This window comes from Neovison vison, chromosome 4 (genome assembly GCF_020171115.1).
Source record: "Neovison vison isolate M4711 chromosome 4, ASM_NN_V1, whole genome shotgun sequence".
In the NCBI taxonomy this organism is placed as follows: Eukaryota; Metazoa; Chordata; class Mammalia; order Carnivora; family Mustelidae; genus Neogale; species Neogale vison.
The window spans coordinates 224,801,878-224,917,775 of NC_058094.1; the positions used below are offsets into that span (position 1 = coordinate 224,801,878).

The window sequence follows — 115,898 nt, forward strand, 5'->3', positions numbered from 1 at the left end:
ATTTGAGATTTGCTGAAGCTATGGATTCTATTTGTTTCTTTTTTGGTGGGCATCAAAGCAAGGTTTATTGAGTGATAGTGAAGGAAAGTTTATTGAGTGATAGTACAAAGCTCCCAAAGAGGGAAGGAATCCGAAAGGGTTACCTTAAGCTATGGATTCTAAATATTGTTTCATTTTAGAAAACATTCCTAAAAACCTTTTCCTGATTTATATTTTGTTATGTACAAAAAGGTTAATGAAAACGCTGATTGTGTTCCCAAATTATATGGTGTGACATCTGCACACAAGGTTGGAAGAATCAGCTTTAATTTATTTTTAGATTTGACAACATAGAGGATTACTTTCCTCACTTTATGGAAGAGTTTTGTGTCTCACAGTGAACCTGACTTTGAGAAATATTTTTGGAATATAAAATCAGTAAAGACAAGCATACAAAATTATCATTGATTATACAACAAATTTGGTAAAGACTCTGAGCACAAACATACTGTAATTTGTTCACACTTTCAGTTTTATATTCAGAAAAATCGTTATAACTTTAAAAGACATAATAAAAGATGACTGGCTGCAAGCAGAAAGATTTTAGACCCCTTCCATAATTTTTCTTCACCCCATAACAAATTATACAATACAAAAGAGATTGTGAAATTGTCTTGTCACATACATATACAAGATATTTAACCAAGGTGGAACAGCAGCTATTATGTCTTTCAAAGGCTAATCAATAAGGCCTTAATTTTGTATTTCCCAAGGAACATTACCAATATCACCAACATACTAATAACCAATGGTTGGTTACATAGAGAGCAGTTTATTGTAACTTGCTGAATAAATTCATGTGCCTTAAGAGTGTATTTCCTGCATGATGATTACCTGCTGAAAAGATCTTTCTTTGATTCTACTCCAGGGAAGAAGCTGAAATCGGTGTGCATGAAAGGAAAGCCAAGATACAGATGGAAACTTTGATTATTTTCTTGAGAGTAATTAAATTGCTTCATTGTCATATTTCTAGATCCACCCAAACTTTAAGGACAAATTTTTCTCTAGTGATTGTGCATAGCGGCAAGAACGGACCAGAATAGTAGAAATTAGACATTAAAATATGAATACAACCATCTTAAATCTGCTTCTGAAAATATCATGCATCTTCTTGAAAATACACAAAACTGCAGTCTGTGAAATTGTTTCCATGGAATCAGGTCATTGCCCAAGAAATTATCAAGGCCAAGAATTAAAAAGGACCAAAGTCTTTACCATAATAATTTCCTGTTAGAGGAAGAAACAAAATAAACTGGTGGCAGTATTACCATATTACTGGCAAAAGTAGCCTTTGTTACTCCATGAAGCTCAGTTAGAAGTGTCTTATTTAGTAATGCAAACGTTCCTCTTTGTTGGCCATAAGAACATCCAGCAGTCTCCAGGGCTGAGAAATGACTGTCCTAGTCTTGTAAGGTCAAGCTTTAACATTTTAGCTACCACTTTAAAAAAAGAAAAAAAAAAGGAAAGATTTTGTTTATTTATTTATTTGAGAGAGAGAGAGAGAACGAGAGAGAGAGCATGAGACGGGTGAGGGTCAGCGGGAGAAGCTGACTCCCTGCTGAGCTGGGAGCTCCATGCGGGACGCAATTCTGGGACTCCAGGATCCTGACCTGAGCTGGAGGCAGTCGCTCAACCGAGCCACCCAGGAGCCCAACTACTACGTTTTTAATGATCAGAAAAATGAATTTCCTTTCCAAGAAAGTTCGCATTTTTTCTTTACTTTCTACAAGTTCACTCTGTTATGGCGACATTCTCATTGAGAGAATAGCGATTTTTAACTATCAAACATTCACCCCATTCACCAAAATAGATTTTCCGGCCGACTTCACACTGCAGGTGTGAGCACACTGTGAGAAGAGCTCGTGCGCGCCAGAGCAGGTGTCCCAACGGGACGGTCTCACACTTGAGTGATCTGGTACTTTGTTACGGACACTGACTTGATTCATTTGTAGAGATCCGGGTTTGGGAAGATCTTCAATCATTCTGGGCATGTTTGAAATGAGGACTGAGCTGGAAACTCAGGGTTACGCGTTTATCCTAACCGCAACTCACACTCTTGTCAACCCGAAACACACAACCTCCGCAGACAACGCCGGGCTCTCCCGTCCCCTGGTACAGACCCCGCAAACGACAACCTCAATAATCCGACCGGTCAAGACGACTGTAGACTTCAGTTTGGGTCCGCACAGGGGCCGCGCTCGCCGCATTTGCTGTTTTGCAAACGAGGAACGTCCGCCCATCCCGGTGTCGGGCTACTCGGGGCAACGCACCGGCTCCCTCGGGCCGGTTTCGCTCTCGCACTCGGCCCACCGCCGCCGTTCCAAGTTGGGCTGCCCTCCCGCCCTCCCGCCTCCCTTCGGGCGGTGCCCGCTAAGTGGGGCTTCGGGAAGAAAAGCGCGCCCCAGAGAGAGCCCGGGTGTGGGGCTGGGCCCTGACTCTTGCGTGCGAAAGCCTCGGGGGTAAGCGAGCAAACCACCCGCGGGCGCCGCTCCGCCGCCGCCGGGGCGGAAGTGGCCGCCGGGGCCGGCAGGGGGCGCGCTGCGGCGGCGGGCGGGCGGCGCGTCTAGGCCGGAGCCGTTCCCAGGGTGCGCTCGGTGTCCACAAAGCGCCAGCTGAGGGGCCGCTGCGGGCCGAGCGCCGCCGAGCCTGCCAGCCGTCTCCCAGCCCCGCCGGCCGGCCGCACCGTCTCCGCTGCGTCCTCGCGCCCCGAGCAGCCGCGCGAGCCCGGGCGGGGAAGGCAGGACCGGGCGGGCGCCGCCTGCGGAGAGGCCGGGGGCCGGCCTGCGTGGGACCGCGCGGCGGCGGCGGCGACTCCGGCGACTGCGGGCCGTGCCGGACACAGCGCAGGGCCATGGCCGAGGCGGCGCCGGCTCCGGTAAGGGCGGCCCGAGCGCCGAGCGCTCGAGCCCGGGACGGTCGGGGCGTCTAGGGCTCTGCGCCGCACACCCGAGGGAGGGGAGCAGGACGGGGCGGCCGGCCTGTCAGGCGCCGGGCCCCGGAGCACAGGCGCTCCCGGGGTCCCGCGGGCGGGGAGAGGCCGGAGGGGCCGGTGGGACGCCGACGCCGAGCTCCGGCCTGGGAGGGCGCGCCCCCTCCCCCATGGCGAAGCCCCCGCGGCTGGGGTGCGAGGCCCAGGGCTCCCCCTTCCCATCTGGACGTTCGTGGCGGCGAGCGCCTCTTCCGCTAGTGAAAGAGGCATGAGTGAAGAGGGGCTCCTCGCGCTTGGTGTCAGCCCCCCTACAGCCCGCCAGGCTTGGGGGCCATCAGCCGTTCTCGGCTTCGGGAGCCGTCGGCACAAAATCACCTTCGTGCAGGCCACCTGCCGCAGATGCGGCGGCGACGGGAGCTGCTAGGCGGGAGGAAGGTCTGCGTGACACGGGGACCCCCAGTGCCCAGTATCTGACAATGCCCGCCGCGCAGGAGGCCCTCGGTCAGGACTGCTCAATGACGGACTGACTGGTGCGGGTTCCGAGGACAGACGGGAGGAGCTTTTACGTGTTTATTCATTCCGCGGGTGTTTACCGCAGGCGCGCAGCGTGCCAAGCCGTCTCCCGGTTGCTATAGCTGCAGAGATGACCAAGAGAGTCCTTGCGCACAAGAGCCACGTAGGACGAACGGGGACGGGTCGGGTGGCATAGCACTGAAATATGCCCTGGGTTTGTCAGCTAAGAAGCCTTTGGTCACCCCCAAGGAGCGCCGTTTTATGGGCCAGGGGCCAGAATGAGCAATCGAGGAGTACCTGGAAAGTGAGACGGGAAGGAAGAGAGGGAACCGTAGCACAGATAGGAATGCAGTTTCGGGGAGTAGCGCAGATAGGAATGCAGTTTCGGCCCTGGGATCTATTTTCCTTTTAACTGTGTATGTATATATATATATATATGTATATATATATATATTTTTTTTTTTAATGCGGTAAAGATGATTATGTCTCTAAGGCCAACCATATCTAAGAAATATGATGGAAACTACAAATTTAACATTACATTTTCTAGTAGTCACATTCAAAAAGTAACAAATCAATGAAATTAATTTTAGTATAATTGTGCCTACAGAATATTTCAGTGCATAACCAATATTAACAATTAAGTTTTACATTTTTCCCCCATACTGAGTGTGCAAAATCTGGTGTGTATTTTATACTTACGGCATATCCCAATCACAATAACCACGTTTCAAGGGCTCAGTAGCCACATGTGGCTACTGTACTGAATAGTGCAGGTCTGTCTTTCAGAGAAAAGAATCAGGAGAGATTGAGATACTGACCATTAAAAAAAAGAGAGAGAGAGAGAGCTAGAAAAGAAGAGAAAAGAAAAAGAGAGAAATGTCCCTCAAAATGTGGCAAGAGTTTGGCTTTTAGAGCCTAAGTGGAGTGATTAGTTTTAAAGAGGATGAAACTTTTCCTGTGGGAATGGAGAAAGCATGGGTTAAGCTACTGATGAGTTTGAAGTGGGAAGGGATGTGGAAAAAAAGGAGAAAGTTGAGAGAGTTTCAGTGTCATTACTCTAATTTTCTTCTCAAAGTAGGAGGCCATGTTGTCCCCTGAGATTGAGGGGGCCTGCAGGGGACCAGAGTCTTAGTGCTGGTCACATTCTCCCTGCACCAGCACCAGCGGCATCAGCATCAGAATCAAAATGCAGAATCGGGGTTTTCCTCCCAGACCTCCTGAATCAAAGTCTGCATTGTAACAAGCTCTCCAAATGCTTCTTACGCACATTAGTTTCAGGAGTGTGCTGGGGGTTTGTAGTGGCCACTTTATGGAATGGGAAGAGAAGCCCTGGGGGGTGAGGGGGAGGGCACCAGGCAGCACTGAATTCCTGCTTCTTTGCTTAGAGACCACTGGTGTGTGGTGACACCAGTTTTCCCTGTTGTGTGACTTCCTTTAGTCGGGTTTACCAGCTTGCTTATAGGAAGAGAGAAGGAACAATTAGACAGATTCAGAGCTGGAGCCGGTGAGGCAGAGAAGGGGTTGGACGTGGTTGAAATGGTCAACCGAGGAAAAAAAACAAAGGCAGGAACAGGCTAGTAAGCCAGGAGCGAAAGGCATGGTCAGGGGGTTAGGATTGAAGAGCAAGTAGCCAGTGAGCTGGAGAGTTGGGAGGTTGTGGCCGGGGAGGGCATTATCAGATTCATGGAGTTGGAGGGCTTGGTAGAGGTCGTTCTGGTCCACTCCTATTTGTTGTCAGCATGTGTTTTTTTAAGACACTTTTGGTCTTGCAGCATTTTCAGTGACTAGGCAGCCTGTTATTTTCTTGGAGAGATCTAGTTTCAAAAATTATTCATATAGGCCAGGGTTTGCCTGCCTAAGAATTCCACGTTGGTTCTAGTTCTGCCCTCTGGTGTGAATGCGGTATAATATTGAACAAGTGTGTTCTGCCTTCTGTTTTATAGCCATCAAATATTTGACAATAGCCATCATGTTTTCTCTATGCCCAACATTCTCAGCTTTAATTAGCTATTACTGAATGGTATGGTTGTGATTTGTAAGCAGGGTGGTGAGCAGGGCCAGAGCTTGTCAGTAAAGGGTTTATCAGAAGGCAGTGAGTTCAGTGAAAGCTGGAGAGATCTGATGCACTTAGGCCTTTTCCAGAAATAGAGGGTACATCAGCAACCTGAGCTCTGGACGGTTGGCTCTAAGGCCTAGCGTCCCAGGTAATATGCCAGGTTGGTTCTCCACCCGGTTTCACTCATTCACTGTCTTACTTAATTCATCTCTGACCCACCAAAGCAAATCTCTTGGCTTTCGATGCTGATGAACTCCACAAAGATGAGGCTTATGCAGGCAGTGTGAAAACGAGATCTAGATTCATCTCAGCTGGTCAGCCAGTTAACCAGTCCTTTGATTTCAGTTTGGCGTAGGGCTCCTTCCAACACTCAATGTCTTGTTTCGTCTCTCCACTGCATGTAGACTTCTGAATGGGACTCTGAATGCCTTACATCCCTGCAGCCCCTCCCTCTTCCCACGCCCCCAGCAGCAAATGAGGCGCACCTGCAGACCGCAGCCATCTCCCTGTGGACGGTGGTGGCCGCCGTGCAGGCCATCGAGAGAAAGGTGGAGGTCCACAGCCGGCGACTCCTACACCTAGAAGGACGGACAGGGACGGCCGAGAAGAAGCTAGCCAGCTGTGAAAAAACAGTGGCTGACCTTGGGAACCAGCTGGAGGGCAAGTGGGCCGTGCTGGGGACCCTGCTGCAGGAGTACGGGCTGCTGCAGAGGCGGCTGGAGAACCTGGAGAACCTGCTGAGGAACAGGAACTTCTGGATCCTGCGGCTGCCCCCGGGCATTAAAGGAGATATCCCAAAGGTAATGCCCTCCCTTCTAGATGGAAAGTGGGGCCCCTGGTCCATTGACGAGGAGGAAGCCTGTTGGCCAATCAGGCTAAAGGAAAGATGAAGATATTTTTGTTTATCCCTTTGGGAAGCATTTTTTTTTAATGATTTTTTTTATTTTTTAATTTTTTATAAACATATAATATATTTGGGAAGCATTTTATGTCCTATTTAGCAGTGATTTGAAGTGTCAAACTTACGACTGGCAAACTCTTTCCAGTTCACAGTTGACTACTTGGCAGATAGATTTTTTTTTCTCTTATGCTTCTTCCTACCCTCTCTTTCCGACTCACTTTTTTTGCTTTTCTTTTCTTTTCTTTTTGTTAACCCGCTTGCCTCAATCTTGGTGTGGAAACTAAATTAAATATTTAAGGGATGCCTGGTGGCTCAGTTGGTTAAGCCACTGCCTTTGGCTCAGGTCATAATCCCAGGGTCCTGGGATCAAGTCCCACATCAGGCTCCTTGCTCAGCAGAACGTCTACTTCTCTCTCTGCCTCTGCCTGCTTGTGCTCTCTCTCTTTCTTCCTCTCTGACAAGTACATAAAGAAATAAAATCTTTTTAAAAAATTAATTAATTAAATATTTAAATCAGCCTCTTTGAATTTGTTGGTGGTTCTGGCGAAAAAGAGGATGAGGGAAGAGCTGTAGGGTAAATGGTTAATATAAGGGTTCGAGGCCCTATAGATCTGGACTTAATAGAGGTTGGACCTTTAGCATCCTTTACAGAAGTGTGCTGTGTTAGGACCAGCCCTGCTGGAGGGAGTAGCCCATTAACCTAAAGAAGATGAACATCCTTCTTAATAAGCCATGGACTACAGCCTTGAGGTGGCTAGTTTCCTGGAGGAAGAACTGTTTGCTCCATATCTATATCCTGAAGGCACAGCATTGAACAATTCATATAAGGGTCCCTGGAGCTTAAATATTAGTGGAGAAAGAAAAATAATATAAACAAACAAGAAAATAAATCCATTTAAGTGCATAGATAAAAATAAAAGTGCTGTTTGGTGACTTATTTATTTATATATATATTTATTTATTTTTAAAGATTTTATTTATTTGACAGACAGAGATCACAAGTAGGCAGAGAGAGAGAGAAGAAGCAGGCTCCCTGCCAAGCAGAGAGCCCAATGTGGGGCTGGATCCCAGGACCCTCGGATCATGACCTGAGCCGATGGCAGAAGCTTTAACCCACTGAGCCACCCAGGAGCCCCATTGGTGACTTATTTTAGATGGGATTTTCAGAGAAGCCCTCATAAAGGTGCTGATGTTTAGGCTGAGACTGAACGACAGGAAGGACCTGGCTGTGAAGGTCTGAGGAAGCGCTGTCTAGGCAGGGAGAGTGCCCAGTGCGGAGTCCCAGAGACACGGACAAACTCGGAGCACTCGGGGCAAGGGAAAAGGCCCATCAGCAGGTGTGCGGTGACTAGAGGGGGTTGTAGGGGTCAGTCAGGTCATGCAGGGCAGTTTTTCAGCCCTGGCTTCTTACATTTTGTGGACACCACAGCTAGAGATTCTGATGGAGTGGGTCCCAGATAGGGCCTAAACATTAATAATGCTTGCTTGCTTGCTTTTTTTTTTTTTAAACTGATTAATTGATTTCACAGAGAGAGAGCGCCCCAAGCATGAGACATGGGTGGCAGGGGTGGAGGGAGAAGCAGACTCCCCTCTGAGCATGGAGCCTGATGCAGGGCTGGATCCCAGGACTCTGGGACCATGACCTGAGTTGAAGGCAGACACTTAACCAACTGAGCCACCCAAGTGCCCCGACATTAATAATTCTTACAGCTCCATTAGTGGAGTCTAATATTCGACTGGGACTATGAGTCACTGACATAGGGATCTGGAGACCAAGGTAAGGAATTGGTTTTATCTTGGGTGTAATGGAAAGAAATTGAGGGTTTTAAGCAGAGGAGTTATATCTGGTTTATATTTTGAACGAATCGCTTTGGCTCCTCTGTGGAGGACGGGTCAGGTGGTAGGAACAGAAGCAGGGAGAAACACAGTAGGTGGCTGTAATGGGGGGGGGCGATGAGCATGGCTTGGGTAAAGGTAGCAGTGGGGGAGATGGACAGTGGACCGATGCAGGATGTTTGGTGGAGTTGATGGGTGGGGGTCACTGATGGGAATTAGGGAATGAGGAGCGAAGAACAGTGATCATTGTTAATTTGCTGTGTGATAATGCACTTAAAACTTGGGGTTTTTTTATTTTAAATATTTAATTTATTTTTCGAGAGAGAGAGAAAAAGGGAGAGTGCACACGTGTGGCCAGGGAGAGGCAGAGGGAGAAGCAGACTCCCCAGTGTGCGGGGAGCCTGATGTGGGGCTCAATCCCAGGACCCTGGGTTCATGACCCGAACTGAAGGCAGCCGCTTAACTGACTGAGCCACCCAGGAGCCCCTGGGGTTCTTATGAAAATTATTGAAGCACTTAGAACAACCCTAACTTGTGCAAGATCACATAGGTGGGAAATGCAAATAATAGAGTGATATCGTAACCCAGTTGGCTCCAGAGCATATGCTCTGACCCACCGTAGGTTCACTGACCCGTAGGCTCCCGGATGGGAGGTGGTGGCCTTTACTGAGATGGGGACTGTCTTGAGGGGTGGGAAGGAATGAGGACTTCTCTTCTGGCAGTACTGGGTTTGAGACGCTCGTGATGCATTCAGGAGAGACGTTAAGTGGTCTCCGCGGCTCAAAGATGAGGAGTATTTGGCAGTCACTGGTGCACAGATCACACTCTAAGTCATGAGGCTGGAGGTCATTGCCTCAGGAGAGAAAGTGGAGAAGCAGGGGGAAGAGACCCAGGAACATCTCCAGGAGCCACAGAGCCAGCAGAGGAAGCTGAAGAGGAGGGGCCAGTGAGGTGGGAAAAAGAGGGGAAAGTCTGTGGGGTCACAGGACAAGGAGAACAGGCATTCCAGGAGAGCCTTGTCCTTTGGGTTGCATGTGACCGAGAGGTCCAGAAAGACCATGACAGAGTATGCTTTGGCAACACAGACCTAACCCGTGGCCTTGCCAAGAGTTCTCTTGGCCCCGTGCATGTGTTGGGGGTGGGACTTGGGGGAGGGGTAGAAATCTGAAAGGGGGCGGGTTGAAGAGTGAGTGGGGAAGAGAGACTGATGACCAATGCTTCTGTGCAAGCTTGCAGAGAGGGACATCAGTCCACATCCGACAGAGAGCCTTCCCCACTGCGGTTCACATGTGTGTCTGCAGCCTCTCCTGGAGATTAGCAGAAAAGCTAAGTTCAAGTGTGTATCCGTTGTCTTACCTGGAGAAATGGGTAACAGTTAAACTCTTAGGGTGCCTGGGTGGCACATGACTTGGCTTGGGCTTAGGTCATGATCTCAGGGTTGTGAGGTGGAGCCCTATGTCAGGTCTGTGCACAGCAGGGAGTCTGCTTGAGTTCCCTCCCTCGCTGCCCCTCCCTCCCCAAATAAATAAAATCTTTAACAAAAAAAAAATGTGAACTCTCCATCTTAAACTCCAAAATCATATATAAAATAATGGGATTTTTCTTAAAGATTTCTTCATGAAATTAGAATATACTGGTGATTTACTAGCTTTAAATACGGGAAATAAAATCTGTCTTTGTTGAAAATGCTCTTATTCTGTCCTTACTTTTGAGGGCTCCTGAGTTCAGAATAATTTTCCCATGGTGTTCTTCTTAGTTTCAATTTTTTAAATTGCAGTAAAATAGGGGCACCTGGGTGACCCCATTGGTTTAGTGTCTGCCTTCTGCTCAGGCCATGATCCCAGGGTCCTGGGATTGAGCCCCATATGAGGCTCCCTGCTCAGTGAGGAGTCTGCTTTTCCCTTTCCCTCTGCCTACCACCCACCCCTTCTGCTGCTCCTGCTCTCTCTCTCAAGTAAATAAAAGCTTTAAAAGAATTCGTGAATAGGGGCACCTTGGTGGCTCAGTCAGTTAAGCGGCTGCCTTTGGCTCAGGTCGTGATCCCAGGGTCCTGGGATCAAGTCCCACATCGGGCTCCCTGCTCAGCAGAGAGCCTGCTTCTCCCTTTCCCTCTGCCTGCCGCTCTGCCTATTTGTGCTCTCTATCTCTGTCAAATAAATAAGTAAAATCTTAAAAAAAATCATGATGAAATAAATACAACATAAAATTTACCATTTTAACCATGTTTAATGTAGTTTAGTGGCATTAAGTACATTCACATTACTGTGTGATCTTCGCTACCATCCATCTCTAGAACCTTCCAAACTGGAACTCTATCCCCATTAAACACCCCAGCCCTCCTGTCCTACCCCTGGCACCCACCATTCTGCTTTCTGTCTCTGTGAATTTGACTATTCTGGGGATCTCATATGAGTGAAATCATCCACTCTTTGTCCTTTCGTGACTGGCTTATTTCACGCAACATAACACCTTCCAGGTTCACCCATGTTATACTGTGTCAGTGTTTCCCTTTTTTTTTTTTTTTTAAGATTTTAAAATTTATTTGTTTGACAGAGAAAGTGAGAGAGCACAAGCAGGTAGAGCAGCAGAGGGAGAAGGAGAAGCAGGCTCCCCAATGAGCAGGGAGCGCGATGCAGGGCTGAACCCCAGGAGCCTGGGATCATGACCTGGGCCGAAGGCAGACACTTAACAAACTGAGCCACCCAGGCGCCCCAGCATTTCCTTTTTAAGGCTGAGTAACACTCCATTTCTCTCAGAACTTTAAAGGCATTGGTCCTTTGTCTCAACATCAAATGCCATTGATGAAAACTATAGTGTCAAATCAATTCCAAATTAGTATTTTGGTATTCCGAATAAATACAAAATCCATGTGTAAGAAATGTATTTTCTTTTCTCTAGAAGTTTTCATCGTCCATTTGTACTTGTTTTTCTATAATGTGTTGGAATTGTGTCTGAGGTAGGTCTTTTAATATTTGTGTCAGGCAATTAGTATGAGCTTTCAGTCAGAAAATGTGTCTTTACAGCTCTGGGAACTTTTCTTCCATAATTCTATTTTTATAATATCTCATCCCCATTTCTCCTGTTCTTTCAGGAAACATGGATCATCATCTTTGTCTCTAAGTTTCCCTTCTTATTCACGATTAGTGGAATTCCCTGACCATTTTTTCCAGCCCTTCTCATTTTTATTTTAACAACTTAATTTTCAAGGATATTTATTTCTAGCTCCTTTTTTGGAAGCAACCTGAATTTTTTTTTTTTTTTTTTAATTTGACAGAGAGAGACAGTGAGAGAGGGAACACAAGCAGGGGGACAGGGAGAGGGAGAAGCAGACTTCCTGCTGAGCAGGGAACCTGATGCAGTGCTCGATCCCAGGACCCCGGTATCATGACCTGAGCTGAAGGCAGACACTTAACAACTGAGCCACCCAGGCGCCCCAACCTGAATTTTCTTAAATGAATGCAATATATGAATTTCCCTGGAAATACGTGTTAGAGGTTTGATTTGTTGGTGTTTTTTTTCTTCTAGGATAGTTCTTAGTGTGTGTTCATCCTTGTGCTGTAATTTTTTTTTTAAATATTGAATGATACTAGGTTGTATATGTGTAAGGATTTGACTGATTAATAGGTTAACTATAGGAAGCTGCCCTGTTTTCTCTGCCACCACGTGAGTCTGTTTAAAAGGTTTTCTTTTTGTAAAGATTTTATTTATTTATTTATCAGACAGAGAGCACAAGCAGGGGGAACAGGAGAGGGAGAAGCAGACTCCCCGCTGAGCAGGGAGCCTAATTTGGGGCTCGATCCCAGGACCCTGCGATCATGACCTGAGCCAAAGGCAGAGGCTTTAACCCACTGAGCCGCCCAGCCACCCCCATGTGAGTCTCTTTAGCCAAAAGATCTTTCTTTTACAGGAGAGAACTATCTCCACTGATGCTAGAGCTCGGTGGACTTCGCTTTGAGGTGCTGTGGCAAGGAGCAGATAGGGAGTGCAGGGACCACCCAGAGGCCAGGAGTAAGGCAGTGGCCGTGTTGTCAACACCCATCCTGGGACCACATGCCGACTCCAGGCGTGCTGTTCCATTTCCTTAGAGGTGATGTCTGCGGTGTCGGCTTCGGGGTCAGTGCTGCTGCTCCGTTGCTCTGCTAGGCCTGCCAAGATGACAGGGGAAGGGTCCCTGCTATTCTGAAGACAGACCTTCAAACTGCAGTCTCTAATCGCCTTTATTCCTGCTCCGTGTCTCTGCGAGCTTTGAGCTTGGAATTCTCTGGATTCCTCAACTGTAGGCCTTCCTGTGCGTGGTCAGAGCGGCAGCTCCCTCGAGCACCTTGGGGCCCAGCACATGCCTGTTCTCTGTGTCACAGTGAGAAGCTCTTCAAAAACTCTGGCCGGACGATGGCTTCTCCCCATTCTTGGCATTGCTTTAGATTTGGGCCCTGCTGATCTAATTTACTGGCATTTCAGGAGTGCTCTGGGAGGGAAGGGAAATACGTATGGGCTTAGTTCATAGTCTTGAACCAGAAGCCCATCCTGACCCTTTATTTTTATCATGATTTTATTGTGTATGTTTCTCTTGTACCATCAAATCTCTTGTTTAGTGATGTTAGATGAAAATACGCTATTGAGTATCTATACTTGTCCCCACCCTGGCTTTAGATGCTGAGCAAAGTATAAAATGACAAATTATCGTTCTAGTCCCTAAGAACAAAATTTCTAGTTGGGGGGAAAAATCCACAAATGAAGCAATTGGAAAATAAAGCCAGTTGCCTCATAGTATTGTATAGACCTTTGTTTCTTTCTTTCTTTTTTTTTTTTAAAGATTTTATTTATTTGACAGAGAGAGAGCGAGCACAAGTAGGCAGAGACGCAGGCAGAGAGAGAGAAGAGGAAACAGACTCCCTGCTGAGCAGGGAGCCCAATGTGGGGCTTAATCCCAGGACCCTGAGATCATGACCTGAGCTGAAGGCAGAGACTTTAACCCACTGAGCCACCTAGGTGCCTCTAGACCTTTGTTTCTTTTCTTTTCTTTTTTTTTAAGATTTTATTTATTTATTTGACAGAGAGATCACAAGTAGGCAGAGAGGCAGGCAGAGAGAGAGGGGGAAGCAGGCTCCCTGCTGAGCAGAGAGCCGGATTCAGGGCTTGATCCCAGGACCCTGAGATCATGACCTGAGCTAAAGGCAGAAGCTTAACCCACTGACCACCCATGCGCCCCTAAACCTTTGTTTCTTAATGGGTATGTTAAGTTTATGAAGATGAGTATGTATGCTTTTTTTTTTCTTTTAAGACTTTATTTATTTGAGAGAGTGAGACAGAACAAGCAGGGGGAGCAGTATAAGGAGAGGGAGAAGCAGGCTCCCACTGAGCAGGGAGCCTGTGGTGGGGCTTGATCCCAGGACCTTGGGATCATGACCTGAGCTGAAGGCAGAGGCATAACTGACCGAGTCACCCAGGTGCCCCCAGTATGTATTCTTTTTATTGAATTTTTTAATTCAATAAAAATTTTTTAATTCAATTCAATGTGTGTGTGTGTGTGTGTGTGTGTGTGTGTGTAGTAGTAGTAGTAGTTGTTACCAGGAGTCTTTCTTGTTTTCTGATTTTCCTTTTCTCATAGCATCCTGTTTTATTTTATGGGTGGTATAATATCTCTCAGATCTTTGTGGGGATACTACTTAGGAGATAGCAGTAGTGTGGTTTTGTTTTTTAAATTCTGTTGTCTAGGCATTTCTGTTCTTTACACATTTTACCCCTTTGTTTTTTTAAATTTTTAAGATTTTATTTATTTGTCAGAGAGAGAGGTGAGCACAAGCAGGGGGCACAGCAGGCAGAGGAGAAACGGGCTCCCCGCTGAGCGAGGAGCCCGATGCAGGACTCGAACCCTGGACCCTGGGATCATGACCTGAGCCACCCAGGCATCCCTCCTCCCTCATTTGCTGTTCGTGTGGCAGGCTGTCCTAACTGGTCCTTGAGACTTCGTACTTAGCTTGCATTTCAGAGTTTAACGACAGGAAGCTCTAGTGATGGGAGGGTGAGCTCGCCTCATGACGAGCAGCTAAACAGCAGAACGGGGAAGCGTTGTGTGAGGTGGTAGTGTCCACACCGGGTACCTGGGGAGGCAACTCTTGTATTTCTTTCCAGGAGAACCTTCCACTTTTTGCCCAGGGAAAAGTGCCTCGCTTTAGAAAAAACTATGCCGGAGGATGGGGGGATTCTGTTCTGCAAATGACCATCCCCTACATGAAGCCTGAACTCCAGCCAGGCAGGCTTCAGAATTCTCCTCTGAAAGTTCTCTGCAGTCTTCTGTGCTTCCGTGTTTTCCTGTTCCCGTCAGGCTTGTCTATAACCTGTCCGTCTTTTAGGACTAACCAGAGCCCCACCTCTTCTAGACTCATCCCATACCCATTGTAGCTTAATACCTAAAATTTCTGGTCCATGTCTTTAGTTTGATTGTAATCATATGCTTATTTTGGGCAGAAACCAGTTTTTATGATCTTGATAATTAGGATAAGCCTTGTACTTAGTGGATATTCAGAATATGCTGTATTGTGTGAACTTAATAGCTGCTCTGCCTTTGTGCCTGTCTCTGTGAGGGACTGTTTACAGGTAATGTCCTCCAGCCTCCCAAAACTCGGAGCCCTGATTTATCACCTTTCTCCCTGAAAACCTCTTGGACTTCTGGAGGCTGAATCTGTGCCTTACATTTTTCCTGTATCCTTCCAGCGACTCACACAGTGTTTCGTAACAAGGAGGGACTCAGCGAGATACCGAATGACTGAACTGCAGTAGAGGGACCTAAGCCCAGTGTGATTATCATTCCAGGTGCCAGTGACATTTGATGATATCTCCATCTACTTCTCCACTCCAGAGTGGGAAAAACTAGAAGAATGGCAAAAAGAACTTTACAAGAATATCATGAAGGGCAACTACGAGTCTCTCATCTCCATGGGTGAGGCCAAGCTGTCACCTTTTGTTTTTTTTTTAAAGATTTTATTTATTTATTTGACAGACAGAAATCACAAGTAGATGGAGAGGCAGGCAGAGAGAGAGAGAGAGGGAAGCAGGCTCCCTGCTGAGCAGAGAGCCCGACGTGGGACTCGATCCCAGGACCCTGAGATCATGACCTGAGCCGAAGGCAGCGGCTTAACCCACTGAGCCACCCAGGCGCCCCAGCTGTCACCCTTTGAATGGTGACTCCAAGGGGGCTTTGAACAGCCCTTGTCCCCAGCAGTCCTCATTTTCAGTCTGTCCTCACACACTTCACGCTTGATAGCAAACCAGAGATTTCCAGTTTGCCCTTGCTAAGTGGGAAATCACGAGCTCTCCTTCTGCCGATTTGCGGGATGGAGAGTGCAGCACAGGGTTCTGGCTGGGCCACAGGGTGGTTTCCATGGGTGTCCTTCACTTTGAAAGGGGCTTGTTCTCCGCCTTGAGGCACATTGTCCCTGTCCCTCAGTGAAAGCAGCAGGTGGCCAGTGCTGACGTGGTATGCGTACCTTCCCACACGTTACCGCTCCTCTTACGTGCTTTCCAAAGAGATAGCATCCATACAGGAGGTAAATCAGTGGGGCCAAGTGATACAGATTGGGGAAGGAAGCCCCTGGGACCGTGGACCTCAGAGCCTGTAGCTCAGGCTTAATGGCAATTCGTTGTTGTCCTCATTGATCTCTTGGTCATCCCCCCTTTCCCTTCGTCTCCTAGATTATGCCATGAATCAACCTGATGTCTTATCTCAGATTCAGCCGGAAGGAGAACATAATACAGAGGAGCAGCCAGGACCAGAGGAAAGTGAGATTCCCACAGACCCCAGCGAAGGTAAGTAGCAGAAGAGATGGTCTCCTCCTTGTTTGCCTTTTCTGGTCAGAGACAGTGTGGCTCGGAGCCGAGTAAGCAGGGCTTGGGGCTTCCAGAGGCTTCCCATGCCAAAGCAGCTAGACCGTGAATGGATCCTCAGGCATTTAAACAGGAGCGAGCACTTAGACACTGCGGGTCCTTTGCCTTCTGCCGTGAGTACCACGAATCTGGGGCTGTTAATGGTATCCCGCGACAAAGTTCTGAGACCTAATTATTCAGTAAAATAAACATGTCCTTAGATGGCAGGGGAAGTAGTTGCGCTCATGTGAGGGGAAGTGGCTTCAGTGAGTGTACACCCAGTTGTTCAGAAATGCTGGGGGCGGGCTGGGCGTCTGTACGGTTCCTGGGAGACGCACGGAGCCAGCAGAGCCCAAGGATGTCCACCTGGGCCAAATGGATTTCGCTTGGCTGGGGAGGCTGGCGCTGCTGAACGCTCCCTGGTTTATTCGGCGGCCGTGGGCTGACACTGAGCGGGAAGGACCGCTCAGCCCAGTCCAGCGGTTTTCTTTCTCTCACGTCCCACCTCTGCTGTCCACCAAAGCTCATCGTTTCGTTCTTTGCTGCATAGAAAGTTCACCGTTCAGACATCTCTATTGATGAACTTTTCTTACCACCTACCCCCTCTCCCATACACTGTTATTTTTTTCTAACATCTTATTATGAGACTTTCCAAACAGAAAAGTTGAAATAATTTTGCAGTCAACACCTAGATACCTACTACCTAGATTCTGCTGCTAATATTTTACTTTTCTTCATTAGCAGTATTTATCCATCTCTGCATCTCTGTTAATCCGTCCTATTTTCAATGTATTTCCAAATCAATGAAGACATTAACACATTTCCCCATAAATAGTTCAGGATGAATATCATTAACCTAGAGTTCAATATTTTTTTTCTTTGTTGGTAAATTTTACATACAGTGAACTGCTCAGATCTTAACATTCTCTGATTTTTGAGGAATGCATGTATCTGCCACACATATTCTTTTTAAGAATGTATGGGTGAGGGCGCCTGGGTGGCTCAGTTGGTTAAGCATCTGCCTTCAGCTCAGGTCATGATCCTGGGGTCTTGGGATCAAGCCCTGTGTGGGGCTCCCTGCTTGACGGGGAACCTGCTTCTCCCTCTCCCTCTCTACTCCCCCTGCTTGTGCTTTCTCTCTAATGAGTAAATAAAATCTTAAAAAAACCAGGAAAGAATGTGTGGGTGATTATATTAAGCAATGTAACAGGTTGAATTTGATTAACTTTATGTCATGGATATAAATAATCTGAAATCATATCAAAAAGATGGGTGACTTGATTACAGTAATTATTGGAAATTACTCCTTAGTTTACATTATTAGTTCTCTGACAGTTTTCAGCTAGTATAAATCAGTGTGTCATTTTATTTTGGGGGACAAATGGCAGAGGTGTAACTTGGTTTTATAATGATGTGTGAAAGTTTTAGTTAGCTGCCGTCCTGTCAGTTTATTTTTACCGTGGCTAAGATTCCATTTGGGCAGTCAACCAAATGTGTTAGCACAGATATACATAAAATTAAACCAAACAGTGTAAGCATTGGATTTCTTTAATGCTTTGGTTAGATTCTGTGCAGTTTTAGCTTACATTGCTGATTATCAATCTAGATGTTTACTAGAACTTGAGGATAGGATTCAAATGATTTGGACTGATTAATATATAGCATTTTTAAAAGATTTTATTTACTTATTTACTTATTTGAGAGAGAGAAAGAGAGCAGGGGGAGGAGCAGAAGGACAAGCAGACGCTGCACTGAGCAGGGAGCCCCATGCGGGGCTCAAGCCCATTAGTCCAAGATCACGACCTGAGCCAAAATCCAGAGTCAGATGCTTAACCGACTGAGCCACTCAGCTGCCCCTATTTTTTTTTCTTAAAGATTTATTTATTTATTTGGGAGAGAAAGTGTGTGTAAGTGAGGGGTAGGGGGAGAGGGAGAAAGAGAATCCCAAGCAGACACCCCGCTGAGCGTGGAGCCTGACGCAGGGCTCGATCTCATGACCCTGAAATCACAAACTGAGCCAAAATCAAGAGTCAGGCTCTTAACGGACTATCCCACCCAGGCGCCTCAGTACTTGTTTCCTTTGAAGATATGCTCCAGGGGCACCTGCGTGGCTCAGTCAGTTAAACGTCTGCCTTTGGCTCAGGTCATGATCCTGGGGTCCTGGGACTCTGCGCTCAGCAGGGAGCCTGCTTCTCCTTCTAACTCTGCCCCTCCCCCTGCTTATGATCCCTCTTTCTCTCTCAAAAAAATAAAATCTAAATATATATATACATGCTCTAGGCTGTGCTGGGGGTCCCCAAGGCCACCCCCAGGTTTGGTCCTTTACTAGGAGGACACACAGGATTCAGCATAAAGTCATGCGTAGGATTAAGGTTTATTACAATAAAAGGACCCAGAGAAAACCAGCAAAGATAAAAAGGCGCTCAGGGCAAAGTTTGGAGGGAACCAAGGGCAACCTTCCAGAGGCCTCTCGCCATAGAGTCTCACAGGACACTTGCTGTCCCCCTAGCAATGAGTTGTGACAACACGTGCAGAGTGCTTTCTCCCAGAGAAGCTCATTAGAGCCTCGGCATCCAGGGCTTTCACCGTGAGCTGGTCACGTAGGCCTCCTCTGCCTCACACCAGAATTCTAGACCCCGGAAGGCAGACAGCTGCTCAGCCTCAGCGACAGTGCGCAAACAGGTCAGGCCTGGTGCGGCACTCCTAACACTGCGGGCAAGTTTTCTATCTGCACAGGGATGTAAACTTACAGGCAGGCCCTTTTGAGAATAGGCAGTCTCAGGCTGCCGCTTTCAGATTTTCTTTCTCCTAACACACAAAAAAACTCCCGATTCCTTTCCATGGAGAATAGTAATAAACTGTCTGCTTATTAGGGTTCCTAATAGATTGTCCCACACAAATACTAAGTAGAGGTACTAATTCGAGGCCACTTTAGTGATATAACTAATAAAATATCTTTTTGATAGATTGTTCTCCATTTAGGGTTCTTTTTTTAAGTAATCGCTTTACCCAAAGAATCAATTTTTTTTTTCTTTTCGGCAAGCAGCCTCTTTTCTATAACATCATAGTTTTTAAAAATCAATTTTCACATACTGTGTAATTTGTTGTTAGACTGGCGTGTTTATATTGGAATATTGATGTACTTTTAGAAACCTTATTATTATTATTTTTTTTAATATTTTATGTATTTAGGGCGCCTGGGAGGCTCAGTGGGTTAAGCCGCTGCCTTCGGCTCAGGTCATGATCTCAGGGTCCTGGGATCGAGTCCCGCATCGGGCTCTCTGCTCAGCAGGGAGCCTGCTTCCTCCTCTCTTTCTCTGCCTGCCTCTCTGCCTACTTGTAATCTCTCTCTGTCAAATAAATTAAAAAAAAAAAAAAGATTTTATGTATTTATTTGACAGAGATCATAAGTAGGCAGAGAGGCAGGTGGGGGTGGGGGGTGGGGAGGCAGGCTCACCGCTGAGCCAAGAGCCCGATGTGGGGCTCGATCCCAGGACCCTGGGATCATGACCTGAGCTGAAGGCAGAGGCTTAACCCACTGAGCCACCCAGGTGCCCCTCAGATTTTATTTATTTGACAGAGAGAGAGAGAGACAGTGAGAGAGGGAATACAAGCAGAGGGAGTGGGCAGAGGGAGAAGCGGGCTTCCTGCCAAGCAGGGAGCCTGATGCGGGGCTGGATCCTAGGACCCTGGGATCATGACTTGAGCTGAAGGAAGCCACCCGGGGGCCCCTAGAAACCTTAATTTAAAACAAACAAACCTTAATTTTCTTTCTTTTTTTTTTTTTTAAAGATTTTATTTATTTGACAGAGAGAGAGAGATCACAAGCAGGCAGAGAGGCAGGCAGAGAGAGAGAGAGAGAGAGGGAAGCAGGCTCCCTGCCAAGCAGAGAGCCCGGCGTGGGGCTCGATCCCAGGACCCTGGGATCATGACCTGAGCCAAAGGCAGAGGCTTTAACCCACTGATCCACCCAGGCACCCCCAAACCTTAATTTTCTAAAATACATTTGGATTTTATCCATATTTCTTATAAAGCTCATAATTTATTATTATATTTCATTTTGGAGCTTTAGAAGAGCTGTGCATTATAATTAAGTTTATAGGTAGAATGGTAGGAGGGATTTGACAATAGTGATGGTAAAATGTGACAGCCCTTCCCTTTTATGTCCAAATATCTTGGAATTAGTTTTACATTCTGTCTCTGTCCCCATCGTCTGAATTTGATGAAGAGAAAGAAAAATTATCATGTCTCCCTAAGGAATAGTCATTGATGCCTGGTGTCTTGGATAAAATTGCATATAATTAGTGGAGAACAGTAGTGAGTGGGAGGGTGCAGAAAAATATAATCTTGAGATTTTCTGCAATTCTTCTTCAACTGTATGTATCACTAGGGCCACGTGCAGACCAGCTGTGTGTGTGTGTGGCCATTATTTGGTGACTTTTTTTTTTTTTAAGATTTTATTTATTTATTTGACGGACAAAGATCACAAGTAGGCAGAGAGGCAGGCAGAGAGAGAGGAAAGGAAGCAGGCTCCCTGCTGAGCAGAGAGCCCAATGCGGGGCTCAATCCCAGGATACTGGGATCATGACCTGAGCTGAAGGCAGAGGCTTTAACCCACTGAGCCACCCAGGCGCCCCTATTTGGTGACTTAGAACTTGAATATTGAACTACCAAGTTTTTAGAATTTTTTGGAGAAATACTTGACCCAGGAAGTTCAAATGGAATAATTACTGAAAGTCCTTTATCTTTGCCTTTCTTCTGGTTAAGAAGCCATGAACTCATGCCAAGACTGTAGCATGACCCAAAAGGAGAGTGAATTCATTTCTAAATCTTGCAGCTGTGGGGAGACTTTGTGGGTCATTGTTTTGGGTGCATTGCGATGATCCTGTCTATCCCGTCTGTGTCTGTTCATTCTGGTCCAGCAAGGCTGTCTTTTCCTAAACAAAATCAGTGATTAAGGCACATCCCAATAAGATAATTCTTTTATTTTAGTTTATCATATTGGAGAACAAGAATCATTCTGGGGGGGCGCCTGGGTGGCTCAGTGGGTTAAGCCGCTGCCTTCGGCTCAGGTCATGATCTCAGGGTCCTGGGATCGAGTCCCACATCGGGCTCTTTGCTCAGCTCTGCTTCTTTGCTCTGCTTCCCTTCCTCTCTCTCTGCCTGCCTCTCTGCCTACTTGTGATCTCTCTCTGTCAAATAAATAAATAAAATCTTTAAAAAAACAAAAAAGAATCATTCTGGGAATGATAGAACTTGGAGGTGGGGTTTTTTTTGTTGTTTTTTTGTTTGTTTTTTGTCAGAGAGAGCGAGCACAGGCAGACAGAGTGGCAGGCAGTGGCAGAGGGAGAAGCAGGCTCCCACTGAGCAAGGAGCCCGATGTGGGACTCATCCCAGGACGCTGAGATCATGACCTGAGCTGAAGGCAGCCGCTCAACCAACTGAGCCACCCAGGCGTCCCGAACTTGGAGGTTTTAACTTATTACACCAACATTTAACACATTCACCTGGCAGCGTTTTAGTCCCACATCTGTTTCACAGAAAGTTTTAGAAGAAAGTTGTTGTATTTTTACCAGTGGTTGTTTCACGTGTCAAGTATTGTTTGTTGTCTGCTTAAAAAGTCCGATCTCAGCACCATTGTAACCCGGTTTATACTTTCGTCCATACCCCAGAACCTCAAGATTCTAGCTTCTTTGCAGACAGCATGGGTCGTTACACACACATACACAGACACACACGCGCACAAGCACACACCATCAGATTTCCTCATAGTTAAAATGACATTCAAACAGTATAGACTAAATTTTTATGTTTTCTCAGGATCAGCTTTTCTATTGTTATTTATTTTTTTTAGTTTTATTTATTTTAGAGAAAGTGTGCGAGCAGGGGAAGCAGCAGAGGGAGAGAATCTCAAGCAGACTCCCCACTGAGTGCAGAGCCCTACACAAGGCTTGATCTCTCGACCCTGAGGTCATGACCTGGGCCAAAACCAAGGGGTGGAAGCTCAACTGATGGCGCCACTCAGCTCCTCAGCTTTTCTACTAACTTCCTCGCAGAACTAGAACCTCAGCATTTTTCCATTTCCTCCTACCTGATTAGTATTCAGTTTTCCTCTGTTCTCTGGCTTTCTCCAAAGCCTGCTGCTGGCGTGAACCAATGATTTTACTTTCGTCCTGTGTTTCTGTACATCTTCACTGTTGGGGTTCCTCAGGCCTGTGAGGGTTGTGGTTTGAGAGCTGCTGTGTGGCCTGACCAGCAGTGGCCGTACCCGGTCGCCACGCGGGTGTCTGTAGGAGGCCATCCCAGTACTCAAGTTCTCCCGCTCCTTTCTTCTCACTTCCAAAAGGTCCTCACGCTATCCTCCCACCAAATTACAGGAGCCACTACAGTATGCTGTCATTCTGTGACGGTAGTGCCAAGCCCCAATTATTTTATCAAATCAGTATTTCCTTAGTTGTGCTGATCTAGTTAAATGAGCAAAGGAAATTTCAGCATCATTATTCAACAGGAAGGGTTAGCTTCCTGGGGTTCTCATGTTCGGTGAAGATATACTTAGCCAGTCGGTTCTAATAACAACAGCCGTTTACATTTCTGGAGAACTGAGTTACTTTTTTTACCCTTCCATAGTTTTTATGGTTGACTGCTGACTAATGTAACAAAAGATTGGAAAGAATCCAAATACCCATCAATAAGGGACTCTTGAAGAAACAATGGGACTGTTACATAGTGCGGCTGTAAACGGAATGAGAAAGCTCTCTGTGTACTGCTACACACGGATGCCCAGAATATATTGTCAAGTAAAAAACGGGTACAGAACAGTTTGAGTAGTATGCCATAGAAAGGGGGAAAAAAATGAAGATGTATAGATATTTGCTTAGTGCTCGCTTCGGCAGCACATATACTAAAATAGATATTTGCTTATATTTTTACAAAGAAACAATGGAAAATTAAAACAAAAAGCAGTAAGAGTTACTTCTTTACAAGGAGAGAGAGATTTGAGATGGAAGCTAGTCCTCTCTGATTGTATTTTATAGTTTTGATTTCAGAACCTTATAAATATTTTATAAAATTTTAAAAAATAAAAAAAAATCAGGCACAGGCTGAAATAATTACCATATGATATGTGCATGACATACATATGTAGAATAGGTTTCTTTCAAATGACTAAAACAATATTTTAACTATATATCCCTAGAGGGATAGATCCTGAAGACTAAGGGTCACAAAATAATCTTAAATTGAGTTCATATTTTTGTTGATATATTGGTATTATTTTGACACAAGTATTCAGATAAAGCAAAGATTATGTTAATGTCATGAGAAACCAAAACTCTCAGGGTAAGGGAGATAATATACAAATATAAAATCAAAGGACTTGGGGCACGTGGGTGGCTCAGTCGTTAAGCGTCTGCCTTTGGCTCCGGTCGTGATCCCAGAGACTTGGAATCAAGCCCCGCATTGGGCTCCCTGCTCAGCGCAGAGCCTGCTTCTCCTTCCCCCAAACCCCCTGCTTGTGTTCCCTCTCTTGCTGCCTCTCTCTCTGTCAAATAAATAAAATCTTTAAGTTAGTTAATTAATTTAAATAAATTAAAGGACTTAAAACCCTGTAATCTTAAATATGAATCATAAATTTTAACATAAATTCATGAACTTTTTTCTAAGGGTGCCTGGGTGGCTCAGTCGTTAATCAACTGCCTTCAGCTCAGGTCATGATCCTAGGGTCCTGGGATCGAGCCCCACATCAGCCTCCATGCTCAGCGGGAAGCCTGCTTCTCCTGCTCTCACTTCCCTGCTTACATTCCTTCTCTCGCTGCCTCTCTCTCTATCAAATAAAGAAAATCGTTAAATAATTTAATTAATTAATTAAAACAAAGTAAAAGGACTTAATCAAAACCCTGTAATCGTAAACATGAATCATAAATTTTAAGATAAATTCATGAACTTTTTTCTACAAGATAACATTTTTTTAAAAAAGATTTTATTTATTTATTTGACAGAGAGAGAGAGAGAGATCACAAGGAGACAGAGAGAGAGAGGAAGGGAAGCAGGCTCCCTGCCTAGCAGAGAGCCCGATGTGGGGCTCCATCCCAGGACCCTGGGATCATGCCCTGAGCTGAAGGCAGAGGCTTTAACCCACTGAGCCACCCAGGTGCCCCAGATAACGTATTTTAATAGCTCTGTCCGTGGAAGGAGCAAGAAGCAACAGCAGACTATGAGCAGTTAGCACCCTTCTCATCCAGATCGCAGTCTCTAAATTCCACTTCGCAGATCAGCGATTGTGTGGATTGAGCCGGAAATGTACAGGATGCACCTGGGATAGTCTGTGACATCAGAAATGAAGGAAACTAGATGTTTGATATGTGAAAAGACAGAGCTGCTCTGAAGAGGCTCCTGCTGGCCAAAGAAGGGACAATTGGAGCGATGAATTGAAACTCATCAAACAGGGGCACCTGGGTGGCTCAGTGGGTTAAGGCCTCTGCCTTCGGCTCAGGTCATGATCCCAGGGTCCTGGGATCGAGCCCAGCATCAGGCTCTCTGCTCAGCGGGGAGCCTGCCTTCTCCTCTCTCTCTGCCTGCCTCTCTGCCTATTTGTGATCTCTCTCTGTCAAATAAGTAAATAAAAATCTTAAAAAAAAAAAAAAAACTCAAAAAAAAAAGAAACTCATCAAACATTCTACGAGTTCATAATGATAAACCAAAAAAAGAAAAAAATTAAAATCATTTGAATGACATTGGGAGGTTTTTACTTTTTTTTTTTTTAAGATTTTGTTTATTTATTTGACAGACAAACATCACAAGTAGGCAGAGAGGCAGGCAGAGAGAGGAGGAAGCACACATCTGGCTCTCCTTGGAGCAGAGAGCCAGATGTGGGGCTCAATCACAGGACCCTGGGATCATGACCTGAGCTGAAAGCAGAGGCTTTAACCCACTGAGCCACCCAGGCACCCCGACATTGGAAGGTTTTTAGCGTGCTAACTCACTCAGAAAATTGATGAAGAGAAACAATTGTGCATTTTAAAAGTCTTATAGTTTTGATGAATAGAAAGTTCTTCCTCTGGATAGCTGCGAAAAGATCCTCTTCCTTAAACCCTGTCCGTCCTCTCCTGCTTTTCTCTTTCTACATGTGTGGGTATAAAATCTGGGAGAAAAGAAAGATAAGGTTGGACTGTGTTTAATACATTTCATCTTGTAGTTTAAAGAGGGAGCTGGAAGGGCAGCCTGGCTGCGTGCACCAAAACCTGTGTCCCCCCCCCCCCCAGTGTTGCCGCACAACTGCCAGTGTGTCGGGCCTCAGTCTTGTCAACCTCGTATTTCTGCTTTGGACACACCTTTAGATTTCCGTGGTCTCTGATTTAAAAGGCATTGGGCAAAAACAGTGAGTCCTGCCTACTTGTTACACATAAAACCAGAACCTGCCTACACGGCTCTTTGGAGAAATAGTCTAGTTTGAATTTACTCTCTGCACCTTGTCAGCTTGCCAGCTTGTCCTTTCTGGCCAAAAAAGGCTAAATAGGCCTTCGCTGGGATAACACGCACAGCTGTTTCTGTACTGACCAAATGAGCCATGTTATATGCAACGCTTTTAGAGGCTGTTCTTTTTTCTTTCCAAAAGAACGCCCCCTCTTCCCCCACCAGGCTGGAGGGACTCACAGAGACTATTCTCCTCTCTCCTGGGGATTAAGAAACAATGAGCTATATCATTTAATAGGCAAAAGTAATACAATCTTTTAGAGCCCAGAATTGGGAACCTGGAAAGTATGTTTAAGGAGTCAGATCTGTGTTTAAACAGACCTGACTTTGTAATTCTGGGGATGCCTTTGTTTTTTTAATTAACATCTAAGGAAAACCTTTTGGTCAATCTTGGTTTCTTCTGCCTTTTTCCTCTATATTTTATTTTTATTTATTTTTTTAATAAGTTTTTAAGATTTTATTTATTTATTTGACAGAGATCACAAGTAGGCAGAGAGGCAGGCAGAGAGAGAGGAGGAGGCAAGCTCTCCCTACTGAGCAGAGAGCCTGATGCGGGGCTCGATCCCAGGACCTTGGGATCATGACCTGAGCCAAAGGCAGAGGCTTTAACCCACTGAGCCACCCAGGCACCCCTTTCCTGTATATTTTAAAGCAAACCTTTGATAATGTGGCATTTCATCATAAATACTACCTTACTGGCAATGTATTAACCTCTAGGGGCCCTCTCTACCAAAATGGAGAAAATAGACCCTGCTTCATGATTTCATAACCAAAGCTGTGAGAGGAAGTGAAAACATTTTGGAAGTGAGAGTGCTAACAAAATGGAAGGCACTGCTGATTCTAGAAGTATATCAAGGTGTCCTCTCCAAAATAAAACCTGTGATTTGTTTTAAACTGAAAATAGTCACTGAAGTTGAGTATATCCTGTAAAAATACATAAATGTGGCTTCATTTCGAACTGGTTCTCCAGTTGCTGGATGCCTTTTTTTTTAAAGGCTGGTGCAGTTTTGGTTTTGTAATCAGAGATAAATATTTGGGCAAGATAGTGTTCAATGAGCCAACATGATCATTTTCACTTTCCGAGTCGAGCCCTGAAGGTCATTCTCTTCCCCCAAACAGAGCCTGGCATTTCAACATCAGATATTCTGTCTTGGATCAAACAAGAGGAAGAGCCCCAGGTTGGGGCCCCACAGGAGACCAAGGAGAGCGACATGCACAAGGGCGCCTATGCTGGTGAGTGAGGAATCTGAGATGCCCACACCCAGCCTCTGCTCGGGGGCCAGGACCGGCTGGGGAAGCTCAGGTCATGAGCTTGTGGGAGGGGGTTGTGGAGGCCAGGAAGTGGAAAAAGAATGGGGGCAGGGGAAATGCTTAGGAATTTAGAGATGAAAATGAAATCAAACTAAGATGAATTTTAAATGAGAAAACACACTCTTTTAAGTATAAAAACAAGCAGATTTGCTAGAGGAAGAAAAAGAAGTGCACTGAGAGGGACCAACGGCACGAGAATGGGGAAAGACGCAAGAACATGCGAGATCATGTAGAGAAGAAAAACGGGAGCAGAGCAGCCATAGCAACAAGAGTGTCCTTGGAGAGGCGCGAATGTTGTCGAAGCGCTCTCCCTCGGGACACACGGTGGTGGCAGAAGCAGCAAATCACTTCTTTCCAAGAGCCTGAACTTCAGCGAAATTTTGCCTTCTGAATTGTAGACGAGACTCTTGAGGCCAGAAGGAACCCGTTATATGACTTAACGCAAGCTATTTTTAAAGATCTTCTATTCCCTATGTTCTTTTAGACTCTAGGAAACAGAAATAAATAACTGTTTCTGTTCCTCGGGTATTTTTATCGGGCACACACACATCAGTCCTGGGCATGCCTACTGTTAAGTGTCCGCGGTGAGTGGGCCGGGTGACTTCTATAAAAGAAATGAGGAGTTTGGAGAACATACGTCAGTTTTAGTTTGGGTGTCCAGATAAGGCCCACAGCAGGCTGCGAAGCCAAATTGGGCCCTACAGGATTGGTGTGATAAGGCTGGGCATACTTCGGGAAGTCGGGAAGACAGGGGTGCGGGCTACAAAAGGGAGGGCAGCCTGAGCAGAGATGCAGAGGCAGAAACAGGGACTTAGTTTTCAGGGAAAGCAGGGAGCGCTCACAGGAAGGAGTTACCTGGCAGACCCGAGGGGAGTAGGAGTGGGTGAATGCGGAATTTTAGGCCCTGGCACAAAAGGGAACAGAGCCAGAGGCCGGGAGCGGAGGAGAAACCTAGCAGAGGAGCGCTGGCAGGCCGGAAGCGGGCGTTTCTCCCTTTCCGAGCGGGGGCCCGACCAGGCAGCGCGGAGAGCTCTCTGATGATTTGCCGCAGGGACCGTCCAGGCCTTGATGCTTGTCTCAGATCGCCCCCGACTTCCTCTCTGGGCGGGTTACAGCTCAGAGGGGCCTGCGGCAGCCGGGTAGCGTCGCGGGGAGCCGCCACGAGGCCCAGGCCGCGGCTAGCAAGTGTGACTCTGAGTCCTTTCTTTCAGATGAAGATCTCGTCATCAAAGCCGAAAGCCTCGCCAGAGCCTCCTTGTGCCCAGAGGTCCCAGTCACCTTCTCTTCACCACCGGCCGCGAAGGATCCTTTTCCGGATGTGGCTTTCAAAAGCCAGCCGTCCGCCTCCATGGCGCCTTTTGGACGTCCGGCCACGGACCTGGCCGAAGCCTCCGAGGGCCAAGTGACCTTTACTCAGCTGGGCAGCTACCCCCTGCCCCCTCCCGCCGGGGAGCAGGTGTTCTCGTGCCACCAGTGCGGCAAGAGCCTCAGCCAAGACATGCTGCTGACCCACCAGTGCGGCCACACCGGGGAGCACCCCCTAGCCTGCGCCCCGTGCCCCAAGCACTTTCCCCCGCAGGCCGAGCTCGGCGGCAGCTCCCAGCCCCACGCCAGCGAGACGCCCCCCACCTGCCCGCACTGCGCCAGAACGTTCACGCACCCGTCGAGACTCACCTACCACCTGCGCGTCCACAACAGCGCCGAGCGCCCCTTCCCCTGCCCCGACTGCCCCAAGCGCTTCGCCGACCAGGCGCGGCTCAGCAGCCACCGGCGCGCGCACGCCAGCGAGAGGCCGTTCCGCTGCGCGCAGTGCGGCCGCAGCTTCAGCCTGAAGATCAGCCTCCTGCTGCACCAGCGGGGCCACGCGCAGGAGCGGCCCTTCTCCTGCCCGCAGTGCGGCATTGACTTCAACGGCCACTCGGCCCTGATCCGCCACCAGATGATCCACACGGGCGAGCGGCCGTACCCGTGCCCGGACTGCAGCAAGAGCTTCATGCGCAAGGAGCACCTGCTCAACCACCGGCGGCTGCACACGGGCGAGCGGCCCTTCAGCTGCGCGCACTGCGGCAAGAGCTTCATCCGCAAGCACCACCTCATGAAGCACCAGCGCATCCACACGGGCGAGCGGCCCTACCCCTGCGCCGACTGCGGCAAGAGCTTCCGCTACAAGCAGACCCTCAAGGACCACCTGCGGTCGGGCCACGGCGCGGGCTGCGGGGCCGACAGCGACCCCTCCGGGCAGCCGCCTGGCCCCCCGGGACCCCTCCTCCCGGCGCTCGAGGCCCCCAGCCTGGCCGCGAGCACCGAGGGGCTGGAGGCCAGTCAGTGGTACGGGGACGGGAGCGGAGGGGGCGTTCTGTGAGCCTCGCTCCTCAGCGGAGGTGGCTGGCTGTGCTCCCCTGTTTCCCGCGCCCGAGAGCCCCTCCACGCCCTCCACCCCCTGCAGCGATCGCTCTGCGGCTCGCCGGCGACTGGGGATCGCAGACACTTGACTAGAGACATGCTGGAAGTTTGGAACTTCACAACATCCCAAGAACACATTTTGAAATCCGGAAAGACCTGGAAGGGAGCCCGGCATCCCGATCTTTACAGAAGTATTACCTAAGCAGAAGTTGTGTAAGAGGGGTGCAGAGAGGTTGGAAAGCGAGATTTGGCCCGGGTTAGTCCATCCCAGGGTGATAAGTTGATACTGACTGTGGCTCTCGGTAGAGACAGGTGCATGGGAGGAGCCTCCAGATTTGGAAGCCCATCATGAGGCATGAGGGTGTTTCATTGAACCTCATTGATTCCCTGATGGTAAGATGGTGGTTAGAAGAGAGTGTTGGACCCTAGGGCAGTGGTACCGCTTCTCCCTGGTAGCAGCTTAAAGTCGACTCCTGTGCTCATGCGCTGCCTCTCCCAGAATGGTAACTCAAGACTGCCTTCCTAGGTTTCCTAGATTAATTCTTCTGATACATTTTGTTTAATTTGGGGGGAGAGCAAGAAGTCTGACTTTTAAAGCTTCTTAAGGAGAACGGGTCTTCGAGTAGTTTGATTTGCAGAATTCAGGCTTTTACTGGCATTTACACTACTGGGAACATTTGCCGAGGTTCTGGTTTAAAAAGTGGGAGCAGTGTTCTCCGAACTAGCTTTAAAATCTAGGGAGCCCAGAGAAATTTCAGATCAGCCTAAAATGTGTGCCTGAACCGTGTTTCTTATAAGGAGTCATTTATGTCCAATTTTTCTGTATTTGCAAGCTAATAAGCTGATTTTTCCGTTCCTGGTGTCTCGTGTTCTTGACAGTCCTCAGCAGAAAAGATCACAGCACTTTCCGGAAGCATGATGGAGCTTCAGAAAATGCCAGTGGATCTCAGCTTTCATTTCCCCAGTTGTGAGATGGTGTTATAATGTGGCTTTCCTGAGCCAGCAGGGCGTGTGTTCACCCCTTCTGACTCTCCCCATTGGCATTGGGCAGATTGAGGAACTCTCTAGATCCCTGAGCACTAAGCACTACATACAGACGAGGATAGCCTCTTGCTGCTTGTTCTGCTTTTAGGGATCTTGGTGACCATGTGTTCTTTTGTCGGGGATGTTCAGTCAGAGGAGAGCATCTGAGTGTGGTCCTCCTCCTCAGTGGCTTTGCAGTGGGGCACAAGTCCCTTTCCCTTTAGAGATTGCAGATTTTCATCTGCATAATGAGGCCGGTGGAAGGATTAAAGTGAGCTGCTAGAAATTTAAAAAAAAAAAAAATCATAAAACTCATGACACATTTCTTCTGCCAAAATTCTCTATCTCTGGCTTCTATCCAGGCAAAGCCAAATAAGACCCCCCAAATCAGATCAGAGACATTCTTGTTGAAACTTGATTGTACTAGATTTGTTTTACTTGCTGGGAGCCTGGGTTGGGAGACAGAGATGGCCCTAAGTCTTGGGCAGTAAAGCTGTTTATTCCTATACTCTGTTTCCCCTGAATCCTTCCAAGATGCCTGGAAACAAGGTCTGCAAGTACTTAGAACACTTTCTTGATGAAATGATAAGGGAGAGACCCATTTTTTCCTTATCACCTAGCTCAGCCTTCACCTGGCCTACCTCTGCCGAAGCACACTAGGAAAAAGTGTTACCCTAGCTAGCTTTGCTCCTGGGAAGGCTCTGTCTGAACATGCAGCTCTTTAGAATGACCACATTTATGGAACATCTGCTTGGGACAGTCACAGCACCAGGGGTCTGGGAGACCTAAGAAATGGGTGTGAGACCTAGTTGGCTGCTGTAATTTATAGTCTAAAGGTGATCAAAACAAAACAAAACAAAAAAACACACAAAAAAATAATATAGAGCAAATCAAGATGACTGATGCAGTCAAATGCTCTTTCCTGAGCTATATCCCCTCAAGATGACTGATGAACAGAACCCTGGCATATTGGGATTAAGAGCTTTCTAGCTAGAATCCGGACCCATGCCATGCGTAAATGTGGGGGTTCTGGGGTTCCCAAAGCCAGGGTTCCAGCTTCACTGCTGACCCACTAGGAACTTGGTGTGCGACCCAGCTCCAGATTGCACCTTGGTCTCCTAATTAAAAGGGAGAAGAATCCAAGTGCTATCTTTAGGTGGTGAGCTCCCTTTTCTGGAGGCATGTAAACATTTGCCAGGGTATGCTTGAAAAGGGCTCCTATGTTAGGTGTGATGTTGGTCTAGATAATATCAGAAATTCTTTCTTACTCGAATATTGAATGAGGACACGGGGCTTGTTAATGAAAGAAACCTGTGGGTTAAAATGCCGCAGATAGATCCCACAGTCCTTTCTGCGAGGAACTGTAGCCAGCAGGGATCCAGACTTCGGCAGGCTGTGAACACGGTTCACAGACCAATGAGGCAAGAGCCGTGAAGCTGAGCGAAAGGGAATGGGCAGGGCCAGGCCAGAAGGATGGAAGTGGGCGTTCTAGACCTCCGCCCCACGCACCCCAGGGGTTTCCAGCTGTGCATTCCGGTCTCCTTTCCCTGCACCCGTCCTCTACCCGGTAGAACTCCAGGCCGGCTCGCTAGTTTGTTTGCTTAAGATTAAAGGGCAGATACAGAAAATGCGCTCAGTGGGAAAGTTAAGTCCAATGGAAAGGTTTCGGTGTGTGGAGACGCTTGGTCCGTCAAGCACTCCTAGGAGAACACGTGCACTTAATTGCAGTTGAAGTACTGAGGGTTGGTTGTCAGGACGAGGCAGGAGAGAGGAGAACCCAGAAACGTGCCCCCATCGTGTGTCCCCCCCAGGCGAGGAAGCCCGTCTCACACAATAGGCCTCTCTCCTCAGAGGAGATCAAGATGTCACTATGACCAGATTCACTCTGCTTACTACGAGGTTCATGGTCGCCATTAGATGAGCCTCTGTTTCAGCCACAGATGGGAAAATAAACGGAAGTCGATTGCTTTCTAGAAAGTGAGAGAAGTCTCTGGTCCTTTTTGCTGGATATTTGATACTAGAAACACCATAGCTGGGCTCTGGCTAGAGCAGTGCTTTACATGACTTTCTCAACATTAATAATAACTGCAGAGTTCCCGGTGGGGGCCTCTTCTGGGCTTCTTTTTGGCGCATTTTGGAGAGACTTGGATGACCTATGCCTAGCTCAACCAGGAGCGGACCCTATGGCTTACTGAGGAATAATAAATGTTCACGGTCTCAGTTCCTTTAGCCATTCCAAACGGGATGGAAAACCCAGCTTCTGCTCACGTTGTGTCTCAGGAGAGTCCGGTAGCCCAGGCCTGCTCCCCCCTGTCACCATATCGCAGCTGCTTGGACAACAAAAAGCTGTCTGGGCGCTGCTCAGTGGCAATGCCTAAAAGCCAGCCTTTCCCCAAATGGCTTACAGAGGAGGAACTCTTACCATCAGATTTGTTTTTTCCTGTGTGTTTGGTGGATCTGCTCTGTTCACTTTACAAAGGAAGCGCTCGCTCCTCACAGGGTCTGTGCACAAGATGGTCTTAGACCAGGGAAGTGTCGGGCTCTTAGCAGCTAAAAGACCTCAAGTGAGGTCAGACTGGCAGGGAGTGGAGGAGGGTGGGGGAGTGCACAGACACTTAACTTGAGGACACACGTGGGCGAGTACAGCGAAATGGGCCTAGACGCTGAGTCAGACCTGTTCTCAGGTCCTGGCATCATCACAAGTAACATATGTTACTTAACCGTCAGGAGCCTAGTTTCCTTATCTGTAAAGTGAGAACAAGGTCTGTGTCTCAGAGAAAGGAAGCCGGTGTGAAGTCCTCAGCACAGAGCCTGCCACAGAAGGTGTCACTACGGCAGCTGTCACCAAAGGTGTCCAGGACCGACCGGACAGACGGCCAGGTCCGGGCCGCTCTACCAAAACGTGTACGCCATTGCTGGATGTCTCAGCTTTCTGCCTGCCATCTTCTCTGGTGTTTAACCTGTCCTCGTGCCCTGTCTTCTCTGTGCCTGCTGGGTCCCACAAGGTCCCGTGTACCGGGACACCATGTGGCTCTGGTTCTTTTGTTGTTCTTCAGATTCTGAAGCAGGGAGCTAGCCCAGTTCCTCCTCTACCAAGTCACACAAGTTTCCAGCCAACACTTGGGTTGGCTGCCCTCGGTTACAGGTGCACCTTGGTTCAGTCCACTATAGTAAGGAGGAAAGGGCCTGTGTTCCCGCCACCAGTGTCCGTGGGCCTGGTAGAGTCACTTGGGAATAGCAAATGGTGGCCCAGACTGCACTTCTAGTATTACTAGGATAGGCGAGAGTCTTCGTTTCGCCTGTGACAGGGTTCCTCCAAAGACTTCTACTTCATTCGGACTCTCAGAGACCAGTGCTGCTTGTCCTTAGCGTAAAGGACCTGGAAGGTACTATTTATTTAAGTATCTTGCAAAAAGAGCAATCTCTCACTTTCTAGAGGGTTCCTCCTCTCTTTATGACCCTTCTCTAGTTTTCTTTTTGAACGTGTAACTCTGGTCATAATCATACATATATCCACAAGGACTTTCGTCAACTTGGTCGAGTTGCCTCTTCAAAACAAAAAAGTAATTCACGTTGGGACCAATCAACTGCTAAGGAAGGCAGATTGACAGAGCACAGTCCAGGAGACCTCAAAAGCAGTGGGCTGTCACTGCCATGCTCTCAGACATCGCCAGGTCCATTTCAAATATCTGACAAAATCTCATTGAGCTATGTGGCTTTGTGTTTGTTTATCAGCGAAGCCAGTATTTACCGTAAAATCTTATTCTGAAAAGTAAACTACCCAAGAACAGAGGCCGCGTCTTGTTTTGTATCCCTCCTGGACCTCGTGCTGGGGGGACGTGGGTGCTCAACACATGATCGCCCAGTGGGAAGACCCCCCCCAGGGTGGGAGTGAAGAACTGGGTTCCGGTCCTTGTCGAACACTAACTGCCTACTTGATACCGAGCAAGCCACTGAATTTGTGTAGATCTCCTTTTCCTAATTCAGATGGAACACGATGGTAATATCCAATCCTTTCCAGCTCTAAAATCACAGAATTTAAGATTTTACGTCTGAGTCCTGTGTTCCTTGTCTGGTTTCTCCCCACCTTCTGCCCTATTGAGATTGCTTTGACGCAGCAGAATAAACGCCTTGGAAAGTTATGACCCCTAGAATCTTATAAGTACTCCAAAGCCACACAAACTGACAAAGTTCTAGCGAAACTATAAAATGTTATTTTAAATATGCAGTATGCATTTCATTGCATTTGTTTAAAGCATAGGAAAATAAAAAGACCTACCAAAAAATAATGATGGTTCTAGGGTACTGGGGTCATTCGGTGGTTATTTTTCCCGTGTTTATAATGTGAAATGTTTTTTATACAGCATTTGTAGTACTTTACAAGAATAAGGATTATTGGAATGGAAAAATTCTTGGAAACGAACTCAGGAGGCCAGAGTTTTAATTGTGCATCCGTTTTCTCATTCCTAGCATGAGGACAATACCCGCTCGACCAACTTTACGTAGGTGTTGGGACGCTCAAATGAGGAAAGGTCTTCAGAAGTGCTTTGAAACATTCCAGGCCAGTGAAAGTGTTGATGTAGTCGATGCAGAATTACTTGTCGAGCAGTTTAACAATTTCCTGGATGTTTCTGATGCTTCTCTCCATTCAAGACTGGGCAGTAATCGTTCCTTTACTCCGAGTTTGCTCGCCTGTGCTGGGGAGAAGCTAGCCCGAGATTACAATCTGGGGAGCAATGGCACAAAAGCAGTACGGGTGAGGAGAGATTAAAAACTAAGTGCTCCAGAAAATGTTGGGTTGCCCTATTTAACATGTTGACTTGTACCAGCAACTTATGCAAGATAACTGGTTTACGTACCCAAGGAATTATAACGAGTTAGGTAGGCAGGCATGTTACTGGAGAGATTGGGTTAAGCAAGCAGAAAGCAGTACATATAAGTCAGTTCTTGGCTTTGAATTACAGTTTTAAAAAATTGTGTAAGAGAAACAGTATCTACAAGCCAACCTCACCGAGTAAACAGCAGGATAAAAACAATGGACGATAATTAAATCAATCTTACGTTTAATAACCACTAAGTAATAATTCAGGATGTTCATTTCTGCATGGTGAGCCCATGAGGCTGGGACAAGCACATGGGGAGGGAGACTGTTACACTGGTTTGTTCTTGGTTGAACATTAGAATCATCGGGGAACTTAAAAATATTTATACCTGGGTCCACCCTGGCAGAATCTAATTTGCCTGGGGCAGAGCCTGAGTGTTTTGTTTGAGTTCCCCCACATGATTCTAATGTGCCTGCAAGTTGAGAAGATCATAGAAAGAGAAAGTGAGTTCTTGGACTGGAAATGACCAGTTAGCCAGCTTTACTGGAGGCTGTGGACTGTGGGGGGCTGTGGACTGCAGATTAATAAAGGGCAGATGAATCCGGTTTGGGACGTCGTTAATTTAGTAGGAAATCAGGCTATGAGAATTGCGTGGAAAAAGTTCTGACTGATCTCTATAGTTAAGTTAGGACCTCTAGAGGCCGTGGGAAAAGCAGCATTCACTTCAGCCGTGCCCACTGCTCGCGCTGTCCGGAGACCTGGTCTATGAAACACCGGTGGGATCCCACCTGAGCACACATGGGAACCAGAAACCGGGAACTGTCCGGGGGCCTGCGCTGTACCCTGACTTCTGTTGTGGTGACGCTGGCAGATTGCTGAAGAATGAAGAAAGACCATAGTGATGTCATTACCAGCTCGGATTTAACAATAACGTGTGGTTTCACACCCTTTTTGTTACATTTAGAAAAACCAGTATTATTCTGTATGTGCTCCGGTCTTGATTTTGAATGAATTTTGGCCATTTTTAGTAATCAAATCCACACTCAAAAATTGAAGAGATACCCATTAAGAAGATTCGAGAGAACATACTACAGTTTTTAATTCCCAGCACGAAACCTGTGTCCTGCCTATGCAGGGTTTCTAAGCCCTAGGTACTGTTGGGATAGAACCGTTGAGCAGCTAACTCACTTAGTCACCCGAACAGTTACATGTTTATTACAACGGAGCAAAGTACCACACAGTCATTAAGAACCAAAGTACCACACAGTCATTAAGAACCGAAGAAAAGCCAACAAACTTCACTTGATACTGTGTCAAGACTTGTAAAAAAAAGGTGATGAAATGCCTATTGGAAGTAGGCTGAGAATAAACTCAGGAAGGAAAAAGTAATTTCTCTAAACTTTCTGAAAAGCAGGAATTTTCAGAAGTTAGTGAGAAAGAGGGAAAAAGTGTGTGTACGTGCACGTGCATGGGCAAACTTAAGTTTGAATAAAAAATGTTGGTAAAAGGCGGATCTGAAAAGGCAAGCATGTTGAAAACTCATCAGTGAGGGCAAGCAGACCTAAAAACTGTGTGATACAATATATATATATATATATATATTTTTTTTTTTTTTTAATTTATTTGACAGAGATCACAAGTAGGCAGAGAGGTAGGCAGAGAGAGGAGGAAGCAGGCTCCCTGCTGGGCAGAGAGCCTGATGCGGGGCTCCATCCAGGACCCTGGGATCATGACCTGAGCTGAAAGCAGAGGCTTTAACCTACTGAGCCACCCAGGCGCCCCTGTGATACAAAATATTTTACTGTGATCCCCACATCAAACTTTCTCCCTTGTCTAAATAGTGCCCTCCCCTCTATAAGCCCTGCCTCTGACTCTTAATCACACTTAGGATGCTGATGGCTTGGACGCCTACAGGTTCCCCTTCCTTTGGAGGTTGGCATAACTAGATCCTCAAGTGAAGACAGCAAGTCAGTGGGTGAGGGGAGCTGAAGCTGCTCTCCTTTTCCCTTCCCATGGATTACACTGTCGTCACTAAGCCTGCTTGTTAAATTAGGCCTGAGGAGACAGCAAGACAGCAGTGCAAATCTGGTTACACTGTTCACTTAACTGTGTGAATCTGGAGGTTTCCTTTCTCAAATGAAGCTTGGAGCTGTCGGTGGGGCTTGGAGTGCACGGGAGCAGCAGGAAGACTTAGGTAATGACGGACACGCGTATTGGGGTTCTCCAGAGAAACGGAACTAAAAGGATATGCAGCCGCCTATGAGCTGACATTTACTCTAGGAATTAGCTCTTGTAATTAGGGAGGTCAAGAAGTTCCATGATCTACCATTTGCAAGCTGGGTAACCAGGCAAGCCAGGGGTAGAATTCATTCTGAGTCCAAAGGCCCAAGAACCAGGACAGTGAATGTCCAGAGGCAGGAGGAGGTGGATGTCTCAGCTAATCTGCATCCCCTCTGCCTTTTTCTACTCAGGCCCTCAACGGATTGGATGTCACTTTTTTGAGTGCCTCTTCTCTGGTCTTTGTATTCAAACGCTAATTTCTTCAGGAAACACCCTCACGGGCACACCAGAAAAACGTTTTACCAGCTATCTGGTCATCATTGGCCCAGTCAAATTGATGCATAAAATTAGCCATCACGATACATAAACCTTCAGGAATTTATGTATCCCCTCTCTTTTGGCCTCTCCCGCATACTCTGGTTCAGCATCTATCGCTTCGAATTCCCTGTCTAGAGCACTAGCTCTAGAATCCTAGTGGGGAGATGAAAAGCAGCTCCCACCTGAGGGATGGACGGGCCAGTCCTGGATCCTTCCCTTCCGAGAGATGCTCATTGATACTGACACTTGACATTTTATGATCCACGTTGCCCAGGGGCGCTGACTCTGCTCCTCAGTAATTTAGACAACTGCCTCACAGTTACCCAGTGATTCAGAGGAACAAGCCTAGTGACCCGACAACTCTCCTAGGACAGGATCTCTCCCATCCTAGCCCAGCTCCCAGCCCTGCCAGTCCGTTGGTCACTGGAGTACTCAACAGAGGGTCCGTAGGCCAGTGCAGCTACAGGATCCCCTTCCTCACGCCCTTCTTGTTTTCCTTCTGGGAGATGCCCCCTGAAACCCCTGCTTCACGTCCCCCCTGCTGCAGCCACTTTTTTTGTGGCCTGCAGTCGTTAGGCATGGCTGTTACAGAACCGCTCTACTACAGCGAAACCCATGCACTTCTGTTGGATTTGAGCCGCTTTGTGTATGTCATGGCAATGAATGCAACCTCTGGCCCTGGGCAGCAGCTCTGACTGCAGGGGTTTCAGGTGTGGCGGGCTTGGTGAAAATCCGCCCTCCGTGAAGGAATAACACGCAGCGGATGTCCTGTGATGGTGACTTACTGTGTAAGTCGGTTATAACTAGTGTTATAACTAGTTTAATGCTTGAGGGGAGAAGTTTTAACTGCTTTTTACTGAAAAGATGGCTTAAACCATTGGGGCTAATCCAGCCTCTCTTTCCCACCTTTAGGAAAGCGAGAAGATGATTGTTGATTGGTAGGTCATCATATGCACTCTGAAATGTGTCTCACTCGTGGAAATAAATTTACCTGGAACTTTTCAGACTCTGCTTGTCTGGTTCCCCCGACAATAGTGGACGTGGTTTTTACAATCAAGGCACAGCCTGTGGCCAGGGAATGGAGGGGAGGCCATCACGGACTTCTAGGAACATAACCTTCACAAGACTGTAAACCGCTTGAGGATATGGGGGTCCACAAGATACTCATTCTGCATCTGGATGCCTGACAGAGAAAGCACCTGGTAATTGTTCTGAATATGATGCTCTAAACACATGTCTCACTTGGGCGGGTAATGCCCTTTATTTTACTAAGTGCAGTGGGACCAAAGGGTACCTGCCTGAGGTAATTGTGTGGTAGGTCTGCCTCTACACAGGGCAGTAAGTAGCTCTGGAGATCTCTGTCTTAAGAAGATAGGAACCAGTCATTTAGGAAAACAGAGTAGCCACAATTTTAAGGATGCTTGTAAGACTTATCTCTGGGGGGTAACTACCCTTGCTGGGCGCCTGTTATGGGCTAAGCACCGGTCTCACCTCATTTAACTGTACAGCTGCAAAGTAGACATTATTTGCTTCATTTCTATTTGAAGAGACTTAGGGAAGCTCAGAGAAGTGAAATTGCTCACAGTCACAGCTAGAGAGCTGTGATTTGGGAACTTAATCTTAGGTATATGCAAATGTAAAGCCCACCTCTGCCTAAGCTGTACCTGGCGCCTAGTAGCTGCTCAATAAATATTTGTGGAATGAAGGGGTGAATTTCCCACCCTCACCCTTTCTTCTCCAGCGGCCTCCCTGGGCCTTCCCCTGATTCCTCCTCTGATTTGGCTTGATGTTTCAAAGTGATGTTGACCTACATTTAAAGGTTTCGGCAGAGCCTGCTGTTAAAATGCCCTGCGCCTTACTTGGGAGGGAGAGTTCCGTCCTCTTCTGACACATTAGCCCAGATCCCTTCTATATCAGCCAGACCAATGCAAAGGCCTGGAATTGGTCCCAGTAAATTTGGACTGGGGAGGGAGAGTGGGAGGTAAAGCCTGCAAAGGCAGGAGGGAAGGGCAAAGGCCAGGATTAGTCTTGCAAAAATTTCAAAAGGGTCAGTCCCCATTTTCCTCTGGGATACCCAATACATATTTGCAGAATTCACAGGAATCGGGACCTGGCATTGTTTGGGACTTTAGGGCAGGCCGTCCCACACGGATGGCTCCCAGGAGCAGATCCTCCCAGGGCCACTTTGGGGGCGGCGGTGGGAGCGGCCCCGCCCCCCGCCAAGTGGCCCCCGCCGTCCCTGCAGGCGGGCAGGAGCTCGGAGACCATTGGCTGGCGAGCTGGCTGCGCAGGGGCGGGGAGCGCCGCCGAAGGGGACTGTTTGCTCCTACGGGCTGTAGATGGAGCTGTCCGGCCCCGGCGAGGGGGAAGGCGCCTGGAAAACGTTCTTCTTCTCCCTGGCCGGCCCGAGCGGGGAACAGCACTCCCAGGATGCAGTTTGTGTCAACACGGCCGCAGCCTCAGCAGCTGGGCATCCAGGGCCTGGGGCTGGACAGCGGGAGCTGGAGCTGGGCCCAGGCTCTGCCCCCGGACGAGGTGTGCCACCAGGAGCCGGCGCTGCGCGGGGAAATGGCCGAGGGAATGCCGCCCATGCAGGTGGGTGCAGCCCCCGCCCAGCGCCATGGCCGCGCCGCCTGGCCGTGGGGGCGGGGCGCGGGGCTGCGGGGCTGGGGGTGCGGGCGCGGGGCTGCGGGCGCCGGGGGTGGGGGCCGGGGGGGGCGGGTGGAGGCGAAGCGCCGGGGGCGGAATCCGAGGCCCGGCGCGGGCCGGGGCGCGGGCGGACTCGCGCGGCAGGCGGGGCGCAGCGGCCCCGAGCAGGCCTGGCCCGCGCGCGCGCGTAGCGGAGCAGCAGGCCCCGAGGCCGCGTGCTGGCCGGGCCCGGTGCCGGCGCCCCGAGGAGGCCCCGCGGGGAAGGCGGCGGGGACCCAGCGGAGCCGTGACCGCGGCCCCCACCCCACCCCACCGCGGCCCGGGCTCCCCTTCGCGCTGGGCGTTGGAGCGCTCGGCCCGCCGCGCTTGCCCCCCGGCCACCGGCCGTGTGCGCCCCGGAGTGCCCCCGCGGGGTCACACCCCAGCCACCTGGACAGAAAGGTGTGCACGAGCGCTGTACTGCCATCTCTCGCCAAGTGCAACGAGTAATTCGCTTTCCCGTTGCGCCGGGTGTGGCGGAGGAAGGGGGCCGTTGAGAGGTGACTTTGCCTCGTTTGCAGCCGTTGGCAAACTTGGCTGCACCCTGGAGTCACCTGAGCAGCTTTTCAGACTCCCGACGCCCAACTTTGTCCCCAGCCTGTGCGATCGGCGGCGTCTCGGGGTGGAGAGTGGACCCCCGTCAGGTCTGGGAGCCCCGTAAGGATCTCAGTGCGCGCTGGAGTCTGGGAGCGGGGCACTGTGCAGAGCGTGAGAGCTGAGTAGTGTTCCCGGGGCCGGTGTGGGAGCCGCCCGGGGCTCACCCCGCAGAAGCCCCCACCCCTTGCCCTGGCCTGCTTCTCCACCGGCTGTCACCAGTTAGCCAGGAGTTGCTGTGCTGTGTGGGATCGTTTTTTGGTCTCAGGGCTCCGAACCTTCCAAAAGTCATCTGGGCCTGGTGACGCCCTGAACTTCACCATCAGCCCTTTTCTCTTACTCTGGGCGGGCAGGAGCGAGGCCTGCGTGAGCTCAGATGGATGGCCTTGATGGAAACTTCGCCTCTTCACTTAGCAGGGTCTGGCACCGGGGGCCCTGCTCCCCTCTATCCCATGTCTCGGGTAGACTCCCTGGGAGCTGTGGGGTGCTCCTCTGTGGTTCTCACAGCCGCTCTGAGTTGGAGAGGGCAGTTGGCATGCCTGTCCCCAGCCAGCCCCCGTCACCTCTCAGCAGCAGGCCTCTGCTTTGCCCAGCCCGAGGGCCTCATTGGCAGCAACAGGGAGGAAAGAAAATGACAGCCCCTCCCATCCCACATGGCAAGGGGAGTTGGTTATCAGCCCTGCTGTTGGCCGGGAAGCCCTGGGTCCTGGTGCGGTATAGGACCCGTTCCCGGGTCACCAGGGACCTGGGACCACCCTCTCTTGGTCATAGCTCAGCTCCCTACGTGGACTCAAGGGGCCTCAGCTTCGAGGGGTAGGAAGGGGCTGGGAAGTCCTCACAGGCACATCCCCTCCTCTCCTCAGTGAGTGACGTTTTTTAGCAAACCTATTTTCATTTTAGAAAATGTGAATCAGGAGTTGGATATGGAAAAAAGGCTGCTTGTCCGCTCACTCTTGTGGGCTCTCTGGGGTCTCCCTCGGTCACAGCTGCCAGGACTGGGGCAGCCGCTTACCCGAACATGCTTTTGTTACCCACAACTCCTCGGGCTCCTCCCGCTGGCAGTGAAACCAGGAGCGGTGGAATGGCCATCGGTGTCTCTCTGCCTCAATCCCATCATCTTTAAAGCGAAGATAATCATTCTTGCCCTAACTTGCTTAGAGATGGCAGGGGAGATTAGGGTCAGATGACTTAAACGGGGGAATTCTTACTTTGAATCAGAAGGCACTAGGCGACTCTAGAGAGAGTTCATCATCAGGCCTAGCCCCTGAAGAGAGCAGCTGTGCTGTGAAAGGGGTAGGTGACATCGTGGGTGGCGGTCCACAGCCTTGACTTGCAAAGGGTCCAGTGGGTAAACCAGTGACTGCCGTGACTCCTGCAGGCCGGAAATGGGAAGGTTCACTGGGGGACTAGTTGAGCTACTGCTGGGGACAGGAATGAACACCCCAGCCTGGGGGGCAAGGATGTCAGAAGGGCGGGAAGCTGTGGCATCTGATTCGTTGTTCTCTGTTCTCAGGCTCCCCCACCACCTCACCTAGGGTCTCCGCCCAAGCTGTCACTTTCTCCCTCTGCACACAGGCTCAAGAGTGGGACATGGATGCTCGGCGACCGATGCCTTTTCAGTTCCCGCCCTTCCCAGATAGGGCACCTGTCTTCCCTGACCGCATGATGCGAGAGCCCCAGCTGCCCACGGCGGAGATCTCACTCTGGACTGTGGTGGCTGCCATTCAGGCTGTGGAGAGGAAGGTGGATGCCCAGGCCAGCCAGCTGCTAAATCTGGAGGGGCGGACGGGGACAGCCGAGAAGAAGCTGGCGGACTGCGAGAAGACGGCCGTGGAGTTCGGGAACCACATGGAGAGCAAGTGGGCCGTGCTGGGAACCCTGCTGCAGGAGTACGGGCTGCTGCAGAGGCGGCTGGAGAACATGGAGAACCTGCTGAGGAACCGAAATTTCTGGGTCCTGAGGCTGCCCCCGGGCAGCAAGGGGGAGGTGCCCAAGGTATGTGGTGGTCCCCGGGGGCAGAGATGGAAGTGAGGACCTGCACAAAACTTTTGATTCATTTGGTTGGTCCGTCTCACAACACTTCGTGGCTCCCTCTTGTGTGGAGGGGCGGGCGGGGAGGGAGGGGCAGAAGAAGAGGGAGAGCACCTTAAGCAGGCTCTGTGCTGAGCGTGGAGCTGGACGCGAGGCTTGATCTCGTGACCCCAAGATCATGGCCTGAGCCAAAATCAAGAGTTGGACACTCAACCGACTGAGTCACCCAGGCACCCCTGACTTCAGTGTCTCTTATAGCCTGCCTCTCCTTAACTTAGTCACGAATGTTCTACCTCCGTGAGGCTGCCCTCCACCTGTTCCCCACAGACTATGCCTGCTTCTGTCAGGCTTTCCTGTCACCTTTCCCAATAACCCAAGGTATCTGGTTGCCTGGAGACTCCTGCCACTCTTCATGCTTGGGTTTTCCACTTGGCACCTACAGAGGACCATTGGTCGTTGGTTATCTTTGCACATGCACATTTGAATGCGGCTAAGACAAACTCCGCTCACAGGAGTTGCGAGGAAGTTGTGACCATCCCCTCTGTGGGCTTTCTTACACCTCAGAATTCATATTCCATTTCCCTCTTCCACTCCCTCTTCTGCACCTGCCCCCACCCCCCACCTCCTGGATCAACACTGCACTGTCCATCAATGACCCTTCTGGTCTACTGAGAATGTAGAGTCACTCCAAGAAGCAGCCACTATGCTCATCCACCTGATGCCACCTGGAGCCTGTTGGCTTCCCTGTTCCTGCGGCCTTGCTGGCCCACGCTTCCACCCCTCACCGGCTCCCCCCACCCACTCACCTTCTCCCCGTTCTCCTCTGTGTCATCCACTCTCCCCCTGCTGGCCGTTCTAGATGTCCTAGAAGTCCCCCATCTCTGTGATGAAAACCTCCCTAGGCCTTGCCTCTCCCTCCAGTTAGTGCCTCTCTACTCCTCTTTAAGCAGAATTCCTTAAACGTATCGTATTTACCGTCTCCGGTCCCTTCTCTCTCTCTCCTTTTTAACCTTTTTATTATAGAAAACAAACATGCACACAAGTACACAGAATAGGGTGAGGAACCATCACGGGCCCATCATCCAGCCCCCCACAGCTGACAGCTCTCATCAGTGTTGTTTCCTCTAAGGCCCCACCCACATCCCCTCCTGTTTTATTTATTTATTTATTTATTTTTCTCTTTTCAACTTTGAAATTTTTTTGATAAACATATAATGTATTATTATCCCCAGGGGTACGGGTTTGTGAATCACCAGGTTTACACACTTCACAGCACTCACCATAGCACATACCCTCCCCAATGTCCATAACCCCACCCCTCTCTCCCGACCCCCCTCCCCTCCTGTTTTATTTTGAAGCCAATCTCAGGCATCAGTTTTTTAGGTTTTGGGTTTTGTTTTTGGTTTTTTTTTTGTAATATTTCAGTGTGTAGCTCTTTTTCTGAAATAAGACTTTGGCGTTACTACCGCCACCACAAAAGCCTCCACCTACTCAACTATCCAATCAGCATTCAAATGTTCTTTTCTTCCAAATGCAGTTTAATTTGTTTTCTATTAGTTTGAATGAGAACGTAAGAAGGGGCTGTGTCTTTTAAGTCTCGTTAAATCTTTCTGTTCCTCCTCCATCTGTCATCTTTCCTTGATTGCCTTGAAATCCGTCTGCAGACGATCCTAGGCCATGCGTCCCCTTGAGTTTCCGATTATCCGGATTCTGACGCTGCATCCTCCACACTCTCATTGCGCGTGTTCCTCTATTCTCCGTATCCCCGTAAGGTGATGATTGGATCATTCTGGAGCCTCTGCCCATCAGGCTTCTGCTCCCATCTCCATCCTCATGATGCCCACAGTCCGTTCTGCCATCATCTTCTCTGCCCTCGAGGTGACGTTGCACGCAGGTTACCACCCCCTCCTTGAGACAGCTTTTCCCGGGGCTTCCAGGTGACCTCTCTTGAGGTCACCTATCTCCTATCTCCTGGTGGCTCCTGCTCAGTCTCCTTCACGGGCTTCCCCACCTCTTCCTGACCTCTTAGGTTTGGGGTGGTCCAGGGCTGGGTGTTGTTGGCCTTTGGCTCATTATCTCTATTCCCTCCCTCATGATTTCGCTCAGGTTCAGGTTTTAAGTGCAGCCTGGGTGCTGTCAGGAGTCTCCCCCGCCCACTCCCTCCCCATCTCTTGCCCAGACTTCCTTCTTGAAAGCCAGATTCACGTGCTTACCTGCTACTGCAGCAGGACTCAGGAAATGTCTTAGGTTTAACACAACTAAGCTGAACTCCCATCTCCTGCCTGAAACCTCTTCAGCCCCATCCTCGTCTCCATGGAAATAGCTCTGCCCTTCCAGTGGCTTGGGCCAAAAACTCTGGAGTCACGTTTGCTTCTCTTTCTCAACCCTCCTTCTGATGTATTTGTAAATGTCTGACTTTTCTTCAGAATACCATCACCAGGCTGACCACTCCTTTCCACCTTCATGGCTCCCACCATTGTCTGGGGAAAGCCACCGTCACCTCGCCTCTGAGAGTTGCCGTGGCCTCCTGCCTGGTCTCCTTGTCTCCATCCTTGTCCCTTCCCCTATACAATCTGTTTCCAGCAGAGTAGCAAGAGTGATCCTTTAAAAATATAAATCAGTTACTGCTGCTTAAACCCCCAACTGGCTTCCCACCTCATGCAGCTTAAAAGCCCCCATTCCATCAGGGGCCCCCTGTCCAGCCCCACCTTTCTGACCTCATCTCCCCTCTGCCCCTTTTGTTCACTCCTTTCCACCCACACAGTCTGACCTTAGGGACTTCCCTCCATGGGAAAGCTCCTTCCCTGTCATTTCCATCAGGGGTCTGCCCTTCCATGGGCCCCCCAACACCAAAGAACCACATCCCCCCTGTCCCAGCACCCACTTTCCCCATCCCTGCTACCATTTTCTCCAAAGCGCTGTGCCATCAAGCACCTTAAATATTTACTTCTTTTTTTGTCTTCTTGGTTGGTCTTCCCTGACCGGAACGTAATTTCTGCTTGGTTCACCACTGTGTCTCCTTGCCTGTAACTGCACCAGCTTCGGTCGGTATCCAGAAAGTGTTTGCCGTGTGACTCTGTCCCGCGGGAGAGCTCAGGCTTCCACGTGAGGGACTGGGTCTTCTAGGTCTCCATATTTTTCGGAAGAAGTGAAGTGTTAAGTACATAATTTCGTCAGTAAATACCTGGCTGGGCACTCTGAGTTTCAGTGTTCTCATCTGTAAGATGAGGAGTTACTGATTGTGTTGATGGGTTATGAGGAGTCACTGATTTTGTTGATGGGCAAGACCATGTAGCCTGTGGTCTTAGTTTTCTATTGCCGGGTAACAGATTACTCCAAAACTTGGAGCCTAAAAATATAATTATTTGCCATCTTGCATTTTCTGTGGGTTAGGAATTCAGGAGCAGCTTGGCTGAGTGATTCTGGCTCAGAGGGTCATGAAGTTGTAATGAAGCTGTTGACTGAGTTTGTGGTCATCTGAAGGGTTGGCTGAGGCTTGAGGCTCTGCCTCCAGGATGGCCCAGTCGCTTGGCCATTGGCAAAGCCTCAGGTCCTCACTGTGTGGACATTCCAACATGGCTGCTTGAGTGTCCTTACAACATGGCAGCCGGCTCTGCCCAGAGAGGGTGAGCCAAGAGAGAGACCCGGATGGAGCTGTCCTGTCTTTTATGACCTGGTCTCAGAAATTGTACACGTCACTGTTTGTTAGAAGCAAGTCACTAAATCCTGCCCACGCTCGAGGGGAGGAACACTGCGTTCTACTTTTTGAAGGGACTGCCGAAGAATTTGTGGATAGATTTTAAAACCCACCACCATGAAGCACCACAAGAGAGTTAATTAATGTTACGATTAATAGTTATAATTCACTGTGTAGTGTCAGCCACGCTAAGTGCGTTCTCTTTGTGGGATTCAGGGAAGGCTGTTGTCTCTCAGATCCCGCACGCCTTTTGGATTCTAGTATGTCTGTTAATTGGCTGACAGATAACTCATAGGTAGGCTCCCTGCCGTCTCTGGCCAGACAGACTTCTGCTGTATCCTGGCCCAGGGAAGTTTTTATGTCCTGATGTCTCTTTCCATCTGTGCGACTCTGATTCCAGAATTGTGACACTTCATAGAAATGGTGAGGTGACGCAGAGGGGTTGGCATGTTGGAAAAGATGATGAACTTGGTGTTGGAAACATTTAGTTGAGGTACTTCAGAGATGATTAAATGGAGCTGCTCTGAGGGCCCTTGAAATCTGAACCCGAAGGGGAGCAAGGAAAATGGAAGGGTATTGTTTGTTGGCAAAGAGGTAACCACGGGAGTTGTGCGAAGAACAAGCTTGCCGAGGAGAAAGCAGAGGGACGGGGAAGGGCAGAGCCAGGGGGCTGGGGGAGGAGGAGAAGGCAGTAAGCTGGGTGGGCAGGAGGAAGCAGAGTCGGGGAAACCAGGCAAGAGTGGATTCGAGAAAGGCGATCTGAAAGGGTAAAGGTTAACAGTGGCTACTGGTGGCCTTCAGGGTGTGGTTTCAGAGCATGGGGATTAGTTCACAGACAGATTTTAAGGTGGGAAAGGATGCATGGATTGTGAAGAAGGAAACACAAAACGTGTCTCTTGGGGTGTTTCAAGTAAAGAGGCAGAGTAGAGTTTGCTTGAGACTTTGGGGTTGAGTGGCAGGTGGTTCATCTTAGGTTGGGTGACTTGCAAAGGAAAGCCATTGGAGAGGGAGATCCTGAGACGTCAAAAAGAAAAGTTTGAGTGTTTGAGTTCCACAGGCAGGTGCTGGGGAGAAGTGAAGGGCACATTAGCAGGGGGTTGGCTTGGTGAGAAGGGAGCTTGCCAGCAGCCACCTGGGATCAGGCTTCCGGACAGATCCTGGATCTGGCTCCTGGATGGGGAAGATGAGGGAGGGGCGGGAGGGCTGGGGAGAAGGAAGAGTTGGAAAGAATCCTCCTGGGGAGCACAGGAGAGACGTCTGCAAGATCCCCAGAGGCTTCCGAAGCAGCCTTGGGTCGAGTGGCATGAATGAATGGTAGGTGTCACTGGCAGAATTCCATGACTTTTTCTAGGAGCAGGAAGTGAAAATGAAGAGAGTGGTCTGTATCCATTTTCGCGGCTTGGGGATATGCCCCAGTCTGGTGGAAGGTCCAGGAAATTTAAAGTTGTGTTCTGTCTCTAAAGCTGGCTGGTGGGTGAGCTGTCAGTAGTAGGTGACACGCGTGTGCCCACCACACCCGCACAGGATACCCGTGGGGTTATGGGCACCTGATGTGAGAACAGACATTTCCAATTCATGGGAAGGTGCCACCCAGTCACCGAGCTGGACACCAGAGGGCCTGGAGCCCAGAGGGCTGTCCTTTCCTGATGGGGACAGAGGTGCCACTTGGGCTAGCTTTGGTCCTGTGTGCAGGTGTGAAGACCAGTGGACTCAAATTAGGGCCGGGGAGAAGGGGGGGTTGGATTTCCCGGTGTGAGTGGGTCCTCTAGGGGTGGGAGCTGGGGGGGGGCAGGGCTACGTGTCCCAGAAGGGAAGTTCAGACGTTAAAGATGTGAAGTGAAACCCTTTTGAACGATGGGGACCAAGGCGAGGCCACACTGGTGAGCGTCTGAGATGAGCCCAGACGAGGATCCTTGTCAAACCAAAGTAACAGTCTCATGGAACAGACGAGACTGCCTGGACGAACAGGGGCCCGGCATCTGGGACGGATGACTCAGGCTGCCAGGGCTCTTCCTCGTGTTGGCAACAGCCGCTCGACATAGTCAACAAATACTTGCTGGCTCCAGACTCTGCTTCTAGACGCTTGGGATGTCGCTGTGAACAAAACAGAACGCGGTCCTGGAGCTTCAGCGCCCGCCCTTAGAGTTACATGTTTTTAATGACAAAAATGTAACTGCGTACCTTGCTGAGGTAGTAACCCGACTGGAAAGACAGGTTTCCTAACAGGGTTTACTGCGCTCGGCTCACTGGTCCCCTTGCCCAGAACCTTCCACACCACTCTCACCCTGCGTGCCAAAAGCAGCATTGACTTTGGCTTTACCTTCAGGGACCCAGTTCCCCTGAAAGTGAAATTACGGAGGATATGGTGAAATGCCTTTAAAAAAAAAAAAAAAAGGCAGTGTTGACCATCTTTGTTTTGGGAGCATGAGAAGATCCGGAATAGGGTGGGCTGACTCCACTCCAGGGGACCGGGCTGGGATTTGGGGGATGGGGAGCCGGGGCGAGCAGAAGCGGGCTCTGGGGGAGAAGGGGCCCCGTGGCCGATGGAGGGGGGACAAGCAGGTGTCAGACTAAGACTCCTTTTGGCCAAGGTTCCTGTGACGTTTGTCGACATCGCCGTTTACTTCTCTGAGGATGAGTGGAAGAACTTGGACGAATGGCAGAAGGAGCTTTACAACAACCTCGTTAAGGAGAACTATAAAACCCTGATGTCCCTGGGTAAGAGCTCCTTCCCTCCTCCGGGGCAGTCTGGGCAGAGCGCAGTGGAATGGTTGTCAGACGCGGGCACAGCGTTCACGTTCATCCCTGATGGAGATGCGAGTGACTGTCTGCTCGTGAGGCCATAGAGATAGAACGAGTATAACCAGATGACAGTTAGAAACCCAGTAACAGGGCCTGTCACTATAGCATTGATCTGCTTTCATTCTGGAATATGGCCAGACCGCGTCATTGGCACGTGACCATGAGCTGCCTCCCCGTAGCCTTGCACAGGCCACAGCCGGTCTGCAGCTGGCTGCCGGGGTCCAGCTGTTTCTGCACCAGAACTGGGAATCTGGTGCCTTGTTTTCAGGGTTCCTCCCAAGAGATTAGCTGACGTAGGTGAGGGTACCACCTAGGGGGGCTCTCGGCGGGGGAGGGGCTCTGGAGTGGGGAGACTTCTGCCGCCGCCCTTGATCCGGGTCCATGGGTCAACTTCACCAACTTCCCCTTCCTTCCCCTCCTTCCCCTTTCTTCCCCTCACTCATTCCAGACACGGAGGGCACAGTGCCCAAGCCAGATGCCCCATCGCAGGTGGAGCCCAGGGAAGAGCCTTGCGTGTGGGAGCAACGTGACCCAGAAGACAGAGAAATCCTAATGGACCCAGACACAGGTGATTCCAGCCGACAAGAGCCCCAGGTCCAGGGAGGGGCAGGAGAGGAGCCAGGGAGACCTGGACCTGGCGCTCCAGACAGCGCCGCCCCTGGTCAGCTCTCACCGAGATGGAAGGTGCCAGGGCTCTGGTCCTGGCTGTGCCCAGGAGGCCTTTCCTCAGGGCCTCTGCTCTCCGGAGTGGGGCTGCCCCGGGCACAGCTGAGCCTGAGCCGTGTTCTCTGCCTTATCATACAGACTCTACCCTTCTTCAGGAAGGTCCCTTAGAAGGTCGCTTGAAGGCAGCCACCTCCTTTCCAGTCTGTTCTCATTGGGCTATAATCCGTATGCCATAAATAAAGTCACCCCTAAAAGTGTATAATCCAGGGGTTCACAAAGTTGTGTAACCGGCACAGAACCTCTTCATCATGGGAAACCTGGACCCGTGAGCAGTCACTCCCACGTTCCCCCGGCCCCCAGCCCCCGGCCACCACTGATCGACTCTGTCTCTGTGCACTGGCCTGTTGCGAGTAGTTCATCTGAACGCCCTGCGCCCCGCTTTCCAGCACTGCAGGTGCTGAGCTCAGCAGGGCCCTGGCCCTCAGCAGGGTCACCTTGTCCTCCATCCCCGGGCGTGAGCTGGGATGGTGACTGCTGTGCCCGTGTTGTGGGTGGAACGAGCAGGCCTTGAGCCAGAGAGGTCGGCTGCCTCCCCAGCTGGCCTGGGGCCACAGTGGAAACCAGGACTGTGGTTTTCCGGTTTTTCTTCTGATCTTGCCCGTGACCTGAGCTCCCTGCTCTCAGGGGTCGTACCTTGCGTCATGGAACATTAGAAGGACACACCCTGTTTGTCACACCTTGGGGTCTACAGGGAAGGCATGTCATTGCCTTGTATGTGTGAGGACGCTGTGTGTTATCCATGCAGGATGCAGCCAGGTGGAAGGCTTGCTAATGATTGTGTGTGTGTGTGTGTGTGTGTGTGTGGCCACCTCTATCTGATTGGGGTGAAAAACGAAAAGGAGCCTCTGTACCCAGAGGTCAAACTTCTGGCCTTGTTCTGATGAAAACAAACCCCAGGTTGGGCCGTTCTCTGGAACTCTCTCCCGGCCTTATTACATCTCATCCTACGGCTTGGCCTACCCCTTCGTCCTGAATACTGATTATTTCTCTGCTCCCGAGACCTTCCGCTTCTTGGGGTTCCCCGCAGTTGTCCACGGGAACCTGAGGCCCCCCATGCTGACGAGTGCCGTCGCCTGCATTCCTGACACCAAGAACATCTGGGTGAGGACTGATCAAAAAAATAACACCAAATGACATGCTTCTCTTGCCCCAGGAGCAGAGCCGCTGGTGCCTGCCCAGGATTCGTCCTCACAGGTGAAGCGGGAGGAAGCACTGTGTGTCCGGGGGCAGCGGGGCCTGGAGGAGAGAGCCATCCCCACGGAGTCCATTACTGGTGAGTGGGCCCAGCGGCTGCCCAAGCCAGGGAGGGAGCGGAAAGGGCCAGCAGGGTTTGCAGGCCCCCACCAGCGTCCGCTGCATGTGGCCAACCAGAGGCCAGAGCCGGAAGTGGAGGAGTTGGGTCTGGGACGGGCCGAAAGATGGGCCCATGGTGTTGGGGCACCAACAGCACATCTGGGCTTAGCTCGTCCTGTTTCCTCTCTCTTTTTTTGTATCGGTTTTTAACTGTTCCTCCCCTTGAAGAGGAGCATCAGGCAGAAGTACTAAGTGTAACAATGAGTGATGGCCACTGTGGTCGGGGAATGTATCTGTCCGTCCGTCCGTCCGTAGCACCTGCTCCTGACTGGGAAGGGCTTTCGTTGTCTTCAGCAAGTTATGGGTTGTTGCCTCTGCGCCCGTGGGGTAGGCTGGAGGGTTCCTCTTACATGACGTTCCAGCTGGACTCTGTGAGAAGCCTCTGAGAGCATATGTGTGTTAGAATGCTCCAGAAAGGGGCGCCTGGGTGGCTCGGTGGGTTAAATAAAGCCTCTGCCTTCGGCTCAGGTCATGATCCCAGGGTCCTGGGATCGAGCCCCGCATCGGGCTCTCTGCTCAGCAGGGAGCCTGCTTCCTCCTCTCTCTCTGCCTGCCTCTCTGCCTACTTGTAATCTCTGACTGTCAAATAAGTAAAATCTTTTAAAAAAAAAAAGGGGGGGGCGCCTGGGTGGCTCAGTGGGTTAAGCCGCTGCTTTCGGCTCAGGTCATGATCTCAGGGTCCTGGGATCGAGTCCCACATCGGGCTCTGTGCTCAGCAGGGAGCCTGCTTCCTCCTCTCTCTCTCTCTGCCTGCCTCTCTGCCTACGTGTGATCTCTCTCTGTCGAATAAATAAATAAAAAAATCTTTAAAGAAAAAAAAAAAAAGAATGCTCCAGAAAAACTCCACAGGGTATGTGTGGGTGTGCGTCTGCGTGTGGAGAGAGAGAGAGACAGATAGACTGATTTTAAGGAACTGGCTTCAGGGACTGTAGAGGCTGCCATGTCCAACTTCTGTGGTCTGGAGACCCAGGACAGTCATCTGCCCGGACTCCTTCATCCCTAGGAGTGAGCCATCGTTTTCTGGGGAAGCCTTCACCTGTTGGGAAGAGCTCCCCCCCCCCATTATGGAAGACAGGGTTTACTGATTGAAATATTAATCTTCTCTAAAAAACAAAACAAAACAAAACAAAAAACCCACACACACAAAACAAAACTAAAATTCCATTTACAGAAATATCTAGAATAATGTCTGGGGGCGCCTGGGTAGCTCAGTTGGTTAAGCATCTGCCTTCAGCATGAAGCCATGATTCCAGGGTCCTGGGATGAAGCCCCGAATCGGGCTCCCTGCTCAGCAGGAAGACTGCTTCTCCTTCTGTCCCCTGTACCCCCTGCTTGTGCTCTCACTCTCTGTCTGACAAATAAATAAAATCTTAAAAAAAAAAAAAAAGGAATAATGTCCGTGCAGCTATGTGGGTACTGTGCCCTGGCTGTCACAGAATTATCCATCACAAGATCTAGTAACATACTTATCCACAGGTTGGAACCCCACAAACCTTAGCCCCCCACCTTGGTCAGAGCCTCACCACCCCCCCACGTAAATAATAGTGGCGTCAGAGTTGGGGAAAGGCCAGTCCCTTTCCCTCAGGCGTGCCCCTGGACAGCGGTCCAGTATTAGTCTTTTCAAAGAAATCTGTAAGAGATAAGAAGGCAATAAAGTTGAATGAGGTTTTAACAGACCACAGAAGAAAGAAGACGTAGCATACATCTTAGAAAAATCCCAATAAGGGGGCACCTGGGCGATGCAGTCAGTTAAGCGTATGACCCTTGGTTTCAATTCAGGTCATGATCTCAGGGTCGTGAGATCGAGTCCCGCATGGATCTCTGTGTTCAGCACAGAGTCTGCTTGAGACTCTCTCTCCCTCTCCCCTGTTCATGTGATCACTCTCTGTCTCTCTCTAAAATAAGTACATAAATAGAAAAAGAAAGAAAAATCCCAACGAAACGTTGGATCTAAATGGCTTCCTGGAAGGCATCATGTTCCTGGGAAAATCCCCTTAGGAATGCCCATGTCCGTGCTGGTGCTCTGCTTTCAAGCTGAGTGTGCGTATAAGGCCTGAGTCCGCAGGAATGGGCTCCCCTGTAGGATACCCTTATTGTCAGCAAAGGCTCCATTAATTGGGGCCAGGCCGACTTAAGCTTTTAATTAATTAGCATCCTTTAATTATGCCTGAATTTTAGGGAAAAAAAGTAATTGCAGGAAATGAGAGATTTACCCAGCACACAAACTGGCAGGCTTGTCGTGTCCTTTGCTCTGTTCCCGCAGACTCACCGGCCTCTGCCCAGGACCTCTTGTCCCGGATTAAACAGGAGGAGCACCCGTGCGTGTGGGATCAGCAGGATCTGGCGGAGAGAGATATCCCAACGGACCCCAATTCAGGTGAGCAAGATACCAGGATGATATCAAGGACAAGGAGATTCTTACCAAGTTTTGTGTCCTGGGAAATCAATCTGATCGCTTCTGGTAAAGGCCAATGAAAGGCTCAGAGAATAAAATGCAGTGTATTCCTCTGGTAGCAGTTTTTGGAATATAACCATTGGTAAAGTGCAGAGGACTTTTTGAAACGAATCATTAAATGGATCATTTATTGTGTCAGCGTAACCAATACTAAAATTATTTCTGCAATGGCAGTTTTAGAACAGTAAGTATAACCTGAAAAGCTTTTAAAAGTTGTGTATATTTTTGTGACAGAAAGAAAGAAATTTACATTTTCTGCAAGTTTTTGTGGGTGAACATTAGTTAAATAAATGTCTTCCAAGAAACTTCTGGGTAGGGTCCAGGCATATAGAACAATAAAGAAGATCCATTTTCTGGGGCCCGTGTGTGTGTGTGTGTGTGTGCGCGCACGCTTTCACGAGTGTCTGTGTGTGTGCGTGTACGCAAGCACGCGTTGTGTTTCACAGCTAGAGAAGTCCAGTGTCCTCTTGTTTGGTTACGATCCCAGAGTCTCATCCTCCCCCACTTACCAGGGAGAGAGGAGCAGACATAAAGCCTAGTGTTCCTTGTTGTTTCCACTGTACAACTTCACAGTGGAGAAGCTGAAGGGCTCCCGGCCCGGTGGCAAAGCCAGCCCTTCCTGGTAGAGTCAGCAGTCCACACCTCCGCTCTCCGGAGACCTTGGTTCACTGCTTCTCCCACTGCTGGTTCTGAAGTCCTACTGCTTAGCCCTCGGTCCTGTTCTGGACCCACGGTTTGCTCTGGGGCTCCGTGGACAGAGCTGGAAGATGCAGGTTCCGATCTGTGTCTGCACAGACTTCAGGCCGGGCCTCCTCCTCCAGGGCCAGCTGCAGAAGGAGCGAGCACAAGCGAGACGCCGTGTCCAGGAGCAGCTGGGAGGGTGAGGACGGCCAGTATGAAGCAGACCACGGCTGCCACGTGTCCTGCGAGCGCCAGCCGTGGCCTCTGCTCGTGGCGGCTCTCTCCCCTCTGAGGGGAGGCTCCGTGGAAGGGAACAGGGCTCAGACCGCCTTCTTTCCGTCCGCAGAGTCTCTGATCTCAGCGCATGACATTCTGTCGTGGATCAAGCAGGAGGAGCAGCCGTACCCGTGGGGCCCGCGCGACTCGATGGAAGGAGAGCTCGGATTAGATTCTGGTCCCAGTGAGTAACGCCCCCCCGCCGCCGGGGCCCCTGGGTCTTTTGTCCACAGGGATGGTGGCTTGCCTCCGCCTCCCCCCGCCCCCAGAAGTGATGTCCTGTCGTGGCAGCCGTCCCCCCATCTCCATCGAAGCGCTATCCCCTTTCCTTTTGGAGGATGGCAGCTGTGTGTCTGTCCCGTCTTAACAACGTACCACAAACCGGGTGGCTTAAAACAAGAGAAATGTGTTGTCTGTTTGGGCTCCGGAGGCCAGAAGTCTATAGTCAAGGGGTCGACAGGGACATGCCCCCTCCGAAAGCCATCGGGGAACCCTCTCTTGCCTATCCCTGGCTTCTGCCGTTGTAGCAATGGTTAGTGTTCCCTTGGCTTGTAGATGTGTCACTTGTCTCTGCTTTTGCCCCCCGTGGCGTTCTGCCTGCGTGTGCGTGTCCTCACCTGGCTGGCTTCCTTTAAAGACATAAATCAGACTGGATCAGGGCCTCCCCCTGATGACCTCATCTTCACTAATTACCTCTGCAAAGAGCCCCTTTCCAAAGAACGTCACTTTCTGTAGTCGTGGGGTTTGGATTTCAGCACAGCTTTTGGAGGGACATAGCGGGGCCCCTAAGAGCAGGGAGAGAAGGCTGGGCTTGGAGGGGGCTGACCCACTGGCACCGGAGCAGACAGTGATGGGGGCAGGTGGCTCGGGTACCGGAAAACACTGACCGGAGCCCCCAGCCAGCCCCGAGCGGGTTCCCCACAGTCACTGGTGAAGAGACCGAAGGTCGGCTTGGGGGAGGGGATTGTTGTTGGTTTTTTTAGTCCACAACAGGTATGGAACCAAACGTCTCACCTGACTTGGGCTTCCTGGGTCTTTTTTTTCTTTTTTCTTTTTTTTTTTTTTTTTTGAAATTCCACTTACTGGCCAGTGACTTGGGCACATGTTTGTGGATTATTGAACACTCTTGGCATCTGGCTGGCATTCCTTGCCAGAACCACGACCATTGCCTTGTTTTCAAGATAGCTGACTTAGTGTCTGCTGGTCAGAGCACTGGAGTAGCCAAACAGCGCATTCCTTGAACTCGCCCCTGACACCGCCAGGAGCTTAAAAGCGAGGGAAGAGCCGAGGACATATTTTCTTTCTTTTTTTTTTTTTTTAAGATTTTATTTATTTATTTGACACAGAGAGAGAGGGAGAAAGCGAGCACATAAGCAGGGGGAGAGGCAGAGGGAGGGGAGAAGCAGGCTCCCTGCAGAACAAGGGAAGCCTGATACAGGACTTGATCCCAGGACTCTAGGATCATGACCCGAGCCGAAAGCAGTGGCTCAACCAACTGAGCCACCCAGGCGCCCGGACATAGATTATTTCTGACCAGGAAGGCCATTATAAGTCAGGTAAGTGGATCCCAGTGTCTGAGACAAGTTGAGTCCAGCCTGGAAGGGCAGGCGGGAGGCTGGAGGGGTGGGCAGGGAGCCAGAGAGGAGCAGTGTTAGGCCCTTGTTTCAAATACAACTTAGAGCGGTTCCTCTCCCAACCTGCTGCTGGAGTGGGGTGGGACGGGGAAGCTGGGCCACTGTCTGTGAGAACAGGAAGAAGTGACAGCAATTTCCACTTCTTTCTGGCTGGTACTCGGGCCACGATTTCTGGCCTTGCAGGTGTATGTACTAGTTCATCCAACCTTGTGCCAGGAATTCTGCCCAGACCTTTGTCTCTAAATGCTGTCGTCTGATTTGTCCAAGTTTGCTAGGGGTGCATGGGCCTGGATGAGCCTTTTCTTGTAGACCTGTGTGGTCATGGGGTGGATCTAGGGAAGTCTGTGCCGAGCGTGCAAGACTTTGCAAGCGACCAGACCATTTTACCTCCTCGGTTTGGATATGCCGAGTTATAGAACAATTTGCCTCATGTTTTATCTCTGGAGGGCCTTCAAACTTTAGCATTTGGGGGGAGAGGCAATGCCCAGAGTTTGGGCAACAGAAGCATCTGGAAATGCTTCTCCTACCTGCCCAGTCACCAGAGCCTCTTGACTTTCTCCCAAAGTGGGCCTGCTTTCCACTTGTTTTTTTCTTTTCTTTTTTTTTAAAGATTTTATTTATTTATTTGACAGACAGAGATCACAAGTAGGCAGAGAGGCAGGCAGAGAGAGAAGGGGGGAAGCAGACTCCTTGCTGAGCAGAGAGCCAGATGCGGGGCTTGATCCCAGGACGCTGGGATCATGACTTGAGCCGAAGGCAGGGGCTTTAACCCACTGAGCCACCCAGGCGCCCTACCTTCCACTTGTTAATGAAACTAGTATCTCACCTGTGATTTCTTTGAGGTTTAAAGACATGGAATCGTGTATTCTGGAGAGAAGCTGGAAGGGGAGAGGGTTGTGGGAGTCGCGGGTAAACATGGAACTATAGGGTACCCGTCCCTATCAAACTCCTTCCCCAGCCCGGGGGTTTGCAATAAGACCTGCTGTCCTGTTTGACTTCAGCCTAACTGGACATTACATTTTAGTAAAAGGGATTCCTCAATTTTATTAAAGAATGTGTATTTTCTTTAAGATTTTACTCAATTATTTGAGAGGGAGAGCGAGAGAGCACGAGCAGTGGGGAGAGGCAGAGGGAGAGGGAGAAGCAGCCTCCCCACTGAGCAGGGAGCTGGTTGTGGGACTCGATCCCAGGACCCTGAGATCATGACCTGATCCAAAGTCAAGAGTCAGATGCCAAACCAACTGAGCCACCCAGGTGCCCCCTAGTTTACATTTTAAAAAGATAAGGTCAGGAACGGACTGGAGTGGGGAGGGGACCATGGGCCGGAAGCAGAGAAGCCATCTAGGAGGCTAATGTGGTTGGCACAAAGGTGAGGAGGTGACCGTCGCTCAGAGTTGGGATGGGGGCAGTGCGCCGGGAGAGAAGTGGACGGATTCAGGACAGACTCCAGACGCGTCGCTAAGCAGCTGTGTGTGGTGGGTGAGTGGTCAGGAGTGACAGCCAGGGTTGGGCCCTGAAGAACCAGGAGGCAGCAGCGCCCTTGAATGACTTGGTGAGTGCTGGGAAGGAGCCGGTTTACCGAGTAAACCCAGCGCTGTGCTTTGGGTCTGTTTGATCTGAGATGGCATCCTGGTAGGCAGATGAACGTTCAAGAGAGAGCGCGGGGCTACATGACTTTGGGCGTTGTAACCTGCAGTGATTTCTATAGCAACTACCGGGAATTAGAGCAAACTTTGTAGGTGAAGTTGACAAGACCGCTCTTGCTTCAGACACCAGCTGCCAGTTCGAGAGTCCCCAGCCCACTTCGCTTCCACCCAGCCCTATAAATGCAGGGGTTCCCATTAACCCCCTAGCTTCAGCATTTGACTAGAACAGCTCACAGGACTCAGGAAAGCTGCTACACTCATAATTAGTTTTATTAGAGCAAAAGGATTCAAATCAGAACTAGCCGAAAGGAGAGATCCATAGGACTAATTCTGGAGGGGGTCCTAAAACCAGCGTCTGTTGCCTGCTCCGTGTGGGATCAGGAAGTGTCACTGTCCCAGCACAGTGATGGGTGACCCTATGCAGAGTACTGGCCATGAGAGAGCTCACTTCTGTGTCCGGAGTTCTTACTGGAGTTTCTTTTCTTTTTTAAAAAAGATTTTGTTTAGGGGCGCCTGGGTGGCTCAGTGGGTTAAGCCGCTGCCTTCGGCTCAGGTCATGATCTCAGGGTCCTGGGATCGAGTCCCGCATAGGGCTCTCTGCTCAGCAGGGAGCCTGCTTCCCTCTCTCTCTCTCTGCCTGCCTCTCCATCTACTTGTGATTTCTCTCTGTCAAATAAATAAATAAAATCTTTAAAAAAAAAAAAAAAGATTTTGTTTATTCATTTGACAGACAGAGATCACAAGCAGCCATAGAGGCAGGCAGAGAGAGAGGAGGAAGCAGGTCCCCACCGAGCAGAGATCCCGATGCGGGGCTGGATCCTAGGACCCTGAGATCATGACCTGAGCCGAAGGCAGAGGCTTTAACCCACTGAGCCAGCCAGGCGCCCCATTACTGGAGTTTCTTTATATACTTATTGATTAAACTACTGGCCTTGACGTGAGCTGTTCTCTAGCCTGTCCGCTCTCCAGAGGTTGGGCTCAAAGCCCCAGCCCTCTAATCCTGTCTGTGGATGGTCCTTCTGGCATAGCCAGCCCCCATCAGGGTCCTCCCTTTAGCTTAAACTGTTTGGGCACTTACCATGAATTACTCCGTGAGCATAAAACATCAGAGCCCACCGTGAATAACAAAGACACTCCTCTCTCACCCGAGAAATTCCAAGGATTTAGAGGCTATCTCCTAGGAACCAAGGACAAAGACCTGTTAAATTATTACACAGAGGCGGTTTTAAGGCCGGGGCCTCTCTGCGACCTAGGGAGAATGCAGACAAAGAATGAAAGAGGAGCAGGTGTGAGCCTGGAGGAAATCCAGAGGAGCCTGGCATCACGCAGGCTAAGAGAAGAGAGAGGGAGGGGTCAACTAGCTCCAACCCAGTGATGGGGTAGGATGAATGTGCCGGCTTGGGAAGAGGCAGGCGGATTGATTTGGCAGGCTGGAGGCTGTTGGTGACCTTGACAGAAGTTATTTCAGTGGCGTGCTGGGACACATGCCGGACTCTCAGGAGTTCCAGAGCAAACGGTAAAAGCAAGGGTAGAGAACTCATCAGGAATATTGGTCTGAAAAGGAGCAGAGATGAGGTCAGACATGAGGAGAGACGGTGGCTGCAGCCTAGGAGCACGTGGGGTCTAGGGAGAGAGTTCTAGGGGGTCACTGGACCCTTGTGTCCAGTAGGGTGCACTCCATTAGCTTTAGAACCCTGAGTCAGACTACCTTGAGGAACAAAGACATCTCTTCTCCAGTAGAGCTAAGAGGCAGTTCAGTTTCGGCCTCAGTTGATTCAAGGATGAGGCGAGGTCATCCGGGACCCAGGTTCTTTCCAACTCCCCGCTCCGCTTCCTTGGTATGGCTGGAGCAAGATGGCGGCCGCTGTTCCAAGCAATCGCCTCTAGACCAGAGGGAAAGGAAGAGTCATCCTTCTTCCTACACTCTAAGGAGTTGAGGAAATTCCCAGAAGCCCCCTCCTCACATGTCATCAGCCAGAACGAGGCCATGTGCTTATGTCTGAATCCGTTCCCAGCCAGTGACGTCCAGGGTACAGGTGCTCACGTTAGAGGCTGGAGGAGAAGGTGTGATGACACCCTCGCAGAGGATGGAGAAGTAGGGCACACTGAGGAGTGTAGCAGGGTGCCTGGCTGAGGGGGTGGGGTGTTTAGAGATTTGTGCAGTTTTCTCCAGCTGTCTTCAGTTGCCTGAGTATGGTTGGGGGTCCCCAGGCAAGCTGGGCAGAGGGGACAGGAGCAGAGGCATAAGGGGTGTGTCATGGTGAGTGACCCCAGTGCTGACCACGGGAGTCATGGGGGTCAGGAAGGGAGATCAGAGGGTGAGAGAAGCGGATTGACACGCACACCGAGTCTGAAGCCTTATCAGGGTAGGAACAGGACCTGTTCAGGCTGGGTTTCTGGGGGAACAGCCCCTGAGATGGAGGCTCCCATGCGTGTGGTTTCCTTGGGGTCCTCCCGAGAATACGGCCTATGAAGGAGTGAGTCACAGATTGTGTGGAGGGACAGAGGATGCCCAGAGTCAGCCCCCCAGGATGGAAGGCCTGGCACCTGGGGTCAAGGTCGGGAGAATTTCTTCAGCCTCTGCTGCTGGCCGGTGTCCTGTGGAGAATGTTCTCTGCTCAGTTTTGATGGGGACGGAGAGTTCTAGGGGGTCACTGGACCCTTGTGTGCCCTGTGTGCTTAGGGGTGTCTCGTGAGGAGGACCGGCCTCAGGCAGACACCATGAGCAGGGGCGTGGGGGGTGGAAGCGGGGCAGATGTGGCCCGGGAAATGGCCTCCAGGGAGCAGATGGGACCTGGGTGGAGGATGCCAACAAGAGGTGGGAGCAAAGGCTTCTTTACTGTTCTTCTACCAGCTGCCCCTCGGTGGAGGAGGGCCTCCTCCAGGGAGAGAGGACTGAGAACGGGCACGTGAGGTGGACGTGGGGTGGTGGGGGTGAAGGGGTGGGAGGAGCCCTAACTACAGCGGGCACCGTGGTCAGGGCGCAGATGGGGCCAGACGCCAGGGTGGGCCTGGGACCCGGCAGCTGTTCGAGTCTGAAGGCCACTTGCTTAGAGGAAACGGGACTGAAGAACGCCGCATGGTTTTGGTCCCCGCTCCTTGCGTTTCATTTCCGTGGGCCTCCTGTCTGGCTTTCACCTTGGATACGTTCTAGTACATTCTTTCCTCCCAGTGAGAAATTGGCCTTCGATAAATTAGCATTGAACATCAGAATGCAATTAACAATTAAGTCTCATTATTTCCTGCCAGTTCTGCCTTCCATGTGACTTCCAAATAGCCCCACCCCCAGGCCCCAGGCCCCGCCCCTGCTCTCCGGAGGCGTTTCCTCCCGTTACTAACTGCTTGCTGCTGGTGCTCTCCCCCAGGTGGCTTGGGACGGGTCGAGGGTCAGGGAGCCCCAGAACCATAGGGAACGTGGCCGCCGGCCTTGCTCAGGGCCCTCACTTTTCCGAGAAACTGAGGTCCAGATCGCCTGCGACTCGCACCAAGCCCCGGGGGAGTCGGTTAAGGCCCCGGGCCCCTCTCCCGGGGACGGTGGGGGCGGGTGGTGGTGGTGCGGGCCCGGAGCGAGCGCGGTCCAGGCCGTCACGACTCCGTGTCTCCTCCTCCGCAGGTGACAGCCTGCTGCTGGTGAAGAACCCGCCCCCCGCCCCGCAGCAGCCGCCGCCGCCGCCGCCCGCCCCGCAGAGCCTGCCGGGGCTGCCCGCGGCCGAGAACGCGAACGCGCCGGGCGCCGGGCCCCCGGACGAGGGCTTCCCCGCGCTGGCCGGGGAGAGGGGCGCGGGCGGGGCGCAGGCTGGGGGCGCGGGCGGCGGCGGCGGCGCGGGCGGGGGCCCCGGGGGCGGCGGCGGCGGCGGCTGCGGCAGCTGCTGCCCCGGCGGCCTGCGGCGGAGCCTGCTCCTGCACGGCGCGCGCAGCAAGCCCTACTCGTGCCCCGAGTGCGGCAAGAGCTTCGGCGTGCGCAAGAGCCTCATCATCCACCACCGCAGCCACACCAAGGAGCGGCCGTACGAGTGCGCCGAGTGCGAGAAGAGCTTCAACTGCCACTCGGGCCTCATCCGCCACCAGATGACGCACCGCGGCGAGCGGCCCTACAAGTGCTCCGAGTGCGAGAAGACCTACAGCCGCAAGGAGCATCTGCAGAACCACCAGCGGCTGCACACGGGCGAGCGGCCCTTCCAGTGCGCGCTCTGCGGCAAGAGCTTCATCCGCAAGCAGAACCTGCTCAAGCACCAGCGCATCCACACGGGCGAGCGGCCCTACACGTGCGGCGAGTGCGGCAAGAGCTTCCGCTACAAGGAGTCGCTCAAGGACCACCTGCGCGTGCACAGCGGCGGCCCGGGGCTCGGCGCCCCTCGGCCTCTCCAGGCGCCGCCGGAGCACGACTAGGGCTGGGCTGGGGGAGGGGAGGGCCCGAGGCCGGAGCGGGGCTGGGGGAGCGGGCCTGGGAGGTGGCCGGAGCACCCCTGATCCTGCCCCTGGTTCTCTCAGCGCGCCTTCCCTCCCTCCGCCTGCCACCTGCTGGAAATTGGGAAGAGGGATTGCACTCCAGACAGGGTCCCCCGAGGGTCGGACAGGGGTCCCCTAGACCTGTCCGGCCTGAGTGGATGGCCAGCTCGTCTCGTGGGGGTGATCCAAGGGGCCTGCTGAGTGTCTTTCCCCCAGGGAAGGTGCCAGAACGGACAGTGAGGAGGCAAGAGGCTTGGGGCAGCCCCCTCAGACGCCTCGCCACCTAGCGTGCCCTGGGTCGGACCTCACTTTGTCTAGTGCGGCCACTGGAGTCACAGTTGGTGACCGGGGGAAGCAACTAGGCAGTCTCAGAAGGCCTCTGAGATAAATAAGGTCCTAAGGTTAAGAGAGGCTGAATAAGGAAGCAGAAATGTGACGGGAGGTGAGGGATGAGCTAAGGGGTACCATCTCTGATGACAGCACTGCCTCGCGTTCTAATAGCGCTTTATACTTTTTTAAACGTGTTTTCTATCCGTTATCCGTTTTCACCCTTAGCCTGTCCCTCTGAGGGGTAGGATTGTCCCTACTGAGAAAAGAGGCCCAGGTGGCTGGTTTACCAGGATCACACGAGAAGAGGGCCACAGGGCTGGGACCAGGGCTCCTGACCCCAGTGCAGTGTCCCCCCCCACCGCACACACTGCCTACCTCCCATGGCTGAGAGGCTTCTGGGCCTGGCCTCTCCTGGTCTCTCTCTCTGGTCTCCTCCCCAGACTCAGAAAGCAGCAGGGGGCCAACTCCCAGGGTTTCTGGGGGTTGGGGAACCCATCAGCTACACAATGCCCTGGGTCACGCATCTGAAAGGCTCTTCCCTTGTAGGCATTCCCAGGCGGCAGGTCCCCTCCCCCAGCCGGTCCTTCGCACCTCCAGCCCTTCAATCTGGTGCAGCATCTTGTCACTGCCCAGTAGTGACCCGGCCCTCCAGAGGCAGCTGTTGCCCTGGGTCAGACCTCACTTTGTCGATTTATTCCAGTTTCCCCAGGGCAAAGAGGTAAGGGAGGGGCTCCTGCTGCAGGAGCAGCTGCAGGAGCAGGAAGTGAATCTCTTCCCAGGAGGGCCGGGCAAGTGGGTGCTAGAGTCTGAGAGCCTCAGTCTCCTGCCCTGAGCCTCCCCACTGGTGCTATCTGTTCACTGACTGTGCTCAAGGACATGGACACAGACCCCACTCGGCCCCAGACCCTGCTGGCGCCTCAGGGAGGCGCCCAGAGGACTCCCTTGAGCTGGTGCATCCACTCTGTGGTCCTGAGGGGCCACGGTCTCCATTTCTGCATCTTGCATGACCAGGCACTGGGATGGGGTGGCGCGCCCCGACACCCTTGTTTGTGTCAAGAATGACTTTTTTCCTGCTCCTCCCGTTGATCCTGCTTCTCTCCCGGTTCAGGGAGCACCGTGGGCAGCCGGCAGCCGGCACCACGTTTGCCAGCGTTCCGCTTCCACCCCTCCCCTCATCTGCGCCGATCTGCTTTCCTCAGACCCCTTTTTGCCATGCAAAGGGAATTCTCGAAACTAAATAAATGGTGTCCAGATTGCAGACTGCATTTTCACCAGGCCAAGGGGTTCCGCAGTGTGGCTCCTTAGAGAATCGGAATCCAACGAACTGGGATTTTTTTTTTTCCTTCTGCTTTCTAAGAAGAGTTGAGAAGTTAAACAGACAAATTCAGTGGAGTTTTGGGGGGGTTTTTTGTTTGTTTATTTGTTTTAGAGCAGAAGAGAACACTCTAGTCCAGTGTTTTGGTTGGGAGGGGGCAGTATTCTGCTTTAAAAAGTATATGCAGGAGATCGATATTTTGATAATATAAATCATGGAGAATAAGACCAACAATTTTTTTTTATTTTTAAAATTAATTTATTTTTGTGGCTGTTGAGAGCGTGAAGAGGGAAGAAATCCCATTTGAGACATGGGTTTGGAACACCTGAACGCGTAGCTGGAGTCCCTTTATTTTAACCTCAAGGAGCTGATTCCCAAAGACGGTTAGTGACTGAGCCAGTGAGAGGGCCCAGGCCGTCTGGTTCCCACATCCTGGTCTGGCAGATGCCACTGCACCAAGTGTCCCTTGGCTACACCAGGAGACACTCCAGCGCCCCTGGCACTGGCCTTGGGCTTGTCCTAGACTGAGCTCCACTCCTGGAGCTGATCAGAGGTGGTAGCACTTGGTGTGGACCTCTACCAGGCAGCAGGGGTCCTCAGTGTGGACCCTGGAGTCCACTTACTGAAGCAGGACAAAGGTCAAGGGCCCTGCTTTGAAGGTGGATTTTTATTTTCCTTCTGATAATGTGTTAATTAAAGTTAACTATTTTAATTTAAAAAATGCATGCAGTAAAAATTTAAATGGTTAAAAAAAAAAAAGACACACCAGTAAAACTCTTTCCTACCAGACTCCCTGTTGAGAGATATCCACTGCTAAGAGTTTTTTGTATGTCCTTCCAGAACTGGAGAAGTCAAGGCTTGGAGGATGAGTTGGATGGGGCTGGGGGGGGGGGGGGGGGGAGGCCAGAAGCAATGTGTGATGAAGATGATTCTTGGCAGGGAGGCAGGAATTGGAGTTGTAAGACAGGAGACTGGCCTGGTCATACTCAGGATGTGAGGAAGTTGTAGGCGATGTAGTTTCAAGGTGAGTCAAGGCCAGGCCACGGAAGGCCTTGAATGCCAAGACTATTCCATAGACAGGCTATCAATTAGCCTGAGATCTGCTGTGCCACAGATCTGTCAGAGCCCCCTTAGGACTCTTTAGAAGCCCAGGGGTGCCTGACTGGCTCAGTTAGTAGCGCATGTGACCCTTGATTGTGGGTTCAAGCCCCACACTGGGTTGTAGAGATTAAAAACTTTTTTTTTTAAGATTTTATTTATTTGAGAGAGATACCAAGAGAGGGAGCACAAGCAGCCAGGAGAGGGAGAAGCAGGCTCCCCACTGAGCTGGGAGCCCGACTTGAGCTTGATCCCAGGACCCTGGGACGAAGACCTGAGCCGAAGGCAATGAACCAACTGAGCCAACCAGGCAGCCCTAAAAAATCTTCAGATGCCCAGAGTGTATAGCTCTAAGAGGTCAGAAGGAATGAAAATGGAAACCTTGAGACAGCAAGTTTAAGCTAGACATCACTGAAAATGAGCAATGACAAGGGACCAGTTCTCTTATAATGAAGGCTTTGGGCACTATAACTGGCTCTCAGATCTGGCCCCAGAATATTGGGTGTTGGAGAGTAATGGGAAGGAGGGAATGTCACACTGGGCTCAAGACGAACCAGCCTATGATGATACTTAACGGTATTGGTTTATCCGATTGTTGGAAAAGCATGCATTGGAGCATCAGATCAGCTTGGGGCCCTGAATAGGACCATTTGGGGAAGGCCATGGCTGCCATTCCGTCTGCCACTGACTCAGAGACATTGTGGAGGGATATTTCTAAAAGAGTAATTTTTTTAAAGATTTTATTGAGGGGCGCCTGGGTAGCTCAGTGGGTTAAGCCTCTGCCTTCAGCTCAGGTCATGATCTGAGGGTCCTGGAATCAAGCTCCACATCTGGCTCTCTGCTTGGTGGGGAGCCTGCTTCCCCCTCTCTCCCTCTGCCTGCCTCTCTGCCTACTTGTGATCTCTGTCTGTCAAATAAATAAATAAAATCTTTAAAAAAAAAGATTTTATTTACTTAGCAAGAGAGAGAGAGCATGAGGAGGGAAACTGACATAGGACTGGATCCGAGGACCATGGGATCATAACTTGCCCTAAAGGCAAACGCTTAACGGACAGCTACCCAGGTGCCCCTAGAAGAGAAATTCTTGAGAAGAGGGATCTTGGGCGTGAGAGTCTCACTCCCCTCTCCCGGCCCACACCAACCTGTGAGGCTCCCATAGGCCCCATTCCATAAGAATCTTTATTCTAGTGTGATGCTGGCCCTGTGTCCTAGAGGTTGAGAACCTCTATTCAGATCTCTTGATATGTATTTTAAGCCAGCATCCTACCCCAGCATAGTAATTTCTGTAGGTTTCCTTCTGTTAAAAGAGAAAACAGCCTTTGATACGTATCCCATTCAAGATTCAAGGGGGACACCATATCTAGTCCTAGAAGTGAAAGCCAGTGTTGGTTACCCAGGGGTCCCCACAACTTCCATCCCTATAGGGCCAATATCCTTTGAGCATAAAATGACTTGAGTCCCCAAGCGGGATCCCCTGCCCCACGTCTCAGGGATGTGGGGGTGAGGACAGGTTCGTTTTCCTTTGTTAGCTTATGCTTCCTGGAGTCACAAATTGACTTACGTCTGCGTTCCTGCTGCTGGCCTGCTCTCAGCTCTGCATTAACCCAGACAGCTCTTCGTCTTTGCTTTCCCTAGGTAAGATTTTATGTGTAGTAGACTTTTATCCTTTGGAGATTATACAAAGGGTCTCATCTCAGCCTAGCACAGAAAACGACCCAAAATTAGACATATAATATGTACTATCTCTATTCTTAAAAGACCGTGAACAATTTTCACCATCAGGAATTTCTCACAATTCACCAGCTCCCATTCTTGATCTTGTATCTTACCTGCCTCTCTAAGGAGTAGCTCTCTTCCCCCTTTCTGAGGTCTCATGCCCTCGCTCCCAAAGTATCCAAGGGAATCCCCAAATCCTAGTTTATTATGGAGAGCAATTTAGTTTTATCTTTCTTCAACTTCTTCCTTCCAAGCCATTCCCTAGGGCCTGTTTTTCCACAATTAAAGTGGCCAGTAGAACTCTATTGCAAAACAAAGTGCAGTTCGAACCCTAAGAGGAATTCTGCATTAGGTTTTAAGCTATGCATGGAGTTTCAAATAGATTTTACAATAATACATTCAAAATTCCAAATGGATAAAAGGATGTGCAGAAAAAAACAAAACAAAACAAAACAAAAAACTCGTCACCCAGTCACCTAGTTCCTCTACTTGAAGCTGACTAGTCAACTATGGAGAAAGGGGGAACTTTCTGGAAGGAAGCCAGAATCCTTCACGGATTCAGAGGAACAGTTGAAAGATCAATCCTGGACAGAGACAAAAATGTGTCTCTCATCTCTGCTTCTTTATGTTGGAATCATTTTCTCAAACCAACTTATTCCAAGAAATGGGGACAAGACTGTTCGTGACCCATATATTTATAGCTTTACCACAAAGGAAATTAACCTGTCCCCTCAGGTCTAGTTAGAAAGATCCCAGGGAGGGGCTCCTCATGGCTCAGATGGTTGAGCATCTGCCTTCAGTTCAAGTCATGATCCTGGGGTCCTGGGATTGAGGCCCACATCTGGCTCTCTGCTCAGCAGGGAGCCTGCTTCTCCCACTCCCTCTACTGTTACCCCCTGCTTGTGCTCTTTTGCTCTGTTTGTCAAATAAGTAAATAAAAATATTTAATAAATAAATGATCCCAGGGAAGAGCTCTGATTGGTCCAGCTTAAATCATATGCCCACTCTTGGGTCAATTACCATGGCCAGGAGGCTAGGATGGTATGATTGGCCTGGCTTGAGTCAAATGCCCACCCTTGCACAGTCACTGTGACCTGGCTGCCATTGTTACGGAACAAGATGGTAGTACCCATTCCAAGTACATGGCTAGAGCCTAGGGAGGGCCTGTCACCAAAGAGGAAGAGGTGTATCTATGCTCAGAAGAAGGGAAAAGTGCAAGGTTGGCAAAGCTAACAGAGGTCCACCACCTGTAGACACGCTGTGTGTGTTAATTGTCCACCGTGTCCATATACACGTACATATATGGGGGGCAGGGGTGCTGTGCAGCTTGAACCGAGATGGATTCATTCTACGAGTCATGGTGACCTGGAGGCCTGGGGGGGGTGCTCCCCAGGAGGTTATTTATGTGAGAGAAGGAGCACGACAGACCTGGTCTCTGCCAGCTAGAGGCTTGTGGGATAATAAGGGGAACAGAATAGAAAGGGTCTCAACTAAGTGGAATAAAGCCACGGTCTATAACTTTCTCGAGTAAAATAATGTTTGGACATAATATTACATGTATGTTAATATGTATGCTAGAAGTCATATGCACAAGAGAACATTTAAAGAACAAGAGAAATAATTTTAAAGATTTTTTTTTAAAGATTTTATTTTATTTATTTGAGAGAGAGAGACAGTGAGAGAGAGAATGAGCGAGGAGAAGGTCAGAGAGCGAAGCAGACTCCCCATGGAGCTGGGAGCCTGATGTGGGACTCGATCCCGGGACTCCAGGATCACGCCCTGAGCCGGAGGCAGTCGTTCAACCAACAGCGCCACCCAGGCGTCCCTAAAGATTTTTTTTTTAATTTGTCATAGAGAGTGCGCACAAGCAGGCAGAGTGGCAGGCAGAGGCAGAGAGAGAAGCAGGCTCCCCACTGAGCAAGGAGCCCGATGCGGGACTCAATCCAAGGACCCCTAGGATCAGGACCTGAGCCGAAGGCAGCGGCTTAACCCACTGAGCCACTCAGGCATCCTGAGAAATATTTTTAAAGCATTATTTTATTTAATTTATTTTTTAAAGATTTTCTTTATTTATTTGGCAGAGAGAGACACAATGAGAAGGAACATAAGCAGGGGGAGTGGGAGAGCGAGAAGCAGGCTTCCCACGGAGCAAAGAGCCTGATGTGGGGCTTGATCCCTAAGCCAAAGACAGATGCTTAAGGACTGAACCACTCAGGTTCTCCTAAAGCACTATCTGAAACTTAATTTGTACTGTATGTGAGTCAAAGGATACTTTTTTCTGTCACTAGAAAGAAAGATGTGGGTGAGATGACGTCTAAGGTCAGTTTCAGCTCTGCATGTCACACAGATGACACACAGATGACAGGTTACAAATACTAAGTACATTTTCTCGAGTCCCTTAATACCACGGCCACAATGGGAATAATTATGAGTCATATTTACAAGTTTATTTAAAGGCCTGTGTTACGATCTTAGTGTCATTGGGAAAGGAATGGAAAGCTTCTAAGAGACATAACAAGGTGACGTTTCTATTGGTGAATTCATCGCAGCTCAAGGCTTGGACATTGTCACAGCAAAAACATACCCAAATGAAAAGTCGCTGCTCATAGAGTGCTTGCTACACACCAGGCATTCAGCGACACAAGCTCCTTACTTACGTGTGTGTGTTCTCTTAATCCCATCAACAACCCAAGGATGTGATGTTTGTGTTCTCAGTGGGAAGACACAGAAGCAGAGGCTATGCCACTTAGCCACTTAGCTCCTTAGGAAGGAGCCAGAACACAGAGAACCGTAGTGATCAGGAGCACTTTTCGAACTCTGCACCTGACAGGCACTGTTCTAAGCACTCGAACGGACTCCTTTAATCTGCACAACTCTGTGAGGTATGAGCTGTTACTGTTACTCACTAGTAATGAGGACATGGAGGCGCCAAGAAGTTAATGACTTGCCCACATCTAGTAAGTGGGAGAGTCCAGTGGTCTTGCTTTTCTCTTTCTCTCTTTCTCCCTTTCTTTCTCTCTCTCTCTCGACATCAATTTAGACACTATTGTTTTGCCCCAAGTTTTAAAACATTTGCAATTTGAAAAAAATGGTTTCTTTTTTTATCCCCCCCGCCCCATAATTCAACAGTTCCCTGTATTACTCAGTGCTCATCAAGATAAGTGTGCTCTAGGGGCGCCTGGGTGGCTCAGTGGGTTAAAGCCTCTGCCTTTGGCTCAGGTCATGATCCCAGGGTCCTGGGATCGAGCCCTGCATTGAGCCCCGCATCGGGCTCTCTGTCAGTGGGGAGCCTGCTTCCTCCTCTCTTTCTGCCTGCTTCTCTGCCTACTTGTGATCTTTCTGTCAAATAAATTAATTAATTAAATCTTTTTAAAAAAGACTTAAAAAAAAAAACATAAGTGTGCTTTTAACCCCCTTCACCTATTTCCCCCATCCTGGGTTCCACTTCCTAAAGCACCATGCACACCATCTATCTCTGCAAGCCTGTGAGATTCAGACCAGTGCCTGGTGCTGCCTCCTTTGCACACTGGAAATTTGATCTAAATGTTTTCACACTGTTCCAGACTCAGAGTCAGGGGTGCTGAATCACGGTGATGCTCAAGAAACAGATGGATAAGCCGGAGTATCCATTTACTCATTTCCAGGGGGTGGACTGGATGTTTGTATCAGCCTGACCTGCCTGTTGTCTCCCAGTAGCTATGTGCAATGTGCATCATCAGATTGCCTGGTGAACACAGAAACAGAATAGATGGTTCTAGAACTGAGCTGCTAATGACCCCAGTACCCAGTATCCTATGTCCTGATTATGTCTGTCTCCATAGACATGATACATTTTTTTTCTGTGACTGACAGTAAGTTTTTGGTCTGAGAAAGTAGGTCAGACCCCAGACATATCTCAGTGACTGACTGGTTTCCTCGGCTTGACCCATCCTCCCTTCCTTCCTTCCTTCCTTCCTTCCTTCCTTCCTTTCTTTCTTCCTTCCTCCCTTTCTTTCTTTCTTTCTTTTTAAAAAAAGATTTTATTTATTTGACAGAGACAGAAATAGAGGGAACATAAGCAAGGGGATTGGGAGAGGGAGAAGGAGATTCTCCACTGAGCAGGGAGCCAGATGTGGGGCTCAATCCCAGGACCCTGGGATCATGACCCAAGCTAAAGACAAGGACTGAGCCACCCAGGTGTCCTGACCCAACCCATCCTTTCTTTAGATGTATTAATGATTCGGTGAGTCTCCTGTTGATCTGGTAGCTGTGGACATTATGCCTTCTCTTGGAGGTGACTTTATCTACCCTTATTCTCTGGTTCACCATTCAGTCATCCAAAGATATATATGAGCACTTCTGTGTGCAAAAAATAGTGTATATTGTGGAGGGACATTTTAGTGAAATGGACACATCCTTACCATGTAAACTGATGAAAAAATGTTATTTCTGTTAGTGATAATACTCTGAAAACTTTTGATCAGAGAATCAGGATTGAGAGTTGGGATGGAGAAGGCTGTTGGGCTGGAAGCAGGGGGGACAGGGAATGTATCAGAGGAGGTAAAGTCTGAGCCCTGCATGCTAAGAAGGAGCGAATTTGTTGATCTTAAGAGTTTAGCTCTCAGAGGAAGGTCTTCAGAACTATAATTCAAGTGGAAGTTCATTGCCTGTCTCTATAGAAACCATGTGGTACAAATTAGACAAGTATGGTTGCAGTAGTGATTTGTATTGTGTGACCAAATGGAAATGCAGCCATGCTTTCCAAATCAAAATTCCAAACTCATCATTTAACAGTAACATGTGGACGGGATTAAACATTTGAAATCCGGGCTCTCTTGGATTTTCTAAGGCGTGTGATTGCAATACCTAATAGGATACAGTGGGTTGGCCTGGGCACCTTGACTCCACACCGTTGATGGGAAAGTGTATTTCTAGTTTTTTTCTTTTTCCTTTTTTTTTTTGAAAGAGCGAGAGAGTGTGAGCAGGGGGAAGGGCAGAGAGGGAGAAGCAGGTCCCCCAAGAGCAGGGAGCCCAATATGGGGCTCGATCCCAGGACCCCGAGATCGTGATCTGAGCCGAAGGCAGAGGCTTAACCAACTGGGCCATCCAGGCGCCCCACGTGTTTCTAGTTTCCAGAAAGCCAAGTAACAGATGAACAAATGGAATAAAACACATGCCATTTGGCACCATATCTCTTTTCCCCAACTAAGTTACATATTCTTCCCTCAGAGCAAAGTCTGACTTTTATGCGTGTTTGAATCGCTCAAAGCACCTTGCCGAGTGCTGGGCACGTAGAAGACACACAAGCCCCGCGTTTGCCTTCAATTCTCAACGTGCGATTGACTTGGAGGGAGCAAGCTTTTCCCTGGTCGCACACTCTGGCCCGAACGCCGAGCTGCTGTTCATCCTCCTGCCGCACGGGGGCGCCCTGGAAATGCCGCGCTGTGAGGACAGCCGCCGGAGAGGCTCTTGGCGCTGGAGGGCCGAACTCCCACAATGCACCTTGTATCAACACGGCGCTGGTGGCGGCTTCGAGGAGGGGCTGCGGCGCCCACCGGTCCGGCACGCAGCGCGAGGGTTATCGGGCGGGGTCCGGGCGTTGAGGGGCGACTGGCAGCCATGGCGGAGTCGGCGCCTACTCGGGTAAGGGTGCTCCCGGCACCGGTCGCGGGCGCCTTCGGGATGGCGGAGCTCCTGGCCGGGGCGGGGCTTCGAAGCTCGCACCCCTGTGGGGCTGGGGGTCCCGGGGCTCCCCGGGCTCCCCGGGCTGTTTCTAGCGAATACCGGCCTCCTCCCACGACCCCAGGTCACTGCTTTCCTCCTCTCCGGCTCCTTCCCTGTGGGGCCGGAACCCCAGCGCCACACACCGTTGCGGAGAAACTTCTCCGAGGCTTGTTTTGGGTTTTTGGGGTTTTGGGGGTTTTGTTTTTTGTTTTTTTGAGAGCGCGCGCGCGAGAGCACGCGCACGAGCTGGGGGAGGGGCAGGGGGACAGATTTTTCTTTTTTTCTTCTGAGAGAGAAGAGCGAGCCGGGGGCGGGGGGAGGGGCAGAGGGAGAGGGTTTTTTTTTTTAAGAGAGAGCGCAGTAGGGGGGAGGGGAGAGAGATACATAACATGTTATGTTTATATTTTATATATGTATATTTTTTAAGAGAGCAGAAGCGGTGGGGAAGAAGGGGAGGGAATTTTTTTTAAGAACTCGCGGTGGGGGAGGTGTAGGGGTAGAAGGAGAGGGAGAATCTTTTCTTTTTTTGAGTGAGAGAGGGGGTGGGGAGGAGGGGGTGGAGGGTGGGGAGGCGCGGGGTGGGGGGTGGGGAGGAACGGGTTTTGGGGAGAGAGAAAATCTTAAGCAGGCTCCATTACCATCAGGGAGCCAGAAGCTGGGCTCCACCTCATGACCCTGAGATCATGACCAGAGCCGAAATCAAAAGTCAGTGGCTTAACAGACTGAGCCACCTAGCAGCTGGAAAATGTAAAGGATATACCAGGTAAAAGGAAAATTATCCCAAATGTAAAGTCTGAAAATGTAAGAAAGTGTGATGACCCATGGAAACGGATAAATATGAACGTGTATCGATTGACTATAACGGGAATGATCTCTTGTGAGGTTAAAAACAAAGACAAAATACATGGCAGCATTGGTGTAAAAGTTAGGAAGAGATCAGAATTCTTTAGTTTCAAGGTTGTTAGAAGTATGCTTCCTGTAATATCTAGGATACTTGCTAAAACATTAGAAATTGGCTGTAAAACTTACAAATTAGAAGGGGAAATAGAGTAAGGAAAAAATCACCTAAAAGAAGGCAAGAAAGACAAAGCCAAAAAAAGGGTAAAAATCAATAAAAATAGATCAACAATTACAATAAATGTAAATGGACTAAATGTACAGTTAAAAGGCAAAGAGTTGTCACTATATGGTTTGTAAGAGGTACAACTAAAAGACAAAGCTACAGAAATGGTTGAACATAAGAGAATATGAAAACATACCAGACGAATCAAAAAAATTGGTTTGTCTGTATTAATACTGCTAGAGATCAAGGCTACTACTACTTTTGTGAGGGTGAGACTCATTTTATCAGCTTGATAAGACATTCTAGTATTTTGCATGTAATTATATAGCCTCAAAATATATAAAGCAGATTAACAACTACAAGGAAAACTGGCATGGTAGAAGACTGTAACAAAACCTTAGTTTCTTTTAGGCAGAAAAAAAATTAAGGTGTGGTGTATCCAGTAGAACTTTCAGAGATTATGGAAATATTCTGCTTTTTACTGTTCAGTATAGTCACTAGAAATCTATGGCTATTAAGCACTTGAAATGTAGGTAGTGTGGCTGAGGAACTGAATTTTTAATTCAGTTTTAATTAATATGGGTTTAAATAGCCGTGTGTTTCTAGTGGCTTTTGGACAACACAGGTAAGATTTTTTTGTCCATATATCTGTCAATACATAATATCAGTGTATAGGCGTACCTCAGGTTGATTGAGCTTTGCTTTATTATACTTTGCAGATACTGTGTTTTCTTTCTTTCTTTTTTTTACAAATTGAAATTTTGTAGCAAGCCTGTGTCAAGTCTCACCTGCCATTTTTCCCAACAGTTGCTCATTTTGTATTTCTGTCACAATTTGATAATTCTCACAGTATTTTAAACCTTTTCTTTATTATTATATTTGTTATGATGTTCTGTGACCAGTAATTATGCTTGCTAAAAACTCAGATGATGGTTAGCGTTTTTTTTCTTTTTTGCAATAAAATATTTTTAAATTATGGTATGTACATTTTTTTAGATATAATGCTATTGTTCACGTAATAAACTACAATGTAGTGTAAATTTGTACGCACTGGGAAACAAAATTAATTTTACGTGCTTTATTATGATACTTGCTTTATTGTGGTGTTCTGGAACTAAATTTGCAATATTTCTGAGGTATGCCTGTATAGAGAGATTAATGAATAAAAAGTGAAGAGAGCAAAAGAGCCCTTTTAGGGGCACGTGTGTGGCTGGGTGGGTTAAGCCTCTGCCTTTAGCTCAGGTCATGGTCTTAGGGTCCTGGGATTGAGGTCCCTGCTCAGCAAGGAGCCTGCTTCCCTGCTCTTTCTGTCTACTTGTGATATCTCTCTCTGTCAAATAAATAAAATCTTTAAAAAGGGGGTGGGGCGCCTGGGTGGCTCAGTGGGTTAAAGCCTCTGCCTTCGGCTTGGGTCATGATCCCAGGGTCCTGGGATGGAGCCTCACGTGGGTGGGGGGTGGCTCTGCTCAGCAGGGAGCCTGCTTCCCCTCCTCTCTCTCTGCCTGCCTCTCTGCCTACTTGTAATCTCTGTCTGTCAAATAAATAAAATCTTTAAAAAAAAAAAAAAGCCCTTTTAGAAATGAAAGTGTGTTCTGGCAGCTGACTGTAGTCTGGGACCTTAGGTTGGGCTGTTGAACAGAATATCTCCATATGCTTTCTCCTTGTGGCTTAGGATTTTTCAGGTGTTTTCCAGAGCCTGCCTGCCTGTGATTTGTTCCACTTGACGTAGAGTGGAGCAGAGACAAACTGTTCGTCACAAACCCTTCTTGAATTGCAGATTCATGAGCAAAGTAGTTGTTGTCTTAAGGCATTAAACACTGGGATTGTTTGTTGTGTGGTAATCAGTGGAATATGTTAAAATATTGAAAGATCCTAAAAATACCTTAAAAGAGCAGTGGATGTGGACTCAGAAAACTGTGAGGACTAAAAAAACTGTGTATGGATACATTTATCTATGGATGTGATGTAAACAGAGTCTCTAAAGATACTTTTATGAGACTTTTTAAAAGATACTTGTTTGAGAGAGACTGCACACATGTATGTGTTGAGCTGGTGAGAGGGGCAGAGGGAGAGGAAAAAGCAGGCTCTGCTCTGAGCAGGGAGCCCGATGCAGGGCTCGATCCTAGGATCCTGGGATCATGATCTGAGCCAAAGGCAGACGCTTAACAACTGAACCACCCAAGCGCCCCTCAATAATGATTTTTTAAAAACCTATGGTTGTTAAAACTATAATATTGGTAAGGCAATACAAAAAATACTCTATAGAACAAGACTAGAGGTGCCAGAGACAGATTGCTATGTATAGAAAGCTTGTTTCATGACAGAGATCACATTACAAATCTTTGGGTAAATTGATGGATTTTTCATCATATATTAGATCTGTTGATTTCCCATGTGAAAATTGAGCCCTGCACCACACAGAAATATCAGTTCTAGTTGAGTTACTCAAATGTGAAAACAAAACTAGGGAGTGTTTAGAAGAGAATATTCTGGATTATCGATATTTTTCTCAACTGACACAGAAGTTCAAACCATAAAGAAATTGATCAAACTCAACTACATTAATTTTTTAATTAAAAAATAAAGTGAATTTTTGTTCTTTTTATTTAAAAAAAAAATTTTTTTTTTAGATCTTTTTTTATTTATTTGATAGAGAGAGATCACAAGCAGGCAGAGAGAGAGAGAGAAGGAAGCAGGCTCCCGGCTGAGCAGAGAGCCCGATGCGGGGCTCGATCCCAGGACCCTGGGATCATGACCTGAGCCGAAGGCAGCGGCTTAACCCACTGAGCCACCCAGGCGCCCCTCTTTTTATTTTTTAAAGATTTTTTAAAATTTCTCCATTTGACAGAGAGAGAGATAGCCAGCCAGTGAGCGAGCAAATGCTGGTGCACACAAGCAGGGGGAACGGTGGGGAGAGGGCTCCACTGAGCAAGGAGCCCCATGCAGGGCTCAATCCCAGGACCCTGGGACCCTGACCTGAGCCGACCGAGCTGCCCAGGCGCCCCAATGAAGTGAATTTTTAAAATGAGGCACAAATAAGGAGGAGGTGTTTGCAGCACATACAGTGTGGATAAAAAATAGTATCCAGAATTACCAGAGAATTCTGAGATCGAAAGGAAGAAAGGGACCCCAAAAAATGAACAGATAAAAGACTTGAGCAGGTAGTTCACTGAAAGGTATTTGAATGGCCAATAAATATTTAGAAGATCCTTATCCTTGTTAGTAATCAAAGAACGAGTAGATGGAAATCATGATGACATTTCAGACCTCCCTGGAGGGACAAAATTTTAGTCTGACAGTTGCAAGTGTTGACATAGTTGGGAAACATCCAGAATACTTAATACTTCTGACAGGAATGAAATTTGTACAACCACTTTAGAAAATATTTGGCATTATTTACTGAAGTTCAAGTTGTATATATACCCTATTAGCCAACATTTTTTTCCTAGGACTATATCCTCAGGAAACTTGCCCATACGTACTAGCAGCTGTGCACAGTCCTGTTCGTTGTAGCACTACTTGTAATGACAGAGATGGGGGCGAATAAATAATGGACTGGAAAAGGAAGTTGTGGTATTGTCACAGCGGAATGTTATGCAGAAGTGAAAATTAATTATAGCTATCTGCAACAGCAGGATATTCTCAGGTGTTGTGGAATAAGGATGCCATTTATGTAAGGTGCTAAGATCGGCAAAACTAAACATGTTTTGGGAAAAAAGCATTTGGTGAGAATATGAAAAAGGCAATTTCTAGTGAAAAACCAAATTCAGGATTGTAGTTACGTAGGGAGTCATACAGAGGACTTCAGAAGCACTATTTGATAATGGAGTGGTAGCTGATGGAGATTTGTCACCATTCCCTTCCGTATCTTACGTATTATAGAAGTTGTTTTTTACTCTTCAGTATTAAAAAGTCATAGTATCTCAGAGTTGGAAGTGACCTTAGATACTGTCTAGTTCACCTTCGATGCCACTTTAGAATGTTACTTATTTTGTATTTTACTTCAGCAGATTGAAGGTGTCTTAGCAACAGGAACCGTGTCTTATACTTACTGGTGGAGGTTTCAGATTGTAGTGGCCGGCCCATTGTATTGGACTTGATCTGATAGTATGATAGGCGATCCAACAGAACTGCCCCAGAAACTCCAGAAGTGTGGGGGATGTAAATGTACTTTTTGTATTTCTCACTGCAATCAGGGATACTCTTACATGTGGAATTTATTTAAAAAGAAAAATTATTTACAAAATACATATTTATTGGGGAAGTCAAACAAGCAGTAGTTTCCAAGGAATGATGAAAATCTCTCCCTCTCATTTCCCTGAGTTGTAAGTCCTGTTACCAGTTCAGTTTTATGAATCTATTCACAGACTTTCTGTGGGCTGAAACACACAAACACTCGTGTATTTTCTCTTCTTTCAGAAAGTGGAATCGTAATAAATGTATTTCCTTAAAAGTTGAATTTTTAACCAGCATGGTATGATGAAAACTCTTCAAGCCATAATACAGGTCATTATTTTGAAAGGTAGTATAGTGTCATTTTTGGTGGTGCCATAATTTATTTAACCATTCCTTTATGAACAAACCTGGAGATTATTTCCAAGCTTTGACTTTTCCAAAGAACATTACCAGTAATCGTCTTATTTTTTTATTTTGGATGTCAGTAAAAAATGCCTTTTGTTTTATAAAATAGATTCCTGGAAGTGAGATTGCTAGGTGAAAAGGTTTTTAGTGACTTTTATGAGATTGCCTTCCGTAAAGTTTGTAGTATTTTTCATTCCTTCCGGGAATGTTAATAAAAGTGCCAGTTTTGGGGCACCTGGGTGGCTCAGTGGGCTAAAACCTCTGCCTTCGGCTCAGATCGTGATCCCAGGGTCCTGGAATCGAGCCCCTCTGCCTGCCTCTCTGCCTCCTTGTGATCTCTGTCTGTCAAATAAATAAAATCTTAAAAAAAAAAAAATGCCAGTTTTTTATCCTACTCATCTCTGTAGTTCTTTATCCCTCTTTCAAGTGGGGCAGCCTGGTGGGTGAAAAGCAGTTTTCCTTGGTTGTATTTGTGCTCCCAACTGCTTCTTGGACTGCCTGCATTTCTGTTCTCATAATTATTTACGGTTTGCAGGTTTATTTGGGATTATTTTTTTCTTTCCATTTTATACTTTGTTTATAAATATCCTCTCCCCATTTGTTTTTTTTTTACACTTTGTTTATGGCATCTTTCCTGACAGCTAACATTTTCTTCTATCTTGATACTAAGCCGTGCTTACTGAGATAATTCACCTACAGCAGCATTCACTCATTCACGCGGTTGAGGTAGTTTTGATAAATGTGTGCCATGATCAGACTACCAAAATACAGAATATTTCCATCATCCCAGAAAGCTTTCCTTTGCATTCAGTCTCCCCCCACCGGCAGCTCTTGGCAAACACTGATCTGGTTTGGTTTTTTGTTTTTTAAGATGTTATTTATGTATTTGAGAGAGAAAGGGAGCACACAGACAGGTAGAGGCAGAGGCAGACTCCTAGCGGAGCAGGGAGCCAGACATGGGGCTCGATTCCAGGACCTTGGGATCATGACTTCAGCTGAAGGCAGACTCTTAACTATCTGAGCTACCCAGGTGCCCCCACTAATCTGTTTTCTGTCCATATAGTTTTGCCTTTCCTGAGTGTCATGCAAATGGAATAGAGTAGGCTGCATTTTGTGTCTGGCTTCTTTCACATAGCATAATTTGGGGATCGATATTGTTAGGTGTATCAGTAATTTGTTCCCTTTTTATTGCTAATGTAACATGCTTAACACATTAATGATTACTATGTTAATGTAACAGTATTTTATTGTATGGTGTATTAATACCCTTAAGGCTGCTATAATAAAGTATTGCAAATTGAAGGGCTTACACACCGGAAGTGTACTGTCCTATAGTTCTAGAGGCTGAAAGTCTGAAATCCGCGTGTCCACAGACTTGATGCCTTCCGAGGGCCATGACGGAGAGTGTCTTTCAGGCTTCTCTCATAGCTCCTGATGGCCCCACGCATTTTCTTGGCTTGTGGCAGCAGAACTCTGACCTCTGCCTCCGTTGTCACGTAGCTGTCTTTTCCCTGTGTGTCTTCATATAGTCTGCACTAGGTGCACATCTGTCTCTGTCCAGATCTCTCCCCTATTTTATTTTATTTTTTAAGAGATTTTATTTATTCACTTGACCAGAGAGTGCATAAGAACGGGAGGCAGCAGGCAGAGGGAGAGGGAGAAGCAGGCTCCCCGCTGAGCAGGACCCTGGGATCGTGACCTGAGCTGAAGGCAGCAGATTAACTGACCGAGCCGTGCAAGCACCAGGTGCCCCTCTCCGCTATTTTATAAGGACACCAAATCGTGTTTGATTAGAGCCCATCTGATGACCTCATTGAGCTTGATTACCTCTGTAAAGATTCTTCTCCAGATAAGATCACATTCTGAGGTCCTAGGGGTTGAGACTTCAACATATCTTGGGAAAAGAAAATTCAACCTGTAACATATGGATGGACTGTGGTTTGTTTATTGAATCACCAGTCAGTGGACATTTGAATTGTTTCCATCTCAATAGGTAGTTCAAAACAGAAGCAGCAGCTTGATTTCACACCTCTTTTCTGCCTTTTGCTCAGTGCTCAGATCCTGACCCACCTTCCTGTGTGAAGCAAGCAACAAAATGCTGAGCTGCAGAAAGGCAGGAGGCAGCTCCGAAGAGCTATAGATGAGCAGCTGAAAGTGAAAAGCAGAACATGGGATAAAAGGAGCCTGTCCAGCAGTCTGACGTTCTGTCTTGTTTCGTTTGTAGTTACTGACAGAGACACAGAGAGGGAGCACAAGCAGTGAGAGCGGGAAAGGGATGATCTTTTACATTAAACTTCTATTTAAATCCTTCTTAGGAGGGTCAGTTAAGCTTTAAACCCACATGTTCGGTAATGAACTGAGTTGAGTCACTGGATTAGGTCATGGACAAGCTTACATGTTCATTTACATGCCACTTGGGTTCGTTTTGTCCCGTTTCTCCAGACACTAAGTCCCGGCCCCAGCACTTCTTTCAAAACTGGTTCCTCTTAGTGTCAGTTATTTATTTATTTATTTTTTTAAATTAACATATGATGTATTATTTGCCCCAGGGGTACAGGTCTGTGAATTGTCAGGCTTACACACTTCACGGCACTCACCATAGCCCATGCCGTCCCCAATGTCCATCACCCAACTTAGTGTCTATTCTTGTGGATAGAGAAGCAGCTTTGAAGAAAGTGTATGCCGAATAAAATCGAGAAGCTTTGGGGGTTAGGACTGAAGTGAACGTGCTGTGGTACTTCAGGGTCAGAGGAAACTGAGGAGACCCCGCCCACCCCATGTTGGCTTTAGTAATGTTGAACTTCAGCTGTAGTGATTTTCCTCCTCAGGGCTGGATCATAAAAAATGAGCCATGTAAGGAAAATGTCAGCAGGCTTCATCAAATCATATCTGTAAATATTTACGAAGGATTTAGTTGGGGATGCCCGAGTGGCTCAGTTTGTTAGGCATCTGGCTTTCGCTCGGGTCATGATTCTGGGGTCCTGGGATCCAGCCCCGAATTGGACTCCTTGCTCAGTGGGGAACCTGCTTCTCCCTCTGCCTGCCTAACCCCTGCTTATGGCGTGCTGTCTTGCTCACCCTCTCTGACAAAAAAATAAAATCTAAAATAAAAATTTAGTTGGTGTTCTACTAGCTGCTTGGGTGCAAAGGTAAATGAGTTGAGCTTTATTGGTCTTGCTAAGTAATTGTGTCTTGGTCGTCTTAGAGACTGTGCCGGGTGTGAAGGGCGGGTAATAAGACATGTACAGTATTATTTCAACTTCGGAAAACCAGTTAAAAGATTAAAAAAAAAAAGATCAAAATTCTAACAGGGGGACGCCTGGGTGGCGCAGTTGGTTAAGCGGCTGCCTTCGGCTCAGGTCATGATCCCAGCGTCCTGGGATCGAGTCCCGCATCGGGCTCCTTGCTTGGCAGGGAGCCTGCTTCTCCCTCTGCCTCTGCCTGCCACTCTGTCTGCCTGTGCTTGCTCTCGCTTCTCTCTCTCTATGACAAATGAATAAATAAAATCTTTAAAAAAAAAAAAAATTCTAACAGGTTATTTCTGAATGGTTGTATTTTACATAACTTTTCTTTGTATTTTTCAGTGTTATAATGTACATGTATGTATAATCTACAGTAACAGAGTATAAAAGAGCATACTTCTGGGGCGCCTGGGTGGCTCAGTCATTGAGCCAGGTCATGATCCCAGGGTCCTGGGATTGAGCCCCAGGTCGGGCTCTCTGCTCTGCGGGAAGCCTGCTTCTCTCTCTCTCCTGCTCGCCTTGCTTTTATTCCTGCTCTCGCTGTCTCTCTCTGTCAAATAAATAAAGTCTTTTAAAAAAAAAAAAAGTAGAAACTAAGTAGCTGTAATACTCTTGGACCCACTGGATGTTTGGAAGTGACACTGACTGGCCCTGTGTCCTTCATTCAGCACAGGAGGAAACGCCGCTCCACACCTTTGACCTCTTCCACACCTCCCCCACAAGCGACAGAGAAAAGCTCTTACTTGCAGACCACAGAGCTCTCTCTCTGGACTGTGGTGGCTGCCATTCAGGCTGTGGAGAAGAAGGTGGAGTCCCAGGCCGCCCGGCTACAGAGCCTGGAGGGGCGGACGGGGACGGCCGAGAAGAAGCTGCTGGACTGCGAGAAGACGGCCGTGGAGTTCGGGAACCAGCTGGAGGGCAAGTGGGCCGTGCTGGGGACCCTGCTGCAGGAGTACGGGCTGCTGCAGAGGCGGCTGGAGAACATGGAGAACCTGCTGAGGAGCAGCAACTTCTGGGTCCTGAGGCTGCCCCCGGGCAGCAATGGAGAGGTTCCCAAGGTAGACCCCTTGGGAATTAAGAGTTAGCCTAGGGCGCCTGGGTGGCTCAGTCGTTAAGCGTCTGCCTTCGGCTCAGGTCATGATCCCAGGGTCCTGGGATTGAGACCCACATTTGGGCTCCCTGCTTGTGTACCCTCTCTCACTGTGTGTCTCTCTCTGTCAAATAAGTAAATAAAATCTTTTTTTAAAAGCCCGAGTGGGGAGCCCTACCCTTTATTATTTAAGATTCAAGGTGCTGGCTTTGCTTTCCTGGCTATGACAGGAGGCACTTATGCTACGATATTTGTAATTTCAGGTGTCCAGGTCACTTGAAAACGATGGAGTCTGTTTCTCAGAGCAGGAGTGGGAAAATCTGGAGGACTGGCAGAAGGAGCTCTACAGAAACGTGATGAAGAGCAACTACGAGACTCTGGTCTCTCTGAGTAAGTAGCACGTTCGTCCCGAGAATTCTCTTGCAGACATCTGCACATTCCTGGCGCAGTAGCGTGTGACTCAGACTACACCCATGACTAGTTGGCTTTGGCTCCTCTCTTGGTCTGGAGGGAGATGGGTAGGGGGATAGGTAGGTGGTGATGGGCATTAAGGAGGGCACTTGGGATGAGCCCTGGGCGTCTCATGCAAGTGATAAATCACTAAATTCTATTCCTGAAAACAATATTATGGTATAGAATTTAAAGTTTTTTTTTTTTTTTTTTTTTAAAGATTTTATTTATTTTTTTGACAGAGATCACAAGTAGGCAGAGAGGCAGGCAGAGAGAGAGTGGAGGAAGCAGGTTCCCTGCTGAGCAGAGAGCCCAATGCGGGGCTTGATCCCAGGACCCTGGGATCATGACCTGAGCTGAAGGCAGAGGCTTTAATCCACTGAGCCACCCAGGTGCCCCCTAACTAGAATTTAAATAAAAATTTGAAAAATAAGAAAAAAGAAATGGAAGTCTTTAGGTCCTCAGTTCATGAAGACTTGGAAAGGTCTTAGTGTTGTGCATTTTGTATTTCTTCTCTATGGTCACATAGTTCATTATAATATTTATTAAAAGATATCATCATTATAGTGTAATGTGTATTGTAGTGTTATGTGAGCAGGGTTCTTCATGCGGTTTTTAATACTTAAAACTGACAAGAAATCCTTTTGTTACCTGAGATGAGGCAGGCAGTACAGGTTAACCAAAAAATTTTTCTTGGCCTTGGGTGGAATTACATTTAGTCGTTGTGAGCTCAGTTTTTGTTTTTTATTTTTTTATTTTATTTTTTTGTGTGTTAATTAGAAGGGCTGGTTAATAGATATACATCTTCGGGACGCCTGGGTGGCTGGGTTGGTTAAGCAACTGCCTTTGGCTCAGGTCATGATCCTGGAGTCCCTGGATCAAGTCCCATATCAGGCTTCCTGCTCGGTGGGGAGTCTGCTTCTCCCTCTGCCCTTTCCCCTCTCATGCTCTCTCTCTCAAATAAATAAAATCTTTTAAAAATAGATATACATCTTTATAAAATATTCGTTATTAGTAAGTAGATTTTGGTAGACAAGAGGTTTTTTTGGTTTTTTTTTTAAGATTTTGTTTATTTATTGGAGAGCGTGAGCGTGGGGAAGAACAGAGAGAGGGATAAGCAGACTGTGCAGAGCCTGATGTGGGGCGCGACCCCACAATCCTGAGACCATGATCTGAGCCAAAACCAAGAGTGGACACTCAGCTGACTGAGCCACCCAGGCACCTCCAACAAAATCTTTTAAAACTGAGCTCCATGGAGGAGTGTCAGAAAGGCCAGTGTGACTGCAGCAGAGAGGGAGAGAGCAGGAGGGGCGGAGGAGAGTGTGTGCCCTGGGCCGAGTTCTGTGCTCTGCTCCTGGCCGTTTCCTTGTCTGTCCCAGCTGGGGATAATGGTGCTCACCTCACCTTGCAGCGTGTCAGCATGGATGGAATTAAATACGCTGAAAGGAAGCAGCCCTTGAGACCGTGTGCACGTGAGGGCAGGGTGGTCGGGGAAGGGGAGTGGGCTGGGAAGCCTGACTGCCGGAAATGCAGTAGCTAAGGAAGGACCGTTGGAGGCAGCAGCTGACTGAATAGATTTCTCAAATTGGCTCGAATTTTCCAGTTGTCTCAAGCTGCCACTGGTGGGGAAGTGGGAAGAACAGTAGCTTTTTAATCTTTGGAACTTTTAATATCAACCCCTGACATTGGTCAGCTTTCATTGGCACCTGCGCAGTGCGCGGTGAGCTTGTACCGTCTGCTGGGCTCACACTCTGCCTATTCCAAACCAGAGGTCCTTGGCCAGCCAGAAGAAGAAGCGGAATTGGGTGCAGGGATGCTGGGTGACTTGGAGGAGGAAGGCCCTGGTGATGTCCACCCAGGTGAGTGGATCTAGAATATTCCATCCCTCCACTCCCTGAGGCCTATAGTGAGCTTTCCCGCTGCTAAACTACTGAGCGCTGGTTATCAGCAGCCTATCTAGCATTACTTATTTTAGATTTCTTTATGAGTTTCATGAGTTCACCTAACATCTCTGTGTCTGCATTTCTTACCACTGGGGACTCCTTACGTGTTGTGATGGATCCTGCTTCACATCTGTGCTACCGTACAGAGCAGAGCAGTAGCTCAAGTGAACACCCCCTGGAGACTGAGGATAGGGTTGGTCAGATCGTAGGAGCGAAGCTTGGGGTGAGAGGCAGGCAGAGCATTTATAAGCCAGGTATGGGGAAGGGGGACATGTGCAGGAGGACTGGGGCTGGATGCGTGAATATTTAAACTTCAGGTTTAAGGGTGGTTGGGTTTTTTTATTTTAATTGTTCACGTTTATTATTTTAAACTGTTAAATTAGTATAGTTATAGTATATTTTGCCATGTTTTTACAGGAATTGAATACAGATTTATGGACAAGCTTAGAGAACTGTGATTTATAACATTGTCCTAAAAAAAAAATGGGTTTAGTTTTTCCAGTCTTAGAGCCCAGTCTCCTTCTCCAAATTGTCCTAATGCCCTTATCATGGGGTGCTTTGATTAGAACTCTTGTAAAATTCACAGATGTTTGTTTAGCTCTAAAGAAAGCGAAAGTGCTAGAATGTGATCTTTTTTGTTGGTCTTCTTTCTCTTGGCAGCAGAAGGGGTTATGATCAAGCAGGAGATCCAGTACGCTCAGGAAGGCTCTGCGGATCTTCCTGGAGAGTTCTCGGGCATTGCCGAAGAGCAGGCTTTCCTGAGCCCAGAGCATACTGAACTCTGGGGTGGTCAGGGTGGTTCTGTCCTCCTGGATTCAGGGCCCAGGGACACTAATCTGGAGGATCCCATTGAGGGAAGTAGAGACCCTAGCGGTGGCAGAACTCTGAGCTGCCCTCCGAAGCCGAAGCCCAGTAGGCAGGTGCAGCTGGGTCAGGAATGCGGGCAGGGCCTAAAGCTGAAAAGGGACGCTTCTGGCCCCTATGAATGCTCCGAGTGCGAGGTCAGCTTCCACTATGAGCAGCAGCTCGCTGCGCACCTGCAGACCCACTCCGGGTGGGGCCCTTACCCAGCCTCCGCGCCCGAGGAGAGCCGTCGACCCAGGCCGCAGCTGAAGCCCCAGTCCAAGAGGGCGAGGCTGCACCAGTGCGACGTGTGCCTGAGGAGCTTCAGCTGCAGGGTGAGCCTCGTGACCCACCAGCGCTGCCACCTGCAGGAGGGGCCCAGTGCTGGCCGCCGTGTCCAGGAGAGGTTCTCACCCAACAGCCTGGTGGCCCTGCCTGGTCACATCCCTTGGAGGAAAAGCCGGAGTTCCCTCATCTGTGGTTACTGTGGCAAGAGCTTCAGCCATCCGTCGGATTTGGTGCGGCACCAGCGCATCCACACGGGCGAACGGCCCTACAGCTGCTCTGAGTGCGAGAAGAGCTTTGTGCAGAAGCAGCACCTTCTGCAGCACCAGAAGATCCACCAGCGGGAGCGGGGCGGGCTGGCCCTGGAGCCCGGAAGGCCCAATGGCCTGCTTTAAGGGTGCCAGCCCCTTGTCCGTCCGGGTGGGGGGGGCAGAAGGGGCTGGCATTGGTCCCCCCCCGAAGAGACACTTTGCACAGTCAGGGTCTGACTGCTTCCTGAGGAGAGTCGCTTTGATTTGCCTTCCCTTGGCCAAGCACCAGGCCAAGCCCAGAGGCTGGAACCTGTGGAACAGGAGTCCGGGGCCAGTCCTCGCCCTGCTGTGGAGCTTGTTGTCCCTGGTTTTCCCGTCGGGGCTGCTGTCTGTGGGCCGCGGGTGGCTCTCTGACCCTGCGGGCACCGGTGGCTGCTTCCCGGTCCTGTGCCAGCATTTCAGGTCTTCCCAGAGGTCGGGTCGGCCAGTGGGGCGAGCAGGTGTGCGGAGGAGTTGTGGGACACACGCCCCTCTCTTTCCTCTTTCGTAGTGTCTTTGTTAAAAACACGTAGAAGAAATAATTTAAATGACTGCTTACCCTGTTCTGAGGAACCTTTTTTGGAATTAGATTTTAGTTGATTTAAAAAAATACAGTCTGACACTTGTTTTTTTAAATTTCCAGCATCGTAGAAGTCGTTCCTAACATGGGGACTGGCCCTGCCCTCTACGAGGGATTTGTTTATGGGGCTCTTTTAGCCCATCCACACTTCGGTCGGAGATGGGGGCAGAGTGCTGAGCTCCTCCTTGTGGGGGTCCTTGCTCACGTGGGTGACCGAATCCAGAGGAGCGAGAGGAGGAGCGTGGGGAGAGCCCCCCGCCCCTGCTGAGGAGGAGGAGCCCGGGGACGCCGCTGAGCGCTGCTGCCGCTGCTCGGGAGGCCGGGTTCTCACCAGAGCCGCCTCGGCCGCCAGAGCCCTCGCCGGGTCCTGCCGCCGCCCAGGCCAGAGCACTGGTCGTTACTGACGGTTGTCTGACTTGTTCCCGTGGGTGTTGGAGTTTGTTCTTACTACACCAGTTGTTTCTCGGAGTTGTGTAGATCACACATTTTCCAAATTAGTTCTGGGATTGACTGTTCCACAGGTGTGGCGAAAATGCACAAAAATGCTTGTTTCTCAGGAGTGTTGAATGCCTGCCCCGCTGTTGTTTGGGGAGATGGGAGTGGGCTCCTGGGTCCTATGTGAATGTCCCCTTTGATTTATAGTTGCTTAGAATAAAACTTGGCTATTAGCAAAAAAAAAGCTCACGTTGGATATTTTTCTCCCTTTGTTAGGAATACCAGGGTGGAGGAGGTGACTCATGGGAACCAGTGACAGAGGCCTGAGGTCCCAGCCTGACGTGCACTGTTACTTAAATGCAGAACAGATGAGCAGAGGGCATGTGTGCGAGTCGTCCTGGGACCCTGTGTGTGGTGGTCAAGGGCTGCCGGCGGTCTGGCTGTGGTTGTGGGAGATGGTGGGAAGGTGGGGCGGGTGAGCGACGGTGGGAGCACCGGGGACTCCTGAGTAGCCCTTAAGGATATTGGCTTAGAGAAACATAACAGTGCCGAGTAGGAAAATGGAAGCAATGGATTGAGATCTATGTCGGTACTGGATATGTACAGTCAAAAAGCATGTACACAAAACATTGGGCAAGAACACGTAGAAACCCAAGTTACACCTTGAAGGCCTTACAGTTGCTTGTGGGAGCAAGTGGGAGCAAGGGCGTGGGATATGGGAATAAAAAGGAATAAATAAATAGATAAAAATAAACTTGGGTCGCTGTAACGAATGGGATGGTCTTGGTGGAGCAACTGAACATGGAGGGAAGTCTTGGGCGGGCGCCGCGCTCAGCTGAAGCATCAGCTGAAGCGTCAGCTGCACTAGATGTGGGAAACCCTAAGGAGCTACTCTCCTGAATTCCTTCTGTAGTCTCCTACCCTCAAGCTTTCGCCTCATAGATTCCCCTATTCCCCATCCTTGATTAGTTTTACGTCCCAATAGAGTGGTGTGTGTGCGCGCGCGTGTGTTTGTGTGTTGTGTGTGTCTGTGTTTAGAGAGCATGACTGGGGCGAGGACCCAAGGAAGAGGGAGAAGGACTGTCAAGCAGACCCCGTGCCCAGCATGGAGCCCACCCCAGGGCTCATCTCATGACCTGAGCCAAAACCAAGCGCCGGATGCCCCACCGACTAAGCCCCACAGGCGCCCCCGCCTCCACCCCCCAGTTGAATGTTTTAGTGTGCCCCGTCTGTCTTGCATTGTGGGGAGAGAAAGTTACAGGGTAGGATTCTGGCTCTCTGGCGGTGTTGTGTTCCTTGAGGCAGGAGGATAATTGCATGAGGCAGGTGGGCAGTAATAACGGCTGGTACTGAGCACTGTGCAAGGGATTCTTTTTATTTATGTATTGATTTATTTTTAAAAGATTTTATTTATTGGGGTGTCTGGGTGGCTACTTGTGATCTGTCAAATAAATAAATAAATACAACTCAGAACGTTTAGAAAAAAAGATTTTATTTATTTGACAGAGATCACAAGTAGGCAGAGAGGCAGGGGGTCGGGGGGGGGGCAGAAATCAGGCTCCCTGCTGAGCTGAGAGTCTGATGTGGGACTCGATCCCAGGACTCTGAGATCATGACCTGAGCCAAAGGCAGAGGCTTCAACCCACTGAACCACCCAGGCACCCCACAAGGGATTCTTTTCAAAATGAATTTAGTCCTCATACAGCCCTATGTGGTGGATATGATTATTCTGTCTCACACATGAGATGTGCGAAGCATTCTGAGAAGTGAAGTAGGAGGCGGAGGCAGCTGCGAACCCAGGCTGTCTTGCTTCAGATCCCGCACACTCTGCCATGGGCGCTGTTGCTTCTGCTTGACCGAAATCAGGCACTTTGGGTCCGGCTGGATTGTGAGTCCTTGTTTCAGAGTGTGGACCCTGCGCCAGCAGCATCGACATATCTTGATAGACAATTGAAGCAGGGAGACTGCAGACTCAGACCCACTGAATCTAAAGAGTTTTTAAAAGATTTTATTTTTATTTTTAATGTAGTTTTTATTTCTTTAAAGATTTTATTTATTTATTTGACAGAGGTCACCAGTAGGCAGAGAGGCAGGCAGAGAGAGGAAGAGAAGCAGGCTCCTTGCCAAGCAGAGAGCCCGATATGGGACTCAATCCCAGGACCCCAGGATCCTGACCTGAGCCGAAGGCAGAGCCTTTAACCCACTGAGCCACCCAGGAGCCCCTAAAGATTTTATTTGAGAGCATGTATGAGTCAGAGGAGCAGGGGAAGGGGCAGAGGAAGAAGCAGACTCCCCTCCCCGCTCAAGCAAGGAGCCCAATGTGCAGCTCAATCCCAGGACCCTGGGACCATGACCTGAGCCAAAGGCAGACGCTTAACCACCTGAGCCACCCAGGTGCCCCAGAATCTGGAGATTTTAACCAGATCTCCAAGTCAATCTCTGTACACAGAAATACCATCTTGAGAGAGAACAAAATATCAACTTCTCCCTGCTTCAATTGTCTATCAAAAGTCAGCTCTGGGGGCACCTGGGTGGCTCACTGGGTTGGGCCTCTGCCTTCCACTCAGTTCATGGTCTCTCAGTCCTGGGATCGAGCCCTGCATGGGGCTCTCTGCTTGGCAGGGAGCCTGCTTCCCCCTCTTTCTCTGCCTGCCTCTCTGCCTACTTGTGATTTCTCTCTCTGTCAAATAAATAAAATAAAATTAAATAAAGCTCTGTTAGGTGCTGAGAAGGAAACAGGAAATGGAGCTGTCTGAAGGACAGGGATGATCAAGTTAGAAAGATTAAATCAGGGGCGCCTGGGTGGCTCAGTGGGTTCAAGCCTCTGCCTTTGGCTCGGGTCATGATCCCAGGGTCCTAGGATTGAGCCCCACATCGGGCTCTCTGCTCAGCAGGGAGCCAGCTTCCCCCTCTCTCTGCCTGCCTCTCTGCCTACTTATGATCTCTCTGTCAAATAAATAAGTAAAATCTTTAAAATAAATAAATGAATGAATAAAGATGTCAATTCCTTAAAAAAATCAAACACCTGATACCTAGGCACTGTTTTAAATACTTGGCATACATAAGTGTACAAAACAGATCTTTGCCCTAGTTAAATTTATATTCTATCAAAACCTGTTTCCTTCCTGTGCTGCACATTTGTATACACTATTCCCAGACTAGCGCAAGATTCCATTCTGTTTGTGTGTCATGCTCGAGTCTCTGAGTAGCCCCCACGTGCAAGGTCTGTGGAGGCATATACGGTTAAATCTGAGATCTTGCTCTTGGGTTTTTAGGCCGTTAAGGGAATCTAATCCAATTAGAAAATTACATGTCCCAGGTGAGGCTAAAAAAGGTCAAAATTCAGAGAACAATTACGTTTCGTTGTGAGGTGTTGGGGAAGACTAAGAGAGGTGACTAAGGAACTGGATCTTTAAGGGCGGGAAGAAGGACACTGTAGTTGGAGCTACAAGAAGAAGAGAAAGACACTCTGGCCATATACATGTAATTCATTTGATTGGGCTGGAGGTTAGGATGTGAGAAGGGGGGAATTGGGGGACGTGGTTGGAAAGATGGGTTGGGATCAGGCTAAGGAGTTTGGATTTTTTTGAGTTAGTAATGGGGAGCCGAGACTTTGAGCAAAAGGGTGACCTGATTCTAGCTGTGATTTAGGAACATTAATGAGAGTTCTGTCATGTGGGTTTTTTGGTTTGCTTTTGGTTGGGGCTGGGGGATGTTAGGTTTCTGAACAAGACCCACAAGAGCCAATGAGGGCTTGACTGGGAGCAGCTGCCGCGGGAAAAGAGCCACGGACAAGGCTGGATGGACAAGACCACCAAGGCGGAATCAACAGGATGTGATGATTTTCGTACAGGGACCAGACTCCACAACTCTGCACACTGGGGCTTTGCACGTACTCACCATATTTGTTGAATGAACATGTATCACGGGTATTCACAGAATAGGGAGCTCAATCTTGTCTGAACTCGGGAAAGCTTGGAGGAAGGGGGGCTTGGTTATACTTCTGATCTTTCTCTGCCAAGACTTCCCTTCCTAATGCTTTATAACTCTGTGGGGGTCCACTTCCAAATCTAACTTACATTCCTGGAAATTGGGGAAGGGGTGTCCTACACATTCTCCCTTCAAGCTGCCCTGTCTCTTGGCTGGGATGTGCTGGTGGGGACACCAGTACCTTAGCATCTTGAACCCACTTGAGTGACCCTAGATAGTGGTTCATGGACCCTCGACTAATGACGACACCCCCTTCTGCAGGAGAGGCATGGTGATGGGCTGTTTCAGTGGCCTGTGCCTTGTTGGGGCCACCCTTGTTCCTCCAGGGTCTGCGCCTTCACTTTGGAAATGCAATGTCAGCTCCCCGGGAGGTACTCAGGCTCTGGAGGTCTCATCCAGGAAAAGAGCAAACACAGGAAACAGTAGTAAATAAGGATGGAGGTAATCGTAGTTTATATTCGAGCTATACCGGGCTGGTCTGCTCAGCAGCCACATTATGGGGTAAAGATTTTGCGCTTTTTGTTTAAAATATTTATAAAATGAGAGCATGGGAATGGGAGGCAGCTGTAGGAACCTGATAAACACAGTGTCTCACAGCGCGATCACCATGCCGGAAGAATCAGCAGCACCTGGGAACTAGTCAGAAGTCCAAGTTCTGGCCACCGCCACCCCCTCCAGCCTCAGACCTGGACACTCTGATACCCGTGCCCGGCAGTCTGTGTTGTAACCAGCACACCAGGAAGCGTGACGCACACTCAAGTCTGAGTACCACTGACTGACAGAAACTTTCTAAAAATTCAAGACAGGTGGCGAAAATTAGAGCACTCTTCCCTGAACAGAGCTTATTAAATACTAGTATTTTCTCTCTCTCCCATCCATTTTCCAGACTCTTTGCAATGGGCATTGAATCTTATAAGCTCACAACTTACCAGTATTTTTTTTTAAGATTATTTATTTATTTGATAGACAGAGATGACAAGTAGGCAGAGAGGCAGGCAGAGAGAGGGGGGAAGCAGTCTCCCCGCTGAGCAGAGAGTCCGATGTGGGGCTTGATCCCAGGACCCCAAGATCATGACCTGAGCCAAAGGCAGAGGCTTTAACCCACTGAGCCTCCCAGGCGCACCAACTTACCAGTATTTTATAATCCTTAATATTTTGATCTGATCAACTCCCCTGAGAGCCCAAGGGTGCTCTTGATGCTTTCAGCACACATTTGTAAGTTATTAGGTTGGGTTCTTTCAACAGAGAGCCCCACAATAAATGATCTACATATCGACTGTATTTCTTAAACTTCCTAAGCTTGCCCTAAAGTCTAGGGGCACACCTTACTTGGAGAAGGTATCAGTTTCTTTCTTATATGTCAGCTGACCGTGCCTTTGCTTGGATCAAAAATATGGGCAAATAATTTTCTCCCCTTCCTCCAAAAGAGAAAATACTAAAAAGACCTGCAGAATAATTTCCCCTGGGAAGAGTTTATAGGCTCTAGGCTCTGAGACTAAGATGAACGGGAAATGTGGGAAAGATAGAAGATAAAGCTTACACTGCATATAGCACGCTTTACTTTATGTTTAGTGGTTAACTCTGGTTTTCCAAAATAAGGCTCTTGGGTTACAGATCAGGAAGATGGGTCCTAGCTTGAGTGGTTTATTAAGAGAAATGTGAAGGTCCGAATTAAGTGTTGGATTATTCTTGCTGTATTCCCCGCCTGGAGCCAAAGCTACAGAAGATCCCCGCGTGGTGGCTGACGGCCAGGTGAAGGCTGGGTGTGGCTTAGAAGGCTCCAGGGGACGCTGCGAAGCATCCCTGAGCAGAGTGTCTGCTGGGGAAGTAGGTCCCCTGGGAAGGAGGAGGAGACGCAAGATTCCCAAAAGGGGATTTGGGGACGGGAGAGAGAGATTTTTTTGTTTTTAATGAAATAAATTTTTCTTGAGACTATTTGTTCTGGAAAACCAAACAAGTAGTTTTTTTTTTTAAAAATTAATTAGTGATTTTATTTGAGAGAGAGATGGCAAGGGAGAGCACACGCAGGGAGGAGAGGGAGAAGCAGGCTCTCGGTTGAGCAGGGAGCCGGATGTGGGGCTCCATCCTAGGACCCTGAGATCACGACCTGAGCCGAAGGCAGCCCCTGAACCGACTGAGTCCCCCAGGAGCACAATAAGTAGTTCTAACCTCTGCCCCACCCTACCCCCACCCCCGCCCGGCGCAACGTGTACACCCGCACCGAGTCACTTGGGTCCTTCAGAGGCGTACGGCGGGAAAGCTCCAGATACTTGATTCCCCGGCAAGGCCAGCCCTTCCCCACCCGACACGGGAACTCCCACGTTTTCTCAGCGTCCCGCACGGCCGCTTCTTAGCTCCCTGACTCGATTCTCCCAAGTGGGACGCTGGGGCCCCAGCGTCCTGGAGGGGGGCTAGGGGCCAGGGCTGGGCCGCCCGAGCTGCCCCTGCACGGGGCCTGCGGGGATCCCGCGCCGGCGTCCACTCCGCGGCCCAGGCCAGCGCGGGCGGGCGGCCTCCCTACCCCGGACCCCCGAGGCCGCGAGGGCCGGCGGGCGCGCGCAGAAGGCCGCGGGCCGCGGACGTGCGGTCCTTCGGGCTGTAGGGGGCGCTGTGCGCGCCCTCGCGCCCGGCCGCGAGCGCAGCTCTTGTTTAAAGGGCCGACGGGGCACGTGGCTCGGACGCAGCTCGCGGCCTCCCCGCAGCGGCTCCGAGGCTGGGCGGCTCCGCTCCGCCTCCGTCGCCGCCTGCGCGCTGCGCCAGGCCCGCCAGGCCAGGCCGAGGTCCGCCGCCGAGTGAGGGACGCGAGCAGCCATGGCCGAAGCGGCGCCCGCCCGGGTAAGCGCCCCGGCCCGCGGACGCCCAGACGGCCTGGGGCCGCCGCCGCCGCCGTGAGGGTCGGCGCCCCGCAGGCGTGGAGCGGCCCCGCCGCGCTGCCTCCTGCCTCCGCCCAGGCTGGCGCCTGCCGCGTCCCGGCGGCGCGATCCGCCCCGCCGCCCCGGGTCTGGCGTCCCGGCCGGGCTTTCGGGTCGACAGAGCGGGCGGCCCAAACGGCAGGCTGGGCTGCGGGGCGCGGCGGGGCGGCCCCGACGTGGGGGGACAGGCCCTGCTTCCTAGCGGCACTTCAGATGACAGGCCTTGCCCTGAAGCGGGCCGCCCGTGTGTCCCGCCTGCCCCCCCACCCCCGTCCATTGTCTGGTCGGAGGCACGCAGGGACGACTGTCGCGCAGCCCCACGCGCTTCAGACAGCGCGAGTGTGAGGCTCAGGAAGGGACTGGCCCAAGGCCACTCACCGAGTCAGACCGCAGCCCGACGTCTAGGCCAGAACTTCGGGATTACACTCTCATGAAGGCCCCCGGTGTTCTACATTGACCGAAGAGAAAGGTGTCGAGGGCTGTTTTCGAGGGGGTCTATAGGTAGATTTTTTCTCAGACAGGCATGTTGGACTAGGTTATTCGGATTATTTTAGACTGTTGGCCGGTAATGCGCAGTATGCCCAATTCCGAGAAAAGAATCTTTTGGCTAGTTTTGATAACACCAGAAAATCCCTTGCAAACAGAGCTCAGTAAATGGTTTCTACCATTATTAATACCTCTTAGTGAAGTTTTTGAAACCTTGATTTTTGTGGCTCCTTTGAAAGGAGGAACTTCCACTCCGCCTTCTTTAATTAATGAATTTGCTGTGTGCTTCCCTTCGGATTCCCTGAGCGGATTCCCTGAGCGCAAGGGAGAGAAAGGGGGTGGGAATACTGTGGTTTGTGGCCCTGTACCCTGGGGAATACGCCCCCAGGGAATTTCTGACATCACCAGCTCCCACCTAGCCCAGGGCCAGTCCCTCAGAACTTTTTCTGACCATTTCTTTCTGTTTACTCCTTTCCTTTTGTCATCTTACAGTACCTGAGCTTGCCGAAAACTTTACAAACAGGAATGATTTGCCCCCAACTCTGCTTCTATACAGAATTTTTCTCCTGGAGAAGGAAGAACCACATAATTTTTTCTGCATTCCCCCATGGTCCCTTTACAATGGCAGGTGGCCAGTAGTTGTTACTGAATAAATGTTGTTTAATTGTGGGGTCATTCATTCATTCATTCAGCAGCTAGCACTCTTTTAGGAGCTGTGAATACAATGGTGAATCACACACACACCCTCGGGGAACGTCCTTTCTGGGGGAAACAAACCAGAACCCAGGCAGATGCATACCTGCCTTCTTTTCTTTTCTTTTTAATATTTTATTTATTTGAATAAGACAGAAATGGCAAGAGAGAGCACAAACAGAAAGGAGAGGGAGAAGCAGACTCCCAGCTGAGTAGGGAGTCGGACACGGGCCTTGATCCCTGGACTCTGGGATCATGACCTGAGCCGAAGGCTGAAGCTTAACCAGCTGAGACACCCAGGCCCCCCCAAAAGGCTTTTAGCACCAGGTCCTGGGACTGGGCTGTTGCATGCGCTCCGGCTCTTGCATCAGCACCGGGCTGAGTTGAGGCAATCTGGAAGCTCTTTCCAAGGTGCCGAAGGACAGTGGAATGAAAAAGGTGGAGAAAAAAAGCCCAGGGGGCTCTGTTTCTTGCCACGTCCCTGAGCCAGAACCATCCACAGCAGCATCGTCTGCATCCTTACTGTTACCATCTTAGCGGAATCCATGTGGGGCTTGCGTGCCTTGAGTATGTACCGCGTGCTGGACACTGGGCTAAGTGCTTTCAACAAAGACTGGGTCATTCATTCTCACGATCATCTCCTGTGAGTACCGTTTTCTAGACATGGAAGTGAAGTTCAGAGCTCATGTTCTCTGTGCTTCCAGGCCTGTCCCTTCGTCTGCAGAGGAGGAGGAGGAGACTAAGGTCCAAGATGGAAGCCCCCCGAGAGCCGCAGATGCTTTTGTCTTTGGCCGTGTGTTTCCTCCCGTTTTCCATTTGCTAATACCTTGGTCCAGCCAGTGTTTCCTGCCTTCACTGATGTCCCTGCCTCCCTTCGACACCTGCCTGCCTGGCCCTTAGGATCCCAGCGGGGGCCTTCCCCCGGGCAGGTGTCATCGTGAGGCTTTTTGAAGTGCGCATGTAGATGGGGTCATTCAGAGACCATCTCCCCTTTCTCTTCCTGTGGCCAGGCTCCAGAGAGGGATAAGCAGACAGACGGCGAAAGCCCTTCGACACCACCTCTGTCACCCCCACCAGCCGCGGAGAACTCTTACCTGTACTCCACGGAGATCACACTGTGGACGGTGGTGGCCGCCATCCAGGCCTTGGAGAAGAAGGTGGACTCCTGCCTGGCCCGCTTGCTGACCCTGGAGGGGCGGGCAGGGACGGCCGAGAAGAAGCTGGCGGACTGCGAGAAGACGGCCGTGGAGTTCGGGAACCAGCTGGAGGGCAAGTGGGCCGTGCTGGGGACCCTGCTGCAGGAGTACGGGCTGCTGCAGAGGCGGCTGGAGAACATGGAGAACCTGCTGAAAAACCGAAATTTCTGGATCCTGCGCCTGCCCCCGGGCAGCAATGGAGAGGTCCCCAAGGTATCCCTCGGGCCCCTGGGGTGGGACAGCCCGAGGACCGTGCCTGGAAGTGTGTGGGTGAGCATGCGTGACCCTTGTGGTTCCAGGTGCCCGTGACCTTTGATGACGTGGCCGTGTATTTCTCTGAGCCAGAGTGGGGCAAGCTGGATGAGTGGCAGAAGGAGCTCTACAAGCATGTGATGCGGGGCAACTACGAGATGCTGGTGTCCCTGGGTAAGGCTGCGGAGGTGGCGATCTGGGTCTGTGTCCGCAGATCGGCCTCCAGCGGTCTGCGTCTCTGCGTTGACTTCTGTTCTTCTCAGTGTGCCTCCAGCTCTGCGGGCAGCTGCGGGGCGGGTGTCCAGGCCTGACCCAGCTCTCCTTCCATTCCGTGTGCAGATTATGCCGTCTCCAAACCAGACATCCTGACCCGGATGGAGAGGGGAGAGGAACCTTGTCCTGGAGGCCCGTGGGGCCAGGAGGAGGGAAGCAGGAGGGAGGTAGCCCAGCCGAGGAGGCCAAGCCCTGGTGAGTGGGGGGCTGGACGGGGGAGTGAGTGGGCCGCACTGCTCTCCCGGGCTTTCCAGACTAGCCCTGAGCCCAGGAGGGGGCACAGGCCCTGAACCCAAAGTGGGGCCCACTCTGTGCTAGGCCAGCCTAGTCGGGGCGGGGGCGGAGCTTAGAGCCGTCGGGTTTCGGCCTCTGAACGGGGTGGCCAGCGGTTCTGGCGTTGTGTGGTTGTCGTGAGGACTCCGGGACCCGGCAGCCCTCCGGCTTGCACTTGCCGAGTGCTGTGTAAGCGGGGACTTAGGGCCGCCAGTGACCCCGCGAGCAGCCGCAGCTCTCCTGCTGCCCCTCTAGCTCGCCCCCTCCTCCTCTGCTCCCCGACGTGAGCCTGCGGCTGTAAATGCCGGTCACCTACGGCTTCCCTGTGTGGACACGGGCCTCCCGGGGGGCGTTTAGGGCCGACTTGGTCCCCACAGCTGGTGTGGTAAGGGACATGCGGTTCCCAAGTTGACTCTGATATCAGAGTCTTCTGGGAGACTTTTTAAAAGGTTAAATTTTAAAAAATAAATGGAGGTAGGGAGGAGTGCCAGACGTCCGTGTGAGCGTCACCCGTGTGGGGCAGTGATTGGGCATTGGCCTCCCTGTCTCTTCCCGCTCTCTGAGCGGAACCGACCTACCAGTGTCGAAAGCAACAGATGAACACCTGCCCCGCATCCGGGTGCTCTTTCCCCCGAGTGTCTCAAAACTGTTTGCTGTAGGTGGCGGGTCCTGACGCGGGGACACTGAAGTCCACCTGTTGCATTCACTTTATAAAAAGCCCCCCTCCCGCCCCAAATTTAACAGCCTTGTTGAGATAAAGTTAGCATCCCCAGCAGTTCCTGGATTGGAGTATACAGCTCAGTGTCACTCGTCCTCACAGCTGTGTACCCTCACCACAGCTGGAACTTCCCTGCCTGCCAAAGAGAAGCCTGTCCCGGTGGTGTTGACTTCCTGTTTCCCTCCCGGTGCTCCCCAGCCCGAGGCAACTACTCATCTGCTCTTTTGTGTCTTAGATTCGCCTGTTCTGGACATTGCACGTGAATGGAGTCCTACTGTGTGCGACCTTTCGAGTCTGCCATCTGTCACTGGGTCCGTGCTCCGGGCTTCCCCACCTTGTGGCCTGCGGCCCTGCCCCCTGGGCACACATGTTGCTGCCTTCTGTCGCTCCGCACCTCAGTTCATGCCCATCCTCCCCTCCCCCTCTTGAATATTATTTACTTGTTGACATTCTAATGTCATTTATCTTTTTTTCTTTTTTTAAGGTTTTATTTATTTGTCAGAGAGAGAGAGAGAGCGAACACAAGCAGGGAGAGCAGCAGGCAGAGGGCCAAGCAGAGTCCCCACCATGCAGAGAGCGTGAGGCGGGGCTCAATCCCAGGACCCCGACATCATGACCTGAGCTGAAGGCAGAGGCTTAACCTACTGAGCCACCCAGGCGCGCCATAAAGTCGTTTATCTTTTCAAATGCCGTCATGTCCCGGATTCTGGATTTGGTGTCATTTATTGTTCTTCTCTTTCTTGCTATTTCCTCTAAACTGGTAAATCAGGAGGCTTCTCTGGGTTCAGGTTCAACCTCACGAGCCACATGGCTTCAGAGGTGGTGGCGTGTACTCCCTGCCAGGCCCACGGCTCAAGGCACCGAGGCTCCGTCCTCGTGCCTTCTGGTGATCCTGGGCTCTGTCTTCTGTTACAGAGCTCCCCATCACCTTCTCACCTGGTGATTTTACCGGTCATTGAACGTTGTTCCCCAGATTTGTTATTCCCTTAGGGCTGCAAAATGGTGAGAGTCTGTCATACTTGGGCACTGCATCGGTGAAATTCTTTTACAAACAGTACTTTCCCTAATCAACTCTTAGTCTGTACTGAAGAGGCAGGATAGAAGCTTAATTCTTTTTCTTTATCAGTTTTCACAGTGAAGTTACTCCCTTAGGAGCCTTTAAAGGTGACCAGTACTTGGGCTTTTTTTTTTTTTTCTGACTTTTTTAAATGACTTAAGAAACTTCTAAATATTTTATATATGCCAATTGTTTGCAGCCATTATTTTTTGTGCTTAAATTGTCCCATCTTTAGCTCATGGGAGCCCTTTCAAGTTGTCCCTGAGGTCATTTTGATGTGACTTCAGTGGCTTTCGGATACCATATGATGTTCTAGAATCATCTAGTGTATTTCCTGCCTCAGACCTGGAATACAAATTTCTCCAAGGAGTATTGGTTCAGTGGCAGATGATATTTGGATACCTCAATATGAGTGGTAGTACGATTGCTAATTTTTAGCATTACGTCTAGGCCTTTTCAGAAAAAAAAAAAATTTTTTTTAGAAAATATGTATTTTTTTTTAAAGATTTTATTTATTTATGGACGCCTGGGTGGCTCAGTTGGTTAAGCAGCTGCCTTCAGCTCAGGTCATGATCCCAGTGTCCTGGGATCGAGTCTCACATCGGGCTCCTTGCTCAGCGGGAGCCTGCTTCTCCCTCTGCCTCTGCCTGCCATTCTGTCTGCCTGTGCTCCCTCTCTCTCCCTCTCTCTCTCTGACAAATAAATAAAATCTAAAAAAAAATAAAAATAAAAAGATATAATAAAAAAAAGATTTTATTTATTTATTTGACAGACAGAGATCACAAGTAGGCAGAGAGGCAGGCAGAGAGAGGGGAATGGGAAGCAGGCTCCCCACCAAGCAGAGAGCCCTAGAAAATAATGTATTTTGGGGGCGCCTGGGTGGCTCAGTGGGTTAAGCCTCTGCCTTCGTCTCTGGTCATGATCTCAGGGTCCTGGGATGGAGCCCTGTGTCGGGCTCTCTGCTCAGCAGGGAGCCTGCTTCCCCCTCTCTGCCTGCCTCTCTGCCTACTTGTGATCTCTTTCTCTGTCAAGTGGATAAATAAAATCTTTAAAAAAAATATTTTTGGAAGGGAAAATATCATGAGTTCTTAGTGATATTTCTTATTCAAATTTAATGTTCTTTGATCTTATACTTGAATATCACTTTTCTTTTACATGGAAATCTTAAACAATTAGACTTTTGATTGAAGGCTGAAATTTTTCTGCAGCTCTTTTTGTCCTCTGAACATATTCCACTCAGGACTTAATAGACAAAGTAATGCCTTTTATTTTTATTTTCTTCTATTTTTTTAAGGATTTATTTATTCATTTGATAGAGACACAGTGAGAGAAGGAACACAAACAGGGGGTGTGGGAGAGGGAGAAGCAGGCTCCCTGCTGAGCAGGGACCCCCCCCCCCATGTGGGGCTCAATCCCAGGACCCTGGGACAGTGACCTGAGCCAGAGGCAGATGCTTAACTGAGCCACCCAGGGGCCCCGAAGTAATGCCTTTTAAAGTCACTTGAAATAATTATTTTCTGTATGGGGTTATGTCACCAACTTGATATACAGTTAAGTTCATTTGTTTCTATTTATTTTTAGATTATTTATTTATTTTAAAAAGATTTAAACAAGTTTTTAAAAAGATTTTATTTATTTGACAGAGAGAGACATAGCAAGGAGGAAGCACAAGCAGAGGGAGAGAGAGAGGGAGAAGCAGGCCTCCTGCTGAGCAGAGAGAAGTGTGGGGCTTATCCCAGGACCTTGGGATCATGACCCCAGCTGAAGGCAGAGGATTAACTGACTGAGCCACACAGGTGGCCCTATTTTTAGGTGTTTAGAAATGGCTCTTTTTACCTTTTCATTTAATGTTTTGAATACATAAGGCATGTTATGTTTGCAAAGTCAGAATGGTTTACAAGGATGCATTCAGGAAAGTCTTATTTCCATTCTTATTCCCTTGTCCCTATAGATAATCATTTTTTAAAAAAGATTTTATTTATTTATTTGACAGAGAATGAGAGAGTACAATGCAGGGGGAGACAGGGCAGGGGGAGAGGGAGAAACAGGCTCCCTGATAAGCAAGGAGCCCTATGCGGGGCTCGATCCCAGGACTCCAGGATCATGACCTAAGCCAAAGACAGATGCCCAACTGATTGAGCCACCCAGGTGCCCCTCTTCTCTAAGAGTTTTGTGTTTTAGCTCTTACATTTAGATCTTTGATTCATTTGAGTTAGTTTTTATATATGGAGTTAGATAAAGATCTTTTATTCTTTTGCATGTGGATATGCAGTTTTCCCAGCACCATTTGTTGAAAAGACTGTCCATTCCCCTTTGAGTGGTTTTGGGATGCTTCTAAAATGTCACTTGACTAGGTATGTGAAGGTTTATGACTTAGTTCTGTTTATTTATTCTATTGATGCTAGTACTACCACACTGTTTTGATTACAGTGTCTTTGTAAGTTTTGAAATTAGGAAGTCATTCCACTTTGTTCTTCCTCCCTAATACTGTTTTCACTCTTTGGGGTCCCTTGAGATTCCATATGAATTTTAGGATGGGATTTTTCTCTTTCTGTAAAAAATGTCTTTGAGACTTTGATAGAGATTGCATTGAATCTGTAGGTCACTTTGGTAGTTAATATAAACAATATTAAGCCTTCCAATCCATGAACATGGTATATTTCCATTTATTTATTGTGCCTTTAGTTTCTTTCTGCAGTGTTTTGTAGTTTTCGTTGTAAAGGTCTTTCACCTCCTTTTTTTTTTTAAAGATTTTATTTATTTATTTGGCAGAATGACAGAGATCACAAGTAGGCAGAGCGGCAGGCAGAGAGAAGGGGGAAGCAGGCTCCCTGCTGAACAGAGAGCCCGAAGTGGGGCTTGATTCCAGGACCCTGAGATCATGACCTGAGCCAAAGGCAGAGGCTTAACCCACTGAGGCACCCAGGTGCCCCAGTTAAATAATTCCTGAGGCTTTCATTCTTTTTGATACTATTATAAGTGGAATTGTTTCTGTAATTTTCTTTTCAAATTGCTTGTTATTAGTGTATAGAAATACTAATTTTTGTATATTGACTTTTGTCCTGCTACTTTGTTGAATTAATTTGCTAGTCCCTACAGTTCTTTGTGGAATCTTTAGGCTTTTCTGCATATTTCATCTTTGAAGAGATAATTTTATTTCTTCCTTTCCAATTTGGATGTTATTTATTTTTGTTTCTTGTTAACTTGCTCTGGCCAGGGCTTCCAGTCCTTTGTTGAATGGGTGGTAAAAGTGGATATTTTGCCTTGTTCCTAATCTTAGGGGAAAAGCTTTCATTCTTTGACCATTGAATGTGCTGTTCACTGTTGGTTTTTCATATATGGATTTTATTATGTTGAGATAGTTTCTGTGTCTGGTCTTTTGAATGGTTTTATCATGGAAGGGTGTTGAATTTTGTCAGATGCTTTTTCTGCATTAACTGAGATGTTTTCCCTTCATTCTGTTAATGTGGTGTGTTCTGTTGGTTTTGTTTTGTATGCTGAACTAACATTGCATTCCAGGAATACACTCTACTTGGTCATGGTATTTAATCCTTTTTTTTTCCCCCCAAGATTTCATTTATTTATTTGAGAGAGAGAGAGCATAGGGGGTGGGGTGGCAGAGGGAGAGGGAGAAGCAGACTCCCCATTGAGCAGGGAGCCCAATGCAGGGCTTGATCTCAGGACCCTGGGATCATGACCTAAGCTGAAGGCAGATGCTTAAATGACTGAGCCCCTCGGCACCCCGGCAACAGTTGATTGTTTAGTTGGGTTTTTTTAGATTTTAATTATTTGAGAGAGAGAGAGAGCTCAAGATGGGGGAGGGTCAGAGGGAAAAGCAGACTCCCTGCTGATTGGGGAGCCTGATGTGGGACTTGATCCCGGGGCTCCCAACTGACTGAGCCATCCAGGTGCCCCAACAGTGTTTTTTGTTTTGTTTTGTTTTAAGATTTTATTTACTGATTTGACAGAGAGAGAGAGAGAGTGTGTAAGCATAGCAGGGGAGAGAGAAGCAGGCTCCCTACTGAACAGGGAGCCCGATGCAGGGCTCGATCTCAGGACCCTGGGATCATGACCTGAGCCGAAGACACATGCTTAATGACTGAGCTACCCAGGCGCCCCATTAGCAGTGTATTTTTCATGATACCTCTCTTACATGAGGGTGGGTGAGTATCCTTTTATTTATGGGCCATTTAAATTTCTAACTCTGTGAACTCTGTGTTCATCTCTTTTGACCTAGAACCTTTTTTAAAATGCAACTAATGGGGGCACCTGGGTGGCTCAGTGGGTTAAGCCGCTGCCTTCGGCTCAGGTCATGATCTCAGGGTCCTGGGATCGAGTCCCACATCGGGCTCTCTGCTCTGCGGGGAGCCTGCTTCCTCCTCTCTGCCTGCCTCTCTGCCTACTTGTGATCTCTGTCTGTCAAATAAATAAATAAAATCTTTAAAAAAAAAAAAAAAAAAAGCAACTAATGGGCGCCCAGGTGGCTCGTTCGGTTATGCATCTGACTTTGGCTCCGGTCATCATCTCAGGGTCCTGGAATTGAGTCCCGCGTCAGCCTCTGTGCTCAGCAGGGAGTCTGCTTCTCTCTGCCCCTCTCCCTCTCTCTCCCTCTCCCTCTGTCTCTCCCTCTCCCCACTCATGTTCGCACTTGTGCTCGTTCTCTCTCTCTCAGATATGTTACATCTTTAAAAAAAAACAAAACTGCAGGAGCACCTGTGTAACTTAGTTGGTTAAGCGTCTGCTTTTGGCTCGGGTCATGATCCTAGGACCTCAGGATCAAGGCGCATGTCAGGCTCCCTGCTCAGTGGGGAACCTGCTTCTCCTCTCTCTGCCCCTCCCCTTGCTTGTGCGTGCGCACTCACTGTCTCGGTCTCTCAACTAAGTAAAATCTTTAAAAATAAATACAATAAAATATTTTTTAAGAAATGCGTAATTCCTAGGCCTTCCCAGAACCACTGATGAGAATCTTGGGGTGCTTCCAAGGGGATCCCTGTACATCAGGGTGGCACAGGACTTGGGCCCGGAAGCCACTGTTGTGTTGTTCTGAGCCAGGACGCCCTAACAAGCCACACAACTTGTCTGGTACGCTCAGACGTTACTGTGCTGTATCTTTTCCTTCTCTTTTAGCCACGAGGGATCCGTGAAGTCCACTTAAATGTCCCAGCCTGTGTTTGACCCGATGCCCCCCAGTCCCGGTGACCATAGGCAGCCCTGCGCCACCGGGAGGGATCTCTGTGTTGTCCTTGGCGTCACTGAGTTGCATTTTCCAGGCGTCCCTCCACGTCCAGAGCACATCCTCGGCCCCGTCAGCCCTGCCCGGGAAGAACCAAAAGAAGAGCAGGTCACCAGGCGCCGGCAAGACTCCGAGACGAGAGTGACCGTCCCCGGAGCAAGCACGGGTGAGCGAGGGCTGCCGGGCTGCCGCGCGAAGAGCATCTTGACACACGACCAGACGGGTGCTGCTGAGAAACGTGCTGAAGCGTGAGGGTGGGACAGATGACAGGCACCAGGCTTGGCTGAGCTGGATGGGCTTCCTGGGAAGGGGACCCTGCGACAGGCCTTAGAGGAGGAAGCGTAGGTTTTAGCTGGGAACGAAGGGCGTTTTTCGCAGGAGAAAATGGGCTGAGCCAAAGTGTGGGTTCCTGAGGCCTGCTAGGGGCCAGGCCCTCTGGCCGGGCTGGAGCGAGGGGAAGGGCACACGAAGGCAGGTACTGGGCCTCCTCCGGCTTCCTGCGATGGTCCCGTTAACCGGGTGGTCTGTGTTCTGGGCCTAGCACGGTGCTGGCATGTGCATTCGTTCCTCAGCAAACATCCTGTCTCTGGAGGCCTGTGGGGGACTCTCTGGCTTCCGTCCGCCTTTCCAGTGCTCTCTGCTCGTGTGTGAAGGAAGCTCCTGCCCGTCCTTTCACAGAATAGAGCACAACTCGGAGGGCATTTGGCCTCACGCGTGGCATTTACTCAGAGCCCTGCTGTCTGCCTGCAGCCTGTCTTTGCTAGCTTGCCTTCTCCTGCCCTCTTCCTCCTCTTCCTCCTCTTCCTCCTCGTTCCCACGGGCCTGACTTTTCAGTCTGGGTTGCTTTCCCTCCAGTGACTATGAGCTCCCTGGGGCGGGGGTGGGGGGCGGGGTGACTGTCCCTCTCTCCCCGGTGCCCTCCTGCCCAGCCAGTGTGTAAGCAGAGGGGACCTTCTCTTTGTCCCTGCTCCCCTGCAGACCTGGCGCCGGGCTCCAGGGGCCTCCCCAAACCCTCTGTCCTTCGGCGGTCCATGAGGGTGACGGAGTTGTCCGCGCTGGCCCAGATGGGAACTAGGGGCATGACCTTCATGGCTTTCCTCTCGCCTCTGAAGCAGAGGCCATGGAGCGGGCAGTCCTCTGGACAGAGCAGGCGTTCGAGCATATGCGGGGTCTGCTTGGAGCCTGTGCCGTCCTGCATGAGCCCGGCGTCGGGAAGGGCCCTCACCGTGTCTCTCGCACAGGGCCTCCAGCCGCGGTTAAACAGGAGCAAGAATTTTCAGGTGGGGAGTCTCCAACATCCCCTCCCAGGGAGAGGCTGCCCGGCATGGGGCCAGGTGAGTGACGGGAGGGGCCCTTGGCTGTGGGGTGGGAGGCGGCGCAGTGGGCCCCGGGAAGGTGCTTCTTCCTTGGGGTCCCTGCCTCTTTCCCAGGTCCTGTTGCCCTGGGGCTCTTCGCGATCCCGACCGTCTAGGTCCTGGTCTTCCCCCATCGTGTCTGGCCTGGTGGGAAGGTGCTGATCAAACAGGCTGCGCGCACCAGGTTCGGGGTCTGGTGACAGAAGGGCCTCGCGGCAACCCTGTGAATGGTCCCGGCGCACAGCCTCCGATGTCTCAGAGTTTGTATGCGGTGGTCTACGATTTAAATTCAGGTCCCCCGCCTAGAGGCCACAATACCGGGCTTACACCGTGATGAGCAGGAAAAAATGTAGCAATTATCGCCCATTCCAGCTTTGGGGTGGTTTTCTGCCCTGAGAGAAAGGGATCCAGTTCTCACCTGGTTCCATCCCGCTTTGATGGGAGGCAGAGGTGAGATGTGGGCGCCTTGGGGTTGTGGCATGGTGGGCGTCCAAGCTGGAGATGGGCTTCAGATGAAGAGGTCTGGGAACCTTGGCCTTCACATGGAATAGGGCCAGAGACCCACACTAATCCCCAAGTTTAGGAATACCACGGTAGCCCATTAAATGCAACACTTCAGATGCAAAGTTCAGATGCTTCTTAGAGACTCTTAACTGATTCTGTAGCTGTGGGACTAAATTGCAAACGGCAGGGTCATGTCCAACATAGAAACCAAAGTTTTGTCCGGAGTTACTTGTGAGGGTTGCTGGGAAGCTGCACTTGAGCAAAGAACCCCAAGGTCTTGACATCAGGTGCTGGTCTGGAAGGTTCGGCAGTTAGCAGAGTCCCTGGGGTGGGATTTAAATTCATGCTTCAGCAAGAAGTGAACTCCCTCTTGCTCTGGACCTTGGAAATCGCTCGTAAAGGGCTAAAGGTTTCGTTCTAATAGGCAGAGGGTAAGGTTCACTGTCAGCCTTCGAACAGACCGTGGGTTGCAGCGTCTGAGCTGCTGGGCTCGGGGGGAGGTCAGAGAAGCCAGTCGGGGCTGATTCCAGAAAACCAGAAAAGCCCAGAGGGGAACAGCAGTGAAGGATCTCCAAGAGTGCCGGTGTTGCAGGTAGGGCCTGTGGCCAGGATCTTCCTTCCCAGCACCAGGGCCCATGTGTTGCCTCCGAGTCCCCGCTCTCTCCTCTGTCCTGGCAGTTCCCAGCCTCAGTCCCATCTCAGAGTCAAGTGCTGACTCACACTGAGGTCCAGCCAGGAAGCCGAGGTCCTCGTGCCTCCCGCCTGTCCCCAGAGAGCAGGTGCCAGACAGGGAGCTGATGCTCAGGTGGATTTGTTACGTGGATGAGCAGCTCCGAGTGTGGCTGAAACGCTGGCCTCCTCCGGGCCTGAGGCTCCTCACCTGCCTCAGCGGCCCTAGGGCTCACTGTCCTTCACCGATGGGAACTAACGTCAGAACTCCTGGGGGTCGGTGTGGCCAATGTATCTCGGTGCAGGGTCTCCCCTGCATCCTCCTACCTGTTTGCTTTCACTCCGTCTGCCCTCTGACCCCTGGCGCCCTGGCTTCTGGTTTTGCGGCTTTGTCTCCTTTCTCCTGATGTCCATTGCTCGGCCTCCAGGAATGGGCCGTGTGACAGCAAACAGCCAGGGGGTGAGCTGCTCAGGCGACAGTGCCCGCTCTGTAGGGCCAAGGGAACAGGGTCCCTGGTGTGTGTGCTGTGAGCACTTGCAGGGGAAAGGGCTCCGTGAAGACGGGAGCAGGGGGCTGCCGATCCAGCTAGGGCTGTGCTTGGAGCCCCGGGCTGGGTGGCGTGGCTTCGGTGGGCACCAGTGTGGCCCGCTTGAAGTCAATGGAGATTCCTTTCTCCAGGCGGTGGCAGCGTGGTCATCAAGACAGAAGCCCAGTCCGAGGACGAGATGATACCCGAGCAGCTCTTCCTGGGCGAGTCCCACAGCCAGCCCGTGTGTAGGATGGCCAAGGGGCCCAGGAGCAGGACCGAGGGCCCCTGTCGGCTGCGTGCGGCAGGGGTGCCACGGGTGCGGGCGGGGGACCCGCGGGCCCCTGGAGCCCTGGGGGAGCCGCCCCGCGTCCTCCCTCGCCGGCGAGAGCGGACCTTCCCCTGCCCTGACTGTGGGCAGAGTTTCCGCTTGAAGATTAACCTGACCATTCACCAGCGGACCCACGTGGAGGAGGAGCCCAGGGAGACTCCGGGGAGCTCGCCCCCTGGCTGGGGGGAGGCCCCCTCCACTCTGGAGCCGGGGGAGGTGGTGGTGCCCGGCCCGGTCATCCGCTGGCTCCCGGAGGAGCCCGGAGGCCGCCGCTCCCTGGCGGGCCGCTCCCTCCTGGCGCGGCGGCCGGCGGCGGGCAAGGTGTACCACTGCAGCGAGTGCCTGCGCTTCTTCCAGCAGCGGAAGAGTCTGCTGCTGCACCAGCGCCTGCACACGGGCACCAGCCAGGGCTGGCCGGCCTGTCCCTACTGCGGCAAGGCCTTCCGCCGGCCCTCCGACCTCTTCCGCCACCAGCGCATCCACACGGGCGAGCGGCCCTACCAGTGCCCCCAGTGCGGCCGCGCCTTCAACCGGAACCACCACCTGGCGGTCCACATGCAGACTCATGCCCGAGGCCAGGCGGGCCCGCCCTGCCCCACTTCCCCGGCCCTCCCCCGGACGCCCCCGCGACCCCGGCTCAGCCACAGTGAGGAGGGCTGAGTGGCTAGGAGCCTGCAGGGGCACCCCCCGGCTCTTGGGGGCACCCCCCAGCAGGACTCCTGTCCGCCTTCGGGCCTCCCCTCCCCCCCCGTGCCTGGTGCTGGTTCCTCGTTCTGGAATAGCTTTGGAGAGAGCTTTTTTCCATTCAGATGGGAAGCAGTGGCCTTTTTGGTAACAGTGTGTGTATGACCAGATGCCTCAACTTCCTGTTTCCTGAGTTTGTCACTCTTCGCTGCCTTTCCTACATTCCTGACTTAGAAAGGATCCCTTAAGGCATAACGGGATGGCGACTTTTGGTGAGAGACTGGCAGGTATCTGAGACCGGGACTGGAGATAGTGGCCCTTCCAGTAGCGGGCGATGGAGATTGGAGGGCCTGCCGTTCGTAATGTACACAGAGGTCACAGCAGAGTGGACAGTTTGAAGAGTAGGCGCTGGAAATTTGAGTTTTCCTACTGTGTTATTTTGAAATCTTTTTTTTCCTTCCTTCCGGAGTTTTTCTAGTGTTTTTTTAAGGGTTAGGTGTGGTTGCAAAGGGGACCAGGAGCCCTGAGGGGCAGGAACTATTCTGCTATCTCCTTATGTGTGGGGATGGTGGAGGGGCTGTCCAGATCAGCCCAGGTATTGGTGGGGGCTTGGCTGCTGCTCTGACACGGGCTGCCTTCCTGGGTGTGCATTCTTTGGCCCAGAGTGCTTCCCAATATCCCAACATCCGTGATTGATTTTGGTTATTAGTTGAGAGGGGAAGCTGAGGCCTGGAGTGGTGGACCCTTCCCCTAAGGTCTCAGTATTATGGATATGCACGGTCTATGGATTTAGGGGGTGGGGGAGATGCAGACCCAGCCCAGGAAGCTCCTTCTGGAGAGGAAGCTTCTGATGTGGGTGAGGCTGGGAAGCCCGGCTGGACTCCTGGGCTGCCGCGGCCTGAGCTGTCATGTTAAAGGAGTGGTATGTTCCAAGAACTTGGGGTTGGTAGCAGAGATAGTCCAAGAGACAGGGGTGGGTTTCTTTAACCACCTCCTGTGTCATGTTCCTCACCTGTCAGAGGGGGTAATGACCCCGGTGCATCCTACCTCACCTTAGCATTTTCAGGGTCGCAAAAGATTAAGAGGCAGTAGGGCAGATAGGAAGCCTGGTTGTATCCTCTTTTCAAGAGTTCCTTCTCTTCTGGGGCACCTGGGTGGCTCAGTGGGTTAAGCCGCTGCCTTCGGCTCTGGTCATGATCTCAGGGTCCTGGGATCGAGTCCCGCATCGGGCTCTCTGCTCAGCAGGGAGCCTGCTTCCCTCTCTCTCTCTGCCTGCCTCTCTATCTACTTGTGATTTCTCTCTGTCAAATAAATACATAAAAAATCTTAAAAAAAAAAAAGAGTTCCTTCTCTTCCATGTTCATCTCCAGCTCTTTGTCCAAATGAGAATCCCTCAGGAAGGACCTTTATTTTCTAGAGTGAGTGGAAGGTCTCAGGTGCAGAGCGAGGTGAGACTTTCCCGTTGGGCTATATCCGCAAGGAGCCCTTTGTAGGTCTGTGGAACAAATTCTTACCAAAGCAATGAGGTTCGGACCGTAGGATTTCAGACAATAGCGTCAGGCCTCCTGGAGAAGTCTTGGTGGCAGCTTGCATCTGTGCCTCTTCGGTCACACCACTTTGGGTGCTGCCTAGAGAGAAACCCTTGGTTTGGGTGATTTGAAACTGGAGTACTGTGTCCTCAGCTATTTTGATTGTTGTCTTATTGGCCTTGGCACTACGTGAAGTGGCCAGCATTCAGACCTGCTTCCAGGCATCTGGGTCCCTGGCTGTGCCACTTCTTCTTGTCCCTCTGACCCTCTCCTCTCTCCCAAAGTCCTGAACAGATTTGGGGGCAGATGGGAACGTTGCCATCATCTCTGGGGCAAGAGTGAGTATGCAAGTCCGTGAGAGCCCAGCCAAGCTCCCCTGGGCTTGGGAGGAAGGGCTGCCACCCTCCCCAGCTATGCATTCTGCTCGTCTCCTCTGGCATCCCCAACCCTCACCAGGGGTCCCCCAATCAGGGCTGGGCTGTCACCAAGTGTTCATACAGGATATGGTACAAATGAAGCTGCACTGAGCCTTCCTCTTCCCTGTAAGAGCTAGTCTTGGGTGTTCCCTGGGGATGCCTCAAGGATTGAAAGTCCTAGACTTTTCTAAGGCTAAATGTCCTGTGTAAACACGGGTACTCCAGCTATAGTACAAACCAGGGGGGATCGCTGGACACAGGCCCTCTCATTTCTTCCAAAGCACTCAGGGTGCTGGTTCCTGGCTGGGTCTTGTGAGCTTGCCTGTCACTCGATAGGTTTTCAGAGAACATTCTTCACACCGAAAGGAGCCGGCGCGTGCAGCGTGGTGCGGGAGCAGAGTGATGCTCCAGAAGCTGGCAGCTAGAAACCCGTTGGGCCTTCGTCTTGGCTTCCTTGTTTGGAAACAGGCCCTTAGGAGCTGTGACGGTGGCGGCCCTTTGCCTTCATCGGTGCTCAATAAATATGTTGAGTGGAGTGAGTGCGCATGGTCCGTTGCTTGCGCTCCGGGAGTCAGCCCTTCCGGGCAGTCTGACCTCCAGGCCGGCCCGCTAACCCCGCACAGGCCAGGGGCCCTCAGGCAGCAACCACGAGCGGGAGCTACCCCCGCGCCACGCCCCTTCAGCCGCTAGCCCCGCCCACCCTGGGAGTCCCCTGCGGGGGCGGGACCTCTCCCCGACCAGTGGGAGACCGAGTCCCGGCCTCAGGGGCGCAGGTGCTGGGGGCGGAGCTTCCAGGACTGGCCAATGAGGAGCGGGCTCCGGGGCGCGGGGCGGGTCCCACTCGGGGCAGGGCTGCCGCCTGCTGGGGCTACCGCGACACCAACGCCGCGCTCGCGCGCTCCTCGATCCCGGCCCGCGCTCTGGTTAGCGCGGTCGTCTCCGAGGATGTCCTAGAATTGGGGAGGCGCAGCCTGCGTGGAGGGGTGATGACCACCGCGACGCTCCAGGCCGCCGCTGTGTGAGTCAACGATAAAGGACCTTCTCCTCTCTTGGCCGCAGCTTGCCGGTGTGCGGACTTAGCCGCCAGATTTCCGAGGTTCCCGACAGCGCCGACGTCTGGGGGAGCCCGCTCTGTGCGGAGGGGGCAGCATGGACCGCGGACGTCCTCACTCCAGAGACCCTCCCCGGCTTTCCTCTCTTGGACCTGCCCTTCAGCCCATCCACCCCACCCCCAGCACTGACCCGTTAGGGAGACCATCTCCCCAATGTCACCCCCTTTTCCGTGCCGAGACCTGTTGCTGTCATCTTGGGAGGTTACTTTCCTCCCAACCTAGGCCCTTGCCTTCCTCCTGTGGAGCTGTCTTCCACCCGACTGTAAGGATCCCCTAAACTCTTCAGGCCCGAACTCTGATTTCAGTCAGGATGCGTTTGAGGACCGGCTTGCTCTTTTCCGCAATTCGCCAAGAAGTCCTTCCTGCTGCTGCTTGGGAGGGGGTCTGGGTTAGAGAGGACTTTCGGTTATGTGTGCTTCAGGCTCAGATTGGGACTTCGTCCGTCCCTAGCCTATGTGACAAGAACTGTCAAGAGGAGATTTTCCCTCCTCTCCGAAGGTAGAGGTGTCGTCTCCTGGTAGAAAATAGCTCTGAAATGGCTTTAGGTCCATTCCTCAGTGCCAGATCTGTGACAGCGCGTTCCAGGACTGGAAGTTGTTCATCCTTAATCTGTGCAGACCAGATCTTCGTCCTCCAGGCCACACTCCAGGCCAGACTCAGAGATGGAACAATGGCACAGTGAGAGAAGGAAGGAAGGGACAAGTGTCTGATGATTCGTACCTAGCACGTGTTGAACATTTTGCAAAGCGCTTTCTGGAGGAGGTATCAGGGGAGCCTCAGTTGCACAGAATTGGGCTAATCAGTCTTTGGTTCACAACACAGTCTGATTGTCGGCCCTCAGCCTTTATGTTTGTTTTAGTAATAATAACAGTGCTTTTCCACACCTTTAGTTCACTTCATCCTCACAACTACCCCCCAAACATGCAGGATTCGAATAGCAGGAGAGATATCGAGTTAACTTCTAGTAAAGCTGCATTTTGAGGAAGGTTTCCAATATACCTCAGGTGTCTCTGGGGAGGCACTCCTGAATTTCTTATTTTATTACGTCTAGTAATATGCGATACATTTTCTATGCCCTGGGGCAGGATATTTTTTGAACTATTCCCTTGTTCTGACTACTCTTAGGTGCTGGCTTTCAACTTTCTCTGGCTCCATTTCCTGGCAGCTAGGACTGGCCTAGTGTGGAGGGCACTTTGGGGCTGATAAACAAGGCACCTGGGTCACAGGGCGCTAATAGGCAGGTCAGGAGGTAAACGTCGGGGTGGAGGGCCTTAGAGACACCAAAGCCAGAACGATAGAACCTTACCTCTGAGTCCTGAAGAATGGGGGCGGGTTTGCTCTAGAATGCTCCACAGCGGACATAGCATTCCCAGAGTGCATTGGTCCCCTGGGAAGTTTTCTGGACCACTCACTTCCTCACTTCTGGGCTGTGTTCCCAGATGAAGGAAAAAAGTTTGGCTCAGTAATTGGCTAGGCAGTATCTCTATTATGTGGTAGGGCTGTGATTCAAATCCATTACACTTTGTCCAGTCATGGTGCGAAGACTTTATTATTCATCCTCCATTGTTCCTGGGTCTTGGTTCAGGATTCTTCCCTTGGGGGCTCTGTGGTGTCCAGCATCCACTGCCAGCCAGGGTCTGTTTGGGGGTCTGACCAGAGAGGTCTTCTGGCATCCAGAACAAGTTTCCCCCATTTTAAAGGACCCTGTAGTGGGAATGGCTCTGGTACCTCTCTCATGGCGGCAGCAAGGGGGAGGCCCCAAGGTACAGGAACTTGTACCGGAGGGGACTAGCTTGGCTTCAGCAAGATCTTCAGACTCATAGTGGAGGGAGCGCCATGTCTGCTAAAACTTGACCTCTTGACTCTTTTTTTTTAAAAAAGATTTATTTATTTATTTTAGAGAGAAAGAGCTTGGGGGTGGGTGGGGCAGAGGGAGAGGGAGAGAGAATTCCAAGCAGACTCCACGCTGAATGCGGAGCCTGATTCACAACGCCGAGATCACGACCTGAGCCGAAACGGAGAGTCAGACACTTATCTGACCTCACCACCCAGGCGCCCCCTGGGCCTCTTGGCTCTTAATGACAGTCACCAGTCGACTTCAAAAGGCTTAACGAATCTTAGAAGAGAAGTGTGACCCAGTGGAGAGAGCTGCGGGGCAGAAGGCATGGGCTTGGCCGAGAGGGTTATTTTTGTGCTTGCCGCTCCAGAGTGACCTCGGAGGGTGAGGCCTGGCTCGGGTTGGGGAAATCACAGAAACTGCATGGGAACCTGGGAGAGGGGACGAGAACCCGGGAGTGCCGATCCTGAATCCTTCTAGCCGCTGGTCCCTGCTCTCCTCTGAAGCAGGTGTTCTGGAGATGAGGTTGCATTTGCCTGGTGGTCTGGCCGGCAATGCCCTCTGGTTTGGGGGCGGGGAGAGGAGACGAGCTGGTTTTACCATTCTCTGCAATGGACGTGACTCATGCTGGTGGGGAACTTACACTGCCACGTGTCCCCAACCACAGAAGATGTGGCTGTGTGACTCTGATCAGGAGTGGGGCAGCCTGGGAGACGGCAGACAAGCTCCGCAAGCATGTGAAAGGGCACCGTGAGACTCTGGTCTCCCCGGATAGGAGGCTGGCTCCTGGGGGCTTCTGGGCCCAGAGTCCTTGGCTTTATTTCTTTATCGAACCAAATGAGCCTCTTGGATTTGAGAACAGAAAGCACTTTGAGGTCCTTTGATCAGCTGTCTTCAAGCAGGTAGAAGGTATCCTTAATTCCCATGTTTGGGTTTAATGACATGACATGAAATGCAGGGAGGTGAAATGACTTGTCCAAGGCCTCATGGAGACTGGGACTCCACGGCCGCTCCTCACTGTACTGCCCCTCCCGTGGTGCTAGGGCAGCTCTTACACACACATCTTTTACCTGCCAGCCTGTTTATCTCTGGGGAGCTGTGGCCTCCCCTGATATTTGCACTTCTAGGACTCACTGAGCTGTATTCTGCACATTGTGAGTTCTCCAGAAACGGCTCAATGAAGGCTGTATTGGAGGCGTCTTCGTAAGGGTGTCCCAGGTCCAGAAAAGGAGGTTGAGTCCGTGTGCATGTGCGTGTTTGTGTAAGACCTGATGAAACAGACTTTGTAGCTGCCACACTCCTGTCCCAGTTCAGCGTGCACCCCTGAGTTCTCCCGCTGCTTCGAGCAGCCCAGCAGGTGGCTTTTTGTCTCCTCGGCCCAGCTGGGAGGCCAAGGCCCAGAGCAAAGTGGCGTCCTTCCCTTTGCCAGTGTTCCCCTTCCAGAAGATGGTCCCATGTGCTGTGCGGCCACGGGATAAGGGAAGATGCTGGGCTCCAGGGAGCAGGGGAGGAGGGGGAAGGGAGGGCTGCCGTCGTCCTGCACTCAGGATGCACAGACTGACAGCCGACCTCCACGTGTGACTCACTCCCTGTCCCGGGCCTCAGCTTCTCCATCTGTCGCATGACGTGGCTGGACGGGGTGACTTTGGGTTCTTCCTGCCTTTCTTGGATTCTACTCTATCCCCCATCGGGGCAGCAGGATGGGGGGCTTTCCTCCTGGCCTGGTCACTGGCCCTGCCTGGAAAGGGAGCACGGGGGTCTGCTGTACCCCATGCTCCTGCTGTCCTCCACACATCTTGAAGCGGGTGTGGATTCTACTCGAAACGTCTGGAGGCACCCTTTCCCTTCAAGGCCTGCAGAGCCAAGCCTCATCACTGCCTTCAGGGCACCAGGCCCCTTTCCCTCCCTCACAGACCATGCTACCACTGAGCCCGAGCGCCAGACCCCAGTGGAGATGGGCAGATGGGCGGCAAAGCGGGCAGCAGAGCAGGGGGACAGCTCCCAGAGCCTGTCCCCTCGAGAAAAGTGCAGGCCCCGCCTTCCCCCCTCACCTGGTGAGGGTGTTCTGGTGTCAGGAGTCCCCCCA

At 50.1% G+C, this 115,898-nt stretch overlaps 4 protein-coding genes across 5 annotated transcripts; all 4 read left to right on the plus strand.

The window, feature by feature from the left end:
• Positions 1–2,682: 2,682 nt before the first annotated feature.
• Positions 2,683–34,771, plus strand: ZNF398 (zinc finger protein 398). Its single transcript, XM_044246812.1, has 6 exons — positions 2,683–2,914; positions 5,945–6,340; positions 15,091–15,217; positions 15,970–16,083; positions 26,731–26,844; positions 28,134–34,771. The coding sequence occupies exons 1-6, from the start codon at positions 2,891–2,893 to the stop codon at positions 29,282–29,284; spliced, it is 1,926 nt and encodes a 641-aa protein (XP_044102747.1). The 5' UTR covers positions 2,683–2,890; the 3' UTR covers positions 29,285–34,771.
• A 5,343-nt stretch (positions 34,772–40,114) lies between these two features.
• ZNF282 (zinc finger protein 282) lies at positions 40,115–64,408 on the plus strand. Its single transcript, XM_044246815.1, has 8 exons — positions 40,115–40,364; positions 42,627–43,046; positions 49,371–49,497; positions 50,030–50,149; positions 51,461–51,580; positions 53,924–54,037; positions 55,143–55,256; positions 61,966–64,408. Exons 1-8 carry the CDS (start codon positions 40,200–40,202, stop codon positions 62,739–62,741), a joined length of 1,956 nt encoding a protein of 651 aa, XP_044102750.1. The 5' UTR covers positions 40,115–40,199; the 3' UTR covers positions 62,742–64,408.
• An 8,326-nt stretch (positions 64,409–72,734) lies between these two features.
• ZNF212 (zinc finger protein 212) lies at positions 72,735–88,009 on the plus strand. Of its 2 annotated transcripts, none has more exons than XM_044246813.1 (5): positions 72,735–72,882; positions 82,518–82,907; positions 83,203–83,329; positions 85,159–85,248; positions 85,993–88,009. In XM_044246813.1, the coding sequence occupies exons 1-5, from the start codon at positions 72,736–72,738 to the stop codon at positions 86,853–86,855; spliced, it is 1,617 nt and encodes a 538-aa protein (XP_044102748.1). In that variant the 5' UTR covers position 72,735; the 3' UTR covers positions 86,856–88,009. The 2 variants fall into 2 exon arrangements, with proteins under 2 accessions (XP_044102748.1, XP_044102749.1); XM_044246814.1 differs by having other exon boundaries at positions 85,996–88,009.
• A 6,557-nt stretch (positions 88,010–94,566) lies between these two features.
• On the plus strand, positions 94,567–108,894 carry ZNF783 (zinc finger protein 783). The gene is made up of 7 exons (XM_044247040.1): positions 94,567–94,590; positions 96,857–97,255; positions 97,342–97,468; positions 97,634–97,762; positions 104,886–105,014; positions 106,090–106,182; positions 108,056–108,894. The coding sequence occupies exons 1-7, from the start codon at positions 94,567–94,569 to the stop codon at positions 108,892–108,894; spliced, it is 1,740 nt and encodes a 579-aa protein (XP_044102975.1).
• Positions 108,895–115,898: the final 7,004 nt, after the last annotated feature.

Excerpts from the sequence above, each read along its gene's own strand:
- ZNF398 (XM_044246812.1), top strand. The coding sequence starts at position 2,891 with ATGGCCGAGGCGGCGCCGGCTCCG. Across the intron at positions 6,341-15,090 it reads TTAAAGGAGATATCCCAAAG|GTGCCAGTGACATTTGATGA; the intron begins GTAATGCCCTCC and ends TTATCATTCCAG. Across the intron at positions 16,084-26,730 it reads TCCCACAGACCCCAGCGAAG|AGCCTGGCATTTCAACATCA; the intron begins GTAAGTAGCAGA and ends TCCCCCAAACAG.
- ZNF282 (XM_044246815.1), top strand. The coding sequence starts at position 40,200 with ATGCAGTTTGTGTCAACACGGCCGCAGCCTCAGCAGCTGGGCATCCAG. Across the intron at positions 54,038-55,142 it reads CCCAACGGACCCCAATTCAG|AGTCTCTGATCTCAGCGCAT; the intron begins GTGAGCAAGATA and ends TTCCGTCCGCAG. Across the intron at positions 55,257-61,965 it reads CGGATTAGATTCTGGTCCCA|GTGACAGCCTGCTGCTGGTG; the intron begins GTGAGTAACGCC and ends CCTCCTCCGCAG.
- ZNF212 (XM_044246813.1), top strand. The coding sequence starts at position 72,736 with ATGCACCTTGTATCAACACGGCGCTGGTGGCGGCTTCGAGGAGGGGCT. Across the intron at positions 82,908-83,202 it reads GCAATGGAGAGGTTCCCAAG|GTGTCCAGGTCACTTGAAAA; the intron begins GTAGACCCCTTG and ends TTGTAATTTCAG. Across the intron at positions 83,330-85,158 it reads CGAGACTCTGGTCTCTCTGA|AGGTCCTTGGCCAGCCAGAA; the intron begins GTAAGTAGCACG and ends ATTCCAAACCAG.
- ZNF783 (XM_044247040.1), top strand. The coding sequence starts at position 94,567 with ATGGCCGAAGCGGCGCCCGCCCGG. Across the intron at positions 97,469-97,633 it reads CGAGATGCTGGTGTCCCTGG|ATTATGCCGTCTCCAAACCA; the intron begins GTAAGGCTGCGG and ends TTCCGTGTGCAG. Across the intron at positions 105,015-106,089 it reads CGTCCCCGGAGCAAGCACGG|GGCCTCCAGCCGCGGTTAAA; the intron begins GTGAGCGAGGGC and ends TCTCTCGCACAG.